General features: G+C 37.5%; 8 protein-coding genes and 1 long non-coding RNA gene across 9 annotated transcripts; 2 read left to right on the top strand and 7 right to left on the bottom strand.

The window, feature by feature from the left end:
* Positions 1–32,398: 32,398 nt before the first annotated feature.
* Positions 32,399–35,906, bottom strand: LOC107796172 (protein BUNDLE SHEATH DEFECTIVE 2, chloroplastic). Its single transcript, XM_016618916.2, has 5 exons — positions 35,733–35,906; positions 34,672–34,772; positions 33,516–33,579; positions 32,769–32,865; positions 32,399–32,634 (listed from the first exon to the last, which is right to left on the bottom strand). The coding sequence occupies exons 1-5, from the start codon at positions 35,788–35,790 to the stop codon at positions 32,556–32,558; spliced, it is 399 nt and encodes a 132-aa protein (XP_016474402.1). The 5' UTR covers positions 35,791–35,906; the 3' UTR covers positions 32,399–32,555.
* A 3,027-nt stretch (positions 35,907–38,933) lies between these two features.
* LOC107796173 (protein BUNDLE SHEATH DEFECTIVE 2, chloroplastic-like) lies at positions 38,934–45,099 on the bottom strand. The gene is made up of 5 exons (XM_016618918.2): positions 44,860–45,099; positions 44,017–44,111; positions 41,026–41,089; positions 39,661–39,757; positions 38,934–39,523 (listed from the first exon to the last, which is right to left on the bottom strand). Exons 1-5 carry the CDS (start codon positions 44,915–44,917, stop codon positions 39,445–39,447), a joined length of 393 nt encoding a protein of 130 aa, XP_016474404.1. The 5' UTR covers positions 44,918–45,099; the 3' UTR covers positions 38,934–39,444.
* A 24,895-nt stretch (positions 45,100–69,994) lies between these two features.
* Positions 69,995–72,921, bottom strand: LOC107786417 (uncharacterized). The gene is made up of 2 exons (XM_016607884.2): positions 72,168–72,921; positions 69,995–70,844 (listed from the first exon to the last, which is right to left on the bottom strand). Exons 1-2 carry the CDS (start codon positions 72,774–72,776, stop codon positions 70,485–70,487), a joined length of 969 nt encoding a protein of 322 aa, XP_016463370.1. The 5' UTR covers positions 72,777–72,921; the 3' UTR covers positions 69,995–70,484.
* Positions 72,922–76,233: 3,312 nt separating this feature from the next.
* On the top strand, positions 76,234–81,716 carry LOC107786416 (polygalacturonase QRT2-like). The gene is made up of 10 exons (XM_075220818.1): positions 76,234–76,311; positions 76,905–77,039; positions 77,158–77,295; positions 78,102–78,272; positions 78,804–78,830; positions 79,011–79,218; positions 79,302–79,383; positions 80,273–80,381; positions 80,708–80,824; positions 81,010–81,716. The coding sequence occupies exons 1-10, from the start codon at positions 76,234–76,236 to the stop codon at positions 81,247–81,249; spliced, it is 1,305 nt and encodes a 434-aa protein (XP_075076919.1). The 3' UTR covers positions 81,250–81,716.
* Positions 81,717–111,204: 29,488 nt separating this feature from the next.
* Positions 111,205–112,296, bottom strand: LOC142163519 (putative late blight resistance protein homolog R1B-16). Its single transcript, XM_075220817.1, has one exon. The coding sequence runs from the start codon at positions 112,294–112,296 to the stop codon at positions 111,205–111,207; it is 1,092 nt and encodes a 363-aa protein (XP_075076918.1).
* A 332-nt stretch (positions 112,297–112,628) lies between these two features.
* LOC142163518 (polygalacturonase-like) lies at positions 112,629–114,571 on the top strand. Its single transcript, XM_075220816.1, has 5 exons — positions 112,629–112,654; positions 113,568–113,676; positions 113,973–114,065; positions 114,127–114,213; positions 114,287–114,571. The coding sequence occupies exons 1-5, from the start codon at positions 112,629–112,631 to the stop codon at positions 114,569–114,571; spliced, it is 600 nt and encodes a 199-aa protein (XP_075076917.1).
* A 1,509-nt stretch (positions 114,572–116,080) lies between these two features.
* LOC107830127 (putative late blight resistance protein homolog R1A-3) lies at positions 116,081–119,717 on the bottom strand. Its single transcript, XM_016657608.2, has 2 exons — positions 116,892–119,717; positions 116,081–116,458 (listed from the first exon to the last, which is right to left on the bottom strand). The coding sequence occupies exons 1-2, from the start codon at positions 119,642–119,644 to the stop codon at positions 116,404–116,406; spliced, it is 2,808 nt and encodes a 935-aa protein (XP_016513094.2). The 5' UTR covers positions 119,645–119,717; the 3' UTR covers positions 116,081–116,403.
* A 753-nt stretch (positions 119,718–120,470) lies between these two features.
* Positions 120,471–124,111, bottom strand: LOC107830128 (putative late blight resistance protein homolog R1A-3). The gene has a single exon (XM_016657609.2). It carries the CDS (start codon positions 123,880–123,882, stop codon positions 120,652–120,654), a length of 3,231 nt encoding a protein of 1,076 aa, XP_016513095.1. The 5' UTR covers positions 123,883–124,111; the 3' UTR covers positions 120,471–120,651.
* A 7,682-nt stretch (positions 124,112–131,793) lies between these two features.
* On the bottom strand, positions 131,794–133,434 carry LOC142162616 (uncharacterized). The gene is made up of 3 exons (XR_012693841.1): positions 133,385–133,434; positions 132,987–133,064; positions 131,794–132,072 (listed from the first exon to the last, which is right to left on the bottom strand). It is a non-coding gene; the product is annotated as an uncharacterized LOC142162616 (long non-coding RNA).
* Positions 133,435–144,179: the final 10,745 nt, after the last annotated feature.

Raw genomic sequence — 144,179 nt, 5'->3', positions numbered from 1 at the left:
ATGGTCGTTCTTCCACAGGCACGATATGATTGGACTCATCTAAGGCTACAAGATTTTAAATCTATCAGTGAGTATAATTCTGTTATGTTCAGAATTATTTCCCAATTGAAATTATGTGGTGATAATATTACTGATCATGATATGTTGGAGAAAACTTTCACCACTTTTCATGCCTCGAATATGCTCCTGCAACAGCAATATCGAGAGATGAGATTTAAAAAGTATTCTGAACTTATCTCACATCTTCTTATAGCAAAGCAACATAATGGGCTATTAATGAAGTCGACCTATTGGTTCTTGTCCATTCCCTGAAGTGAATGAGACGAACTTCCACCAAGCTAAACGTGGAAGAGGTTGTGGCCCCAGTCGTGATCATGGCCGTGGTCGGGGAAGAAACCCCAATCATGGTAATAATAATGCACCAAAGAAGCCTCCTCACCACCAGCAGTGGAAAAGGAAGGAACAAAAGCATGAAGCGGTGCAAGCGCCAAATGTAGAAAATGCATGCTATAGATGTGGAGGAAAAGGGCACTGGTCACGTACTTGTCGTACGCCAAAGCACCTGGTTGAGCTTTATCAAGCCTCCCTAAAGAAGACAGAGAAAAATACTGAAGCAAATTTTATTTCTGAAGATAATTTAGACTTCATGCATTTGGATGTAGCTGATTACCTCGCACTCCCAGAAGGATAAACAAGTCATGTAATCGGTGTTGAATCTGCAGAAATGTAAATATTTTAATTTTGTTGTTTGTAATAGATAGCATGGTTATGTAATTGTTGTACATAAAAAAAATTATGATTTGATAATGATGTTTACTATAATATATCTTATTTATGTCATTTTGAAGAATATGGATAACATTATTAGATCAACTTAAACTCTAGCAGAGTTTGCAAGAAATATACAACCACCAGAAGTGGTTATATTTCATATATCTCATTGTAATTATATTTTGGTAACCACCAGAAGTGGTATATGTCTATGATCACCAGAAGTGATAATTTAGGCTTTCTATGATTACAATTGAAGATAAGCTACATAAATATTCTCTATATTAAATGCACGCCTCGATTTGCTCATGAAGTAGTAAATATTTTAAAAGAGATTGAGGCATCACAATTTGATGTGATTAATGCGCATTCAGATAATTATGTTCGATTTCCTGAAGGATGAGAACTTTAGATAATATTAATCCATTCTCTGAAGTGAATATGACAATATTAATAAATCAGGTAAATATAAACGCGCTCTTGATATGAATATATCACAATTCACCTCCAGAAGAGGTAATATAATTGAGAGAATATATACTCAATATTTCGTATTTTAAATTTGCTCCTGAAGAAGTAACACAATTGAAATTGCCTCCTGAAGTGGGAAAATATTATGAAGAGGAGTTTTCGTGTGCTTAAACAATTGTTTTACATTGTTTATTTGATTGTGATTTTCTCTCATGATACTAGCAGTGTCTGAGCAATATTTGATAGTACAAAATGTATCAACAACTCCTGAAGAGCTAATAATGTTATCCATAATAATGTATCAACAACAAAATGTATCAACAAATGTATCAACATGACACCAGTAGTGCCCGATAAATATTAGATTGTGGATAATAAATGAAGGCTCTCGAAGAGCTTATATACAAATATGTCATTCATATTATATGATTATGGTCAAAACATATGTTGTAGTAAACCTGAAGTTTACTAATACAAATGGCTATCATATTGAGACTACAAATGATTGGAAGATTGATAATCTTCATGTTTCCACAATCATAGGGGTAAAATAATATGTATGTGAGAAGTTACCCGTCTTATTCTTTAATTTGTACTATATCATGTATCACAGTAAACCAGAAATTTACTAAAGCAAAGGTTTATGCCATAGTAAACCAGAAGTTTACTAAAAGATAGCACATGACATGATAAACTTGAAATTTTCATTTGCCATTTTTAAATGAGCTATTTGAGAATTCAGATAAGCATATACTAAAGAACTAGAAGATTCTTCGGGAATTCTCATGTGTTGCTTGTTCTCATAATGAATTGATTATACCAGCTAAAGTTGGGACTATGTAACGACCCGATCGGTCGTTTTGAGCTTTTGCACTTTGATCGCCAGTTCTCGGCCATGACTTACCCCGTATAATGTATTATGACTAATGTAGATTATTGGTTTTGGTTTTCAGGAAAATTTGGAATGAATTTGAAATAACAGTCTCAGTTGAAAGGTTTGAATTTGAAAGGTTTGACCAAGAGTTAACTTATTTGTATATGAGCTTGAATCGGAATTTTTATGATTTGGTTAGCTTCGTTGGGTGATTTATGACTTAGGAGCGCAATCGGAATTAATTTTGGAGGTCTGGTGAAGAAATTAGCTCATTTTGGCGAAGTTAGTATTTTGGCGATTTCCGGTTGATAGATAAAATTTTGATCTGACGGTCAGAATGGAATTCTGAGAATTTATGTAGCTTCGTTATGTCATTTTGGACTTGTGTGCAAAATTTGAAGTCAATCGGACGTGATTTGATAGGTTTCGGCATCGGAAATAGAAGTTGGAAATTCTAAAGTTTATAAAACTTGGATTGGAGGTTGATTCATGATTTTAGCATTGTTTGATGTGATTTGAGGCCTCGAGCAAGTATGTAATGTATTTTGGGACTGGTTGGTATTATTGGTCGGGGTCCCGGGGGCCTCGGGTGTGTTTCGGATGCCCAACGGGTCATTTTTGGAAGATTTTTGCCGTTTTGAGCATAAATGTAATGATCTAAAGGTTCATTTTTAGTTTTAGAGATCCAAATTTGATTTCGAGACTTCCAGAATTTAAATCATGAATTATAGGACTGATCTGGAAATTTTGGTTTAATTTCATCAAGTCGCGATTCGGTTTTTGACGTGAAATGTGAGTTAATTGTTTAACGAGCGAAATGGGTATTGAACTGGAAAAATGAGCTCCGAATTGGGTTTCGATTAAAGGGTTGTGTTCTTATTATTATTTGTGACTTATAGGAACAAGAATCGTCTAATTCCGAGTTCGTATGATGGAGTTAGAGCCATTTTAGTGAAAAATGGTTGTGCTGCAAATTTCTTAAAAAGCTGCTGTATTTTCTGCAGTAGTGAACAGTACCCGCGCGTGAACAGTAACCGCACGGGTGAACAGTGAACAATGACCTCACGCGCATGAACAGTGCACCGCGTGAACAGTACCGAAAATTTCTGGACAGATTTAATGTCCAGCAGTCCGAGTTTGGTCTTTTTTTTTACTTCCAAGCTCGGATTTTGGGCGATTTTTTGCAAGAAATCTTGGGAAATCTTGAGGTAAGTCACTTGTGATTATTTCTACTCCATAATATTGAATTATCATCGAATAATCTGACTAGATTACATATTTTTGAGGAGTAAATTGAAGATTTAGGCCTAGGGATTTGAAAATAAGATTTGAAGATTTGAGGGGTCATTTGAACTCCGATTTTAATAAAATTTTATATGTTCGCTCCTGAGCGCTGACTCTTTCCAGACCAGGCGGTGGCTAGGAGTAACGAGGTAGCTGTTGACGTCCGCAACCCCGTTTTCTCCCTTATCTTTGTTATTTATGATAATTCCAGACTTTGTAAAATATTAGTAAACTCTGTAGTAGCTCATGACTTGTGACACCCTGATTTCGGGCTGAGTTGGGAGGGTTTTCCTTGTTCTATCACGTTTATTTTGCATTTAAGATTATATTGCCCATGATTTAAACTTATTCCTGCTAAGTAATTATAAAGAGATGTACTGTTTTGTTGATTGGCTGGCCTTGTCCTCACGAGAGGCACCATCACGACCAGATTGGGATTTTGGGTCGTGACAAGTTGGTATCAGAGCCTAGGTTACTAGGTCTCGCGAGTCATGAGCTGGTTTAGTAGAGTCTCGTGGATTGGTACGGAGACGTCTGTATTTATCCTCGAGAGGCTGCAGAACCTTTAGAAAAACTTCACATTCTTGAATTCTTATCGTGCGTCCTTGATTCATCTTGAAAAGAATCTTTTGAAATTCCTTCCACGCGTTCGTATGCGCGCATGAGCGCTCAGTATCAGATGTGCCTTGATGGCTTGTAATTCCCCGATCGAGGGGCGAGATGCGATCTCTATAAATTGATGTTGGGTCAGTCTGAAAGACTTGAGGCTGGATCTTGCCTATGGCTTGAGCACTGAGGTGTTGATTGTGCAAGCAAGTGTTTTGAACCTTTATGTTCGGTATTGTCCCTATTAGTAGGAATCATGGCTGGATAGCTACGTGAGGAGTATGATAGTACTGCGAGATGTATCTATATGACTTGGAAGTGACGAGGGAGGTCTACTGGATGATAGATGAACTATTGAGTGTATGATTTCCATTGTGATAGGATGTGTAGTCCCAAGTTATGGGTGCGTGAAGAATCTTTTTATGTCTCATATTTGGAGTGAAGTAAATTTCATGTTACAGTATTAGTTTAGACTCAGGAAGATTAAGTGATTGTGTAATGTCTATGGCAGTGGAAGGTATACAAAAAAATATTAACTAAAGGTAAAGCTAGTGGGTAATTGGCTTATGAGGGGAATCTATTTGTCATACTAGTTAGATAAGTCTGGGAGCTGAGATCGCTTCTGTAAATGTATTATGACGAAATCGTTGAGTCAAGGAGACCACCTTGAGGGTCGAAAACATTAAAGAAAGAATATGTTCTTACTCGGTTGAATAGCCCAATAATGGAGGATTGAAAGGTATTTTCTATGTGTTATGATTCAAATAGGTGCAACGCATGTCCATGTATCAATTTTGATAATATAATACATGTAATATTGAGATTAATGTTGTTGATATACATTTTGATGCTTTGTCAAGTTGTGGACGTGTTGTTAGGATGGTTTTGGTGATTTCGTGGCGGGTGGATAGGCCCAATTACAAAGGAAACTCTGCCGAAATTTTTGAAAAATTTGGGACTTAGTAAAAAAATTTGTCGCCTAAAGAGTGGGCTTAACTGTTGTGTGAGTGAATGCAAAAATTGCAGAAGAGTTAAAATTTTCGATGATTCGTGTTTCCACAAGCTTATGAAGGAGTGAGTTTAATCTCACCATGGTATTACAGCAGCAATAGAGTATATGTGTTGTGATCTATGGCTTCGAGCCAAGTTGGGGAGCTTGCTATTGGTTAGCGGATTGTACGGTTATGTACTATGTTAGTTCCGATTTAATGCATGCTGGTGAATCGGTTCTGGTTGTGGATATTAGGCCGAGAATGGCACGAGTGAAGGAAATTTTTTGACAATATGTCATGAGCTCGGATGAGTAGGAGATAAGTTTCGATGTTTACGGTAAGTTGGAATTGTCTTCAGCATCACCTAAGATCGGTGTTTTGTAAAAAGGGTTTTGCGTCCTGGTTAATGACTCTTGATCGCTCTTTAGCGTTAGTGCGATCGATGGTTTGGAGGTACGCTCCAGATATTGTTGTGGTAGGTTGTGGGAGTGTGTCCCACGGGAAGATTGTATAAGTGTGGCATGTGATCACTTGATTGATTAAAGATGTAAACCAAGTATGAAGTTTGTGATGGTGTCGTTAAATTAAAGATTCATGCCTAGAGGGCACTTAGCATATTGGGTTGTGAACTGGGGAAGATTACCCCGATTGTGATGGTTATTCTTGTGTGTTATGAGAAAAATGGGAGTTATTATGGATCTTTAAAAGGTTATCAGACTAGTTCAGTGTGATCAGAATCGGCTTGAAGTCGATAGATAGATGTAATGTGAATAATGGCTCTATATCAGGCCAGATGTGTGCATTTTAGTAACAAGGTCCTCATGGAGGAGTAGTTAGGTTGATGTTTCATTGTCAGATATTTCGCGTAGTGTTACATTGCGCCGTGTGAGTTGTGAGATGACTTGAGAAATTGCTATGTGTTGAGAATCTGTGTAGGAATGACGTTATATGAGCATCTTGGCTCTTGAAATTCAGATTGTACATCGCACCTCAGTTGTGCTTGAGTTTTGTAGCTTATAACGCTATATGTCCCTCAGAGATATTATTATGCACTTAGCATGCTTACGACCGATACTCGGTATTTTGTTGTAATGAGCAAATTTGGCTCGATGTGCATCTCCTTATGTGAGATCTATGTGTGGATCGGGTGGCATGCCGCCATGGGTATGTTATCTGGATCGGGTTGCACGCCGCAACAGTGTGATGTTGAGTATAGTTTTCTATATGCTATTTTGTATGCCTTGCTTCCTGTTTTCTAAGGAAAGTCTGTATCAGTGCGTGAGATTGGTAATTCCTTCCAAAGTTCGTTTTTTGTATCGCATTTGAATTGGTAGCTTATTGGCATATTAGGGCATCATATGCGGCTTTTGATTATGTCTGGGTGGATTATTGCCTGAGCAGTTCGTAATGGGTGAGACGAGATCATTGAATTCGAGATCAGCGCAATCTAAGTATATGAAGTAAATTAAGGGGCTAAGACCATTGTTTGGTTCATAATAAGGTGATAGTTCTTGCCAGAAGTATAGACCCAATGAATTGTTGATTCGGCGATGTTATGAATTTATATAGATCTCATCTGTCGTGTCGGTATTGTAAGAATTTGAACAAGACATATGTATGGCATGCAGAGCATGGGATGTGTAATGATTTTTCTTCTAGATGGGATTAATGGAAGTTCTTGACTAGTGGAGTACGTAAACGTTCATGGTTCGGAAGGGAGTTGAAGTCCTCATGTTACCTTAGGATGATGTGGTATATGCGATATGCGGTGAAGGATTGAGATTTGCGTGTGTAAGGTTATGGTACAGTTCTGAATAGAAATTCATAACATTCATAGGCAGTACGAGCAGCTTTAGGTAATTAGAGAAATGAGCTTCAGATGATTAGGGTGAATGATCTTCAGATGATTAAGGAAATTGTATTTCTAATCATAGTGATTTGTAGAGGGTATATGTTTCAGAAAAAAGGCCAATGTGATTAAGTTGATGGCACTTCAATAGTATTGCGGCACTTTAGGGCTGGATCGACTGCTGATATTCGAGTTGCTTGTATGGCACATGGAAATCTTAGAGTATTTATCGTGGGATGAAGAGTTTTCTATCGGTATTCGGGAGTTGTGTGCAACGTCTATAATTAGAAGTTATCATTACGAGTGTTTGAGTTATGTGGAATATGAAGTGATTGCACCTAAGACTGCAAGTATGGGTGATTACAACTTGTTCAGGTTTATTCTGAAAATACATGTGAAATTCTGATCTTGTGAATCATTTCAGGAGTGGAATGTGGTTCAAAGACTTATGGGCTAGGTTGGAATATGGAAATGCAGTTTCATTGTGCTATCAGACCTATATGAGATAGTGTGACATGGGATCACCCCCGGGTATATGCATGGTAAGGTCATTCAACTACGAGTTGGCTTTTAGAACAACTCTGAGTACGTTCGAGGACGAACGTGTGTTTAAGTGGGGGAGAATGTAACAACCCGACCGGTCGTTTTGAGCTTTTGCACTTTGATCGCCAGTTCTCGGGCATGACTTGCCCCGTGTAATGTATTATGACTAATGTAGATTGTTAGTTTTGGTTTTCAGGAAAATTTGGAATGAATTTGAAAGAACGGTCTCAGTTGAAAGCTTTGAATTTGAAAGGTTTGACCAAGAGTTGACTTATTTGTATATGATCTCGGATCAGAATTTTTATGATTTGGTTAGCTTCGTTGGGTGATTTATGACTTAGGAGCGCAATCGGAATTAATTTTGGAGGTCCGGTGAAGAAATTAGCTCATTTTGGCGAAGTTAGTATTTTGGCGATTTCCGGTTGATAGGTGAAATTTTGATCCGAGGGTCGGAATGGAATTCCGAGAATTTATGTAGCTTTGTTATGTCATTTTGGCATTTGTGCAAAATTTGAAGTCAATCGGACGTGATTTGATAGGTTTCGGCATCTGAAATAGAAGTTGGAAATTCTAAAGTTCATAAAACTTGGATTGGAGGTTGATTCATGATTTTAGCATTGTTTGATGTGATTTGAGGCCTCGAGCAAGTCTGTAATGTATTTTAGGACTGGTTGGTATTATTGGTCGGGGTCTCGGGGGCCTCAGATGTGTTTCGGATGCCCAACGGGTCTTTTTTGGAAGATTTTTGCCGTTTTGAGCATAAATGTAATGATCTAAAGGTTCATTTTTAGTTCTAGAGATCCAAATTTGATTTCGAGACTTCCAGAATTTAAATCATGAATTATAGGACTGATCTGGAAATTTTGGTTTAATTTCATCAAGTCGCGATTGGGTTTTTGACGTGAAATGTGAGTTAATTGTTTAACGAGCGAAATGGGTATTGAACTGGGAAAACGAGCTCCGAATTGAGTTTCGATTGAAGGGTTGTGTTCGTATTATTATTTGTGACTCATAGGAACAAGTATTGTCTAATTCCGAGTTTGTATGGTGGAGTTAGAGCCATTTTAGTGAAAAATGGTTGTGCTGCAAATTTCTTAAAAAGCTGCTGTATTTTCTGCAGCAGTGAACAGTACCCGCGCGTAAACAGTAACCGCGCGGGTGAATAGTGAACAATGACCTCACGCGCATGAACAGTGCCCCGCGTGAACAGTACCGAAAATTTCTCGACAGATTTAATGTCCAGCCGTCCAAGTTTGGTCATTTGTTTTAACTTCCAAGCTCGGATTTTGGGCGATATTTTGCAAGAAATCTTGAGGTAAGTCACTTGTGATTATTTTTACTCCATAATATTGAATTATCATCGAATAATCCGACTAGATTACATATTTTTGAGGAGTAAATTGAAGATTTAGGCCTAGGGATTTGAAAATAAGATTTGAAGATTTGAGGGGTCATTTGAACTCCGATTTTGGTAAATTTTATATGTACGGACTCGTGGAGAGACGAGGAATCCGATGATGTAATTTTCGTAATTTTTTGAGAAGTGGTCCCGGGGCTCGGGTTTTGCGAATTTCGATATTTTTCGAGTCTTTTCGATTGGGTTATATTCCCTTAGCCTATTGTAATGTATTCGTTGTGGTTTTGACCAGATTCGACGCGCGAAGAGGTAAATTCGAGAGGCAAGGGCATAGCGGAGTAGACGTTGGACCGTCTTGAGGTGAGTAATGATTTTAAATGATGCACTGAGGGTTTGAAACCCTGGATTGCACAACATACTGCTATGTGTCACACCTCCTTTTTACATACCCGCGAGGGTGCAGGGGAGTTTTTTCCAATTAAAGGACAATCAAAGCGGGATTGGTTTATTTATTTCAGAGTCGCCACTTGGGAGATTTAGGGTGTCCCAAGTCACCAATTTTAATCCCGAATCGAGGAAAAGAATGACTCCATATTACAGTCTGCGTACCAGAAATCTGGATAAGGAATTTTGTTAACCCGGGAGAAGGTGTTAGGCATTCCCGAGTTCCGTGGTTCTAGCACGGTCGCTCGACTGTTATATTCGGCTTGATTATCTGATTTTATACAAATGTGAACTTATGTGCCAATTTTATCTTTTAACCGCTTTTATCATTCACCGTTATTTTTATAGGACTTGCAACGTCGTGAAAACATATCTCGAACCACGTTACATCAATGCACCCGTGGTTATTGACATATCTCGACTCGGTTGAGATTTGGATTTGGGTCACATAAATGTGCACCCGAATTAAAGAGAATAAATTATTAAGACGCGCCTAAAGCAACTAACGTATTGTTATTTTGGGGAAGGCCTTAAAATTTGCTAAACGGCCTGTCCCGAATTCTAAGTATTTTAATATATATATGCATTTAGAGGGCCCCGTAGCTTCTACATTTTTTGTTTGTCGAGGCTCGTCTCATTTTATTATTAAAAGGAATTTACAACGTCATGGAAATGCATCTCGGGCCACGCCACAATCAATGTGCCCGTGACTAGAGACATATTTCGACTCCGTTGAGATTTGGATTTGGGTCACATAAATGTGCACCCGAGTTTAGGGAGATAACATTATTAAAAGCGCGCCTAAAGCAACTAGCGCATTATTATTTTGGGGTAGGGCCGTGAAATTTGCTAAACGGCCCGTCCCGGAATCTAAGTATTTAATACATATATTTTGTGAGGGCCCCGCAATTTGTCCTTTTTATTTGGCGAGGCTCGTCTTATTTTTATTTATTTATTTATTTTTTATTTATTTTGATTCATAACATTGTTGTTATTGAAAAAAGGATAAGGCTAAAATAACCACATTTCTGCTACTTTGCGAGGTCATGGGTTGTAGATCGAACTTATTTGATGAAACGAGTATTTTTCCGTGGAATTAAAATTACTACTATGATTTTAACATTTACTACCACATATGTAAACAACTATTAAGACAAGCTAAAATAATTAACACCTTTCAGAATGTGTACAAACACCTATTATGACAAATATTTGGATAACAACAATCTAAACATGAAGAAACAAAATGCCAAATAACTACTTAAAGTAACGAAACAAAGGAAAAGACGTTCACGGCCAAATTTCAATACCATACGGATTTAATTAACAGGAAATACCAATTCACAAACATCATATGTATATGTCTCGCGTGCATACTATCCGCATGAACTAGGACTGTATTTCAACAAACAATATGCATATTACTAACATCAAATATGAAGGACACGGGCAGAGATGACCTACTTGAGATTATCGTCCGATGCGTTGGACCTGCGGCGAAACCTCGGACGACAACCTCGAAGCTTCGATACTTGCCTCCGAACAGACCTCACAAACGATCTCCAAAATGGACTCAAACTAACGGGCTGGGATGCAACGACACTTTGGATGACAAAACAGAGATCGCACAACAAAATGGAACGCAGGGAACCAACTGCTGGACAGCAGCGTAAACGACCAATTATGGAGGTTCAACTGATCGTTTGGTTGTGATGTGTGGGGGACAACGCTGCTGGTGGCTCAAGCGACGAGGGTAATGGTCGTTAGGAGGAGGAGGAGTGACTATGGTTATGGGTGACGGACTGGCGGAGCTGGACGAGGTGGAGGGAGCTGGTAGCGTCGACAATGACGGATTCACGGAGGAGGAAGGCGATGGGAAGGTGACGGACTGGTGGAGTTGGTGGTTTTGGGACGTGAGGGTTTTCGGACAAGATAGTGACGGAGTTGGGAGGAGACGGGGTGGTGTTTGGACGGTGTCGAGGGAGGTTTTTTGGACAGTCCGCTAGGGTTTCTTCTTCTTCTTTTGAAGAAGAAGAAGATGAACAGTATCCCCCCTTTCAAAAATTTCAAAAGTCCTCCCTTTCCAAATTCTTTTGTCCGTGTATTAATGCCCATTTGTCCAGAAAAATGAGCCCCACGCGTGGTGGGGTTCGAGGCTTGTGTTCCCCACGCGTGGTGGGGTTCCCCGTGTATGGGATTCTGTCCGTGTTCCCCACGTGTGGCGGACTCGGATTATTATGGGCTAGGTCCGAAAATTAGGCCTAAAAGCGGGTAAGTTTGAACCCGAATATTATTCTTTTTCTCGGACCCGATTAAGGACACGACGTTGCTTAACTAGTCCTATGCAAGCAAAATAACTACCAAAAATAAGACTAATATTTAAACAAAACTATATCTTTTTTTAAATATTTTTTCAAGATTTAAAATAGCTACAAAATATTAATAAAACTATTTTTTTGTAATTTTCGTTTTTTAATAAAGACAAAATATAAAGTAATATTTTTTGTATTTTTCCAAAATTAAAATGACTACAAAACATTAATAGAATTATATTTTTTGTAATTTTCGAATTTATATAAAGTACCAAAATAAAGTACAATTTTTGTATTTTTTCAAGTTTATGAGAAATACATAAATTAAAATTTATATATGTATTTTTGTGATTTTTTCTTTTTGCAACGAAATAAAGTAAAATAGTTAAAATGGCTATATTAGACCCAATTTCACATATTCACGCTAAAAATGTGAAAATTCTCGGGGAGGGTCAAAAATCCGGTGTCTACAGCTGCCCCTTCTTTGACTGGAAACACGAAGAGTTTTCCGACAAAGAATGACTAGACATGTTTTTGACCCGACCATTACTTGGACGGACTACACTAAGGAAAGGGAGGGAATGTGACCGAGCCCTGGTATCTGAGCTGCCTACATATCCTTGGTTATACAGGAATCAGGCCACGTGTAGTTCGGAAATGAGAGAGATGGTAGAGTGTACCGAGGTGAAGAGCCGATCGAGGTGCCGTTCCGTTGAGGTTCCGGTCCGCGGTCCTGTCATTACATCAAAAATGGAAATGAGAAAGACTAACTAAACCTATCAGCTGCTAGTTACAAGGATTCCTATCTATAAGTCCTCTGAAACTTAATCTTGAGTCTTGAATGATGCTTCATACAGACTTTGGATTTGAACCTTGACACTTGCTAGTTGTAGGTGCTAGTTCTTGAGCAAACCACATCTGTTCTCCACTTCCGTACTTTGGGTTCTTTTTTTCTTTTCTTTTTTCTTTTTTTTTCTTTTTTCTTTTTTTTCTATGCTTGCGACTAGCTTTTGTTGATCATCCCAGACTATTGACCCGCATTCTTGAGGCGAGCTTCTACTATTTCTAACTTGGATTGAATGCTGGGGATTTCTGTTGCAACCTTTTGCTTTCCAGTGGGTCACTGCTTGATCTTGAAAAATGTTCCTCTGTTCTACAGGCGGACTCCTGACTTCTTCGATCTTCGACATACAACAAACTCTGTTCTACAGGCGGGTCCCTGACAACCAAAACAAACGAAACAAACAAAATTTCCTAACCAGTTTGTACTGGGAAGATTTGTGAGTCGTTAGCAAAATTGTAACCTATTTATACTACTGATGCAATGATGAGAGTAAACTAAAGACTAGACTAGGATGTGCATCTCCTACGAGTAAAACCAAAAACTCTTGCTAGCAAATGTGTCTGCTAAAATAAACCTCAATGACTCAAACTAGAAAGTGTTTCTTCTATGGTTGAATCGGAATGAGCTAAACTAGGAAGTGCGTCTCCTAAGGGTGAAAACTTGAGTGACTAGAACTAGGAAGTGCGTCTCCTATGAATAAAATCTCGATTTAGGAAGTGCGTCTCCTAAAAAAACTTGAAAGACCTTGATTAGGAAGTGCGTCTCCTACGGGTAAACTTCAAAAAACTGGACTAGGAATTGTGTCTCCTATGGTCGAACTTAGAATGAATCAAACTAGGAAGTGCATCTCCTAAGGGTGAAAACTCAATTCCGGAAGTGTGTCTCCTGAAATAAAGTATAACCTGAAAAAGCCAAACTAGGAAGTGCGTCTCCTTAAAGTAAGAGTATAACCTGAGAGAACCAGACTAGGAAGTGTGTCTCATAATAATGAAAACTTAATTCAGGAAGTGCGTCTCATGTGCATGAAATTAAACTTAGGAAGTGTGTCTCCTAGGGGTAAAATAGTTTTAGGAAGTGTGTCTCCTATGGGTGAAACTTTAATGATTTTGAACTAGGAAGTGTGTCTCCTATGAATGAAAATAATTTAGGAAGTGCGTCTCCTATGCGTGAAATCTTAATTTAGGAAGTGCGTCTCCTATGGGGTAAAAGTAAACTTAGGAAGTGCGTCTCCTATGGGCAAAACTAAACTTTAAGGAAGTGCGTCTCCTATTGGGTACAATAAACTTAGGAAGTGCGTCTCCTGTGGGTACAATAAACTTAGGAAGTGCGTCTCCTATTGGGAAAACCTGTTCTTAGGAAGTGCGTCTCCTATTGGTGAAACTTATCTTAGGAAGTGCGTCTCCTTAGGATGTGCGTCTCCTGTTGGTGAAACTGACTTAGGATGTGCATCTCCTATTGGTGAAACTTACTTAGGAAATGCGTCTCCTATTGGTGAAACTATTCTTAGGAAGTGCGTCTCCTCTGGGTGAAACTTATCTTAGGATGTGCGTCTCCTCTTGGTGAATCTTATCTTAGAAATTGCGTCTCCTATTGGTGAAACTATTCTTAGGATGTGCGTCTCCTATTGGTGAAACTTACTTAGGATGTGCGTCTCCTCTTGGTGAATCTTATCTTAGGATGTGCGTCTCCTCTTGGTGAAACTATTCTTAGGATGTGCGTCTCCTATTGGTGAAACTTACTTAGGATGTGCGTCTCCTCTTGGTAAATGTTATCTTAGGATGTGCGTCTCCTCTTGGTGAATCTTATCTTAGGAAGTGCGTCTCCTATTGGTGAAACTATTCTTAGGATGTGCGTCTCCTATTGGTGAAACTTACTTAGGATGTGCGTCTCCTCTTGGTGAATCTTATCTTAGGATGTGCGTCTCCTCTTGGTGAAACTATTCTTAGGAAGTGCGTCTCCTACTGGTGAAACTTGCTTAGGATGTGCGTCTCCTTAGGAAGTGCGTCTCCTATTGGTGAAATTATTCTTAGGAAGTGCGTCTCCTATTGGTGAAACTTATCTTAGGAAGTGCGTCTCCTACTGGTGAAACTTATCTTAGGAAGTGCGTCTCCAATTGGTGAAACTATTTTAGGAAGTGCGTCTCCTTAGGAAGTGCGTCTCCTATTGGTAAAATTATTTTTAGGAAGTGCGTCTCCTATTGGTGAAACTTATCTTAGGAGGAAATGCATCTCCTATGGGTAAAAATGAACTTTAGGAGGAAATACATCTCCTATGGGTAAAACTAAACTTAGGAGGAAATGCCTCTCCTATGGGTGAAATAACTTAGGAGGAAATGCCTCTCCTATGGGTGAAACTAAACTTAGGAGGAAATGCATCTCCTATGGCTAAAACTAAACTTAGGAGGAAATGCCTCTCCTATGGGTGAAACAAAACAAACTTAGGAGGAAATACATCTCTTATGGGTAAAACTAAGCTTAGGAGGAAATGCTTCTCCTATGGGTGAAATAACTTAGGAAGTGCGTCTCCTATGGGTAAAACTTAGACTTAGGAAATGCGTCTCCTATTGGTAAAGGCGTGGAATGTATTCTCTTGTTATACAGGTGGGCGCCTGGCATGAAATGGACAGACAAAAAAATTATTCCTCTTGTTATACAGGTGGGCGTCTCGTATGAAATTTAAAGACTGAAATGTATTCCTCTCGTTATACAGGTGGGCGCCTGGTGGTAAAGATATGAGAAATGATATGCCCGCATTATATTGGTGGGTGGCCTAGAACAGAAATGAAAAGACAGAAATGTATTCCTCTCGTTATTCAGGTGGGCGCCTGTCTTCAACAACAACTTTGAAAAATAAAATCCTATTCGAGGGCGGATGAACCCGACATATCCTATTCGAGGGCGGATGAACCCGACATATCCTATTCGAGGGCGGATGAACCCGACATATCCTATTCGAGGGCGGATGAACCCGGCATATCCTATTCGAGGGCGGATGAACCCGACATATCCTATTCGAGGGCGGATGAACCCGACATATCCTATTCGAGGGCGGATGAACCCGACATATCCTATTCGAGGGCGGATGAACCCGACATATCCTGTTTGAGGGCGGATGAACCCGACATATCCTGTTTGAGGGCGGATGAACCCGACATATCCTGTTTGAGAGCGGATGAACCCGACATATCCTATTTGAACCCGACATATCCTATTTGAGGGCGGATGAACCCGACATATCCTATTTGAGGGCGGATGAACCCAACATATCCTGTTTGAGAGCGGATGAACCCGACATATCCTATTTGAGGGAGGATGAACCCGACTTATCCTATTTGAGGGCGGATGAACCCAAAATATCTTATTTGAGGGCGGATGAACCCGACATATCCTGTTTGAGGGCGGATGAACCCAACATATCCTGTTTGAGGGCGGATGAACCCGACATATCCTGTTTGAGGGCGGATGAACCCAACATATCCTATTTGAGGGCGGATGAACCCGACATATCCTATTTGAGGGCGGATGAACCCAACATATCCTGTTTGAGGGCGGATGAACCCGACATATCCTGTTTGAGGGCGGATGAACCCAACATATCCTATTTGAGGGCGGATGAACCCGAACATATCCTATTTGAGGGCGGATGAACCCGACATATCCTGTTTGAGGGCGGATGAACCCGACATATCCTGTTTGAGGGCGGATGAACCCGACATATCCTGTTTGAGGGCGGATGAACCCGACATATCCTGTTTGAGGGCGGATGAACCCGACATATCCTATTTGAGGGCGGATGAACCCGACATATCCTTAAGACTTGAAAATGTCTTACCTGGAAAACTTGGTGAGGATTATTTACTTACCTGTTGGGGGGTAAAATGTTATCAGCTGGGGGTACCTGACTTCCAGAAAATTTTCTAAATGGAAGGAAAATTTTCTGCCCCAGTTTGATAATATCCCTTGTGGCATACGTTTCTGCATCAATGCCATTTCCTTTACCTGTTTCAAATCAAACAAAATTGTTAGTTTAAAACATGGTGGTTGGCTGTGATACTCCTATTGGGATGACTTTCCCTTTCTCCTTCATTGCGCTGTGTTCCGCGACTTGTTGGGGATGATATTATGTGCTGGGGATAATCCCTTCCTGCTGGGGATATCCCTCTTCTTTTGTGGCATAGCTTGGAAAATGGCATTTCTCCGACCTTTTAGTCTAGTATGGATTCCGCCAAATCATGCTCACTACTCTCCTTGCTTTGTTCACGGGCCTTGTCTTTGAGGTTTATAACCTTGGTTTTGGCAAGGATATCCCTCTTGACGCTCGTCAATCCTTTTTTCAATTCCCTTTTGCTGGAGATATCTTTATTGACACTGGCCTCGCGCTTGTTCCTTGCTGACTAATACCATTTGGATGTACTAGTCAGATCTCATCTTGAAAAGCTGATGGCATATTTGAAGTCATTTCATACTTGTTCTGACCAGACAGACTCTATTGAGGAATTTTTCTATGAAAGGAGAAAGATAAAAGAAACAAAATAAAAGACAAAGGAAACGATGACTCTTTTACAAAAGAAACTATAAATAAAATTCTATCAAACGCAGATACCGACTCTAATGGCCATGACATGCGTATGTGGCCTATCCTCTACCGTTAATCATCTTTCAAGATCTTCAATTGGCGATTCCCCATCTGATTCTCAATAGTGCCCGAAGGGTTTTCACTATCAAGCCTCTCTCATTTTGGTTTTCTCTCAGCTTTCATCGCCTTACGGTGCCTGTGAAGGTTTTCACCAATAAGACTCTCTCATTTGTATCACTTTCCAGCTGGGGATTTGGAGTATTGCCGGTATGACTCCCTCTGCTGGAGATTAGAGTCTTTTCTGCTGTGGAATAGAATGTTAGGTTCGTTGGTAAGACTCTTCATTTGTCTGACTTGGCATCTTTTGAAGACTGATCGGAAGGTCTTTCTTTGGACCGTAATGTGGGTTTTTGATAGGCTAGAAAGAAAGGGTATAAAAGGCTCAAAAATACATTAATTTTTGGGTTATTAGTTACAACCTTCGGAATTAGATTTATTTACAACAAACGCAACTTTTGCCCCAGTTTCTTGCTTGGGGATATTTTAATTGATTTTTTTTTTCATTTTTCAAAACTATGACCGAGCCGTGAAGCGCCTACGTATCCTCTTTGAGGAATCAGGTCAAACGTAGTTCCCAATTCCTCTTTTTTCTTGTGACTTTCTTTTCACTCATTTCTTATCTTTGTTTTCTTTTTCTTTTCTTTTCTTTTTTTTTTTCGTTTTTTTTTTTCGTTGCTACTGATTCCGAACGAGGGGTATGAAAGAAAATAAATGAGGCTCAAAAGGGGTAACGAAGGATAAAGTGTTTGGGTAGCAGAACAAAATGCCTTCGTCATTCCAGTCTTCAAAATATGCCAAGTGCAAACAATACAATTTAAATTTGTAGTCTCTTCTGATGGTGCTGGACTTGACAATTATATTAAACATTTGCTTTTTCCTTCGTCATTTCTAAAGCACCTTTGGGCGACACTCTCATTATCATGAATGACCCTCATGCCAATTTGGCGAATCTTGCTTTTAACAGTTTTCTTTGCTTTTTACTTGCCCCAGTTCCATATGACTCGGGCTCCAAATAATCTCAACCGTTCTTATTTCCTTTAAATGGCCTGATCACCTTTTCGGAGTTTTATGATTAACTTTTAAGATTAGGCCCAAACTGTGTGCGCATGTCATGTCACTAGAATCGACATTGAATAAAAATGATAAAAGGACTAAACAAAAGAAAACTGGAAATAAAAAGGACCGGATTTTGCATTAGATTACCGGTGAAATGGTTTGAATGACAAGACAAACAAAACAACCAGAATAAAATTCTAACACAGCCGCGACAAAACTTAAACAAACTTATATGACAATATGGAAAGATAGGAAGGTTTGACACAAGACAATACTCGGATTACAACCCTAAGAATAATCCGGACAACAGAAATGACAACAAAATAAGCCACCAACAGCTTCTCTCTTGCTAACCAGGAACGGAGCGGCCTCCCATTTTATTAAAAACTGGCATCTTAGCCACTGAGCTTTGCATCAATACTGCCAAGACCATTACCAGCTTCAATATCATCAATCTCCGTCAACAAGTTCCCAATAGGATTCTGCGCGATGTTCTGGGTGTCATTATCCGGCTTACCACAAACCAACCACCTTAACATTCTTTGCGAAACAAACAGGTTGGAATGGACTCAGTCGGTCCTCATTATTAACAACATCTTTTTTTTTTTTTTTCTATTCATTTTTCATCTTTTTTTTCGATTTTCTTTTCTTTTTCATTCTTTTTTTTCATTTTTTTTTGTTGTGGTCGAATCTTATGGAGATTGCCTACGTATCATGACCCCGCATGAATCAGACTCTGCGTAGTTCGGACCAATAAAAGATAAACAATACTAATCATTTTTTTTCAATTTACATATTAAAATAAACTGAAAAAATCAAACAAACCACATATTCTAATTAAAGATTTATAAACTCAAAACAAAAGGCTAGCTCCCTTTCTCTGTTTGACAAATGCAACCAAACGGCTATTTTTGCAAATGTGGCCCCTTCCAAATCTCAAATGAATTTTGAGGCCGGGGAGGATTATTTTCTGACACTTTACCAACTTGTCCATTCTTTTACGAAAATAACCTTTCGACAACTGAAAGATACTCTAAGGCTATTTCGGCAAGAACGGTTTAAGACGCGGCCGAAGCTGGCTCGGCTTATTATGACAAAATTCAAACGGTATTTTTTCTTTTCAAATTATAATAAAACCTGGTGTTGCAAACACGGCCCTTCAGCGCCTCGGGGACGAAGATTTTTAAGGCTGTGCGGGTCAACTGGACCAAAATCCTAAAAAAATGACCCAAGGTGGCTGTTTATACAAAGTCAGCCTTCCGACGTCCCTTTCGAGAACATTCGGCTATTTATGACAAAACAACATCACCTGACTTATTTATGACTCTTTTTATCGTTTTTCAAATTTAGAAAACTCAATATTGCAAACACGGCCTTTCAACGTCTCGGGGACGAAGATTTTTAAGGCTGTGTGGGTCAAATGGACCAAATCTTAAATATGACCCAAAAGTGGCTGTTAATGCAAAGTCAGCCTTCCGGCGTCCCCTTCGGGAACATTCGGCTATGTCTTGATAAAACAGCGTCACCCGACTTCTTGACATATATATTTTGCTATTTTTTTTTTGTAAAAGGGGAAGTTGGACATCACCCGACTTATTTATGACAAAATTAAAAATCTTGACATGTTTTTTTTTATATTTGTTTTTGGCTTTTTTAGCAAAAGGTGGGGTTGGACCCGATGAGGGTTGCCTACATATCTCACATCCGGTGAGAATCAAACCCGCGTAGTTCGGGCAATCAAGAATAAGTAGATGAACTAACTTTTTTTTCTGAATTTGTGAAAGAACTACTTTAAAAGAAGAAATGAAGTATTTTTTTTTATTTTTGATTGATTTTCTTTTTAAAAGAAACACTTCTAAGATATATTTTTTGAATTTTCATTTGCATTATTTTTTATTCTAAAGAAAAAGAAGAATATATCTTTTTGGAATTTTACCTTTAATATAAGAAATGCTTCTAAAATGTTTTTTTGAATTTTGAATTTTCTTTTCAATTTTTGAAAGAAGAATCAAAATATTTTCGGATTTGTTTTTTTTTATATTATATTTTTTTTATTTTTTTCTTATTTTTTATTTTATTTTTTTTTTTTTAAAAAACAATTAGAAAGACTTTCTAAAGAAGTCAATAATGGAAAATATTTTTGGATTATTTGTTTTGAAAATTGGGATTCTAAAAACTTTTGGCAAGACAAATGTTCTTGCAACAGATAAAGATATATATACATTTTAAAGAAAAACTTTTTGGATTTTTTTTATTTTTTTTTATTTTTTTATATATATATTTGCAATAATAAAACCACTTTCAACGTCCGACTCCCTTTTTTTTAACATAATAAAACTTTTGGACTTTTTGACATTTTTTCAAAACAAGACTTGCTAATAAAACAAACTTAATAAGACATTTTTTCATTTTCTCAAAATTTCGGCAGAGCTTCGACTCTACTCGGACTTTTTCTCTATGCTGTTATTTTCTCCTTTTTTCACGATTTTCTTATATGTGGATAATGATGACAACATACAAAATCTTTTTTTTTGAATTCTTAATGCCCTTTTATATATATACATATATTTATTTTTTATATTTACTATTAACTTCAAAAATGTGGCATGGGAGACATAAGGATTTCCAAGACATCTTGGATTCCCGCAAATGTTCCCCATGCGCTTTTCCCAAAATAGGAAGCATGGGGGACATAGGGAATTCCAAGACTTCTTGGATTTCACAAATGTTCCCTCGTGCTTTTCCCAAAAATGAAGCGTGGGGGACATAGGGAATTCCAAGGCTTCTTGGATTCCACAAATGTTCCCCATGCTTTGATTAAAATAACATCATGCTGGAAATGACCAAATGACCCATTCGCCCTTGACTAAATACAACATGTAGCACATAGGATGCCAAAAGCTGGTCTATTATTTTCAGGTTGCTTGTCCTAGACGGACCCAACCCCTGTGTTGAGTCCCCTAAGTCAAATGCACATGATGCAAATAAACGTTCCTACTAGGGATCCGACATGAAGTCACGTTATTCTATGTTCAAAACCTGGGTCGGTGTTCTAGACAGTGTACCCGAGCGGACAACTCGAGCTGAGGAAGGAGCTCCTTTCCGGGAACCAAAAGGCCAGCCGGCTTAGAAACTTTCCGAGCCTCTTTTATTTAGGGTATGACACTAACAGAATAGGGAGTCTCAACCAGTGAGCACATCCCCGGAGGTAAGAAGAGAAAGGTTTCGGCACAATTTATATACAGTTCAGATAATATCAAAGCGGTAAAAGCATCATTTAGCACATTGAGCCCAAACATATAATAAAATCAGATAATAAATAAAGCCAAATAATAACAATTATTCTAAGCTCGAATTCTTAACCCTGAACCAGTGGTTCTGGGTTTCATCCCCAGCAGAGTCGCCAGAGCTGTCACACCTCCTTTTTACATACCCGCGAGGGTGCATGGGAGTTTTTTCCAATTAAAGGACAATCAAAGCGGGATTGGTTTATTTATTTCAGAGTCGCCACTTGGGAGATTTAGGGTGTCCCAAGTCACCAATTTTAATCCCGAATCGAGGAAAAGAATGACTCCATATTACAGTATGCGTACCAGAAATCTGGATAAGGAATTTTGTTAACCCGGGAGAAGGTGTTAGGCATTCCCGAGTTCCGTGGTTCTAGCACGGTCGCTCGACTGTTATATTCGGCTTGATTATCTGATTTTATACAAATGTGAACTTATGTGCCAATTTTATCTTTTAACCGCTTTTATCATTCACCGTTATTTTTATAGGACTTGCAACGTCGTGAAAACATATTTCGAACCACGTTACATCAATGCACCCGTGGTTATTGACATATCTCGACTCGGTTGAGATTTGGATTTGGGTCACATAAATGTGCACCCGAATTAAAGAGAATAAATTATTAAGACGCGCCTAAAGCAACTAACGTATTGTTATTTTGGGGAAGGCCTTAAAATTTGCTAAACGGCCTGTCCCGAATTCTAAGTATTTTAATATATATATATATATGCATTTAGAGGGCCCCGCAGCTTCTACATTTTTTGTTTGTCGAGGCTCGTCTCATTTTATTATTAAAAGGAATTTACAACGTCATGGAAATGCATCTCGGGCCACGCCACAATCAATATGCCCGTGACTAGAGACATATTTCGACTCCGTTGAGATTTGGATTTGGGTCACATAAATGTGCACCCGAGTTTAGGGAGATAACATTATTAAAAGCGCGCCTAAAGCAACTAGCGCATTATTATTTTGGGGTAGGGCCGTGAAATTTGCTAAACGGCCCGTCCCGGAATCTAAGTATTTAATACATATATTTTGTGAGGGCCCCGCAATTTGTCCTTTTTATTTGGCGAGGCTCGTCTTATTTTTATTTATTTATTTATTTTTTATTTATTTTGATTCATAACATTGTTGTTATTGAAAAAAGGATAAGGCTAAAATAACCACATTTCTGCTACTTTGCGAGGTCATGGGTTGTAGATCGAACTTATTTGATGAAACGAGTATTTTTCCGTGGAATTAAAATTACTACTATGATTTTAACATTTACTACCACATATGTAAACAACTATTAAGACAAGCTAAAATAATTAACACCTTTCAGAATGTGTACAAACACCTATTATGACAAATATTTGGATAACAACAATCTAAACATGAAGAAACAAAATGCCAAATAACTACTTAAAGTAACGAAACAAAGGAAAAGACGTTCACGGCCAAATTTCAATACCATACGGATTTAATTAACAGGAAATACCAATTCACAAACATCATATGTATATGTCTCGCGTGCATACTATCCGCATGAACTAGGACTGTATTTCAACAAACAATATGCATATTACTAACATCAAATATGAAGGACACGGGCAGAGATGACCTACTTGAGATTATCGTCCGATGCGTTGGACCTGCGGCGAAACCTCGGACGACAACCTCGAAGCTTCGATACTTGCCTCCGAAAAGACCTCACAAACGATCTCCAAAATGGACTCAAACTAACGGGCTGGGATGCAACGACACTTTGGATGACAAAACAGAGATCGCACAACAAAATGGAACGCAGGGAACCAACTGCTGGACAGCAGCGTAAACGACCAATTATGGAGGTTCAACTGATCGTTTGGTTGTGGTGTGTGGGGGACGACGCTGCTGGTGGCTCAAGCGACGAGGGTAATGGTCGTTAGGAGGAGGAGGAGTTACGATGGTTATGGGTGACGGACTGGCGGAGCTGGACGAGGTGGAGGGAGCTGGTAGCGTCGACAATGGCGGATTCACGGAGGAGGAAGGCGATGGGAAGGTGACGGACTGGTGGAGTTGGTGGTTTTGGGACGTGAGGGTTTTCGGACAAGATGGTGACGGAGTTGGGAGGAGACGGGGTGGTGTTTGGACGGTGTCGAGGGAGGTTTTTTGGACAGTCCGCTAGGGTTTCTTCTTCTTCTTTTGAAGAAGAAGAAGATGAACAGTATCCCCCCTTTCAAAAATTTCAAAAGTCCTCCCTTTCCAAATTCTTTTGTCCGTGTATTAATGCCCATTTGTCCAGAAAAATGAGCCCCACGCGTGGTGGGGTTCGAGGCTTGTGTTCCCCACGCGTGGTGGGGTTCCCCGTGTATGGGATTCTGTCCGTGTGCCCCACGTGTGGCGGACTCGGATTATTATGGGCTAGGTCCGAAAATTAGGCCTAAAAGCGGGTAAGTTTGAACCCGAATATTATTCTTTTTCTCGGACCCGATTAAGGATACGACGTTGCTTAACAAGTCCTATGCAAGCAAAATAACTACCAAAAATAAGACTAATATTTAAACAAAACTATATCTTTTTTTAAATATTTTTTCAAGATTTAAAATAGCTACAAAATATTAATAAAACTATTTTTTTGTAATTTTCGTTTTTTAATAAAGACAAAATATAAAGTAATATTTTTTGTATTTTTCCAAAATTAAAATGACTACAAAACATTAATAGAATTATATTTTTTGTAATTTTTGAATTTATATAAAGTACCAAAATAAAGTACAATTTTTGTATTTTTTCAAGTTTATGAGAAATACATAAATTAAAATTTATATATGTATTTTTGTGATTTTTTCTTTTTGCAACGAAATAAAGTAAAATAGTTAAAATGGCTATATTAGACCCAATTTCACATATTCACGCTAAAAATGTGAAAATTCTCGGGGAGGGTCAAAAATCCGGTGTCTACACTATGTTGAGATGAGACACGCGTTGTATGACGAGCGCGGGGTCATTTACTATTGAGGATTGTGACTTGGTCCATCCCAGTTGATATTTTTACAGCGTAATTGATAAAGATTTATTATTTTTCACTATGATTGGGCTTATTGCCATATTTGGGCTTCGTGCCAATTATCTGAAATCTTTTGTGAATTTACATCACTAGTTTCCTCACGAATTGAAATATTATTTGAACTCAGTCCAATTGAATTATATTATTTTGTGAACTCAGCTACATTTATACTCAACTCGAGATTTAATGATATTTATAATGTTGTTGAGTTGAGCACTATTGCTTTACTGATGCCCTAGAGGCTTATGATTATTTTTTGGACTGATTGAGGCCGAGGGCCATACGTGAGGATATGTTGAGTGATGTGAGGAGGCTTTCAGGCCTCGAGTGTTATATGAGGAAACTTTCAAGCCTCGTGTGTGATATGTGAAGTCTTTCAGGCTTATTGATATTGCGCTTGGGCTGTAGGAGCCCCTCCGGAGTCTGTACACACGCCTAATGAGCGCAGGGTACCCAGCTGAGTTGGGAGTAGGCCCGAGAAGCCATTGCTTGTGTGTGGTGAGTTGGGAGTGAGCCCGAGTGGCTGATGTTGTGTGCTGGTGAGTTGGGAGTGATCCCGAGGGGCTGATACTATACTGAGATTTACATATTGAGCCCAAGGGGAAAGCTTTTGATTTATCCTTAATGTGGAAATTATTTGTCTTTACTGTTTTAAAAGAAGAATTATCTGATACTCACTATTTTACTGTATAACTGATTTTACTGCTTGGGATAGCGCTATATTGTGCCGTTATGAGATTTCATGTTTTCAGTCGTTATTTATTTTTATTACTCACTGGGTCGGAGTACTCACATTACTCTCTGCACCATGTGTGCAGATACAGGCAGAGCTGAGTTCGCTCCTGAGCGCTGATTCTTTTTCCAGACCAGGCGGTGACTAGGAGTAACGAGGTAGCTGTTGACGTCCGCAGCCCCGTTTTCTCCCTTATCTTTGTTATTTATGATAATTCCAGACTTTGTAAAAGATTAGTAAACTCTATAGTAGCTCATGACTTGTGACACCCCGATTTCGGGCTGAGTTGGGAGGGTTTTCCTTGTTCTATCACGTTTATTTCGCATTTAAGATTATATTGCCCATGATTTAGACTTATTCCTGCTAAGTAATTATAAAGAGATGTACTGTTTTGTTGATTGGCTGGCCTTGTCCTCACGAGAGGCACCATCACGACCAGATTGGGATTTTGGGTCGTGACAGACTAAGACCCCTGATTCTGAAATATATAAAAGGTGAATATGAGCCCGTTCACCCATCATGTGAACCATTTATAGGTGCATATATGAGATGGTTACATGTGTAATTATTGTCAACCTGTAGTTTGGCATTTGGAATTGCTTTTCTCGATTAAGAGCATAATTTTCAATTATGAAATCAAAACAGTTCATCTTGATAATGTTGGTTTATATCCAAGCTGGTTTAGCATTGAATACCTCCTATTAATGGCTAAACCATTGCTTATGAGAACAAAGCTTCATGTGTTGGTCTAAGATTTTCTAAATTGCATATAGCAGCACTTGTATGCATCAGATCAACAATATATGATAAGTCATCCCTTCACAATTGGTTTAGGATCGGAAACCAAATATTTTTACTATCTTTTGTTGTATGGTATATAATTAATTTCTCTACCATAATACACAAAGATATGTTTTCCAAAGATGATTGGGGATATATGTAGTTTTTCTAACATTTGAGGGATGAAATAAACAGTTAAAAAATATGCTATATGAATCGAATTATCATTAATATGATCCTCACTTAGAAGATAATTCAAGTCGAATGCCAGAAGCATTTGCTGATCCAAAATTAAATATCATATTTCAGCTGCAAATGCTCCTATTAAAATTAAAGTCCCTGAAGGATAGAGTTTACTGTACGCATGAAGCGTGGTAGACCAATCGGTTCCAAATGTAACAATCCTTGAAAAATAGTAGGAGCTAATGATCATAATGAGGAGGAAATAAGCTCTAGAAGAGCCCACGACATAACATTTCATGAAACTCCCGAAAAAGTTCAGGTACCTGAAAATAAAGAAAGTGATGAGATCTCAACAAGTTATGTCGCTTCGGAACTGACACAAAATGATCGTCGACGATATATTTGATACAACATAGTGCACAATATTAAAAAAGATTGTGAGGATCGGACCAACAGTCCAGACACTTGAAGATGTCATACCATTTAGATACAAATCTTAACCTATATGACTTATTTGGTTAAATCTATATGAAGATCCTTGAATGATTGAAAATGCCTGAAGCATATAATTCAAAGTCTTGAGAAATGTCTCGATCAAATTATAAAGATCTTTGTACGGTTTAAAGCAATCTGTGCGTGTGTGGTATAATCGACTCAGTAAATATTTGCTGAAAGAAAGTTACATAAATTATGTTATTTGTCCATGTATTTTTATAAAGAAAATGTCATCAAAATTTGTTACACTTGCTGTTTATGTTGGTGACATAAATCTTATTGGAACTCCGGAAGAGCTCCAAGAGGGTCTTAAAAATACTTTTACATGGACAAAGTATACCCATTAAGTACACCAATGGATATTCAATCACTTGAAGTGAATAAGGATCCGTTCCAACCTCTAGAAGAGGATGAGGAGCTCCTTGGTCCTGAAATACTCTATCTCGGTGTAGATGGTGCACTTATTTATCTTGCTAATGCCAACAAAAGTGGTGCAGATCATATTGGTAATGCAAATGCAGGTTATTTATCTGATACTCATAAAGCTCGATCTCAAACCGGCAAGCAGGGAGTGCATATGATTGAAATCAATAATTCATTCGAGAAACATGTGGGTTGGAATGTGATAAGAGACCCACAATATTATACGAAGACAATGTTTCATGCATAGCCCTGTTAAAGGGAGAATTTATAAAAGGAGATAGAACGAAGAACATTTCACCAGAATTATTCTACATACATGATCTTCAGGAAAATTGTGACGTTGATGTGAATCAACTTAGTTCAAGTGACAATCGAGCAGATTGTCTTTACCAACTTCAATTTTTGAGAATATGGTATACATGATTGGAATGCGGAGACTCAAATATTTGAAATAAGGTTTACTTCAGGGGGAGTAAAATGCGCACTGTACTCTTTTTCCCTTACTAAGTTTTTTCCCACAAGGTTTTCCTTATAAGGTTTTTAATGAGGCAGTCAACAATGCGTATTACTAAATATGTGTACTCTTTTTCCTTCACTTAATTTTTTTCCCACGACGTTTTTTCTAGTAAGGTTTTAATGAGGCAAATTATCTTTTAATGAACATCCAAGGGGGAGTGTTATAAATATATTATATTATGAATGTTTATTTAGTATTCCGTTGTAAATACGCTTCCTGAAGAAGCTTATCCATATGGGACTCCACCGTAAATATGTTTATCTATTTAGTACTCTATTGGAAATAAGCTTCCTGAAGAAGCTTATCACTTCGGTACCCGATTATGGATAAACATTACCCCCGATAGAAGATTATCCATACCAGGTATAATAAGCTTATCCTTTCGGTACCCGATTATGGATAAATATTACCACCGGTAGAAGATTATCCATACCGGGTATAATAAGCTTATCCTTTCAGTACCCAGTTATGGATAAACATTATCCCCGGTAGAAGATTATCCATACCGGGTATAATAAGCTTATCCTTTCAGTACCCGGTTATGGATAAATATTACCCCCGGTAGAAGATTATCCATATCGGATATAATAAGCTTATCCTTTCAGTACTCCGTTGTGGATAAACATTGCTCTCAATAGAAGATTATCCATATCTGGTATAGTAGCAGCTTATACAACAGCTTCCTTTCTTCTATAAATAGAAGAGATTTCAGTTCATTATGTACATTAGTTTGAATTCAAATAATATATCAATTTCTCTCTATAGTTGTCTTTACTTTACAGTCTTTATTTTATAACAGTCACTTACTTTTAACATATAAAGCCACTAAATAGAATTGGTACCAAATATTCACTTCATTTTTACAAAGTTATAAAAAGACTCAGAATATAACTCGCAAATTAATGCCTATTATATTTAAATAAGAGAGTTAATCATATTTCAATAGTAAATAAAAAAAAATTGCATAATCCTTATTCATTACTTCTTAGGATCCCTTTTAAGATTATTTTGAGAATTATTCTGCTTAATAAAACAAGCAAAATTTAATGGCTTGGTTTACTTTTAAAGTTTGAATAGACATTCTATCAAAGGCCGCTTCTGCAGTTTAATTAAGGGAAACTATCAGTTATGTTCATTTACAAGTAGCTTATTATAAAAATTATTCAGTTCAAAAAATATTACCAATATTAGCCAACTATTATCAATATTAGCCAATTAGTTATTTGTATAAAGAAAAGGTCAAAATTTTACTTTCTTTTGAGTGGGAATTATTAGAATAGATTGAGTAAATCTAAAGGAGCTTGAATCTCAGTTTTGGGATAATTTAATGGAAGTAGCTTGAATTGAAAATTCGAAGTAGAAGATGAACATGAAAAAATAAATATGTGATCACGCCGTGTATCATTTGTGTGTCACATATATATCATATTTGTATCAAATGTGTATCACATGTATGTCTGTGTATACCTGTGTGTGAGATACATGCGGCGCAGAAGAATTTTTTGAACTCGATTTTAACTACGAATTTTGATACCAAATCAGTCAAATCACCTCCAATCTTTCTCAAATTTTGCATGACTCTATATGTTTTCAATGAATTTCAACCATACCCAATGAAAAAGATCCATTTTTGCTTAAATTTTTGGAATCGTATATATATATATATATATATATATATATATATATATATATATATATATATATATATATCATGGGAACCGGAGTTTCTTCTGTTTATTTCTGATATTTCCTTTTCGTCTTGCATCTAATGTTGCTAATCACGCTTAGAAATATAGAAGGAGACCTTTACGTGTGATTCTTGGAGAGAAAGAATTTTATTTATTTAGGTTTTCACTTTTTATATGTGCTTGGCTAATTTTGGTAAGTCTATGATTAATGGCTAGAGATTAGTATGTTGGGACTTATTTGGAATATTTATGTAAGATTCCCTTTAATTAACTCCTATTAGTAGGCGAAGTGCAACAATAGCCACTTTAAGCCTGCAATTTAAAATATATCCACAATTTACAATGTACTTTAAGATTAACTAATTCACCCAAACTTCAGGACTAAGTATCATGAATATGGAAATTCAGGACTTAGTGTCATGAATTTTTTAGCTGCTAATTTAAAATTCAGAACTATGTGTCCTGAATTTTCGAATTACTAATTTAAATTCAAGACGTAAGATTCGAACTTCTAGACACAATTTTAGAACTTTAGTTCACGATGTCCTGAAAGTTTGAATTTTGTGGTTCAAATTCTAGGACGTCGTGTCCTGAAGTTCGAGTAAAACTGACTAATCTTTAAATACACTACATGTTTAAAAGTGGCTACCTGGTGTCATTTGCACCCTATTATTTGCCTCCTATTAGCTATTTTAAGCAGGAAAACTATCAATTATGTCCATTTATATGTAGCTCATTACAAAAATTGGCTAATTCATAGAATATTACTAATATTAGCCAATTAGCTATTTGTATTAAAAAAACAAGGCCAAATTTTTTGCTTTATTTTGAGTGGGTGTTATTAGAATAGATTTGGTACATCTTAAGGAGCTTGAATCTAAGTTTTGTGATGATTTGGTGAAGTTTTGAGGTGGTTTGAATTAAAAATTCGAAGTAAAAACTTAACATGAAAAAAATTTATATGTGTATCAGATATGTATCATACTTGTATCAATTGTGTATTACATATATATATCAATATATATCTGTGTGTGAGATACATGCGTGATACATGTTTGATACATGTGTCACAGAAGAATTTTTTGAACTCGATTTAATTACGAATGTTGATACAAAAGCAGTCCAAATTACCTCCAATCTTCCTCAATTTTTGTATATTGACTTATCTATATGTTTTCAATGAATTTCAACTATACCATTGAAAAAGTTCTTTTTTTCTTTTTTTAGATTTTTGGAATATTGTATTTTTTTTTTAAATATTTCATCATCTTATTTGCTACCTCATCTATAAAATTTCTTTTCCGTCTAGCATCTAATGTTGCTAATCACGCTTAAAAATATGGAAGGAGATTTTTGCATGTGATTCTTTGAAACAAAGAACCTTATTTATTTGGTTTTTTAATTTTTATATGTGCTTGACTAGTTTTGGTAAGTCTATGATTAATGGCTAGAGATTAGTAAGTTGGGACTTATTTGGGATATTTATGTAAGATTCCCTTTAATTAACTTCTATTAGTAGGTGAAGTGCAACAATAGCCACTTTTAAGCCCGCAATTTAAAATATATCCACAATTTACAATGTACATAAAGATTAGCTAATTCATCCAAACTTCAGGACTAAATATCGTGAATTTGGAAATTCAGGACTTAGTGTCATGAATTTTTGAGCTGCTAATTTGAAATTCAGGTCTTGAATTTCCAAACTACTAATTTAAATTCAGGACATAAGATTCGAACTTCTAGACACAATTTTCGAACTTTAGTTCACGATGTCCTGAAGTTTGAATTTTGAGGTTCAAATTCTAGGACACCGTGTCCTGAAGTTCGAGTAAAATTGGCTAGTTTTTAAATGAATTGTAAACTACGGATATATTTTAAACAACATACTTAAAAGTGGCTACTTGGTGTCATTTCCACCCTATTATTTGTCTCCTATTAAGTTTTTTAGGCCTACAAAAGTGAATAATCTGAAGGGTAACTCGAGCTAAGGAACGTTTTGGGTTGAACATGCACCTCTGTAAAATCACTAAATTGCTTAAAATGCTAGCATTAGCAAATAGGCTTTGCCAAAATATAGGTCTTTTTTCATATAACAAAAATTTCTTAATGCAAAGCTTTTTTCACTTAGTTCAGAGAGAAGCTTCTACAATATAAACATGGGTGAATGCAGCATGGGAGTATCGGGTTCAACTAAACTCAATATTTTTTACGCGGAACATAAATTCAGGGGCGGCTTGACATAATTGGGGGCCTAAAGCGTAACTATAATCAGAGGCCCAAATTTTTGTAATCGATTTTTTAGTAATTATTTTTCAATTGATAATATAGCTAACTAATTAATCACTCTTGAGACGTTGATCTTATGTATTTTTATTTTGAAAAACTTCTTTTCGTCAAGGCAACTGTTAGGCACTATGAAGTCTTTTATGTATTTATGAATTTCGATTAGAGTATTATCCTTTATTTGTACTCATACCCTTAACAATTTTAACTCAAAATATAAGTGTATGTCATCAATATTAGAGTGACTATTATGCTTTAAGGATCGTCAAATGTTAATACAATATTTTTTCCCCTTCAAATTTTCATCATTTAGCAATCTCAATTTTTTTAAATAATACTTATAGGTTTTAGTGGACGGAATGTAAAAAAAGCAAAATGAAGGTCACATAAGTTTAAGGAAATTTTAAAGATATGTTTAATTTATCAGAGGACTTTTCCATTACTCAACAATTACATCAACTTCACAACGACGCATTTTTACTATAATTGCTTAAACATATTTAAGGAAAAATTAACACAACCTATTCATTCTAAAATTGGGGCCCTCGAAATTGGGGCCTTAAGGTATGCCTTACTTGCCAAGCCTTTTGAGCCGACTCAACATAAATTTAAGTGTAAAAGTCCACCAAAACTATAAACACTAGCAAACTAGCATATATGAACCCAAAACGTTAAAGAATACAATAAGTTCAATGCTAAGAACATCAGAGGTTGAACTCACAGAGTTCAAATCCTAGATCCGCCTCTGAATATAAAGCTCAAGAAATCTTGAACATGTGAAACTGGAATAGGAAAATGATAATATAGTCTATTTATCAAATACTTCTTTCCTCTTCTCTTGGGATCAATGGTGACAACCTACCTAGGGGTGGATGGATCATAACTTTAATGGATTGAACTAAAATCCAGTATTTTTGACAAGGAGCACGATTATATATGTGAAAAATAACTGAAATTTCAATAAATATTAAATTCTGAATTCATAATCTCAAAGATACAATGAGTTCAATGCAAAATTTTTAAAGATTGAACCCATCAAAGTGTACATTTTGGATCTGCCTCTGAACCTACCCGAGAATAGTGCATATGAAGTCTACTCATCGAACGTACTCATAAATCCACCAAGAAATCCAGCACCATTGCAGTCACCACATAACACATCTTTTTTACCTCTGAAGAAAAAAAGTGCAAACATGAAGGATATGATTAATCAGACGACGTTGCAGCATTTTTATTCGACTTGCTTAAGAACAAAATTATAATGTGAAACCATAATCACCAAGAGCATAAATGATAGAACAAGTACCTGCACAACCAACATAGTCCACCAGCTTTGAACCGCCCGTTGAAATGATCTACAGAGTTAACCCCAGAGCCTTTGCACTGTGAGCACGACACTGCACCTGAGAGCAGTATGGCGTATAAGAAACAGAAAGTTCTGAACTAAATCCAAGTTGAAACGTATTATTTGAGGCCACTGTAATCAATGTATATATCTATTTCTGAAATAATCACGGGTACAAATAATGAGTATAAGCAAGAAAAAGAACCATAAAGGCGAATTTAAGTATGTAACACGGCAAAGAACCAGTAAGGCTGCAGCAGTAACAAAAAAAAGTTTTTGATTCCAGTACGCTGTAATTCTCAGACAAAACTTTGATGAATAATTTGATGGAAGCTCGTAACAAAGGTGTTTTTCCATCGATCACTAAACATCAAGAGTTAAATTCTTATCTGAAGCAAATATTGTTTTAAGAAACGAAATCTAATGCAGAGGTAAACCAAACATTATATTGATAAAAGATATAATAGCTCTCTTACTAAAATCTAGGAGTACAAAATTTCTCTCGAAAGTACTGCTTCGGTTACAATCATCTTCATTGCCACAATTCAGTAAACATTGAATAAACAGAAAGGCAAATTAAAATATTAAGCAATATTAGTCAAATGAGACTCAAAACAGTATGAGAGTGTCGAGAGAAGTTCACTGAACCTTATCGTTAATAATGAGAAAGAATTCAAGATCCAAAAAAATATGCATCAATCCACTAACCATTTCCATCACAATTTTGACAGACTATGCTCCTTACTTTCGTGTCTTTATCACTGTCAGTGGCCTGGAAAATAGAGAATAATGTCAAAGCTCTGGCATAATACAGCCAATTCAAGGAAATAGAAGCAAAGATGGTATAGTTAGATCACAGAAAGAGGTGAAAGAAAAATTCTAGGAGCAAACCGAAGTTTCAATAGAACTACAGCTAGCATTAAGCTTAGGAGTTTCACCTTTACGCACTATAATGAGAAATGAGAGACGGAAAAAAGAAAGCGAAAAAAAGGTTCCTGATTCCATCAGGAACGAAATTATGCTGCCTGACCCATTCCCATAAACAAAGAGATGAATTGGTACAATGCAAGATGCCACCACATTAACAGACGCGGAGCCAAATTTCAACTTTATGAATTCTGAATTTAGACCGACAACAACTTTATGAGTTTTGAATTTAGTATTTGTACATATTTAATGATTTTTTTAACACAAATGCATTGTTTGAGCAAAAACTACTGGATTCGGCCGTATCCATACCTGGGCTTCTAGCATCGCCCCTGAGTACATAGTTTTAAAATTTCCACAAACAAGTCTATTTGGCGGTTTTCCTAGCCAAGTAGTATCACCACAATCATCTAATCCCATTCCTTCTCAACACTAAACCAGTTTGAGCACAAAAAACTTCTTAAAAACTTTCATTGCTCCAGTTTCAAGCCAAGACTATGAGCACATAAACTTCTTAAAAGCTTCCTCTCCATTCCCAAGACAAGACTAAAAGTCCATGAACCCCCTTCAGTTAGAGGCGGAGCTAGAAGCCCGGCTACGGGTTCGGCAGAACCCAGTAGCTTTTGCTCAAACAGTGAATTTGTGTTAAAATTTTCATTAAATATATATAAATATCAAATTTAGAACCCAATTATTAGCACTTGAAATCATCGTTTTAAAATCAGAATTCATAAAGTTGGAATCTTGGCTCCGCCTCTACCTTTAGTCCACCTAACTTCGTACTGCCGCCACGCCCGAGTTATATATGTCTAAAGTCATACCGGATCTTAGCCTTAGTGTCTAAACATTAAAGTCAATAATGTAGCCATTACATATCAATTGAGCACATTTAATTGCAGATTTGCACAATTATCTATACATAGAAGTCCAAAATTACCTTCACTTCCACAACTCTCAAGTTACTCTTGGAGCTGTAGGTAACATCTTTGATCCATTGAATCTTTCCTCCAGTGCAATTCCCATTAATCAGATTTAGACCTGACAAGAATATAAAAATCCCAATTACTACACACAAAATAGAAATTTGAATCTTTACCCCCTAACACATTAGCATTCTAACACAGTTGCAGACCCATAAACAAACACAAAGAATGACAATTATGCGCAAAGTCACTGAAATTTATCCATTGTAATAGTAAGAATACAAGTTTTTTGTTACACTGAAGTAATTGCTACATGTTGTTCCTTTCGCCTCGTTTTTCTTATTATCTTGTTGTTGTTACTGTTTAATGCTACTACTTTCTTTTCATCTTTCCTTGAGTCGGGGGTCTATCGGAAACAACATCTCTACCTTCAAAGTAAGGGTAAGGTCTGCGTACACACTACCCTCCTCAGACCCCACTTATGAGATTATACTCAGTTTGTTGTTGTTGCTGTTGTTGTTGAAGTAACTAAACATTACCCACTGTAACAATTATTGAACTTTACCCATTAACAGTTTAGCCACATTAATGTACTCGAACTTTAACCACTATAACAATAAAATTCATCTTTTTTAAGTGTCAAAATATAATTTTGTGACTAGATTGTTATAGAAGGTAAAAAAGGCAGCCTGGTGCACTAAGCTATAACGGTCCGGGGAAGGGACGAACCACAAGGGTCTATTGTATGCAGCCTTATCCTGCATTTCTGCAAGAAGCTGTTTCCACATCTTGAACCCGTGACCTCTTGGCATGGCAACAATTTTACTAGTTACACCAAGCCTCCCTTCGAGATTGTTATAGAAGGTAAAGTAACTAAAGTTTAACCACTATAATAGTTACTGAATCTTACTTATTTATAACAATTTTAGTCACATTAAAGTAACTAACTTTATCCATTAAAACAATAAAATTCAGCTTCATTTATTTAACAAACCATAATTGACAGAAAATACAACTACCCATTAAGCAAAAAGGGATAAATAAATTACAAGAATTAATAGAAACTGGAAATTACCTGGTTTATTGACAGAGTTGAATGAAGCTAAAGGTGTGAAACACAGAGAATTTGCCATTAAGAGAATGAATTCAGTTTTTTTTCTGAATTTAGTCAAAGAAACAATTTTGAGAAGAAAAAAAGAAGTGAAGTTGGGAAAAGTGAAAGAGTTTCTAATTAAAGTGCTGGAAAATGTTGGTTATAACGAAAACTACATGCAGCCGCAGGTTTACTAGATAAGGCTCATTCCTTTTTTGGTCTCTCCCCTCCGTTGATCTAAAATCTAAAAGTAAAATGACTAATATAACCTTCTCTCCAGCAGACAAATAAGCAATAAAATATCTTCTATCCCATTCTTCGTGTCGTTTTATCCCAAAAAATACTTTAAAATATCTGTTGTTGTAAAAAATACTTGAGAAAGCATTCTTTATATTTTTTACACAGCATTTTCTTTAAAGAAAACTATAAATATAGTTTGCACTCAGACTGTAGGAGAATATTTTTTGGAATTAATGCAAGCGTAATTTGAACTTTAAACTGTATAAATTGTAATTGGGATGCTGAATTTATGGATAATTTGGTCCAATCTGTCAAATGCTAGTGAAACTAATCAAATCCATTCACCCCTCTATTTAAATTATTTCTAACTAGCCTTAACATATGCGTATTGTGTGTAACTTGTTTCAGTTAATTATTTTTTTCTAAAATCGCATAAATATTATATTAAAAATTAGGATTGAGTTATAAAATAAAAGTTTACGCGCATGAAATTGATGAATAAAATAATTGAACACAAAAAAAATTAGAATAATCTGTTTGTATCAAAAAATTTGATAATAACAATTAAAACTCAAAAATTTATTTACACAATTGAGAATAAAAGAGAACAAAAGCTTTTAAATGATATATATTTGTGCATGTAATACAAAGGAATAATTTTTTTGGTAAAAATATAGAAGTATATTTATAATTTACATTATATATGCTTAACAACTTTGCTCAATTATTTTGTTCCAATATAATATGCGTGAAAACTCTTTTTTATTTTATTTTATAAACAATTTTACTTATTCTATAGGTAAGTCAATAATATAGAGTAAAGAGAAAAAAGTCATAATATTAAAAAAGTATTAAAAAGAGATAAAAGTTGATATTTAGAAGGTAAATAAATATTTGGCCATCAAAAGTTTGAGAAATCCAGTTAAACGACTTTCTGAGTGCTATAGAAATAGTTAAATGACTCTGTTCCAAACAAGGAACAGTGATTTTACTAGGCAATTTTGAATAGTTACTGACCAATTGAGTAATGGACGTGATGTGCCTACATCGATGGTTTAAGGGATAGGTAGTCTCTTTAATATAGCTTGGACAATAATTCCCTATCTCTTGAGCTCGCTTTTAAGGTTGAGTTAGACCTGATGTACATTTTCTTTTAATACTAATCTCATTTTTTATACACGATGATTATTCATAGTTACATTTGACCAATTGAGTAATGGACGTGATGTGAATAGTCCTACATCGATGGTTTAAGGGTTATGTGGTCTCTTTAATATAGCTTAGACAATAATTCCTTATCTCTTGAGCTCGCTTTTGATGTTGAGTTAGACCTAATCTCTATTTTTTTTTTATACTAATCACATTTTTATGCACAATTATTCGTAGTTACATTTTATAGACATGATAGTGTACTAATTCTTTTACATCATTTAGCTCAAAGGCTGATGTATATCCCGTTAGGCCAAGCTGCAAAAATCAGCTTATTTTGAGAAGTGCTTTTTTCAAAAGTGTTTTTCTCAAAAGTACTTTTGGTGAGAAGCAGTTTGTGTTTGGCTAATTAGTTTGAAAAACACTTCTGAGCAGCAATTAGTGTTTGGCCAAACTTTAAAAAACCGTTTCTAAGTGTATTTTCCTCAAAAGTGCTTCTCAAAAAAGTGCTTTTGGAGAGAAGCTACTTTTTTCTGCTTCTCCTCAAAAACACTTTTTTTCCTTCCAGAAGCTTGGTCAAACACCTCAAATTGAGGCCAAAAGCGCTTTTGGCAAAAAAAAAACGCTTTTGGCTAAAAATAAGCTTAGCCAAACAGCAATAAATGTGTAAAATTCTGAGCCTATAAACTCATAAATATAATATTGGTTGAACTCATACAATTTAAATTTTAATATTAAGGATTATCAAGTAAATGCTTTGATGCAACTGAATATTATTGGAGCATAGTTTTCTGTGACATTTGGTCACGTCCATTTTGCACTAAAGTAAGCTTTGTATTTATATTATTCTTTTTCATGATGCGATCAACAACCATAGAGTGTTATGCGTAAAAGGATATTAAATGCCTTGCCTCATCTGAATTACAATGTGGCTCAATTTTCTGGTGAATCAGTGACTTATTGTTACCTCCATAAATAGAAAAAAAATACGCTTTTACCAGTTTGATTTGATAATTAAATAAAATTATAAAAGAAAAAAACAAATGAAAATTAATTTGGAGTTTGGCCAGATGGTTTATGACCCAATATTTACGGGGGGGGGAGGAGAATCAGAAATGCCCTGATTTACAACTGCTAATTAAAAATTAGCTACAGTTTCAAAAGTAATGAAATTTAACAACATTTAACGAAACTAAAATTTGAACAAAAGCACCCTTAAAATCCGAAAAATTCATGGAGTTTGAATTTTTTGCATATGAGATTCCAACATAATGTGCAGGAGTTCCAACACAATATACTGGAAGTTTATACGCAAGAGTTCCATAATCCAGCTCACTTTACAAATATAAAAGTTAGACCCATTGGTTATCCATTTTCTAAATGGATAATATGGTTGTTATCCATATTTGATCCGTTTTTAAAAAGTTCATTATCCAACCTATTTTTTAGTGGATAATATGAATGGTTAACTGTTTTCTTTTAACCATTTTGCCACCCCTAATCCAGCATATTATGCTCTAACTTTCCGTGTTTCAGCTTGAACTCGAATTCCAGAACCAACATCCTTGAAGGGGTTAAAAAGGGTGGGAGGCTGCAAGTGAACAAAGAGAAGATGTCTACCTTCTTTGAATTGGGCACAATAACATAAGCAGAATGTTGTCATGTGATCATCAATTCAATGCTTGAAGTTGCACTATGAGAAATCAATTTGAACCTGCTTTAATATCAGCTTTATTATTTTCTTCTATTTGTTTGCTGCCAATGAAGCCTTGACCAACAGTGTCAGAAGTAAGATTTTCACCAAAGGGATTCAAATAATTAAAAAATAAATATGCAAAGAAGCTAAGAAAATTCAACACCTAATATTTATACGTGAAAAAAAAAATCTTATATATACAGAGTAATTTTCGGCAAAAGGGGTTCGACCGAACCCGCTTCTGCCACCTAGCTCGGCCCCGTAGACTAGGTGTTACCAAGTCAAGATGAGGTGCAGAGACTATGAGGTTTGTAATTCAGACTCCCAAAGATGTATATACTTATGTACAAAAGCCATGATTGACTTTTCGAGCACATTACACAAACTGTATTGTAGCTGTTCTTGTAAATATTTCCAAGCATCATCGATTCACCTAAGGTGTCACATACACCTCCCTCCCCAGGGACTCAACGTCCTAACTTGGAATTTGCAGAAGCAATTTATAGCATTTGAACCACAGCATTGAAAAGTTTCTGGGAAATGGTTGCCTGTTAGTATTGAGTTTCATAGCTAGCTATTGTTTCATATCGCGACCAGTGCATATGATGTCTACTCATCGAACGTACTCATAAATCCACCAAGAAATCCAGCACCATTGCAGTCGCCACATAGCATATCTTTCTTACCTCTGAAAGGAAAAAATGCAAACGCAACGGATATGATTAATGAGATGGCATTGCAGCATTTTTCTCAACTTTCTTACGAATTGAAAACCAATATGAAATCATAATTAATCACCAAAAACATAAGTGATGGTGCATGTACCCGCACAGCCAACACAGTTCACCAGCTTTGAACCGCCCACTGAAATAATCTTCGGAGTTAACACCAATGCCTTTACATTGTGAGCACAACACTGCACCTGAGAGCAATATAGCGTCTAAGAAACAAAAAGTGCTGAACTAAATCCAAGCTGAAATGAATTATTTCAGGTCTCTGTAATCACTATAAAGGGCAGCTCGGTGCACAAGGCATCTTGCGTACACGCAAAGTTGGGAAAGGGCCGCACCCCAAGGGGTGTGGTGTAGACAGCCTACTCTAATGCATTAGTGGCTGCTTCCACGACCCGAACCCGGGATCTATAGGTAACACAGAGACAACGTACTTTACTGTTTCTCCAAGGCTCCCCTTTAAACCAATATGTATATATCTATATATGAAGAATCAAACATGTGACAGTGAAATAAATCGTGGAAACAAATATGGTTATAAGCAAGAAAAAGAAACATAAAGGCAAATGTTAAGTATGTAAAAAAGGTAGCCCGGTGCACTAAGCTCCCGCTATGCGTGGAGTCCAGGAAGGACCGGACTACAAGGGTCTATTGTACGCAACTTACCTTGCATTTCTGCAAATAACCAGTAACGCTGAAGCATAAAGAAAAATTTGAAGTAGGATATTTTTGTCCTCCGATACATTGTAACACTCACATAAATTTTGATGAAAATTTTGACAGAAGTTCATAAACGGGTGTTCTTACATCGAGCTCCCAACATCACGAGTCAAATTATACTAATTGTAACCATTTTAAAAAAGAAATCCCAAGCAGAAGGTAAAATAAATATTAAAGACGCAGACCCCATTTATGGGATTACACTGGATATGTTGTTGTTGCTGTCAAGATATAATAGTTCTCTTACTAAAATTTAGTAGAAAATTTCCTCTTGAAAATATTGCTGCCCTCACGATAACTCATAAAACCTGATGCAACAGTTAACATCTAAAACTAACTGGACATCATCTTCATTGCTATAATGCAACTAACATCCAGTAAAAATAAAGGCATAACTACAATAGGGCAGCTCGGTGCACAAAACATTCCGCAATCACGCATGGTTCGGGGAAGGGCCGCACCCCAAAGGGGTGTGACATAGGCCGTCTACCCTGATGCAAGCATCGGTGGCTGATTCCATGACTGGAACCCGTGACCTATAGGTCACACGAAGACAACTTTACCGTTGCGCCAATACTCCCCTTAAAAGGCTTATGCCTTAATGCTACAATATTAAGGAATATTAGTCGCTTGAAATCCAAAACAACATGAGAATGTTCATCGAGAGAAGTCCGAGGAACCTTATCGTTAATGACGAGATAGAATTCAAGATCCAAAAAATATGCATCAATCCACTTACCATTTCCATCACAATTTTTACAGATGATGCTCCTTGATTTTGCATTTTGGTCACTGTCAGTGGCCTGGAAAAAAGAAAATAATGTTAAAGCTCTGGCACGACATAACCAACTCAAGTAAATAGAAGCAAAGATGACAATGGTTAGATCAGAAAAAGAGGCGAAAGAAAAATTCTAGGAGATGAGAAACGAAAAAAGAAAGCGAGAAAAAGGTTTCTGATCCCATCAGGAACGAAACTATGCCACCTGACCCTGTTTCACATAAATAAAGAGATGACCAATGGCGTAGCCACATACATTAAAGGGTGGTCAACCGAACACCCTTCATCGAAAAACTGTGTATATTAAATTTTAAATACCCTTTGCGAAATTTCTGGCTTCGCATTGGAGATGAATTGGTATTATGCAGATGCCACCATACAATATTCAAATTCCCATAAACAAGTTTATTTGGAGTTTTTCCTAGCCAAGTAGTGTCACTGCAATCATCTATCTCAATCCTTCTCAATACTAGATCAGTTTGAGCACAAAAATCCTCTTAAGTTTTTTGTTGCTCCAGACTCGAGCAAAGACTATGAGCACATACAACAACAAATCCAGTATAATCTCACAAGTGGGGTCTAGGGAGGGTAGTGTGTACGCAAATCTTACATCTACTTAGAAGGTAGAAAGACTGTTTCCGATAGACAAGACTATGCTCACATAAACTTCTTAAAAGCTTCCTCTCTTTTCTCAAGTCAAGACTATCTCCAAATTCTCATCAAACAAGTTTTACTTGATTAGCTGCTTACTTCTGTTTTTTTCCCCCTATTAAGTTCAAAGTCTTCACTCTCATCTATGTACTGTATTTGATATAATCATTCACCTGAAATTTGTTGTACCAATTGCAGTCAATTTCACAATTGAAATTAAAAACATAATTATAGAAGAATAGATGGAATAACAACAACAACAACAACAACAACAACCAAGTGTGGTCCCACAAGTGGGGTCTGGGGAGGGTAGGATGTACGCAGCCTTACCCCTACCCTGGAAGGGCAGAGAGACTATTTCTGATAGACCCTCGGCTAAAGAAGACGAGAGAAGCCCTGCAACGCTGGTCCCACATTTCGTTACTACAATTGTTGTTATTATATATAATAAATGAAAATTATATATAATAATTGTTGTTATATATAATAATAACAACAATTGTAGTAACGAAATGTAACCAAAAAAATATTTTGAACGTAAAGTATTCATACAAGATATATGACTTTTAGCTTCATTTAGTAATATTATTATTTATATTATCAAGTGTTAATTCAAATTAGTAAGATGTTAGCCATATGTTTGTAATGCATTACTTTGGATCTTGATGTAAAAAACTTTATTTGCTAATACAAAGATTTGAGTAGTTTACTTCGAAGTTCTAAAATATTTCTCATGTTAAAAAGTAAATATTCTTTGTCTTTTTAAAACCTTTTTTACACGGATTTTATACTTTTTTCTACAAAGTTCAGAATTGTCTAAGTCAAACTATTATTACGTATTTTACAACACTTTTTGGGGCCTAAAGCGAAGGCTTTACTAGCCTTACCCTTGAGCCACCCATGAAGATAAGTTGTATATTTCTAAGCAAATAATCTGTTTGAAGATTGCAAAGATGTAGTAAATGGTATGATCTTAAACACAAAATAGGAAAATAATTGAGGAAGTAAAGAAGCTATTCTTGAATAAACAAAAGAAAGCATAGTTCAATTATAAAACATGTAACATATGACGAATAATTCAAGAGCAATAGCACATAAATATTCAGAAAGCACTGAAATATAAATCTTACTTATGTATACATTATCCGAATTCTAGCCAAATATGAAACTATAGCGGCTCTAATTTCAACAACACGGAACTTCAATATCCGAATTCTAGCCATAGCAAAGTTTCTTAATTTTGGACGAGCTTCATAAACACCAATTACGGTTTATATTTCAAAAAATTATAGAAATTGAATTTCAGTCACTAATATGCAATTCTTGAAGAAAACAAAAGAACGTTCAAAAGGGACTATGTGAATCTGCAAAAGAGAAAAAAACATTGCCAACAATTTAGAACACGTCACAATTAAGATTTACGATTTAGAGAATCGGGATGTTAACAAAATCAAGAAAAATTAGAGAAAATTCAGAGATTCAATCAAAATAGAATATCCAAAAGTGAGAACACGACACAAATAAGAGGCAAGCAAAACCTTCTAGTTTAGCCCCTAAAGGGGTTTTTTTTAAACCCTAAACTCGAAACTGAAATTTACCATTAGAAAAGTGGAAACAAGATGGAGGATTCCCCCAAGAATAGATGGAATAATAGTTACAAAAGCAGTGAGCTTCCAAGATGAAGTTCACTCTGCCATATATCATATATACAACAATATCCTAGCAAATTTCCTAAGTGTACCTACCTAGTTGCCGCTGTGTGACTGGAGGTCACGGATTCAAGCAGCGGAAATAGTCTCTTTCAGAAATGCCAGGTTAGTCTCTGCACATAGGACCCTATGTGGTCTGGTCCTTTCCCAAACTCCCCGCATAACGGGAGCTTAGTGTACCAAGCTGCTCTTTTTTCTACCTACCTAGTTGTCATATAACCTTCACAATTGAGTTATATATGTCTAAAGGCATACTGGATTTGTAATAGCCCTCAGTGACTAGGCAAAAAAGAAAAAAGAAAAAAGGCAACCCGATGTACTAAGGTCCCGCTATACACGGAGTCGGGGAAGGGCCGGACCACAAGGGTCTATTATTCGCAACCTTACCCTGCATTTCTGCAAGAGACTGTTTCTACAGCTCGAACCCGTGACCTCCTAGTCACATGGAAGCAACTTTAACAGTTATGCCAAGGCTCCCTTCGCTCGCAGTGACTAGGCATAAAAGTGAAAAAAAATGTGGGAATTGCATATTGATAGAGCACATTTAACTACAATATGCAAAAATATTTATCCATAGAAGTCCAAAATTTACCTTCACTTCCAAAACTCTTAAGGAACTCTTGGAGCTGTAGATAACATCTTTAATCCATTGAATATTTCTTCCAGTGCAATTCCCATTAATTAGACCTGTCAAGAATATAAAAACTTCAATTATTACATAAAAGGTTGCACCAAAAATTGAATCCTTAAAACCAAACACAAACACAAAGTATAGTGACAAAATTTGTGTATGGTCACTGAAATTTATCCACTATAACAATAAAATTGCAAATTCTTTTGTTACATTTTAACCATTATCACGGTTAGTGAATACCCATTATATTATTTTAGTCCCAATTCTTTTTGTCACGTTAAATAACTAAACTTTACCCACTAAATAATTAAGTTCAGCTTCTTTAATATGACTAAATAATTAAGTTCAGCTTCTTTAATATGACTATTAAATAGTTGGTTTGGAGATTGTCCAGTTGGTTTAGAGGGCAGTCATCCATACAGATGACCTAGGATCGATCCCCCTCAATGTCTTTTGGGTCGAGCTTGTCGCACAAGGTTTGCCTAGTGCGGTTTACATCCCTGTGTCGTTTGCACGCTATTACACAATAGTAATTTACCCAGTACGCACAGAATGCTCACTCGAAGGGTGTAGCGGCTGCGGGTTTTCCTGGGTTCCAAAAGAAATATAAAAAATATGACTAAATATATTTTTGTTACTAGACTATTATAGAGGGTAAAGTAAAGTAAACACAAGTGAAATTAACCCCAAAAAAGGGTATAAACCAATAGTGTAAAAAATCAAACTAAAAGAAGCAAGCATAAATACCCATTATGCAAAAAGACATAAAAAGAACAAAAATAAATAGAAACTGGAAATTACCTGGTTTATTGACAGAGTTGAAGGAAGCTAAAGGTGTTAAACACAGAGAATTTGCCATTAAGAGAATTGAATTTAGTTAATGAAACAATTTTGATAAGAAAATAAGAAGTGAACTTGGAAAAATTGAAGTAATTGCTAATTAAAACTGCTAGAAATGTTGGTAGTAATGAAAACTACATGCAGCCGCAGGTTTACTAGATAAGGCTCATTCCTTTTCTGTCTTGCTTTAGAAAATAATGACAGACTTATTTCCTTTCTCAGTAACTTAAAAAATAAAATAAAAACATAAATATAGTTTGCAGAATATATTTATAATATTTTGTGATTAATACTGTGGACCGATTAAATTATGATTGAGGTGCTGGTTTAGGGGTATTATCATTTTTAGCTCACGCTAGAAACATGGTACTTCAAGCATCATCTTTTAGAAGTCAATAAGTTGATATTTTGAAAAGTCTTGAAGTAGGGGCATTTGTAGGCATACAAAATTTATTGGATTTAAATCCATAAAATTAATTTGGTCTATATTTTAAATTCAAGATATATTGGTCCAAATAAATATTATGGGCTAATATGATTGAATTAATTATATAAGTCCAATATATATGGATTAAATAAATAAGTCTTAATCCATTGGGCTAGTCCATTTAATTGGGCTAGAGTGATGAGCCCACTTCATCAAGCCCAAAATGCCATCTCTTCTAGAGGCCCAGTTTGGTGCCACGAGTCAAATGACGTGGCACGCCAAGTCAAACGAAAGAGCCAATAGGATCGTGCCATGTGTCAAAATGACAAGGCATGCCCAGTCACACTAAAAGACCAATGAAATCGTGCCACATGTGCAAGTGACATGTTCTGGCCAATCAAATGCAGTCATGTCACACTTCAATTTGATTGGTCGGAAAGAGTTTGTTCTTATCACAACTCCTCCCTTCCACAACTATAAATAGGGGTGTTCATAACTCAGAAAAGACACGAGAAGTTATAACAAGAAGTGAGAAGGAGTTCGTGGATCAAACGCTGCAAATTCCTCCACAAGTTTCAGGCTTCAAGTTCAAGTTCAAGAAATCAAGTGCAAGTTCAAGAACGAAGAACAAATCAAGGTCAAGTTCAAGCAATAAAGCTAAAGCTCAAGAGCAAGATCATCTTTCGAGGCAACAAATACATATTCAAGATCAAGCTCAAAGGCCCTTGAATTTATTTACCATTGAAAGGAAGAATCAGAGGATTCATAGGGATTGTAACACTAAAATATTCGAAATAAAATACTACGATTGTTGCGATATTTTGTGGTCTTGATTTTATTTTCTCGAATCAAATTTATTGTCTACAAATTCTGGCACGCCCAGTGGGACAATCTCTACATCTCATCTCAACCTTTCAATCACCAAAGTTCAAGAACATTGAAATGGCTTCAAAGAAAATCATCTCCGGTTCAACTTCCACCAAGGCTGCTAACTCCAGGTTCTATGCTGATGTGGAAAGCATCCTCGATGTTACCTTTGGAAGTTTTGGACCAGTTACGAGGAGCAAAGCAAGATCTTTAGGACAACAAACACCCCAAGAGTTGTCCGCATCAACCCCTGTTTTTGGATCTTCATCCTCAAAAGGAGCAAGATCTTCCACAAACGCATCTGAAGGAGGAAGCGATGTTGCTGAAAAGATCAAGAAAACTCTTGCTCTGCTTGACCTCTCTGGCTCCAAGCACTCTGCTGTGAAGGAAGATGATGATGCTTCAAGCGATGGATCCTCCCCACTTACACCACATAGCGTGAGCCAATCAAGGATCAATCTGTGTGAAAATCCATGCTACTCTCCACGACAATCATGCAAGCCATGGTGACAAACACTTCATCTATGGAGGAGCAGTTGGCAAACTTGACGGAAGCAATCGCTGGCTTGACCAAATGCATGCAAAATCAAGAGGCTAGAATTGACAAGCTAACAGACAGGGTGAGAATCTTGATGGAAGAAGAATCTACCCATGCACCCGGCAAGCTCCCAGAAGTTCTAGAGAGTGACTCTCCCCAAGACAAGCAGCATCCACTAAGGCTATCCCTGTCTCATCTGAAGGGATGATTCCAATCGATCAACTGAAGGAGTTCATCGAAGGAACCATTAAGAACAAATATGAAGTTGCTGCCAAATCCTCCCTTACATATGCAAAGCCGTACACTGCAAGGGTCGATATGTTGAAGATGCCTGCTGGCTATCAACCTCCGAAGTTTCAACAGTTTGATGGTAAAGGTAACCCAAAGCAACATATTGCGCACTTCGTTGAGACGTGCAACAATGCTGGGACTTATGGAGATTACCTCATCAAGAAGTTTGTCCGCTCGCTAAAAGGAAATGCTTTTGACTGGTACACAGACCTCGAGGCTGGATCTCTTTCGATAACTGGGATCAACTAGAGCAAGAATTCCTCAATCTCTTTTATAGCACAAGACGCACAGTAAGTATGATAGAGCTTACAAATACTCGTCAATGAAAGGGGGAACCGATTATCGACTTTATCAATCATGGGAGGAATGCAAGCCTCAACTGCAAAGACAAGCTTAGTGAAGCTTCAGGCATAGAGATGTGCATCCAAGGCATGCATTGGGGATTGCGCTACATCTTGCAAGGTATCAAGCCTAGCACATTTGAAGAACTTGCAACTCGTGCCCATGACATGGAATTGAGCATGGCCTCCGCTGGAAATGAAAGGCTACCCATCTATGAACCTCGCAAAGCGAATGACAAGCAAGAAGTCAGGAAGTGGGGCAAGTTCCTACTGAAGTCTTAAAGCAAAGAAGCGATGAATGTCAATACGTCACCTATGAAATTTATGACAAAGGTGAGCAAGAAGCAGAGTATGAAATCCACTTCTTTTCAAGACAAGCCAAGTGGAAAGTTGACTCTAAAAGAAATGCAGGAAAAAGATTACCCATTCCTGGATTCTGATGTGCCAGCCATTTTCGAAGAACTCCTAGAGTTAAATCTCATTGAGCTTCCGGAGATGAAGCGACCAAATGAAGATGGGAAAACAAATGACCCAAACTACTGCAAATATCACCGACTTGTAAGCCACACTCTGGAGAAGTGCTTTGTCTTCAAGGATAAAGTCATGGATTTGGCTCGCGAAAAGAAGATCGTGCTTGAAGATGAGAAAGCAAGCGCAAACCAAGTCTCTATCACCTTTGGCTCATTCAGTCCGGATGACTTATGTGGCTTTAAAGAAAGTAAATATGAAGAATTACTGGAGAGCGACAAAGATGAAGTCAATCAACCTGATGATGATGAAGGTTGGACATTGGTGACTCGTCGTAGGCACCACAAAAGGAGCCCACAAAAAGAATCAATAGAACAACCAACAAGGAAGATGATGGTAAAAAGACCAACGAAAAAGAATCCAGTTAGGCATTTGAAGAAAGCAAAAGTGGAGATGCACCATTCTCAAAAGCCACGAAATCCAGTGACCTTGGAGGAGTTTTTACCAAGTTGGTTCCGCACGAAGATTTCCCATGAGGGCATTGATGCCTCTTGTTGCCATGCTGACAAAGGGGAAGAAAAGAGTGATGACCTACCGTTGGCATCATCTTCGGAAAAGCCCATCGAGTCCACTCCTCAAGAATTTAATGCTTGTGAGGAAAAGGTCACGTTCATAAATGATGATCTTTTGCTAGGTGGCACTCCTCATAACCGCCCATTGTACCTGGTTAGCTATATGAGCAATGAAAGGGTAAATCGGATTTTGGTTGATGGAGGATCCTCAGTGAACATTTTGCCAATCCACATTGTGAAAGAATTTGGTATTCCCATGAACGAACTCTCAGAAAGTCGTGTGATGATACAAGGATTCAACCAAGGGGGGAAAAGAGCCATAGGCGCCATCAGGCTGGGAATCACTATTGAAGATATGCAATCAAGTGCATGGCTGCATATGATCGACGCGAAGACTTCATACAATGTTTTGCTTGGGAGGCCTTGGATACATGAGAATAAAGTAGTTCCATCTACCTACCATCAATGTTTAAAATACTACGAGGGTGAAATCGAGAAGACGGTAGTTGCTGATGATGAGCCATTCACCGAGGCTGAGTCACACTTCGCCGATGCAAAGTTCTACTTGAAGAACCGTATTGTGAAGGAGCTGAAAGCTGATGATGGCATGAAAAGCAAGAATAAAGAGCCCTCAACTAAAATAGAAGAGGTGACTACTGGTGAAGCCAAAGTTGCTAGTAAGGAGGTACAATCCAACGCGAATAAGTTTTATAGAAGGAATGTTACGTCTTATGGCAAGAAAGTAAGTCCGACACTCCAATATATCCCTAAAAGGAAGAAAGATGAAAGTGAATCATCTAATCTCCAAGACAACATGCTAAAGGAGTTAACTCTTCCTGTCAAACGGATTGAGGCAGTAAAGTCGTCCTCAATTCCACTTACAGGGTTTGTAGCCCAAAATCGTTTGTAGAATGTGGCACTCCCTACAAAATGAACAGATGAAGGTTTTGATCCTAACGCTTACAAGCTATTTGGAAAAGCTAGATACGATCCCAATGAGCCGTCAAAGTTAGGGAAGCTCCCATCGGAAGTTGCAATAAGGCAACCACGTGAAGGTTTGGGATACAAGCAACCGTCACCAGTGCGCATCTCAATAAGAAGGGCGAGCAACAATTATATCACTGTAGAAGATGAATCAACCGCTTCTAACAAGCCTTTTGTCTTTGATCAACTTAGAAAATCACCTGTGAGGACCTCCATGTTTGAAAGATTGGGTCCACTAAAGAAGGGGAACAAGTTCCGGAGAAATTTTCAAAGCATAAGAACACCCGCTTCACCCAAAATCCAGGAGATCTCTAAGGATTTCCAAAGTCTGGTTCCTTCTAAAATGAGGCAACAAACAAAACTTGTGGTTTCATGTAAAGAAGTACTGAAGGTAAAGCCACATACTGTGGTCTATACTAAGGAACGTGATGAAGACGAAGAAAGTGTAGGTTCTTCGTATCTTGTTACTGGACAAATCAAGAATGGCATTCCATTTTTGATGGAAGATAATGCGGAGTTGGAGGATGTTTCGCCATGTTATCACATATTCTTCAATGATGGGGACCCTCAAGAAGATGAAGATGCTAAAGATGCTCCACCTGAACTTGAAGAAGAAGTGAAGACGATAGTTGATGCCTTAAGAGAAGTTAACCTTGGCACCGATGAAGAACCAAGACCCACCTACCTAAGTGCTTTACTTGAAGCTGATGAAGAGAGCACTTATATTGAATTACTCAAAGAGTTCAGGGATGTATTTTCCTGGAGTTACAAAGAGATACCTGGCTTGGACCCGAAAGTAGCAGTCCATCACCTTGCAGTCAAAAATGGTGCTCGTCCTGTTAAACAAGCTCAAAGGCGTTTTAGGCCAGACTTGGTTCCCTTGATTGAAACCGAAGTTAACAAACTCATCGAAGTTGGCTTTATTCGCGAAGTTAAATACCCAACATGGGTTTCAAGTATAGTACTTGTAAGGAAGAAGAATGGCCAGATTTGAGTGCGCGTTGACTTTAGAGATCTCAACAATGCATGTTCGAAAGATGAATTTCCGCTTCCTATTCCAAAGCTGATGATCGATGCTACTACTGGTTACGAGGCAATGTCTTTCATGGACGGTTCGTCGGGCGATAAACAAATATGCATTGTACCAAAAGACGAAGAGCTTACTGCATTCCATACCCCAAAGGGTATTTATTGCTACGAGGTAATGCCTTTTGGCTTGAAGAATGTTGGTGCTACTTACCAAAAGGCTATGCAGAATATTTTCGACGATCTTCTCCACAAGAATGTCGAATGCTATGTTGACCACGTGGTGGTGAAATCAAGAGAGAACAGCGACCACATAAAACTTGAGGATGGTATTTGAATTACTCCGGAGATACCAACTTAGGATGAACCCATTGAAATGTGCCTTTGGAGTTACTTCTAGAAAGTTCCTTGGTTTCATTGTCCGACATCGAGGGATCAAAATTGATCAAGCCAAAGTGGATGCCATTTTGAAAATGTCTGAGCCTTGAGACATCCATGAATTGAAAAGTCTACAAGGAAAGAAAACTCTCTTTACTACTTGAACAGGATGTTGACACTTAACGAGTTGAATTATTCGCCAATTGAAAAGTTGTGTTTTGAACTAGTCTTCTCAATTCAAAAGTTGAAGCACTACTTTCAAGCTCATGTTGTCCGTCTTGTTTCTAAAGCAAACCCCATCAAGTTCGTGATGTCAAAACATGTTCTTAGTGATCGACTAGCGAGATGGTACCTCCAATTTCAACAATTCGAGATTTTGTACATCCTTCAAAAGGCTGTAAAAGGACAAGCATTGGCAGACTTCTTGGCAGATCATCCGATACCTGATGATTGGGAGCTAACTGATGAACTACCTGATAAGGACGCAATGGTCGTTGAAGTTCAACCTCCATGGAAGATGTACTTTGATGGTGTTGCGCATCGTGTGGGAGCCAAGGCTGGCGTAGTATTTGTCACTCCCCAAGGTGAAGTCTTGCCCTACTCCTTCACCTTGACACAACTCTGTTCCAACAATGTTGTTGAATATCAAGCATTAATACTTGGTCTTGAAATGGCCGTTGATATGAAGCAATTGCAAGTCTTTGGTGCCTCCCAGTTAGTGGTCAATCAGCTTTTGGGTAGTTACGAGGTCAAGAAGCCTGAACTACGCCCATATCATGATTACGTTAAAAAGTTGATGGGGTGGCTCGGTGATGTGACTATTTAGCATATGCCAAGGAAAGAAAATAAGAAGGCTGATATTTTAGCTGCTCTAGCTTCATCATTAGACCTGCCTGACCAAGTGCAAGTTACCGTCTGCCAAAAATGGGTAGTACCGCCGCCAAATGAGTCTGAAAGTGAAGAAAACGAACTCAAGCATCTTGTTGCTATTTCTGAAGTTGAGAAAGAAGAATGACGGCAACCCATTATCGACTGCTTATGTTATGGGATACTTCCAGAAAATCCGAGAAGAAGGACTGAAATCCATCGTCCTGCACCTTGCTTCCTTTACTTCAAAGATACTCTATACAGAAGGTCATTAGAGGGAGTACTCTTGCGATGCCTAGGAGAAGAAGAAGCTCTTCAAGCTTTGCAAGAGGCACATTCTAATGTAAAGGGGGCAACCCTCCATGGTAAATTGATATCTTTGATGGGCCGATTGTAGGAGGATGTCAAGTATTTGCATTGAAGTCCAGGGATTCTCTATGTCTTCAGGTTCACCAAACCTTCAAGTTTGTTAGTCTCCAAGTCTGCCCTCTGCCTTATAAAAAAAAGGGGAAGAGAAGAGAGACATCAAAAGGAAACACAAGTATAAGGAAAAGATTGCTTGTCACAACATTTCAAATTCAGTGAGACTTGAACTCAAGATATTTGAGAGAATATGGCTCTTAAATTTTGATTTATGGCAAGTAAGACATCGTTTGATCTCAAGGCTTCCATACCAAGATATGAATTTTTGTGAGACTGCGCAAATATGGAATTGATGGTGTGGTGCAATGTAAAGTTGATTTCAAAATATTATCTCGGACTATTCCAAAGTTGTTTGATTGATAATTTTGGATATATTCTAGATCTTGAAGTCTAGTTTTCAATAAATCAAACGTTTCCTAATTTCAATGTTCCTACACCAAGATATGAATTTATTTGATGAGACTGCATAAATCTAGAATTGATAGCGTGGTGCAATGTAAAGTTGATTTTGAAATATTATCTGGGACAATTTATAAGTTGTTTGATTGAGAATTTTGGATATGTTCTAGGTCTTGAAGTCTAGTTTTCTTGAAATCAAACGGTTTGCAATTTCGTATTTCTATACCGAGATATGAATTTTTTGGTGAGACCGCGCAAATCTGAAATTTTTAACATGGTGAAATCTAAAGTTGGTTTCAAAATATTATCCGATGCGATTCTGAAGGTTTTTGATTCTGAGTATTGGATATATTTTAGATATTGAAGTCATCAAATGATTCATTATTTGGACTTTCCCACTACAAGATATGAATCATTTGTTACAAGCATGTAAAGCTGAAAATTGTGCGACTAAGATAAAAGTCGAACAATGTAAAGCAAAAGAGAAGCTGAAATATTTAAGCCCACGAAGTCTCCAAGTTGAAGTCTTCAAGTGTATTCAAGTTGAAACCTTCAACCCCGTCAGTCTTCAAGTTGAAGTCTTCAAATCCGCTGATCTTCAAGTTGAAATATTTAGGCCCTCCAAGTCTCAAAGTTGAAGTCTTCAACCTCGTCGGTCTTCATGTTGAAGTCTTCAAATCCCCTGATCTTCAAGTTGAAATATTTAGGCCCTCCAAGTCTCAAAGTTGAAGTCTTCAAGTCTGTCGGTCTTCAAGTTGAAGTCTTCAAATCCGTTGATCTTCAAGTTGAAATATTTAGGCCCTCCAAGTCTCAAAGTTGAAGTCTTCAAGTCTGTCGGTCTTCCAGTTAAAGTCTTTAAATTCGCCGATCTTCAAGTTGAAATATTTAGGCCCTCCAAGTCTCAAAGTTGAAGTCTTCAAGTTCGTCGGTTTTAAAGTTAAAATAGTTAAGCCCCCCAAGTTGAAGTCTTCAAGTCTTTCGGTCTTCAAGTTTCAGTCTTCAAATTCGCCGATCTTAAAGTTGAATTGTTTAATCCATCCGAATCTTCGCGTTGAAGTTTGCAAAGTCCGCCAAATCTTCAAAGTTTTCCAAGTGTTCAAGTCGATGTCATCTTCAAGTTGAAGCTTTATAACTTTCCAATCTTAAGGTGGACATATAAGTCCCTTTGCACCTTAAGTTGGCCTCTTCGCCGGTTTGTCCTTAAAAGGAACTATAACTTTCCAATCTTAAGGTGGACATATGAGTCCCTTTACACCTTAAATTGGCCTCTTCGCAGGTTTGTCCTTAAAAGGAACTATAACTTTACAATCTTAAGGTGGACATATGAGTCCCTTTGCACCTTAAGTTGGCATCGCCGATAGTCGAGCCACATTGAGAGTAATATCTCCGGTAGTCGAGCCATTTTGAGAGTAATCTCTCCGGTAATCGGGCCACATTGAGAGTAATCTCTCCGGTAGTCGTGCCATTTTGAGAGTAATCTCTCCAGTAGTCAGGACACATTGAGAGTAATCTCTCCGGTAGTTAGGCCACATCGAGAGTAATCTCTCCGGTAGTCGGTCCATGAGAGTAATCTCTCCGATATTTGGGCAAGGATGAATACTCATCCCCTCACACCCCAAGATTGTCTTCTTCATGCATGGATTATCTCGTTGAACAAAAACATATCTTTCTCGCTTGACCTACAAAAAAATGACAAAAGAAGAAAATCACAAGAAAAGAAGAAGAAATTACCTTCTCGTCAATGCTTCCGAATCCACAAAACTAGACTCAAGTGGCTTGAGAAAACTGCGAATTGATGCTTAACGATTACAAGCACATGGGTTTATATAGATCTCCGTAGATGACCTGCAACAGTATAATATCGATGTGGGAATCACGGAAATCAGTCCTCGAAAAGAATTGGACTGCTAAGGTGGCTCAACAAATTGTCTCTGATATGGACTCGGCGTCCAACTCCAAAAAGGAATCGATAATGCATGGTTATTTCTTTAACGAAGTAATGTTGAGACCAAATTCCATTAAACAAGGAAAGTGTTGTTCCTCCTGTATTTGTAAAATAATGATTATGGAAATTAGAACGTTAGCTTATAAACGTAAATATAAATAAAACAGAAATTAATTCGAGCCCACTGAATTCACAGTGTTTCCTTAAGGAATTTAATCCCCTCCTAGTACCCAAGGTTATGGATTATTTCCTCCCAGGATAGAACGAATTACACACTGGTGTAGCGGTACTTCAAACCCCAATGTTTCAGCGAACACAAAATTCGACAGCAAATCACACTTACTGTTGCTTTCTTAGTAGTTTAAAACAATGCAGAACAAGGGAGGAGAAGTCAGAAATTCGTATGGAAAATCTAAGAGGAAGGAGTGCAAAGTATAGCTAACATTGAGTTTTCGGTGAAGAGAAGATCAATTGCTCTCAAGTTTTTAGTATATCTTCAACAGGCTGCTTGCACCCTCTATTTATAGTGCAATTAGCTGCTAAAAATGGACCCGCTACCACTCATGAAGTGGAACACTTGACCATGGTGGATAGAGCACCAAACTGTTTACTAATGGAGCAATCAATATGGCAATGGTGGCTGGAGCACTACTCATGGTGAAATGAGTACTTGCTCATTAATATTCACGGATTGGAAAACATCCGTTACAAACACGGATAATATTACATTAATATTCACTATTAACAAATAAATTTGGTCCAAAAAATTAATCAATCAATCGATCATTTGACCAAATCCAAATCCGAAGCCGAAGCCGAAGCCATAGCTGTAGCCTAAGCCGAGCGAGCGAGCGACGACGACGGCGCAAGACTTGCCTTCTTTTTAACTCTTTAAGAGCTATATGAAGTGCATTTGTATATAAACCCACCAAACTCCTTTTCCTCTACCAATGAGAGACAATGTCTCATTAAAAGGAAAGGGAAGCTTAAAATTTTACTCAAAATTTTTATTTCCCTCCATTTTCCATTCACCCTCTTTTTAATACCTTTCTATATTAAAAAGAAACTCAACAATCCCCCATATGAATGGGGAATGGCTATATCACGGAAGTATGCATGAAAAACTTGTGTGATTTGCAAACAAGGATTAATTGCATCTGGATAAGTAGGTTTCCTTTTGAACTTTCCGTAGTGAACTTATGTCGGATATACTCGGTCAATCGGTAGATTTGATATCTTTGAACCGTCGAACTTTAGTGTATACCTAGACAACCATAAGTCACACAATCAATCCCTTAACCGTCTTTAGTTCTCATTGTTGTGTTCGTTTCAGCCATGAACACTGCCTGGTTTCATAAGTGCGTAGAGAATTGGCCTTGCAAAATTCTCCTTGAATCGGCTAACACTTCACACTTACATAGGTGATTCCTAAACGTGTCATCCCGTAGATACACTATTTGATATACCCTGTATCAAATTTAGAAATCATTAAAAAGCCTTAATGCTTTATCCTTGGTACTGAACATTGTCTCATCACGAGAATGGACTAAAATTTTTGTTGACAATGTTGAACCGTCATTAATGACTTTGTTTGATCTCCTTGAACCTAGATCTTGGGATCTCCAGTCTTCTAGGTAGAGTTACCGCCACAATGACTTGTTCTCGGCCATAGTCTCATTCCCCTCGATGATTTCTCAACTACCTCTCTAGTTAGGCCTTTTGTAAGTGGATCCGACACATTATCACTTGACCTTACATAGTCAATCGTGATAATTCCTCTAGAGAGTAGTTGCCTAACGGTTTTATGTCTTCATCGTATATGACGAGATTTACCGTTATACATAACGCTCCCAGCCCTTCCAATTGCTGCTTGGCTATCACAATGTATGCATATTGGTGCCAACGGTTTGGGCCAAAATGGAATGTCTTCCAAGAAATTCTGGAGCCATTCAGCTTCTTCACCGGCTTTATCTAAGGCTATGAAGTCAGCCTCCATTGTAGAGCGGGCAATACATGTTTGTTTGGACGACTTCCAAGATATCGCTCCTCCACCAATAGTGAATACATATCCACTTGTGGACTTCGAATCAGTTGAACCGGTGATCCAATTTGCATCATAATATCCTTCAATCACCGCAGGATATTTACTGTAGTGCAAATCAAAGTTTTGGGTATGTTCTAAATATCACAAAACTCGTTTCATTGCCATCCAGTGAGATTGACCTGGATTGCTTGTGTATTGACTCAGTTTACTTATAGCACAAGCTATATCTGGTCGTGTACAATTTATGATGTACATTAAGCATCCCAACACACGAGCATAATCCAATTGTGATATGCTTTGGCCTTTGTTCTTTGCTAATGCAAGATTCACGTCAATTGGAGTCTTTACAACTTTAAAGCTTAAGTGCTTGAATTTTTCAAGTACTGTCTTAATATAATGATATTGTGACAGTGCTAGACCTTGAGGAGTCTTTTGGATCTTAGTCCCCAAAATTAAATCAGCAACTCCCAAGTCTTTCATATCAAACTTGCTAGTTAGCATACGCTTAGTCGCATTTATGTTGACAATGTCATTACTCATTATCAGCATATCATCCACATATAGACAAAAAATGACTATGTGATTTGTAACATTTTTAATGTACACACATTTATCACATTCATTTATCTTAAAACCATTTGACAACATTGTTTGGTCAAATTTCGCATGCCATTGTTTGGGTGCTTGTTTTAGTCCGTAGAGGGACTTAACAAGTCTACATACGTTCTTTTCTTTACTTGGAACTACAAACCCTTCAGGTTATTCCATGTAAATTTCTTCCTCCAAATCTCCATTTAAGAAGGCTGTCTTTACGTCCATTTGATGAATTTCAAGACCATAAACTGCAGCTAAAACTACTAGCATTCGTATGGACGTAATTCTCGTCACTAGAGAATATGTATCAAAGTAGTCAAGACCTTCTCGTTGTCTATACCCTTTGACAACAAGTCTTGCTTTAAATTTATCAATAGTGCCATCATCTTTCATTTTTCTTTTAAAAATCCATTTACACCCCAAAGGTTTATTTTCAGGAGGAAGATCAACCAATTCCCATGTATGGTTGTTCAATATGGATTCTATTTCACTATTGACTGCCTCTTTCCAGAACAATGATTCCGAAGAAGTCATAGCTTCTTTAAATGTTCGAGGCTCATTTTCCAATAAGAAAGTCACAAAATCTGGTCCAAACGAAGTAGACGTTCTTTGACGTTTACTACATCTTGGATCCTCCTGATAAAATGTACTTTCTTTTGTTTCTTCCCGAGGTCGTTTAGATACTTCACCAAACAACTCACATTCCTTTTTATACAGATATATATTTTCAAAGAACTCAGTATTATCTGATTCTATAACCGTATTATTATGAATGTCAGGATTTTCTAATTTATGAACCAGAAATCGATATGCTTTACTATTGGTCGCATATCCTATGAAAACACAATCAACTATTTTCGGTCCTATTTTTACCCTTTTGGGTTTAGGAACTTGTACTTTTGCCAAACACCCCCACACTTTAAAATAATTCAAGTTAGGCTTCCTTCCTTTCCATTTTTTATATGGAATGGATTGTGTTTTGCTATGAGGTACTTGATTTAGTATTCGGCTAGCCGTAAGAACAGCTTCCCCCCACAAGTTCTGTGGCAATCCAGAACTTATCAACAATGCATTCATCATCTCCTTTAATGAACAATTCTTTCTTTCCGCAATCCCATTGGATTGGGGCGTGTAAGGGGCTGTTGTTTGATGAATAATTCCATATTCTAAACATATTTGTTCAAAAGGAGATTCATATTCACCACCCCTATCACTTCTTATCATTTTGATTTTCTTGTTAAGTTGCATCTCAACTTCATTTTGTATTGCTTGAATGCGTCTATTGCTTCATCTTTAATGTTAAGTAAGTAAACATAGCAATATCGAGTACTGTCATCAATAAAAGTTATGAAATACTTCTTTCCACCGCGAGATGGTATTGACTTCATATCACAAATGTCTGTGTGAATTAAGTCTAAAGGATTTGAATTCCTTTCTACCGACTTATGAGGATGTTTAACATATTTAGATTCCACACATATTTGACATTTTGATTTTTCGCATTCAAACTTAGGTAATATTTCCAAGTTAATCATTTTTCGCAAGGTTTTATAATTGACATGACCCAAACGTACATGCCATAAATCATTTGAGTCAAGTAAGTAAGAAGAAGCTGAAGTTTTATTATTAGTTTCAACAACTATTACATTCAGCTTGAAAAGGCCCTCAGTAAGGTAACCTTTTCCTACAAACATTTCATTCTTACTAATCACTACCTTGTCAGATACAAAAACGCACTTGAAACCGTGCTTTACAAGAAGTCCAGTAGAGACTAAGTTCTTCCTAATCTCGGGAACATGAAGGACGTTGTTCAAAGTCATGACCTTGCCAGAAGTCATCTTGAGAAATATCTTACCGTATCCTTCAATTTTTGCTGTAGCAGCATTTTCCATAGAGAGCGTCTCTTCGGGTCCAACAGAAGCATATGTAGAAAATGCTTCCCTCATAACACAAACATGGCGAGTGGCTCCAAAATCAATCCACCACTCCTTTGGGTTTCCTACCAGGTTGCATTCAGAAAGCATGACGCACAAGTCATCAACATCATCATGCTTTTCTACCATGTTTGCTTGACCCCTTTGCTTGTCTTTCTTCCGAGCATGACACTTCGTAGATTGTGTCCGATTTTCCCACAGTTGTAGCAGTTTCCACTGAACCGCTTCTTTCTTGGGTTGTATTTCAGACCAGAAGCCTTCTTTCTCCTTTTGTTATCTTCAACAATATTTGCTCCCATTATTGTTGAATTTCCACGGCCTCTCCTTTCAGCAGCTTTATTGTCCTCTTCGATTCTCAATTGAACAATGAGATCTTCAGGGGACATCTCCTTTCGTTTATGTTTCAAATAATTTTTGAAGTCCTTCCACAATGGAGGCAACTTCTCAATTATTGCTGCTACTTGGAATGCTTCATTGATGACAAGACCTTCAATGAAAATTCCGTTAGTAAAATTACTAAAAATTTTACTTTCAACATCAGTATTCATTTGAAATATACCTTCAGTAAGTAGATCATGAATAATCACTTACAATTCCTGGACTTGGGTAATAACAGACTTGCTATCTACCATTTTGTAGTCCAAAAATTTTGCAGCGACGAATTTCTTCATCCCGACATCTTCAGTTTTGTATTTCTTTTCAAGCGCATTCCACAATTCTTTTGACGTCTCCACGCCACTGTATACATTATACATATTATCCTCCAGTCCGCTAAGAATATAATTTCTGCACAAGAAGTCAGAATGCTTCCACGCCTCAATCACGAGAAAGCTTTCATTCTCAGGAGTTTCATCTGGAAGATCAGGAACATCTTCCTTGATGAACTTCTGTAGACATAACGTAGTCAAGTAGAAGAACATCTTCTGCTGCCAGCGCTTGAAATCCATCCCAGAAAATTTTTTGGGTTTCTCTGCCGGTGCCAATGCCAGAGTTCGACTTGTCGATGCGTTGACAGTCATAATCGGAATAGCTTGATTTCCGTCATTCGCCATTTATTTTTTTCTGAAAAAAAAATGACACAAACAAACGTTTAATAAACGTTTAAAACTGGAGTGAAAAATCACGTAGATTTTAATCTCCAACAAAATGCCACGAAGGCTTTACTCTCCAAATGGGAGTACACAAAACTACAAAGGTTTTAAGTTTCCAGAATAATAAGAATAACACAAATGCATAAATTAAAATTATTAAATTCCTTAAGCTTGTTATTCCTCCTGTATTTGTAAAATAATGATTATGGAAATTAAAACGTTAGCTTATTAACGTAAATATAAATGATATAAATGAAACACAAATTAATTCGAGCTCACTAAATTCACAGTGTTTCCTTAAGGAATTTAATCCCCTCCTAGTACCCAAGGTTATGGATTATTTCCTCCTAGGATAGAACGAATTACACACTGGTGTAGCGGTACTTCAAACCCCAATGTTTCAGCGAACACAAAGTTCGGCAGCAAATCACACTTACTGTTGGTTTCTTAGTAGTTTATAACAATGCAGAATAAGGGAGGAGAAGTCAGAAATTCGTATGGAAAATCTGAGAGGAAGGAGTGCAAAGTATAACTAATGTTGAGTTTTCGGTGAAGAGAAGATCAATTGCTCTCAAGTTTTCAGTGTGTCTTCAACAGGCTGCTTGCAATTAGCTGCTAAAAATGGACCCGCTGCCACTCATGAAGTGGAGCACTTGGCCATGGTGGACAGAGCACCAGGATGTTTACTAATGGAGCAATCAATATGGAAACAAATAAATTTGGTCCAAAAAATTAATGAATTAATCAATTGACCGAAGCCGAAGCCGTAGCCGAAGCCGAGCGAGCGACGACGACGGCGCGAGGCTTGCCTTCTTCTTAACTCTTTAAGAGCTACATAAAGTGCATTTGTATATAAACCCACCAAACTCCTTTTCTTATACCAATGAGGGACAATGTCTCATTAAAAGGAAAGAAAAACTTAAAATTTTACTCAAAATTTTCATTTCCCTCCATTTCCCATTCACCCTCTTTTTAATACCTTTCTATATTAAAAAGAAACTCAACAGAAAGTAGTTTGAAAAGCAATGTGTCAATGGACGCTACAACGAAGGTGTTTTTCTAAGTTAAGGAAAAGTGACATTTTCAAATTCGTTGATTAAATTCAAGTTCCAAGATATGCCTAATCAATGTGCAATTAGCTTTTAAGTCTCATAGTCAAGTTATTTGAAGTAGTCACGATGATTTGCGTCAATTCTTTGCAAATGAAAGCACATTTGGAGGCCAAGCTTAATACTAAAATAATATTCTTTGTAGTCTTTGGTCACTTGACCTTAACTACGTGGCAGATTTAACTTAAAGTTGCCATGACGTCAAGGAAGCCGTGGATCAAATGACCGAGGAGCACAAGGAAGAATTAACCAACCTTGAGCTCAAGCTGACCGAGGCTGTCTCAACGTTGCATAAGGAGGTTGAGATTGGGCACGACACAATTTGGGCAGGACATCCAGGCCAAAAGCACACTTTGGCGTTATTAGAGGCATCATATTATTGGCCGCATATGAGTGATGACATTGAAGTGTACGTCCGAACGTGTCTGGTGGCTGCCATGATTGTCCCAGTGGGCCGGGGGGCCGTGTCCTCCATGTGCAAAGATTCCCTGGCTTTTGGAAACCAGAATATTCATTATAAATTAAAGTCTTGGCATAGATTATAGATTAAAAGAATAAATCAGTTCAGGTTGGAAAGCTTGGAGATCGTTTAAGCATGGTACTTCAAGCCTCATCCTTTAGAAGTCAATAAGTTGATATAAGGGGGCATTTGGTAGGCATACAAAATTTATTGGATTTAAATCCATAAAATTAATTTGGTCTATATTTTAAATTCAAGATATATTGGTCCAAATAAATATTATGGGCTAATATGATTGAATTAATTATATAAGTCCAATATATATGGATTAAATAAATAAGTCTTAATCCATTGGGCTAGAGTGATGAGCCCACTTCATCAAGCCCAAGATGTCATCTTTTTAGAGGCCCAGTTTGGTGCCACGTGTCAAATGACGTGGCACGCCAAGTCAAACGAAAGAACCAATGGGATCGTACCATGTGTCAAATGACAAGGCATGCCCAGTCACACTAAAAGGCCAATGAAATCACGCCACGTGTGCAAGTGACATGTTCTGGCCAATCAAATGCGGCCATGTCACACTTCAATTTAATTGGTCGGAAAGAGTTTGTTCTTATCACAACTCTTCCCTTCCACAACTATAAATAGGGGTATTCATAACTCAGAAAAGACACCAGAAGTTATAACAAGAAGCAAGAAAGAGCTCGTGGATCAAATGCTGCAAATTCCTCCACAAGTTTCAGGCCTCAAGTTCAAGTTCAATAAATCAAATGCAAGTTCAAGAATGAAGAACAAATCAAGGTCAAGTTCAAGCAATCAAGCTCAAGAGCAATATCAACGTTCGAGGCAACAAATATATATTCAAGATCAAGCTCAAAGGCCCTTGAATTTATTTACCATTGAAAGGAAGAATCAGAGGATTCATAGAGATTGTAACACTCAAATATTCGAAATAAAATTCTACGATTGTTGTGATATTTTGTGATTTTGATTTTATTTTCTCGAACCAATTATCTTTCTATTTAAACTATTATCTAACTAGTTTTAAAAGTACGCTTGTTTCGCGTGCACTTGATTCGATGAGTAATTTTTTTAAGCCAAATATATATAATAATATTATGGTTGAGTTATAAAATAAGAGTTTTAAGCATCTTGATGAATAAAATAATTGAGCACAGTAAAAAATTTAATTAGAATACTTTGTTCGTGTCAAGAATTTTGATAATAACAACGAAAACTCAAAATTTATTTAAAATTGAGAAAGAAAAAAGAATAAGTTTTTTTAAAGGATATATTATTGTGCATGTAATACAAAAAAATAATTATTTAAATAGGGATATATTTATAATATACATTAATATGCTTAAAAAGCTCAATTATTTTATCCAACATTATATATGCATGAAAATTATATTTTTTTCCTTATTTTACTTTATAAATAAAATATATTTATTCTATAGGCAAATCCATAATATACAGTAAAAATAGAAAAAAATATCATAATATTAAAAATTATTAGAAAAAGATAAAAGTTGATAATTCAGAGGGTAATATATGCATTTTTTATCAGCAAAAGTTTGAGAAATCAAGCTGAGTGACTATCTGAGTGATATAGAAATAGTTAAGTGATTTTTATACTTTACTAGGTAACTCCGAATAGGTAAGTGACCAATTGATAATGGATTTTCCCATTTTACCAATTTAGCTTTTAGAAAATCAAGACATAATTACTTTTTTTCAACATTACTCTTTTTACTAAAGAGGTTGACAAGTGATTAATAATACTTGCTTTCCAATTAATAGGAATGATAAAGTGAGAGGAAATAAGAAATAAATAAGGGTAATTTAGTAAATTAATATTTATGTCACTACAACAAATCATAGCTACGACGACATTTAATTAGTGACGTATATAATAAATGTCGCAAAAAGACTATTTTTGTGACAATTGTTAAGAAATATCTTAAAATGAATGACATTTAATAAGACATGACAAAACTATTGAGACTCTTAAGTAAAATGTCACATATTTGTGGGTATGTTTTGGACGTTTAAGGGAAAAGTTATATAATTATATGTTTAAGTAACTTGTAGTTGGTTCAAATTGTTTGTAGTATACTGGAAAGTATTGAAATAAGAATGGATGTTATTATGAATAAATTTTTGTTAATTTATTGTTTTCTTTTAATATAAACATGTTTTTCATTTAATCTTTAGTCATGACTGATATAATTGCTTTCACATCACATTATATATAAGTCAGAAACTATAAATAATTTAACGACATTTATATATATGTCGCAAACAAGATACATTAAGTATCCAAATTATTGACATTGGATAAATGTCTTTACTATACGTCAAAAGTTATTTGCCGACGTTAATCTAAATATCGGGAAAAATGACATTAAAATTTTCAACATTTAATTTAAGTGCAAAATAAATGTCGGTAAATAATTTTGTGACATTTATGCTACCTAATCGTATGTCATATTTTTTGTAGTGTATTTAATATTTTTTTAATGGACGTACTAAAACATTAAACGATACTTAAAATGGAATGGAGTAAGTATTGGATTTAACTTACATGTATTAGTTGTGCAAAGAAAATGCACTAGTGGGGTCTGGAGAGGGTAGTGTGTACGCAGACCTTACCCCTATCCGGGAGTAGAGAAGCTGTTTCCAAATAGACCCTCGGCATCCTTCCATCCAACAACTCCCCATCTTTGTTCTTGGGGTGACTCGAACTCACAACCTCTTGGTTGGAAGTAAGGTTTGCTTACCATCAGAGCAACCCCTCTTTTAAATTGTATTGTGTATAGAAGTTAAACTCTATAATATTTAGTAGGATAGATTAACTCAGTCGTGGATGTAGCCTCTTTTTATAGGTTTGTTCTAGGGCTGTCAAATTTGGCCCAAGCCCAAATGACCCGCCCAACCCGCCCAAGGTTGGGTTGGTTATTGACCCGCCCATTTATTGAACTTAGTTCATCTTGACCCAACCCATCTCAACCCATTTAAAGTTAGGCTAATTTTTAGCCCAAATTGATCCATGAGTAAGTTTGTCAAAATATCTTAGAAATAATTTTATTTTTTGTTTAATATTTTAAATATGACCATAACAAAAGCAAAAAAGCCTTATTTATTAATTATACAATTTATAAGAAAATAACACATATTAATTAAAGTTTAATAAGAGTTGGGCGGGTTGGGTTATGACCCGAATTTTAACTCATCTTGATCCAATCCATCTTAGCCAAGTAACTTTTGGGCGGGTGAAATTGACTCAGCCCATTTTGATCCGCTCAAAATTGACCCAACCCGCCCATTTGACACCCCTAGTTCGTTCTATATTTGAAAACAATTTAATTTTTAAACTTTTCATTTCTTTCATTTTACCCTTAATGAGAAGTTTTTATAACCACATAAATATTATGACCGCACAAAAAATTTAGTATCATTTACGCTTTTAAGACTACAAGTTTTAAAAGCTCCCGTCACATAAATTAAAATGGAGGAAGTAGGAGTTAGTAAAAGTCAAACCTTGCTCTATGTCAGGTTTGCCAATTGGCTTTTTCAGTGCTGTCTAACAGTCACAGATGCTCATCATTTGTGAACAAGGAGCTACGGAGGCTAAAACAAATTCAGTTTTTTTGGTTTATTTCAAAGAGAAATGCAGACAAAACCTGAAACAAGTGCACTTTTCCCCAGTAATTTTTGTAAGTATTTAACAGTGATTGGAACTTGGAGATTGTCTTATTTGGGTCACAAGTAAAAGCTCCAACACTTTCTTGTGAAGATCGTTGTTGCATTTCTGGTTGTTTGTTGCAAAAGGAAAAGGAAGCAACTGTATGAAGTTATGGTGGAGAAATGAGGTACTTCAAAATCATAAGACAAGCAATTATCTCAGAGCAGGCATTGTAGCAAAGGTAAGAAACTCAGAAATTTGAGCTCAATTATTGATAAAAATTTCACTTACAACATTTCTTTCCATGTAATTTATCAATGTATATTGACTTTCATGTTTATTGATATCTGAAAAACCATAAGCTGAAGAAATGCTCATTTCATCTACCTTAATGGCATAAGTACATTTTTTTCTCTTTACTTTAGCTTTGTAGATGGAATTGAAATAAGAGCCGTAAAGGTGTCAGTGGTTCGGTACAACCGGCTATTTTATAAAATTTGTACCATATCAATTTTTCAGTTATTCCATTTTGTATAGCCAAAATTATACTTTTCAAAACCGTCTCAATCATCTCAGTTTCCCTTCGGCTAAGTTGCGTAGACTCTTCGTTTTTGGTGCCACACCTGCCTCGACATGGATGGGAGCGGATGCGGGAGCGGAATACATCCCGGATTCGGTCAACTAACTTCGGATACTTTGACCTGACTCCATCGACAAATTTGGGGGGAAATTGAGATTTTGATTTCTCAAAATTAAAAATAAAATAGATTTTAACATGAGAAATGGCATACCTTTAATATTGTAGTACTTTTGTCTCGTATTTGTTGCTTTGTGTTTCGTAAAAATCAAGAATTCAAGGGGTCGTGTCCTGAGTTCGGACTTTTGGTAGACAGTAGCAGCGGTATAAATGAAGAGTTGGTGGAAGGCCTTGAATGACTTTCTTTTTCTCTTTATAGCTCTTTTTTTTTTTATATATAATTTTGAATTTCTTTAGCCGAATCCCCGCACCCGTATCCATACCTGGATTCGCAACATCGAATCTTAAAATTTAAACTTTGCCGAATCCGACACTCGGATCCGTGCCCGTATCAGATGCCCGCACCTGAGTCCGAGCAACTTAACTCTTCGGTATTGGTACGGTTTGGTTAATTTTTCAGTATTTTTTTAAAAACGTCATGCAAGGTAGCTAGTCGAAATTAGAATGCGATAAATGTGTACTTGCATATGACTTTGGCAAAACTCTCTAAACATTTTTACTATTTTAACTACCCAAGGGTTGTGACCTAGTAGTCAATGAAGGCGATTTCTTCCCCTCTATCTAAAACTTGGTAGACAAAGTTATCAGATACATGTGTTGCTAGAAGTAGCAGGCATCATATGGAATAATCGAGGTGCACGCAAGCTAATGCAGAAACCACTGGCATCTCAAATATATATAGGACAAAAGTATTGTCCAGGTGCACGCAAGCTAGCGTGAAAACCGCTGGCATCTCAAATATATATAGGACAAAAGTGCATCTTCAGAAATTACTAAAGCCATAAGCAATCTGAGGTAGCAGCAAAAAACCATCATAATATGCTAAGCTCAACTGCTAAGTATCTGTTATCAGTGGAAATGGCAAGGAGAAAGTAGCAAGAGTTCAATGTTGAGGCATCATTGTTGGAAATTGAAGGCACTGCAGGTTACATTCAGAGGCCAGAAGTAAACTAGCTTGAACCTGAATTCCAGGACCAGCGCGCCGAAGGGGTTGAGAAGGGTGGGGAGGCAGTAAGTAAACAAAGAGATGTTTACCCTCTCTGAATTGGACATACTAACATGAGCAACATGTTGTCATGTGATGGTAAATTCAGTGCTTCAAGTTGCACTCATTGAAATCATTTCTGAATTTTAATACTCTGATGAAGTTTTTATATCTTCAAATCAGAAAAATAAAATTCTGACAAAATACAGAATATAATTAATTATTTCCTTAAGATTGTTATCAATCTGTATTGCAGTAAATATATTAAGTAATAATCTTTCTGAAAACAGAAACAGAAAGTTAGTAGAAATTAAATTCCGAAAACAGTAAACTTCTTCAAAATAAATTCTGGAAAAACGTTGTAGGAACAAATCGAGCCCACTGAATACACAGTGTGTCCTTAAGGAAATTATTCCCCTCAAGTACCCGAGGTTTTGGAATATATCCTCCCAGGATAAAATGATTTAACTCACCAGTGTATCGGTACCTAAAACTCTGGTGATCGGCGAATCACTCAATGGTCCTAAAACACACTGGAATATTTTGTGCAGAAGAAGAAGAAGATTCAGAAAATTTCGTAAGTTAATATTCTGGGATTTGAAGGTCTATTTATAGCCAACTTGGTGATGTTTCTGAAGAGGTTTGCAACCTTTCAGAACAGTCATAGCTGTTGGAACAGGTGTGACAATCTGAAGAGGTTTGCAACCTTTCAGAACAGTCATGACTGTTGGAAATTTTTGCGGGAAATTTAAAACGAATTTAAATTAATCCGGGAAAGAAAAGCGGACCGAACCGGACTGGGTCGCGGGTCATTGGTTATTTCGGATTGAATTTTCTTTAATTAAATATTTGAAAAGAATTTTGTCCAAAAAAATTAATCAAGCCGAAGCCGAGCGACGACGGCGCAAGGCTTGCCTTCTTACTAGCTCTTTAAGAGCTAAAAGATGAGTTTCTCTATATAAACACCAAGACTTTCTTTCTTTCTACCAATGAGGGACAAAGTGCATTAGTGAACTCATTCAAAATTTCACTTCCCTCCATTTCTTTCCCACCATTTTCCATTCACCCTTCGTTTGTTATTAAACAAAATCCAACACAAACATTATATTGATAAAAGATATAATAGCTCTCTTACTAAAATCTAGGAGTACAAAATTTCTCTCGAAAGTACTGCTTCGGTTACAATCATCTTCATTGCCACAATTCAGTAAACATTGCCACAATTCAGTAAACATTGAATAAACAGAAAGGCAAATTAAAATATTAAGCAATATTAGTCAAATGAGACTCAAAACAGTATGAGGATGTCGAGAGAAGTTCACTGAACCTTATCGTTAATAATGAGAAAGAATTCAAGATCCAAAAAAATATGCATCAATCCACTTACCATTTCCATCACAATTTTGACAGACTATGCTCCTTACTTTCGTGTCTTTATCACTGTCAGTGGCCTGGAACACTGCTGAGATCATGAGGTTTCAAATTCCCCTCCCACCGAAGTACGAATTTAGGTTCACTTTTTATGTTGGCGCTCTCCCTACTAGTATGTCCCTATGGTGTTAACTTACACCAGTTGTTGCAGTGTACAACAATAACAACAAAAAAAAACCCAGTATAATTCTCACAAGTGGGTTTCTGCGGATGGTAGTGCGTATGCAGACCTTACCCCTACCTTGAAGGTAGAGATGTTCCCAATATATCCTCATGAGGTTTCAAATTCCCCTCCCACCGAAGTACGAATTTAGGTTCACTTTTTATGTTGGCGCTCTCCCTACTAGTATGTCCCTATGGTGTTAACTTACACCAGTTGTTGCAGTGTACAACAATAACAACAAAAAAAAACCCAGTATAATTCTGGGGATGATAGTGTATATGTAGACCTTATCCCTACCTTGAAGGTAGAGAGGTTGTTCCCGATATATCCTCAGAAAGATGAAAAGAAAGCGGTAACAACATGCAGTACCGCAAACAATGTTAACCCCCCCCCCTCCCCCCCCCCAAAAAAAAAAAAAAGTTTCTGGGAAATGGTTACCTGGGGTAGTATTGAGTGTCATAGCTAGCTCAAGTTGTTTCAATGGAAGTTTTACCTTGAAACTTGTAAAATCCATTCCTGGCTTTACACTACCAAATGAATATATTGCTACTATAAATCTATTCCTTGGCTAAGTATGTGTGTTCTTAATAATGAGGAGAGGATGCATGTTCTTACCTTCTAACAGAACCACCCTGATTTCCCAGACGCTGTAATTTTCTCTGTGCTTTACAATGAGATAGAAAATGTGTCATAGTTTGCTGCCATAAGCCAATGAGCTGCTAAATTAAAAAATAATTAAGGCTTTACGGAGCAGTGGAGTTCAGCAATTAGAGCCTCAACCACACTTCTCTTTCCTCCTCTTTTACAGACTGAATGTAGCTCAATGTGAAAACAGCCACTCACAATAGAGAAGTAAAGCTATCTTTAATGCCATAAAACAGATGGAAAAAAGGAGTAAGTGTTTAAGAGAACTCCACCTAACAACTAATTTGACCTCATTAAACACAGAAGTACTAACCTGGAAAAGATGCTATTAATGATGGTTTATCATTAAACACCACTAATCAACCCTTTTTCAGGGCCATTAATGTGTTGACCAACACACTTGCATCACTCACACAGTTTCAAAGAAGACAGTATGAGCAGAAAGGGCAACTCGGTGCACTAAGCTCCCGCTATGCGCGGGGTCCGGGGAAGGGCCGGACCACAAGGGTCTATTGTACGCAGCCTTACCCAGAATTTTTGCAAGAGGCTGTTTCCACGACTCGAACCCGTGACTTCCTGGTCACATGGCAGTAACTTTACCGGTTAAGCCAAGTTCCCCTTCAGTATAATCAGAAAAGGAAGGGTTATATCAAAGCATGACATCATCCGTACACTAAATTGAAGTCATTAAAAAGAATTGTAGTTAGATGTACTTAATGATCAACATGTTCACCAATGGAAACAGAGAGAAAAAAGGAGCAAAAGACACAGATCAAAGCAACAACCTCTACAAGAGAAGTATTACTATAAAGAGCCTGTGCACACATTACATATTGGGTAACCAAGCAAAAAAGTGTGAGAAAACATCCTGCCACTGTATTCCTACCTTCTCTTCTCCTATCTGTTTATCCAACCACAAACCTACCGGCAAAAGTTGGTTTTGTCACAATCCTCTCAACATGGTCTAAATCAGGTTGCCATTTCACAAAACCTGAAAAAAGTAGAGCTCAACTTTGAACAAATGGCGCGTCAGGTCCTCAGTCCTCCAACCATTCTAAGCTTATCGCACCAAAAAATATGATAGTTGATCGTTAAAATTGATGTATCAGAACTTTTCAAGAGTTGTAGCGGAAGAGTGTTTGTAAAATGAGTAACCTTGTCAATTTGTTTTTGTGCAGTGCGCATCTGTACCGTGTTGAGTGCAATGGTTGTAGCCCACACTGTGGAGAAACTCTCGGATCTCTTTGGCACTGCTATTGCTGGCTTGTAACAAACGCTCATCTTCCTCATAGATTAGGTAAGGTGCTTCGCCTTTCTTCCTCGATAATAATTTTGACGCTCCCTTAAGTACATGATATTCCCAGCCTTGAACATCTATCTTTAGCAGTAGAACAGGCTCTTCTTGGATAATTTCGTCAAGAGGAATAGTTTTTACTTGAACTTCAATCTCTTCATTTGACTTAAAAGCCAACTTGGCACCAATAGCTGAGACTGCACTATTGTCGAGCCTACCAACCAACTAAATTACAAATATATGAAAAGCAGAACTTTCAGTAGGGTAGCTAACAAAACAACAAATAGCATAATAATTAATGCTGAACAATAGGCAGTCCCCCCCTCTTGTTTCTTTTTCTTTTTCCCTTTTAGATGTTAAAAGGTCAATAACAACTACAAAAGCTAATAGTACCATTGTTTTTATTGTTTGGATAGAAACTATAGAAGTTTAAACCCAAAGCACCGTGTCATTAAGAGAGCATGTGCCACCAGCAATATAGCAATGTAGACTGGGTTACGATCTAGCCCAAGTTTTGAAGGTGCAATTCCATATAATGACGACAAAGGAGAAGTTGCATGCTAATATAACTAAGAGAGGTCTTATAACATCAGATTTGGATAAACATACAGAGAAACATATATCGTGGTCTATATAAGTTGGCTACAGTCAATAAAAAATCTGATGCACAGCTCTGGTACCACGGATATAATTGAAGTAGAGTGAATTTCTCAAGAAGAGGAAATACAAGGTTAAACATCATACTCCTATAAAAGAGTGGCAGTGCTCGAGAGCTCTAGGTTTCACTTTTCAATAGTACATCTTCAAATCAATGTAATCCCTAAAGGCAATCGTCGAGGACCATGAACCAGCTCCCAAAATAAAAACCTAATGAGATTGTCATTTAGTTCTCTCATATCTTTCTCGGCCATTTGGCTAAGATCAAATATCATTTAATTCTCTCATTCAAAATTGTGCATTCAGATTTTTACCTCACATAGCTCCACATGATAAAAGAAATACAATCAAAGGATGACTATTCATGATTTCATAATCGAATCAATTCAGATCAGTCAATTGGTCAATGTTAATGGTAAAGCCCAGTTCTTTAACTACATTATGTCCGAGGAACAGGAATGGTATTTAGCAAAATTAGTTACACTACCAAATTTCACAGCAATAATCAAGCTAGACACAATAACTGCTAAACAAAACCAGAAACCAGTAAAAGAACAACATCGACAACCACACCTTAGTTCCAAACAAGTTGGGGTCGACGACATTGATCCTCATTTCTTTTTTTTAAGCTCAACCCATATCATCATCATTACCAAAATAAAAAACCAAAAACAAGTGATATACAATTAATCAAAAGTACATGACTTAGCTAATAATTAAGGAAACTACATAAGAATAACTATGCCTCAGTCCCAAACAAGTTGATCGTCTATATGAATCCTCACTTACCACGTTCTCCACTTAAACTCATCTCAGACCAATATTATATAAAACAATACAATTAACAAAATCCTAAATACTCATAAAAACCAAATTAAATTATAAAAATACCTTATGAAAGGTAATATTTCCAATATGATCTGAGGCAGCAGCTTCATAAACTTCAACTAACTCACCGACTCTATTAAAATAAACACCTTCACAAATCCTTTGCAAATTCTCAAAAACAGGTTCAAATGCCAAAACTTTAAACCCCATAACAGCAGCAGCAAAACTAGCCATTCCTACATTAGCTCCAACATCAACAAAAATACCCTTTTTACCCTTCATCTTTTCCAATAATTCCTGTACAGTCCCAGATATATCAGGCTTCCTAAATGGCTTCCCTTTAAGTACCCTTTGAATATTCTTATGGGGTTTTTCTGGTAAATTCCCAAAATCTGAAAGTGAAAAAAGAAATGGGTATTTAATACCTTCAACTATACTAGCTATTACAGGGTAAGCTTGAGGTGAATTGTAACAATCAAAAGGTTTTATTAAAGGGTTATTAAAGATTGGATTTTTAAGGGATTTTAAGGGTTTTTTTGGATTTTGGGATTGTTGAGTTTGTGATGTGAGGTAAAGGAAAATGAGAAGGAGAAGTGAAGTAGAGATGAAGAGAAGGAGATTTTTGGGTGTGAAAATCTTGATTTGTTGGTTTCTTCTCCAAGAATTTGCCATTGAAGAAATGGAGAAAAAAAATTCAAAACAAGTTTTGAAGTGTAAAGATTGGATCTTGATGTGAAGTGTATTTTTTTTTTTTTTTTTTGATTGGAACTTTGAACAGTGTAGAAGAAGAGGAGGGTGTTGGGTTTTTTCTATTTTTCTTTTGGTGTGAGGTATAGATTTAACGCGACTACTTTTTTAATAATTGAAAAATGTTAAATATTTAGTTAAATGTAAATTTTAGAAATTTAAAGTAACTACATGGTTAACAACTTTTATATTTAAAAAAAGAGCTACTACTATAATATACTTCTTATCTCTCTTGTGATTAGGTTATGTTGCTAATTTTTCAAAAATTTATGTTATTATTGTTGCTATATTGTTAATGGCATGTTTTGGACTTTGGACTATAATTTCGACTGGAAATGACACCAAATTGTCCCTTTTAAGCATAATGTTTAAAATATATTCATAGTTTACAAAATATTTTTAAAGATTAGTCAATTTCGCTTAAACTTCAGGACACGACGTCCTAGAGTTTAACCCTCAGGGTTCAAAATTCAGGACATCGTGTCCTAAAGTTCGAAAATTGTGTCCAGAAATTCGAATCTTATGCCCTGAATTTTAAATTAGTAATTTAGAAATTTAGGACACTTAGTCCTGAATTTCGAATTAGCAACTCAAAAATTCAAGACACTATGGCCTGAATTTCAGGATACTTAGTCTTGAAGTTTGGGTGAATAGGCTACTATTTAAATACATTATAAATTGTAGATATATTTTAAATAGCAGGCATAAAATGACTATTGTTGCACTTTGCACGAATTTCGAGAGCTTGAATAAAAGCGGGGGAAGTGGAGAAATAGCCATTCTTAGGACTACCATTTAGAGTTTAATCGGTACTTATTTTGTCCTGAAAATTTAAATAAAAAAATTAATTTCTGGACAATTTAAAGAAAAAATAAAACTGAAAAATTAAAATTTAGGACACATTGATTAATACCTAAATAACAACATTTTAAAAGGGGCATTTGCATCTTACTCGCTTTTTGGGTCACGTTTTAACTTATACCCTCTTTGCAAAAAAAATAAAATTGCAAGCGTACCCACTTTTCGCGTAACTTCAAGCATACGTGCCTAAAGTAGCAAATGCAATCACGCAAACTTCAGCATTCTAGTAGACGAGCCTGAAGTAGCAAAAATTGCTGAACCAAGTGTTGACTGAAGTTTTTGTTTGTAATTGCTGAACTTAAGCATTCTAGTAGCTGAAGTTTTATTCTCTATTTGCTGAACTTCAGCATGTTTTAGCTGAAGTTTTGTTTTATATTTGCTGAACTTCAGCATGTTTTAGCTGAAGCTTTGTTATGTTTGTGATGAACTTCGGGGCTGAAGTTTGTTTTGTATTTGCTGAACTTCAGCATTCTAGGAGCTAAAATATTTATTTTTATTTGATGTACTTCAGTATTTTTAGAGCCGAAGTTCTAAAACAACAATGACAAGTTGTCATTAAGATCCAGTTGCTATAATGGAATTATCAGGAAATTTGAAAAGCAATACTCCTATAAAACAAGACCATTAGTAAAAGTAACATCTTCACCTAATGCATAGGGAATCAAGTCGTGCTTTCATGTTTTAGTAGCAATTAAAATTAGAATTTCCGAACTGGATGGTCCAAAAGCTAATTCCTACCTGTAAAGAGCTAAAATAGCAAATATAAGTTAGGTTAGAACACATAACAATATCTCAATCTTCGGCATTCAGAAAACGAAGGAGGAGGAGAAAGAAGTCTGAAGTTGTTTAAACAATGGGTACAAGTTAAATTTTAAAAAAAAAGTAGGTATAGGTTAAATGGGAGTGACCAAATAGGGTGCCCGAGCAATTTTTTGCATTTAAAAGTGGTTACTTGGTGTCATTTCTAAGATAAAAAGCGCACTGGACCATCAAGACTGACCTCTCTCAAAGCTATTTGGGCCAGTAGTCCAATTACTATGGCAAGTGTACAAATAATTACTTTTAAAGATGCTATTTAGAGATTAGTCTGTGTTTATTTTGTTCTAAAATTTTAAACTAAATTTTTTAACTTAAGGACATTTTTAACCCGAAAAATTAAAATTCGAGACGTACTGACTAATTTCTAAATAACAATCCTTTAAAGTAGCTACCTTGTGTCATTTCTACCCAATTACTCCAGAAATTCACCCCACAGTAGTATTAGCCCATAATCAAGAAATTTTGAAACTCGTTATGGATCAGTCACGTGGAGACAAGACCAAAAAGGGAAAGTGACTATTTAAAATTGACGAAATTAGAAAGTGGATAAGAGGAATTTAATAAAATAATAATAATAATAATAATAACAATAATAATAATAATAATAATAATAGTAGTGGGAAAGCTTTTTAAACCTTTGAAGCAACAATTGCTTGGCATATAAGTCCAAGCCATAAAAAAATACTACCTCCTGAACGTCCAATCAGACCTCAATCACAAAATGCAGTAACAATAAAGTACAGAAAATAATACAAAAAAAAGGAAAAAAAAATTACACATAGTTTGGAAAACAAAGAAAAAATTATACATAGTTTGGTCTTTTTGCATCTCTCGTCTATTTTAGTAACTACGTGCTTATTTTTGTTTAATTAGTTAACTTAATTAATTAGTCAACATTAACATATCTTTAGATGATTTCAATGTGTGACGGATTCAGAATTAAATGTTACAAGTCTGAATTGAGAGAGTGATTTCTGAAATATATATTTATCTATATACAGAGGAAACACCGGAATTTTGACTTTATTAATAGGAAAACTCTTTTTTCTATTGTATCATACATTCGTTATTTTTTTACAAAATCACTAATATTATTCTAAGAAAAAAATCATTTGGGTCATCATTTACTTATAATTGTTAATATAAATCTCAATTTATTTTAGTTTAAGTGACATGTTAGTTCACTTCCATAAAAAGCCATATACTCCCTGTGAATCTACTTCCTTTTTGGTCTGTTCCAAAAAGAATGACTCATTTCTAAATTTGGAAATAATTTAGCTTAAACTTCTAATTCTATCCTTAATGAGAAACTTTTATAACTACACAAATACTCTGGAATCCTTTTTGACTTGGTTAGGACCATAAATTCAAAGTCTTTATTTTTTCTTAAACTTCGTGCCCAATCAAACAGATTCGTATAAATTGGAATGCGAGAGTATATAATGCTCAGAATTGTCAAAACTAAAACAAGAAAAAATGGTGGATGCATATTCTTTCAACTAATAAATATTCTTTCTTTTATTATGATAACATAAACAATAAATAAAGTGTTGGCTTTGCATGCTTTTATTGGCAAAATTCTACAACTGTTCTCCTCATGAATCAAACTTAATTTGCACTCCATTTCTGACATACATTCTTATCTTAAACTGTTCCAAATTTGTAAAATGTTATGTTGCTTTCTTTTCAATCTTTTCCCACAATGGCAAATTTCCTCATTTATAAGACTCTCCTACTTCTACACTCTAAAGATAATAACTTGGAGAAAAATGTAAAGGAAGTACTAATTATCCAAAATTAAAGTTTCATATATATATATATATATATATATATATATATATATATTTCACTCATTTTTTTTCCATTTTACATATTTAATTCTTCATTATATTGAATATTCTTTTCTTCTTTTTTATTTGAAATTTTGAAAATGGTGATGGCCTGCTATGACTTTACATTGTTGAAGTATTTAATGAAGTCTAAATAGGCTTAAGAAGCTTATGTTTCAAGATTGTCTTCATTAGCACAATTTTGAGAAATGCAATTACTTTTCTTTTTCTATTTTCAAGAACTCATGTAATGATATTAATTGTTTGGTTATGGCACAGATAATTATCATCAGTTTTCAATGTGTTCCTCTAACTCTTCATATACCATGGTAAGGATTCTTGAATCTTGAAGCTCATTATTCCTCCTATATATATATATATATTCATTTTATCTCTCTGTTATTACATAACCATTTAGATTAATTAATATGACAATAATTCTAATATATTGGTTTTTCTTGAGCTGTTTAACTAGTTATATAAACATTGCCAAATTAATTTTTTTTTTTTAACTTTCTTGATCTCCTTTTTTTTTTCTTTGTAGAAAACTTTGGTTATCTTGTTCATTCTTGGCTTGAGAAATTCAGGAATATCCTATGCAAGTATAATTGGATATGCAGGAAGTTTTAATGTCTTGGATTATGGAGCTGCTGCTGATGGTATTACAGATGATTCTCAAGTAAGTATTATTATATTTTTGTTCTTCCTTTATTTTCCACTAATTATTTATTATCAAATAGGAGTATGTTTTTTGTTGCTCTTGAAATCAAGAATTAAGGAATTGTTTTCTTTTTCAGGCATTTCTTAATGCTTGGAATGATGCATGTTCATCAGCTGGTGGATCTCCTGAAGTGATTATTCCTCCAAATATGATATTTTTACTTAGTCCTCTCACATTCAGAGGTCCCTGCAATTCTGAAAACATCTATTTTGTGGTATGGAAACATAACTACTCTTTAATATTCAGAAGAATTTAACTTCTCTCCATACACAATGTATACATGATGTAGAATATTTCTTTTATATTATCAGCTCACTTGAAAGATAACTACATGTAACTCAACATAATAATCGATTAAAAAGTGCAGTCTGGTGTACAAAATATCCCGCATGAAGGGTCCGGAGAAGGGCTGCATCCCTAGGTGTGTGATGTAAACTGCGTAACCTAATGTAAGCATTAGTGACTGCTTTCACGACTCGAACTTGCGACTTATGTAGGTCACACAGAGACAACTTCGCCATCAGAGGCGACTTTAGGGTTTAAGTTATATGGGTTCAACCTTAAAATTATGGGTTCAGAGCCAATTTTATTGGATTTTTATACATAAATTTATGCCCTGCGTCGAAATTAAAGTACTGGGTTCAGATGAACCCGGTGTCTTAGTGCTACATCCACTACTATGTGACGTTGCTCCAAGGCTCCCCTTCCACATAAATAATAATCGACTAGTTACCTGAATAAATTAGGCTACAGCCTGCTATTTAAATTTACAAATAGAACTTAACTTATATACAGTGACGATTTTTTATAAACATTATCTGCATAATTTAGCTTGTTGTAGGAGGTTGTATGCCTTAGTTTTTAGTAACTAGTTCCACTTATTTTGGTTATCTGTAGTTATCTTTTAAGTAACAAGATTGTGTGATTCTTTACACTGTCAGTATATATAAGTTAAATCGTAGCTATTTGCAGAACTCAAGCTTACAGTGAAATATGTGAATTTTTATGACTCTTCTGTAGATATCAGGTAGACTCGTTGCACCAAGCTCACCTGCTATATGGACCGGGGAGGATGCGAGTCAGTGGCTGGCTTTCAGAAATGTTAGCGGTCTAATAGTCGATGGCTCAGGAACCATTGATGGGCAGGGACAAGGATGGTGGGATCAATCATGTAGATACCACCCTGACATGGTATGTCACAAGATACCAGATAAGCTAACATCTTTTTATCGATAACAGTGTTTCACGAATCATTTTTTGCACCAACGCTGGATGGAAAGAAATCACTTAATGTTTGTTGTTTCTGAACTATCTTTAGTTCTAATTCCACCGTTACTATTAGTAATGGTCCGAGGGTCTGCCGAAAACAACCTCTCTTACTTTCTCCAGGTAGGAGTAAGAACTGCGTATACACAGTGGCGAAGCCAGAAATTTCATTTAGGGTGTTCAAACTTGATATAAGTAAAAAAAATTCAGATAAAGGGTATTCAATATATGTTATATACCATTAAAATCTAATATTTTACCTATATATACAGTGTAATTTTTCGACGAAGGGTGGTCAATTGATCACCCTTAACTCTATGTACCTTCGCCACTGCGTATACACCACCCTCGCCAGACCCTACTATGGGATATCACTGGGTTTGTTGTTGTTGTTACTGTTAGTAATGGTCCTTATCTTCGACATGGATTAACTCTTATTTATTCTTTACTTTTCAGGAAGGATGCACAAGATTAGCTCCTACTGTAAGTACTTCCTCATGAAAAAACATTTTCCTCGAAAATGACTTCTGTTATACAAAACACGCGTTAAGTATGTTAATAAGTTCAAGTAGGCCATGATTTAAATAGAAGGCAAAGAAAATTGTTAAAAAATAGCATGCATACTTCAGTTTTTCACTTCTTAATTTTGTGAAAATTCCACAGGCCTTGAAGTTCATTTTTTGCAGTCAGAGTTCCATCAGTAACATTTACTTTGGCAACAGTGCTCAAACTCATATACTTATAGAGAGATGCAATGGATTCAAAGTGGATAGTGTATTGATTGAATCTCCAGGAAATAGTCCAAATACTGATGGAATTCACATTCAGTCTTCTCAATATGTGGCCATTACCAATTCTAAAATCAGCACTGGTATTCTTAACTTTGTCAAATGTTGTGTGTTATACTTTAATTATTTCTCATGTATTGACTTGTTTTAGCTTTGTGATTAACAGGGGATGATTGTATTTCAATTGGAGATTACTCTTCTAATGTACAAATATACAACATTCAATGTGGACCAGGTCATGGTATAAGGTTGTCTCCTCATCAGTGTTTTGCAGTAGCATAAAAGTCAACAGTATTTTTTATCCCCTTGCAGCCACAAAAACCATGTTAGGATCTTTCTTTTTATTCGTTTTAACTCTGATGGTAAGCAACCTCCACTTCCAACTAAGAGGTTGTGAGTTCGAGTCTCCCAAAGAGCAAGGTGGGAAGTTCTCGGAGGGAAGGATACCGGGGATCTATTTGGAAACAGCCTCTCTCCCCCAGGGTAGGGGTAAGGTCTGCGTACACACTACCCTCCCCAGACCCCACTAAGTGGGATTATACTGGGTTGTTGTTGTATCCGGTTTCTGCAACCCACTGGCCTAACTAATCTAGATATCTGCAGGATAGGCCAACTAAGGGAGCTAAGTACTCCCTACAAAGAAGTTCTCCATCCTTGGGGCTCGAGTTCGAGCCCCTGGCTAAGAGCGGAGGGATCCCAACCATCCCACAACATCCCTTGGTGGTGAGGTTATCTTCTAATAACAATGAACTATACTCAAAAATAACAACCACAACAACCCAGTATAATCCCACAAGTGAGATCTGGGAAGGGTAGGATGTACGCATTCTTACCCCTACCCTAGGAGGACAGAAAGATTGTTTCTGATAGACCCTCGGCTAAAGAAGGTGAGAAAAACCCTGATAGCAAGTAATGACAAGACAAATAATTAAAAAACTAAATCGAAAATAGCAACAGAGAATATGAAACAATGAACTATTCTATGATGCCAAAAAAGTGACAAAAGACTAAGAGTTCCTAAGAGGGTTTCAGCATGTAATGTTTGTTTGGATTAAGCAGATAAGGATAATTTGCTAAGTTAATCGATTTTAACTTCCTAATACTGATGATGAATCTTTATATTTTGCTTGTATTCAGTATTGGAAGCTTAGGGAAAGGTGGTAATTTTGCTCAAGTTGAAAACATTCATGTGAGCAATGCTTTCTTCTATGGAACTACAAATGGAGCTCGTATCAAGACATGGCAGGTATCCATAGCAGACTTAGCCATTGAAAAAACTTAACTTAAAATGGCACAACACTATTGAAACTTCAAACATGAATTTACTCTTACTAAACACGCTGGTCAAAACGAAAGGCAGATTAAAGATTTTAACTCAATGGACTCAATGTTCAAGGTCTTAGCTTCAAACTCATATGTACTTTTGAGATTACGGGTTCATAATTTAGTATTTGTTGAACTTTTAGTAGTTTTTCAGTATATATCTATGCTCCATTTCGAAAATAATGGTTTCAATTGATCCCATAGTATATGAAATCCACCCGCCGCTTACTATTAACTTCTTGTGAATAGGTTGGCAGAGGATATGTACGAGATGTCATATTTGAGAATCTTGAATTTAACTCAGTCAAGAATCCCATTATAATTGACCAGAATTACTGCGACGTTCGAGGAGCTTGTAAGGAAATGGTAATACAAGTTAACATTGATTTAAATGCATATTCAGCTTAATAAAAACTTGTCTAAATGTTCACACCAAACCTATGAATGCACAACAGATGCCTTTCACACACTTTTTTCTGTTAAGTTTAAATTTCTTGATTTTGTGTATAACACCGAGTACAAATAAATATTTGTTACCCTTTTCATGATAGGTAACTGGAGTGCAAATTAGCAATGTTATTTACCAGAATATATTTGGAACATCGAGCACAGATATCGCAATAAATTTGAACTGCAGTATGTCAGTGCCATGTACTGATATAACAATGCAACTAATACAACTAACATCAGCGACACCAGGAACAACGACACAAGGAAGGGAAGTCACTGCTTATTGTAGGAATGCATATGGCCAAGAATATAGTATTGAACCTGGTCCTTGTATCTCATAATATTGAGATTTTTACTTTTTCTCAACACTTACTTGATAGTGCTAACACCAACAATTCTTTGTTGTGTGCATAACTAGAAAAGGAAAGGAAAAAACATGCAAAATGAAACAAACTTGTCAGTTTTGTTTTGGCTTTTATCTTTTGATTTTAAGGTTTATGTACCGTAGTTGATATTGGATGAAAATGAGACTTGCTGAGTTCTCTAAACTATTTCTTTTAACATTTTTTTAAAAGAAATGGGGCAGGACAATTTCATATGGAGGCATTTTCCTTACTTGTTTATACAGGTCTAGTTTCTCTTATGACCTATCAACATTCAGAAAGACTGAACAAAAATCCAATTCCAACCTATGTGATATGGGCCTCAACAGAACTTGCATAGTTATCTTCAATGTCCTGTTGAATATGCTGAAGTTCTTGCTGCTCAACCGCTTGGTCCTTGTCGCATGTTTCTGCAAAAAAAAGAAACCTCCACAAAGGATGAAAAATGAAATGTTAGATTTCTCAAAATTAAGAAACATGAGAAAATTATAGCAAGAATGAACATGCAGGTATAACATGTTACGCGTTATTATTCGATGGATTTAACTTATAGAAGACGATTTTCACTCTATCAGTGCAATTTAACTTATTAAAGCAGGTTATTACTCTATTATCTAGGTTACTATATCGAGCTTACTATGAAGAGTTATATGTTATTGTAGATCAATTTTACACAACGATATAACAAAATATACAACAGTGCGCAGAACTAAATTCTTACTGGACATGCCCGCTAATGAAAGCATTGCTACTAGAGCAGCAAACTAAGATCATGGACATTTAAGAGGATTATTAACCTATGAATCTAACGTAAGACTATCTGTTTACTATACTCTTGACCAAACAAGCCTTAGCATTTATAATTTGGACACAAAAATACAAACACAAGCAACAATTATAAGAAGTAAATCAAGGAAGAAGATGTCTTACTGAGGCTCATGGATATTGACCTCAACAAAACTTGCATAGTTCTTTAGAATATCCTCTAGAATTTGTTTGGCGGAATTCCCAACAGATTCTGCACACCACCTAATATCAATTAGAGCAAGGGTGGTTATTGTTGAGTAAGCGTGTCAAGATAATAGAAGGAAAAAGATATTTAGGAGAGAAACAATAAATTGCACAAGACAAGACAAGACAAGATTTACGTGGTTCGGCAATTTTTGCCTACTCCACGGCCACACAAAGAATAGTTCTTTATTAATTGAAGAGAGAAAGAAGAAGTTTTGGGATGATCCACAAATGAAAATGTAGACCCCTATTTATAAGCATTTGAATGTCCTGCCGAGGTAAGCGCTTACATCATAAGAATGCCGATGTAAGCGCTTACATCATAAGAATGCTGAGGTAAGCGTTTACATCACAAGAATGTCGATGTAAGCGCTTACATCATATTTTCATCTCTTTTTGATTTTTCTTTCTTTTGTTTTGTCTACTTTCACATACAACAACAGGTTTGGTCCTATCAATCTCTCCCTCAAACCTATGTTACATCAAGAAAGAAAATAAAGAAAGATTTGCTATTCTCTGGTGGCGCCTTCACTCTATCAGTCTTGAAGGCTAACTGAGGCAGTGCACATCCTCAGTTTGTCAACACCGACAACTTTGGTCAACATGTCTGACGGGTTCTTTGATCCTGGTATCTTCTGTAGGGAAAAAGTTCCTTCATTTATCAACTCTCGGATATGATGATACCTCAACTGGATATGCTTCGATCTTGCATGAAACACTGGATTCTTGGCAAGATGAATTGCACTCTGGCTATCGCTGAAAAGCTCACAATTGTCATGCTCTTTACCTAGCTCTTTAAGAAAATTCTTGAGCCAAATCATCTCTTTTCCAGCTTCTGAGATTGCCATGTACTCTGCTTCAGTGGTAGATAGAGCAACACTTTTCTGAAGTCTGGACATCCAACTAACAGCAGTACCACCCAAGGTGAACACATAGCCCGTGGTACTTTTTCGACTATCCAGATCTCCACCTAAATTTGCATCAGCAAAACCTTGTAAGATAATATTGCTCTTTTTAAAACAAAGTGCCATACCTGAAGTGCCTTTGAGATATCGCAATATCCATTTTACACCTTCCCAATGCTTCTTTCCTGGATCTGACATGTATATACTGACAACTCCAACTGCATGGGCTATGTCAGGTCTAGTACAAACCATAGCATACATCAAACTTCCTACTGCTGAAGCATACAGAAGTGGCCGTTTATACAAAGGCAGCCTTCCGGAGTTCCTTTTGGAAACATTCAGCTATTTTTGAGGTAAACAACATCACCCGACTCTATGACAGAAAAATGAAAATTTTGACATTTTTATTATTTATTAATTTTTTACAAAAATGGGAGGTTGGACCCGACGAAGGTTGCCTACGTATCTCACGTCCTGTGAGAATCAAACCGGCGTAGTTCGCCCAACATAAACTAAACTTGTAAACAAGACTCCTTTCGCCCAACATTTTCATTTTTCTTTTCAAAATTTCGGCAGGGTTTTGATACTACTTGGACATTGGTTTTATTTTTCTAAAAAGTAGTTATCTCCCTACACTGCTATTTTTCTCTTCTTTCTTTTTTTTTTCAATTTTTTTTTTCAAAAATTCTTGATTTCAGAAGCCGGTCAGCACGCAGATCTGAAGCAAATAAATGCGCACAACACACAGGATGCAGCAGGATGGTCTTTTTCCATTTCAGGTTGCTAGTCCTAGACGGACCCAACCCCTGTGTTGAGTCCCCTAAGTCAAATGCAATATGATGCAAATAAGCGTTCCTACTAGGGATCCGGTATGAAGTCACGTTATTCTATGTTCAAAACCTGGGTCTTTGTTCTAGACAGTGCACCCGAGCGGACAACTCGAGTTGAGGAAGGAGCTCCTTTCCGGGAACCAAAAGGCCAGCCGGCTTAGAAACTTTCCGAGCCTCTTTTATTTAGGGTAGGACACTAACAGAATAGGGAGTCTTAACCAGTAAGCACATCCCCAGAGGTAAGAAGAGAAGGTTTCGACACAGTTTATATGTACAATTCAAATAATATCAAAGCAGTAAAAAATATCATTTTGCATATTGAGCACAGATCATATGAGAATATCAGATAATAAAGCCAAAACACAACAATTTATTAAGCTCGAATTTCTAACCCTGAACCGGTGGTTCTGGGTTTGGTCCCCAGCAGAGTCGCCAGAGCTGTCACACCTCCTTTTTCACCCGCGTCACCTTAAAAGGGCGCGGAAGGGAGTTTTTTCCACTTAAAGGACAATCGAAACGAGATTTATTCATTTATTCAAAGTCGCCACTCGGAAGATTTAGGGTGTCCCAAGTCACCAATTTAATCCCGAATCGAGGAAAATATTCGACTTTCCAAATGAAGTCTACGAACCAGAAATTCTGTTGACTCGAGGGAAGGTGTTAGGCACCCCCAAATCCCGTGGTTCTAGCACAGTCGCTTAAACTGTTGTAATGGCTAAAATATCTGATTTTAATACCTGTTCAAAAACTATAGTGCAATTTCAACTTTAAACCGCTTTTATTGTTATTATTATTTTTATAGAGAATTGCAACATCGTGAAAATATATCTCGAACCACGTCACATCAATGTGCCCGTGGTTATCGATATATTTCGACTCTGTTGAGATTTGGATTTGGGTCACATAAATGTGCACTCGAGTTTTAAGAAAATTAAATTATTAAAGGCGCGCCTAAAGCGACTAGCGCATCATTTACTTTGGGTAAGGTCGTGAGAGTTTGCTAAACGGTCCATTCCGAAGTCTAAGCAATTTTTAAAGTAAATATTTACCGAGGGCCCCGCAACTTTTATATTTTTACTCGGCGAGGCTCATCTCATTCTTTTTAAAAGAACGGTCCTAAAGCAACTACATTTCTATTTAGGTTGTTCTCTAAAATAAAAGAAAATAATCCTAGTTAATTACATGCTAAAAAAAACGTGACATATTAATTGCTAGATTAAGACAAATGTTATTGGAAGAGAAGATTACTAAAATTGAAATTATAAATAAAATGCAACATCGACAAATAACATATTCAAAACAAAACTAATTAACCTATAGCTAGATTAAACTCGTATGGTTAGACGAATTGATTCATTGAGACTAAATGCTTTTCAACAATTTGAAACTAAACCCACCTTAATTACTGATGCTTACAAAAGTTTGTTGAAGCTAACTCGTTAACTTGGATAACCCATTGGATTAAGGTTCTTATCCTTTCTACATTGAATCACGCTTCAAATATGTCAAGCCTACGGATTCTATAAAATTAATGGCCTTTTTATTTCTGCCTAAAACTGGTAGAACTAAACCTATTCAAACAATTATCCCTTCAAACCAAACAAATCCCCTTTTTAAACAAACGAGCTGCCTGAACCAAACATTAATACCTAATTCACATAATTAGTCCAAATTTATGCCTTAATTAGGTTTATCAGCAGGTTCACGATTAACTTGTTATTTCAGATTGATACCGGCTCCAATTAGGATTACCTAAACTTGTTTAATTCTAATAACTCAATATACTTAATTCGAAATGAAATAGAATTCTAACTAACATACACTGGAAAACTATTAATAGTTTACAAATTACAGTTTATAATCCAAAGAAAATAGTTCTAGCCAAATATGAATTCCATCGTCCATGTTCTTAATTTGAATTACAAAGATAGGTTATACATCTGCCTATCATTTGACTATTAAACATGCAAATACAAATTAAATACTTGACTACTTGAGTATTTGTTTTCACTACAACAGCCGCATCACAATGATTCGAAAGTGTACCTGATAGTAGAAACAGAAGAAGAAAGTGAAGATCAGTAGACCAGTAGCTAACAACAGCGACAATCAGCACCAATCAGTACAACAACAACCAGTAAACCCAGCTCAAACGAAACTGAAAACCCAGAAGTACCAAAATGAAACACAGACAGATGCAAGGAAACAATAGTTTCTGATTTTCAAATACTTAGGAACAACAGCCTGACAACTCTTAATGCCAAAGTTCAAACTCAACACTCTAACTCTTAATCTAAAAGTTCTGATTTTTTTCTGAATTTGTTTCCTCTCCTTTCCCAGTATTTCCAATCTTTTCTCTCTTTCAGTCTGCTCCCCTTTTTATACAATCTGTCCGGCCTTTTTCCCTTTCAAAAAAAAATCAGAATTCCCCACTAAAAATCTGCTCTTTTTACTTTAAATTCCACTAAGGAAGCCTTTTCCCTGATTTTCAGCCCCCATTACCTCTTGTTCTCCATTAATGTATTAGTTAATACCCCCATTAATAAAGCACTAATACTAAAATATAAACTTAACTATTTCAATCCAAAATTGCCCCTGAAAACCCTTAATATTACTGCCCTCCTGATACAAACACTATTGCATTACAACTTTTAAAATCTGAAATCTGTTTTCAACCTTAACAAAGATTTAAAATTTAAACCTGACTTTCAAATGTACCCAAACTTATTTCTGATTACTGAAGGACTATAGTTAGAAATCAATTGGAACAAATGAACTTGGAATTAAATCAATCTAGACTTAACACAACATAGAACTTAACACAATCCCTAAAACTGAAACTGAAATATTTAATCAATATGCACATGAATGCAAACATCAGGAATGCAAGTTCATTGTCATTAGGGTGACAATGCCCTGAAACCAAATGGCCACGGATCAAATATACACAACAACGTTTGACAAACTTTCTGTTTTAACAAACGAGAGTGAATTAATTGACGAAACTAATTAATAGACTGCTTACAACAACTGATACTAAACAATCAGACCCCAGACAATTAGGCAATTCACAGGCAATTTCAGTGGTATTGACAGAAACATAGATTAACTGGAAACTAATTAATCGACGCAACTCATTAATCGATTATACAAATTATAACACATAACAATCATATCGAACCTAAACAAATGACAGAATTGATCCTATTGAATATGAACAAGGTCAATTGACCAAAAGAAATTTTAAAATCAATACAGCAGATAAACAGATATGTAGAGAAGCAAATACGAAGGAAAGAAAAGGAAATACCTCATAATAATGGAATTATACGGACCCAGTCTTTGAAACTCTGATTCAGACACTTTGAGATCGAACAGACCTTAGTCGAAGTATTCTCAACTGAAAATACTTCGATTAAGGTCGATTAGACCCCAAACTTTATTAAATTTGGACAGATTCCATGATTTGGAATTTTAGGGTTCTTGAAGGTCTAATTTGGGGCTTGATCATTTCTGGTCAGATTCGAACCAAACCAAGTTTGGTTTGGTTACAAGTGAGGTCAGGAGAGTGACTGGTGTGATTTTGGGGGTACATTAGGGTAGTTTTAGGTTTTGCTCGAATCTTCAAATGAAGATTCGAGCAGTTTCAGGAAGATTCGACCTAAACTACTACCGGATCTATGACGAGGATAGTCAGGAGAAGTTATGGTGTTAATTTGGTAGCCATCGGAAAGGGTTGGGTTTTCAGGCCAACCTTCAATCAAAGATTCGAGACGTTGGGGCCTGATTCGAGAGATATGGGTTATGGATTTGGAATGGGGAGGTTAAGAGGAGTCGAGGGTGTTAATCTAGGGTCATTTGGACCACCGGAACCGCCGTGAGGCGATTTCCGGTGGGCGGAAGACGGTGGTTGAAGGCTGCAGACATATCTGATCTTTGAAGGTTCAAAGACGAAGAGGTGAAGGGGGGTATGGCTATGGGGGGTGCGGGGTATGGTTTAGGACTTATATACGGGGTGAGGTAATTGATCCTGGCCGTTAGATGAGGTGGGATCGATGGCCAGGATCTTTCGTTAAGGGGGAAACGGTGCCGTTTGATTAAATGAGACTGGGTCGGTCTCTGGGATGAAGTGGGTCGGGTATAGAGGATTGATCGATATCGTTGGATTAAAGGGAAAAGACGGCCCTGATTGATTGTAATCATACAACGTCGTTTGGATTAATGAAAGAACTGAACTGGACCGTTATATCTGACTGATCAATGGTCCAGATTGAAAGCATCCAAACGACGTCGTTTGGGAGACGGCTGAGAGACCTGGTCCTGGACTGGGTTATTACACACATTGGGCCTGCTCTTTTGGTTTAATTGTGAAGCCCAAATCCGATATTTTCTTCAATTTTTTGCACTCTTTTCTTTAGAGAAAAATTCCTAATTAAATAACAACCAAAATTAAACTACACAGATATTAATTAACACTTAACGACAATTAACACACAAATTAAAACATTTAATAAAATCACACGATGACAACAAATAGAATAAAAATGCATATTTTTGTGATTTTCGCTTTTTAAAACCAAATTATGGTTTAATTAATTCTTAAAGGCTCAATTAATCCTAAATATGCATGTAACAAGTATTTTTGTATATTTAATTAAACTGCAGCAAGGTAAACATTTACGGACAAAATAATTACTAAAATGTCACGCAAACTCTCAAGATTGTACCCGAAGGTAACTTGCTTTATTTTTCGATTTCTTTTGGAGTAATTATCGTGAAGCAAAAATCACGTGCTCACAACTGCCCCTCTTTGACCGAAAACATGAAGAGTTTTTGTACAAAGATAAAGTGAGTGGATACAAGCGATTTTTTGCCCGTTGGAATACTCCGTGTGAAGCATTTTTTTTGAAAAGGATTTAATCGAACCTTTGCTTCAAAGGTTTCCTACATATGCCTGGCTAGAAGGGAATCTGGTTAATGTAGTTCGGGAAGTTTTGGTAGCTGGGACTACCATGGAACTGCGATTTGCCGTTACTGTTGCTGCATGCCGTTGCTACTGCTTTTTGATCTCCTTATTACACTGTGCCAAATGAAAACAAGAAGTTAGACTAAACGAGGAATTACAAAATCTTTATCTATCTTCCACTTGCTCTAGTTGCCTTGCTTTCTCGTCGGCTTATGTTTCCTCTGGTGCTTTTCTTTCAAAAACTGTTGGGGATGACACTGGCCTCTTGCTTTTCTGAACACAAGTTTTATTATTCCGCTCTGTCTGCTGGGGACACTGCTTCCTAAATTAAAGCTTGTTATGCTGGGGATTTATGTTGGACTCCTCCTCATTACTGACTTCTGTTTGATCTTGAAATGTACTCCTCTGTTTTGCAGGCGGGCTCCTGACTTCAACAACTTCTTAAATTTTAACACCTCCATTCTCCAGGCGGGCTCCTGACTTCTTCAACTTCTTAAATTTTAACACCTCCATTCTCCAGGCGGGCTCCTGACTTCAACAACTTCTTAAATTTTAACACCTCCATTCTCCAGGCGGGCTCCTGACTCCTTCAACTTCTTAAATTTTAACACCTCTATTCTCCAGGCGGGCTCCTGACTTCAACAACTTCTTAAATTTTAACACCTCCATTCTCCAGGCGGGCTCCTGACTCCAACTTACAAATTTTAACACCTCCATTCTCCAGGCGGGCTCCTGACTTCATCAACTTCTCAAATTTTAACACCTCCATTCTCCAGGCGGGCTCCTGACTTCTTCAACTTCTCAAATTTTAACACCTCCATTCTCCAGGCGGGCTCCTGACTTCTTCAACTTCTCAAATTTTAACACCTCTATTCTCCAGGCGGGCTCCTGACTTCTTCAATTTCTCAAATTTTAACACCTCCATTCTCCAGGCGGGCTCCTGACTTCAACAACTTCTTAAAATTTAACACCTCCATTCTCCAGGCGGGCTCCTGACTACAACTTACAAATTTTAACACCTCCATTCTCTAGGCGGGCTCCTGACTCCAACTTAAAATATAACAACCTCCGTTCTACAGGCGGGCTCCTGACTTCGACAACTTTTTAAAATAATTCAGCCTCCATTCTCCAGGCGGGCTCCTGACTTCAACATCTTTCTCAAAATAATTCAGCCTCCTTTCTCCAGGCGGACTCCTGACTTCAACAATAACTCCGAAAAATAACACCTCCATTCTCCAGGCGGGCTCCTGACTCCAACTTAAAATATAACAACCTCCGTTCTACAGGCGGGCTCCTGACTTTGACAACTTTTCAAAATAATTCACCCTCCATTCTCCAGGCGGGCTCCTGGCTTCTTCAACTGCTTCTTTCAAAATTGGTGTTTTATTCCTTTAAAAATTACTGGGGATAACACCGATATTTTATTTCATCAATGTGCCATTTTCCTTCTTCAAAGACTATTTCCTTTAAAGCTGGTGCTTTCACTTCCCTGAAACTTGCCGGGAATAACACTGCTGGGGAATTATCTTTCTCCTTTTAACAATGGTGGGGATGATACTAATTATCTTGCTTCTTCCAAGATTGCTTTTCTCTTAAAACTTGTATCTCCCTTCTCGTATACTGCTGGAGATTTTTCTTCATTCAACACTTGTGTTATCTTCTCTCTTTCCCAAATGACTATCTGATTTTAAGAAAATTTTCGTAATGAGAGAAAATTTTCTGCCCCAGTTTGATAATCTTCTTTGTGACTCTGTCTTCCTCCGGTCAATAATATTTCCTTTCCCTGTTTCAAATCAAAGAAAAATCTGTTAGTTTAAAACGGGGCGAGTGGTCGTGCCACTTCTGTTGGGGATGATTTTTCCTTTTTCTTTTCCCTGCTTTGCTATAAACTTGCTGGGGAGAATATTGATTGTTGGGGCTGATATTCCTGCTGGGGATGGTTTTCGTTTTTCTTCCTTCTCCGCTCCGTGTTGTCCGACCATTGTGGAGCTTGGTCGAGAATCTGTCGGAGTTGTTCTTGTATCTCGCAAATCTGCTGGGGATCATCTTGGAATTTGATCCATAACTTCCCTTGGAAATTTGGTCCTCTTAGGATCTAGACCCATGCATCATTTGGTCTTGCGACAAACTTCTTTTCGCTTTGTCGCCTTATCTTTGGCTTGTCCTTTTCGCATTTTGCCTTGCACCATTTTGGCAACTGGAAGTAAGCTCTGAAAATCCTTTTCAAAAATAAACTGTTGGGGAAATAAAATCTTTTAAACCAAGAAATGAAAGAGTGATAATTTTAAAGATAGAAAAAGAAGTCTTTCTGAACAAACGCTGGGGAAAAAGAAAAGAAAAGAACTTATCTGAATGATATAACCAATCCCAACGATCATGTCGTGCATTCCGGATTGATCAACCCAGTCTATTTGTATCAATCAATCTTTCGGATGGCCTCATCTCGCTGGGGATAAATAAATACTCAATTTTTGCCAAATGTGGACCTTTTCCGCCAATCTCGCCTTGTCGCCTCATAGTTCCCTTCGAGGGGTTTTCACTAATAAGACTCTATCATTTCTCTCAACTCCTGTCTCCTCATGGTGCCTGTGAAGGTTTTCACCGATAAGACTCTCTCATTTTATTTTATTTTTCAGCTGGGGATTGGAGCGTTGTCGATATGACGCTCTTTGTTGGGGATTCTTTCGGCTATCAATTCATTTCCAGTTTATGATCCTCTTCTCTGCTGGGGATCAGAGTGTTGTTCCCGACTTCCACGTGCATGAACTTGGCACTTCTTGGATACTGATCGGGAGGTCTTTTTTGGACATCAATATGGTTTTTTGTGTATGACTAAAAGGAAAAGGGCTATCAAAAGTTTAAAATAATTTGGAGGGGTGAAACAGTACAACTCTTGGAATCAAACTTTCTTTTCACCACTTCTGCCCCAATTCTTCTTGCTTGGGGATTTTTATTTTTTGGTTACACTATGACCGAGCCGTGAGGCGCCTACGTATCCTTCTTTGAGGAATCAGGTCAAACGTAGTTCCTACATTCTTTGTTTTTCTTGGGACTTTTCTTTTGTCTTTATTATTGTTTTTCTCTCTTTTTATCTTTTATTTTAATTACTGACTCCAAAAGAGGGATATGAAAGAATAAATAAGGCTCAAAAGGGTAAGCAAAGGTTAAAGTGTTTTGATAGAAGAAATAATTGCCTCCGTCATTTCATTCTCCGATAAATGCCAACCACAAACAAGTGACAATTACAATCAAAAGAGATCATACATAATATCTCTTAACTGCGTCGGAATTGATAGCCATGTCGACGCATTTCCCTTCGATATCTGTTAAACATAAACCGTCATTGGACAATACTCTGGTTACAATGAATGGTCCTTGCCAATTCGGGGCGAACTTGCCCTTTGCTTCTGCTTGGTGTGGCAGGATTCGTTTCAACACTTGTTGCCCCACTTCAAATTTTCTGGGGCGCACCCTCTTGTTATAGGTTCTTGCCATTCTTCTTTGATATAACTGGCCATGACACACAACTGCCAATCTTTTTTCATTAATCAAGTTCAATTGCTCCAAACGGGTTTTGACCCACTCGTCATCATCAATCTCAGCCTCAACGACAATCCGAAGGGATGGAATTTCAATTTTCGCCGGTATTACTGCTTCAGTTCCATATACCAACAAATAAGGGGTTGCACCTACTGAAGTCCGGACGGTAGTGTGATAACCCAACAATGCAAATGGTAATTTTTCATGCCATTGCCTGGATCCTTCTACCATCTTCCTCAGTATCTTTTTGATGTTCTTGTTAGCTGCTTCAACAGCTCCATTCGCCTTGGGACGATATGGTGTGGAGTTACGATGTGTAATCTTAAACTGTTCACATACTTCTCTCATCAACTTGCTGTTAAGATTAGCACCATTGTCCGTGATTATCACTTTCGGGATCCCAAATCTACAGATGATATGGGAATGGACAAGATCCATCACTGCCTTCTTGGTTACTGACTTGAAAGTTTTGGCTTCAAACCACTTGGTGAAATAATCAATGGTTACTAGAATGAACCTGTGACCGTTCGAAGCTGCCGGCTCAATAGGCCCAATGACATCCATGCCCCATGCCACAAATGGCCATGGTGCTGACATTGTGTGTAATTCCGTTGGTGGAGAATGAATCAGATCGCCGTGTATCTGACATTGATGACATTTCCGCACGAAATTGATACAATCATGCTCCATAGTGAGCCAATAATACCCTGCTCGAAGAATCTTCTTCGCCAATACATATCCGCTCATATGTGGCCCACAAACTCCAGCATGTACCTCTATCATAACTGTCGTGGCTTGACTGACATTTATACATCTCAGCAATCCCAAATCTGGGGTTCTTTTGTACAACACTCCCCCACTGAGGAAGAAACCATTTGACAATCGCCGAATGGCTCTTTATTGATCTCCGGTGGCCTACTCCGGGTATATCCCCATCCTGAGGTACTCTTTGACATCATAAAACCATGGCTCGCCATCCACTTCTTCCTCTGTCATGTTGCAATAGGCATGCTGATCACGAACCTGGATGTGCAACGGGTCAACATGAATTTTATGTGGGTAGTGCAACATTGATGCTAAAGTGGCCAATGCATCGGCAACCTCATTGTGAACTCTTGGGATGTGTCTGAACTCCACTGATCGAAATTGCTTGCTCAGATCGTGCAAACATTGTCGATATGGTATAAGCTTCAAATCCCGTGTTTCCCATTCACCCTGGATCTAATGCACCAGGAGGTCCGAGTCCCCCAAGACCAAGACGTCCTGGACATCCATGACTGCAGCTAATCGCAAACCCAAAATGCATGCCTCATACTCAGCCATGTTGTTGGTACAATATAAACGCAGTTGAGCTGTAATAGGATAATAATGTCCTGTTTCAGAAATAAGCACTGCTCCTATTCCAACTCCTTTCACATTTGCGGCTCCATCAAAGAAAAGCTTCCAACCTGGTTCCTCAGGTAATTCCAACTCATCTATATTCATTACTTCCTCATCAGGAAAATACGTCCTCAACGGCTCGTATTCTTCATCAACAGGATTCTCAGCCAAGTGATCTGCCAACGCTTGGGCCTTCATTGCTGTCCTCTTCACATAGACGATGTCAAACTCCGTGAGTAATATTTGCCATTTTGCTAACCTTCCTGTGGACATAGGCTTCTGGAAAATATACTTTAACGGATCCAAACGGGAAATGAGATAAGTAGTATATGAGGATAAATAATGCTTCAATTTCTGGCCCACCCAAGTTAGGGCGCAATATGTCTTCTCGAGTTGAGTGTACTTAACCTCATATACTGTAAACTTCTTGCTGAGATAATAGATGGCTTGCTCTTTTCTTCCTGTAATGTCGTGTTGCCCCAATACGCAGCCAAACGAATTCTCCAAGACCGTTAGATAAAGAATTAACGGTCTCCCCGGCTTAGGTGGAACCAATACAGGTGGATTTGATAAATATCCTTTGATCTGGTCGAATGCTTCCTGGCATTCAACTGTCCATCCTACCGCAGCATCCTTCTTCAACAGCCGAAAAATGGGTTCACAGGTTGCTGTGAGTTGAGCAATAAATCTGCTGATGTAATTCAACCTTCCCAACAGACTCATTACTTCTGTCTTGTTCTTCGGCGGTGGCAAATCTTGGATATTTGAACTTTGACGGATCCAGTTCAATACCTTGCTGACTGACGATGAATCCTAAAAGCTTCCCAGATGGAACACCAAATGCACATTTGGCCGGCTTGAGCTTAATATCATACCTTCGAAGTCTTTGAAAGAACTTCCTTAGGTCTGATACGTGGTCTTCCTGATGCTTGGACTTTATGATCACATCGTCTACGTACACCTCAATTTCTTTGTGGATCATGTCATGAAACACAGTGGTCATTGCTCTCATGTACGCCGCCCCAGCATTCTTCAAACCAAATGGCATTACCCGGTAGCAATAAGTTCCCCACGGCATAATGAAGGCTGTCTTTTCCGCATCTTCCTCATCCATCAGAATCTGATGATACCCAGCATAGCAATCCATAAAAGATCCGATCTCACGTCCGGCATAATTGTCGATCAAGATATGGATGTTGGGTAAAGGAAAGTTGTCTTTATGGCTTGCCCTGTTCAAGTTGCGGTAATCGACACACACCCTGATCTTTCCATCTTTCTTTGGTACCGGCACCACATTAGCCAACCAATCAGGATATCGAGTGACACGAATAACCTTTGCTTGCAGCTGCTTGGTTACTTCCTCTTTAATCTTCACACTCATACCCGTTTTGAACTTCCTCAATTTTTGCTTGACGGGAGGGCATGCCGGGTCAGTGGGCAATTTATGAACCACTAAATCTGTGCTTAACCCCGGCATGTCATCATACAACCATGCAAAAACATCTTTGAACTCAATAAGTGTTTTGATCAATTCCTACCCGATATTTGGTGCAATGTGGATGCTTATTTTAGTTTCTCTGATATCGCCGACATCCCCTAAATTGATGGCTTATATGTCATTTAAGTTGGGTTTGTATTTTTCTTCAAACTGGCTTAACTCCCTGTTTATCTCCTCGAATGCTTCATCCTCATCGTATTCCGATTCATTATCATAATCGACTTATTATATGGTTAGCTCAGAATCAGATTGATCTTTTAGACTAGGTTGAAGATCCGTTGTGCATGCCATGTCATTAGAACCAGTATGAAAAGAACTGTTCAGAAAAAGAAACAAAAGAAACAAAATTAAAATAATAAAAAATAAGATAAGAAATAAAGAAGAAACTTTTCGTTTTATTGAATTATGGGATAACAAGGTTTCACACTGTATTGAAATAATAAAAAGAAATTTGGATTACAACCCTGAAATAATCCAGAAAACAGAAAAGGAAAATCAGAGCCAACTACCAGGACTCCCTCCAAGTAGGAAGAGGAGTAGCCATACAATTGTTGACCTTGACCTTAGGACCCACAAACTGTATGTCTGCCTTACTGGAACCGTCTCCAGCTTCTATCATGTTGACGTCGGCAAACACTCTTCCAAAGCTTTCATTCAAATCTCTGTTTGGCCCCATCAGAGGTCCAAGAACTTTCGGGACCGACAACTTTCTGCACCCTGCTTTGACAAATGATCTGGACAGGCGTGTGACTGGTTTAGGAAGGACCCAAACTCTTTTCTTTAATTTGCGGGCTCGCTTCACATCCGCTGCGGTAGGCTTGAATCCCAACCCAAAAGTTTCCAGGTTCTTGGGCAAAGAAACTGGCTGGATCATTCCCTGCAGATCAACCCCCAGACCTTTTCCTGGTACAAACCCATTATTCAACATTTCTAATGCTATCATGAAGGTTGCAACTGTGATTCTGGGAAGTGGAAGGCCCCTGCCCTCAGGAATTTTGTATACTGAGACTGCGTTGAAAACCTGATAAACCCATGGGCCCTTATCATCGTCGGTTTCTATGAAGGGCACAATAGCATCGCTGACGGCATGTGTGCCGTCATCCCCGTTACCACAATCTCTTGTCTATCCCATTCAAACTTGACCATTTGATGCAGTGTAGAAGGCACTGCTTTGGCTGCATAGATCCAGGGTCATCCCAACAAAAGATTGTACGACACCGCCACATCTATTACTTGAAATTCCACGGTGAACTCGACCGGACCAATGGTTAATTCCAGTACGATATCACCCACTGTGTCAGTGCCGCCCCCATCAAAACCTCGGATGCACACACTGTTCTTGTGGATCCTATCATCCGCAACCTTTAGTTTGTTCAAAGTGGCCAAAGGGCAGATATTGGCACTTGACCTATTATCAATTAGTGCTCGAGTGACCACCGATTCTTCGCATTTTACCGTCAGATAGAGTGCTCTGTTGTGTTCAGTACCCTCTACTGGTAACTCATCGTCAGAGAATGTCACTCGGTTTACTTCAAAGATCTTGTGCGTTACTTTCTCCAAATGGTTCACTGAGAGCTTGTCCGGGACATATGCCTCATTCAGAATCTTCATTAAGGCCTGACAGTGATCGTTTGAATGGATTAACAAGGATAGCAACGAAATCTGGGCTGGGGTCTTTCTCAATTGCTCTATAATTGAGTAATCTGCGCCTTCATCTTCTTCAAAAATTCCTCTGCTTCTTCCTCTGTTACTGGTTTCTTTATTGTTTCAGGATTGACCCTTCTCAATTCTGCGGGAGCAAAACACCTTCCCGATCGAGTTAACCCCTATGCCTCGCATACGTCTTCCATAACCTTCTTCCCCTTATGCGTCACTATCACTTGACTGTAACTCCACGGCACAGCTTTCTCACTTGTTATCGGCAACTGTATGACTGGCTTGATAACAACTGGTTCCACGTGGACCCTTTTTACTACCAACATTGGTTTGTTTGCTACTCCCTACAACACTGCTCTGACTGACTCTGGCTTCTTCGCAGTAATAGACGATCCTTTCCCTGCTATCACAAAGGGCTTGTCATATACCTTTCCCGACTGTACCACTGCCTTTCCACTGGTCGACTCTTCATTAGCACTAGCGCAAATCATCATTATCGTTTGTGAGGGTGTTTTTGGTTTCCCTCCTTCGTGCACTAGTTCGATCATATGGGCTTCATGGTGCACCGGTAATGGATTTTCATTGATGTTGGGTGTCTCTAGTGCTTGAACCTCGATCCTATTTGTGTCAATATGATCTTGTATGGCAGTCTTCAACTTCCAACATTTTTCAGTATCGTGCCCGGGAGCACCTGAACAATATTCGCAGCTTACTGAATGGTCCAGATTTCTGGGAAGGGGATTTGGCAATTTGGTTTCAACAGAACTTAGTAGGCCTATTTGCTTCAACTTGTGAAACAAAGTAGTATAGGTTTCTCCCAACGGAGTGAATGTTCTTGGCCCTGAAGGATTTCTGTAGGCCCTCGGTGGTGGATATGTGTTTTGTGGAGGTGGATATGTGTTTTGTGGAGGTAGATATGTATGTTGGGTAGCCGATACATGCCATTGCGGAAGAGCCGGAGGCTGGGTGTAAGTTTGGGCGTGATGGACGGAAAAATGTTGTTCTTGTGGTGGGTAGTAGGGTTGTGGAGGGTTGTATGGATTGGGTGGGTAGTTTAGATGATGGGGTCTGGGTTGGTAATGAGGGGAAGGACCTTTAGATCTGGACCAATTGCCTGCCTCTATTGTTGTGACCTCCTTTCTCCTTTTCTTTCCGAGCGCACCTCCCGTGCCGCTCTGAATGGCCTAAGTTGTTGCCTTAATTGCCGAGTAACTCAGGATCTTATTGGACTTAAGTCCCTCTTCTATCATACCTCCCATCTTCACCACTTCATTGAAGGATTTGCCAACTGATGTCACCAAGTGACCGAAGTAAGTCGGCTCTAGAGTTTGTAGAAAGTAATCTACCATTTCTCCCTCTCTCATTGGCGGATCAACTCTGGCTGCCTGTTCTCTCCATTGGAAACCAAATTCCCTGAAGCTCTCTCCGGGTTTCTTCTCAAGCTTTAGCAATGTGAGACGGTCTGGGACTATCTCAAGGTTGTATTGGAAATGTCCTGCGAAAGCCTGTGCCAAGTCATCCCAGGTGTACCACCTGCTCAGATCTTGTCTTGTATACCACTCCAGTGCCGACCCGCTTAAACTCTAGCCAAAGTAAGCTATCAGTAGCTCATCTTTTCCCTCTGCTCCCCTCATTTTGCTACAAAAGCCCCGTAGATGTACCATAGGATCGCCATGCCCTTCGTACAAATCGAACTTGGGCATCTTGAACTCTGCTGGTAATTGAACGTCAGGGAAGGGCATAGATCCTTGTAGGCCACGCTGACCTGGTTGCCTAACCCGTGTATGTTCCTGAAGGACTGCTCCAGGCTTTTAAATTTCCGCATCACCTTGTCCTGCTCTGGGCTCTTAGCCGGCTTTTCAATCTCCACCAGGACCTCAAAGTGGGGATTATAGGTATGTGGCTCGGGTGCTTTGAATGTGAGTTCAGGGGGGGTAATATTGTGTGTCGTGAGCCTGAAATAGCGACTCACTGGATGATCTGTGCAATGGGGCTGGGGGAGGTGCCACAAAGACGGGAACATTTGGTGGAGGAGGGTTTTGACTTGGTGGTGGAGCTTGGGGATCATAGGCCTCTCTTCCCTGATAGTAGTGATGGCTTGGAAAACTCGTTGAAGGACCGGGAGAGGGGTATTCTGGCGTGTGTCCTGGTTGGAGAGTAGGAGTAACAGGTATTTCCTGCCCCTTTTGGGCTCTAGCTAAGGCTATCTGTATTTCATTCATTTCCAGCCTCATCTTTTCCATTTTTTCCATGGGTTCCTTCAGCATCTGATTTGCCGTCTTTTCCGACTCAACACTGTTGTCTGAACCAGTCATGCTTTCTGGTATGGGCCCTTTTGATCTTGTCTGATAATGGTACGGTGCCAGTACGCTTTAACAAACTAACTGATAGTGATTGAAAAAACAACAAACTTGTCAGTGTTAGAGTCTTAACAGATATTGTATTTGCACGTTGGGGGGGAATGCAATGTTCTTAGGCAGTTAATCATTTCTAACATGCTTTTGCTCCGACCGCGTGCATCATCCCGACTTATTTTATTTGTGCCTTTTTCGAGTGTTTCAGGGACCTTTCTTTTCTTCTTCTCTCTCTTTTTTTCTTCCTCTTTTTTTTTATTACGGTCGAATCCTATAGAGATTGCCTACGTATCGTGACCCCGCACGAATCAGACCAAACGTAGTTCGTGCCATAAGTAAAACAAAGTCTCAATTTTACTTTTTATTACCCAAATATGCTATTAGAAGCCATCATTTGAAAGAAAAACAAACGAAAATACAGACTCCATACTTAGAATGTTTGAAGAGAACATAAAGGTAGACAACAGACTCTGAAGAACAAACAAGTGCAGGATTTAACTAAGGATACATTAAAGCCTTGAATTTTGGTGCCCGCGAGGCATCATTCGGCCTTTCCGCGGGCTTTGGTGTTAGGCCTTTTTGCAAGCTTTTTAACTCCTCCATGATCTGGTGGACATAACCCATGACTGAGGCAAAAAGGATATCACGGGGAATTTCTTCACATGTTAGGCATTTCGTGGTGATGTAGCGCCCAATCTCATTGATCCTACCCCTGATTCTATCCCTCTCTATGTACAACTGTTCTATTCGTTGATTCTTTAGTCCCAATATTCGAGTATTGTCAATGAGATGATCTTGGAACCTCTCCATTTGTTCTTCCATTTGGGCCATTGACTCATAGCAGCGTTCCCTATCTGTTCTAGCATCCCGGGCTTGTTTAAGGACCCGATTACTGAGAGTGGAATTTATTTCTCTCAATGTTGTAACGCTCATTTCGTAATCCCTTTTCACTTGCCATATGTGCTTTCTCCGTGCTGCTGTAACTTTTGCCCACCTGGTCCGTAATCTTGCTATGCTAGCCTTGGATCTTTCCAAGTCTTTCTGGCCTTCAGCGACCTGATTCCTTAACCCTGCTATCAACCTTTTATCAGCCCGGCTTCTCAGTTGGTTGTCGGCATCCATTTTCATCTTCCGGATCTGAGCTTTGAGGATCTCGCTTTCTCTGGCTAATCTGTTCTTTTCTCCCTTGTTGGTAGCAAACTGCACTTTGCTTTCAAATTTCAGATCCTGAATCTGTCGTTTCAGTTTGTCTATTTCGGCAAGATATTCCCGCTCTTTGGCCAACCAGTCCCAATGCTCTTGTGAGGACTTGGCAAATTCTTGAAGGTGAGATCTTTTAATCGGCCTTCCAGATGACATTTCCCCTTTGTACCAAGCCTGATATCCAGGTGAAACTTCCCCTCTTGCCTAATTCAGCACACAAGTATTTGCCTCTAGGTATTGACATTGGCTCCAAATCTAGCGGACTCTTGCTTCAGGAAACTGACCATCGGAACTGATCTCAATTACCTGGGTACTTAGATCCTCATCTTTTGGCACTATCTGACACCTCCCTAGTTGCCTCAACACCCGATACGGCGCATAAGGTTGAATGCTCTTAAGTCCCATCAAGAGAAAATGGGGCCTAGCTGTTGGCATGTATATGACTTCGTCGACCGGTAACCATCCCAGTGTCCACTGTATTTGACTGGCGTTGAGGGTCCGGAAATATGAGGTCCATGCTGAAACTCCTTCAGGTAGGTGGGCCTCATTAATTCTGGTGTAGAACTCCTCTATGCAGGTCTTTTCATAAGATCCATGGCTTAGGAACTGGGCTCGGTGACATAGGTGTTCAGTCATCCACATTTGCAACAACAAGTTACAACCTTCGAAAAAGTTTCCTCCGGCTTTGCAGGCCGTGAGAGCTCGGAACATATCAGATACAATCATGGGCGCCAGCGTGCTATCTTTTTGAGTGAGCAAAGTACTGACGACCCCAGCTATCTTTATGTCGATATTCCCGTCTTTTCTTGGGAACACTAAGAGCCCTAAGAAGGTTATCATGAAAGCAACCCGTCTATGTTCATCCCACTTTCGACGGTTACTTTTGCTGCACAACTTGTTTTCTGGCTTGTTGAATCCTCCCATGTGACCATATCTTTGGTATATGAAACTCATAGTGTAAAAACCTTTTGCCAAGTCAGGGTTATGGATTGTTCTGACTATCTTTAATGAGTCCAAAAACCAGTGTACCGCTACGGCTCTTGGAGCAATCAGGTATTTATGCCTCAATGGAACCTCAGTACTGCCGATGTACCCTGCTATTTCCTCTAAAGTTGGGGTAAGTTCAAAGTCCGAGAAGTGGAAGACATTGTGCGCAGGGTCCCAGTGAGGGACCAGTGCCCTTATAATATCTCCTCGAGGCCTGATATCCAAAAAACTCGTGAGACCTTTCAGATGTTTCTTGATTTCGTCATGCCCTTCTTTGCCTAAATCATTCCACCATAGCCGCAATTGGAAGGGAATTTTATTCATGATTGAAAAAGGTTCATTTTGAGTCGTGCTCATTCTGCACATTTATTAATAATTTAAACAAGCGAAAATTTATTCGACTAAAAAAATATGATCATTTTTCCTAAAAAAGAATTTCTGAACACGACCTTTCAGCACTTCAGGGACGAAGATTTTAAGGTTGTGTGATTTAACCAAAATAAAAAATAAGAAGTGGCCGTTTATACAAAGGCAGCCTTCCGGAGTTCCTTTTGGGAACATTCGGCTATTTTTGAGGTAAACAGCATCACCCGACTCTATGACAGAAAAATGAAAATTTTGACATTTTTTACAAAAAATGGGAGGTTGGACCCGACGAGGGTTGCCTACGTATCTCATGTCCTGTGAGAATCAAACCGGCGTAGTTCTCCTAACATAAACTAAACTTGTAAACAAGACTCCTTTCGCCCAACATTTTCATTTTTTTTTCAAAATTTCGGCAGGGTTTTGATACTACTTGGACATTGGTTTTATTTTTCTAAAAAGTAGTTATCTCCCTACACCGCTATTTTTCTCTTCTTTCTTTTTTTTTTCTCCAAAAATTCTTGATTTCAGAAGCCGGTCAGCACGTAGATCTGAAGCAAATAAATGCGCACAACACACAGGATGCAGCAGGATGGTCTTTTTCCATTTTAGGTTGCTAGTCCTAGACGGACTCAACCCCTGTGTTGAGTCCCCTAAGTCAAATGCAATATGATGCAAATAAGCGTTCCTACTAGGGATTCGACATGAAGTCACGTTATTCTATGTTCAAAACCTGGGTCTTTGTTCTAGACAGTGCACCCGAGCGGACAACTCGAGTTGAGGAAGGAGCTCCTTTCCGGGAACCAAAAGGCCAGCCGGCTTAGAAACTTTGCGAGCCTCTTTTATTTAGGGTAGGACACTAACAGAATAGGGAGTCTTAACCAGTAAGCACATCCCCAGAGGTAAGAAGAGAAGGTTTTGGCACAGTTTATATGTACAGTTCAAATAATATCAAAGCAGTAAAAAACATCATTTTGCATATTGAGCACAAATCATATGAGAATATCAGATAATAAATCCAAAACACAACAATTTATTAAGCTCGAATTTCTAACCATGAACCGGTGGTTCTGGGTTTGGTCCCCAGCAGAGTCGCCAGAGCTGTCACACCTCCTTTTTCACCCGCGCCACCTTAAAAGGGCGCGGAAGGGAGTTTTTTCCACTTAAAGGACAATTGAAACGGGATTTATTCATTTATTCAGAGTCGCCACTCGGAAGATTTAGGGTGTCCCAAGTCACCAATTTAATCCCGAATGGAGGAAAATATTCGACTTTCCAAATGAAGTCTGCGAACCAGAAATTCTAAGTAAGGAATTCTGTTGACTCGAGGGAAGGTGTTAGGCACCCCCGAATCCCGTGGTTCTAGCACAGTCGCTTAAACTGTTGTAATGGCTAAAATATCTGATTTTAATACCTGTTCAAAAACTATAGTGTAATTTCAACTTTAAACTGCATTTATTGTTATTATTATTTTTATAGAGAATTGCAACATCGTGAAAATATATCTCGAACCACGTCACATCAATGTGACCGTGGTTATCAACATATTTCGACTCTGTTGAGATTTGGATTTGGGTCACATAAATGTGCACCCGAGTTTTAAGAAAATTAAATTATTAAAGGCGCGCCTAAAGCGACTAGCGCATCATTTACTTTGGGTAAGGCCGTGAGAGTTTGCTAAATGGTCCATTCCGAAGTCTAAGCAATTTTTAAAGTAAATATTTACCGAGGGCCCCGCAATTTTTATATTTTTACTCGGCGAGGCTCATCTCATTCTTTTTAAAAGAACGGTCCTAAAGCAACTACATTTCTATTTAGGTTGTTCTCTAAAATAAAAGAAAATAATCCTAGTTAATTACATGCTAAAAAAAACGTGACATATTAATTGCTAGATTAAGACAAATGTTATTGGAAGAGAAGATTACTAAAATTGAAATTATAAATAAAATGCAACATCGACAAATAACATATTCAAAACAAAACTAATTAACCTATAGCTAGATTAAACTCGCATGGTTAGACGAATTGATTCATTGGGACTAAATGCTTTTCAACTATTTGAAACTAAACCCACCTTAATTACTGATGCTTACAAAAGTTTGTTGAAGCTAACTCGTTAACTTGGATAACCCATTGGATTAAGGTTCTTATCCTTTCTACATTGAATCGCGCTTCAAATATGTCAAGCCTACGGATTCTATAAAATTAATGGCCTTTTTATTTCTGCCTAAAACTGGCAGAACTAAACCTATTCAAACAATTATCCCTTAAAACCAAACAAATCCCCTTTTTAAACAAACGAGCTGCCTGAACCAAACATTAATACCTAATTCACACAATTAGTCCAAATTTATGCCTTAACTAGGTTTATCAGCAGGTTCACGATTAACTTGTTATTTCAGACTGATACCGGCTCCAATTAGGATTACCTAAACTTGTTTAATTCTAATAACTCAATATACTTAATTCGAAATGAAATAGAATTCTAACTAACATACACTGGAAAACTATTAATAGTTTACAAATTACAGTTTATAATCCAAAGAAAATAGTTCTAGCCAAATATGAATTCCATCGTCCATGTTCTTAATTTGAATTACAAAGATAGGTTATACATCTGCCTATCATTTGACTATTAAACATGCAAATACAAATTAAATACTTGACTACTTGAGTATTTGTTTTCACTACAACAGCCGCATCACAATGATTCGAAAGTGTACCTGATAGTAGAAACAGAAGAAGAAAGTGAAGATCAGTAGACCAGTAGCTAACAACAGCGACAATCAGCACCAATCAGTACAACAACAACCAGTAAACCCAGCTCAAACGAAACTGAAAACCCAGAAGTACCAAAATGAAACACAGACAGATGCAAGGAAACAATAGTTTCTGATTTTCAAATACTTAGGAACAACAGCCTGACAACTCTTAATGCCAAAGTTCAAACTCAACACTCTAACTCTTAATCTAAAAGTTCTGATTTTTTTCTGAATTTGTTTCCTCTCCTTTCCCAGTATTTCCAATCTTTTCTCTCTTTCAGTCTGCTCCCCTTTTTATACAATCTGTCCGGCCTTTTTCCCTTTCAAAAAAAATCAGAATTCCCCACTAAAAATCTGCTCTTTTTACTTTAAATTCCACTAAGGAAGCCTTTTCCCTGATTTTCAGCCCCCATTACCTCTTGTTCTCCATTAATGTATTAGTTAATACCCCCATTAACAAAGCACTAATACTAAAATATAAACTTAACTATTTCAATCCAAAATTGCCCCTGAAAACCCTTAATATTACTGCCCTCCTGATACAAACACTATTGCATTACAACTTTTAAAATCTGAAATCTGTTTTCAACCTTAACAAAGATTTAAAATTTAAACCTGACTTTCAAATGTACCCAAACTTATTTCTGATTACTGAAGGACTACAGTTAGAAATCAATTGGAACAAATGAACTTGGAATTAAATCAATCTAGACTTAACACAACATAGAACTTAACACAATCCCTAAAACTGAAACTGAAATATTTAATCAATATTCACATGAATGCAAACATCAGGAATGCAAGTTCATTGTCATTAGGGTGACAATGCCCTGAAACCAAATGGCCACGGATCAAATATACACAACAACGTTTGACAAACTTTCTGTTTTAACAAACGAGAGTGAATTAATTGACGAAACTAATTAATAGACTGCTTACAACAACTGATACTAAACAATCAGACCCCAGACAATTAGGCAATTCACAGGCAATTTCAGTGGTATTGACAGAAACATAGATTAACTGGAAACTAATTAATCGACGCAACTCATTAATCGATTATACAAATTACAACACATAACAATCATATCGAACCTAAACAAATGACAGAATTGATCCTATTGAATATGAACAAGGTCAATTGACCAAAAGAAATTTTAAAATTAATACAGCAGATAAACAGATATGTAGAGAAGCAAATACGAAGGAAAGAAAAGGAAATACCTCATAATAACAAAATTATACGGACCCAGTCTTTGAAACTCTGATTCAGACACTTTGAGATCGAACAGACCTTAGTCGAAGTATTCTCAACTGAAAATACTTCGATTAAGGTCGATTAGACCCGAAACTTTTATTAAATTTGGACAGATTCCATGATTTGGAATTTTAGGGTTCTTGAAGGTCTAATTTGGGGCTTGATCATTTCTCGTCAGATTCGAACCAAACCAAGTTTGGTTTGGTTACAAGTGAGGTCAGGAGAGTGACTGGTGTGATTTTGGGGTACATTAGGGTAGTTTTAGGTTTTGTTCGAATCTTCAAAATGAAGATTCGAGCAGTTCCAGGAAGATTCGACCTAAACTACTACCGGATCTATAACGAGGATAGTCAGGAGAAGCTATGGTGTTAATTTGGTAGCCATCGAAAAGGGTTGGGTTTTCAGGCCAACCTTCAATCGAAGATTCGAGACGTTGGGGCCTGATTCGAGAGATATGGGTTATGGATTTGGAATGGGGAGGTTAAGAGGAGTCGAGGGTGTTAAGCTGGGGTCATTTGGACCACCGGAACCGCCGTGAGGCGATTTCCGGTGGGCGGAAGACGGTGGTTGAAGGCGGCGGACATGTTTGATCTTTGAAGGTTCAAAGACGAAGAGGTGAAGGGGGGGTATGGCTATGGGGGGTGCGGGGTATGGTTTAGGACTTATATACGGGGTGAGGTAATTGATCCTGGCCGTTAGATGAGGTGGGATCGATGGCCAGGATCTTTCGTTAAGGGGGAAACGGTGCCGTTTGATTAAATGAGACTGGGTCGGTCTCTGGGATGAAGTGGGTCGGGTATAGAGGATTGATCGGGGCCGTTGGATTAAAGGGAAAAGACGGCCATGATTGATTGTAATCATACAACGTCGTTTGGATTAATGAAAGAACTGAACTGGACTGTTAGATCTGACTGATCAATGGTCCAGATTGAAAGCATCCAAACGACGTCGTTTGGGAGACGGCTGAGAGACCTGGTCCTGGACTGGGTTATTACACACATTGGGCCTGCTCTTTTGGTTTAATTGTGAAGCCCAAATCCGATATTTTCTTCAATTTTTTGCACTCTTTTCTTTAGAGAAAAATTCCTAATTAAATAACAACCAAAATTAAACTACACAGATATTAATTAACACTTAACGACAATTAACACACAAATTAAAACATTTAATAAAATCACACGATGACAACAAATAGAATAAAAATGCATATTTTTGTGATTTTCGCTTTTTAAAACCAAATTATGGTTTAATTAATTCTTAAAGGCTCAATTAATCCTAAATATGCATGCAACAAGTATTTTTGTATTTTTAATTAAACTGCAACAAGGTAAACATTTACGGACAAAATAATTACTAAAATGTCACGCAAACTCTCAAGATTGTACACGAAGGTAACTTGCTTTATCTTTCGATTTCTTTTGGAGTAATTATCGTGAATCAAAAATCACGTGCTCACAATCACCATAGCCAATAAAGAAACATTTCTTTGCTTTAGGATCAAGCTTATCTCTATCATTAGAGTTTACATGCACATAAGCAACACAACCAAAAAATTTCAGATGTGAGAAAGTTACCTCCTTTCCTGTCCATACATCCTCAGGAATTTCAAAATTCAGCGGTACAGAGGGTCCCTTATTTATGAGGTAAGCTGCCGTGTTAACAGTCTCAGCCCAAAAATACTTCGGCAATCCAGAATGTATTCTCATACTTCTGGCTCGTTCATTCAGGGTTCTGTTCATCCTCTCAGCAACACCATTTTGTTCCGGTGTTCCAGGAACTGTCTTGATCATTCTGATCCCATTCTCCGAGCAAAATGCTTTGAACTCTTGGCTATCATACTCTCCTCCATTGTCAGACTTCAGACATTTTAACTTTAGACTTGTCTGATTTTCAACTTCAGCTTTCCATCTTTTAAAGGTAACAAATACATCAGATTTATTTTTTAGAAAATAAACCCATAACTTTCTTGTGGAATCATCAATGAAGGTGACATAATAGCGTGAGCCTCCTAGAGAGGTTACAGGAGCTGGTCCCCACACATCTGTATGCACTAGTTCCAGCTTCTCTTTCTTTGGCGTCCTTCCCACCTTTGAGAAACTAACTCTCTTTTGTTTCCCGTAAATGCAATCTTCGCACAAACCTAATTCAACATGTTTTAGGTTTGACAACTTCTTTTTGGATGCCAAAAGCTTCATTCCCTTCTCACTCATATGCCCGAGCCTCCGGTGCCACAATGTTGTATCACGACCATGATCAACTGTTGTTATAGTATCTCTTTCTATTGTAGTTACATACAGTGTTCCCCTTTTGAAGCCTCATGCCACAACCAAATTCCCTTTGGTTATCTTCCACGATCCGTTGCCGAATGTTGTTGTATATCCTTCATCGTCAATCTGACCCATAGATATCAGATTTTTCTTGAGGCTAGGAACATGTCGTACATTTTGCAATTTCCATAGCGTGCCTTGTGAAGTCTTTATATGAACTTCACATTTTCCGGCAATGTCGAGAGGTTCGCCGTCTGCTAGATAAACTTTCCCAAATTTTCCAGCAATATAATTATGCAATAATATTTTGCATGATGTAGAGTGAAAGGATGCACCTGAGTCCAGAATCCAAGATTCGACTGGACTGTCTGCACAACAAATTAATGCATCACCAACTTGTTCAACAATTACATTTGCTGAATTTTCTTCCTTCTTCTTCTTTGGTTCTCTACATTGACTACTGTAGTGACCCTTTTTATCGCAATTCCAACAAGTAATGTCCTTGCGATTTTTGGATTGTCCTCTTCTCCTTGACTTTGATCTGCCACGACCATAAATCTGTCCTCTTTGGTTGATTCTCCCCCTGCTTTCGGTACTAAAAGCAGATCCTGGGGAATCACTTGATTCTCTTCGGCGAATATCTTCGCTTAGAACCAAGTCTCTGATATCATTCAATTTGAGTTTGGTACTTCCTGATGAACTGCTAACTGCAGTTACTGTTGCAGACCAACTCTCTGGTAGAGATGATAGTAGAATCAACGCCCTGATTTCGTCATCAATTGTTATATTAACAGAACTCAACTGAGTTAATATTGTATTAAACTCATTGATATGTTCCGTGACTGATCCACCTTCTGTCATTTTTAAGTTGAACAATCGACGCATCAAATAGACTTTATTTGAAGCAGATGGCTTCTCCTACATATTTGATAACGCCTTCATCAGGCTTGCAGTGGTCTTCTCGTTAATGATGTTAAACGCCACATTTCGTGTTAGCGTCAAACGAATCACACCAAGAGCTTGGCGATCTAATAGATCCCAATCCGCTTTGGACATAGTCTCCGGTTTCACCTCGGTCAGAGGTAAGTGTAATTTTTTCTGGTACAAATAGTCCTCTATTTGCATTTTCCAGAATCCAAAATCTTTGCCATTGAACTTGTCAATCTTAACCTTCCCTTCTTCCGATGCCATTTTTCACAAAAATAATTTATGTGAATAGTGCTTGTGAATAGTAACGATGATCAATAGTGTCGCACTATTCTTGTGAATAGTACCTGTACCAATACTGTACTTTTCTACCATGATTACACTGTCTGTGCTCTGATACCAATTGTTGAGTAAGCATGTCAAGATAATAGAAGGAAAATGATATTTAGGAGAGAAACAATAAATTGCACAAGACAAGACAAGACAAGATTTACGTGGTTCGGCAATTTTTGCCTACTCTACGGCCACACAAAGAATAGCTCTTTATTAATTGAAGAGAGAAAGAAGAAGTTTTGGGATGATCTACAAATGAAAATGTAGACCCCTATTTATAAGCATTTAAATGCCCTGCCGAGGTAAGCGCTTACATCATAAGAATGCCAATGTAAGCGCTTACATCATAAGAATGCTGAGATAAGTGCTTACATCACAAGAATGTCGATGTAAGCGCTTATATCATATTTTCATCTCTTTTTGATTTTTCTTTCTTTTGTTTTGTCTACTTTCACATACAACAACAGGTTTGGTCCTATCAGTTATATTTGCAAAATCTTGAGGGATTGAATCCAAATCCCAGCAATATTCAAGAAATAGCCGTTCAAGGCATGGAAAGTGATCACAACTAGCTCTCCAGTAGCGAAACTCCAAATGGTCCAGTAGCAAAAACTTCAAGCTAGGAAAACCATCCTTAACTACCTTCCACTCCACGCCTATGCAGGCACTAATTCCCAGTTTAAGGGCTTCGAGTTTGGGCAATTTACTAACAAAGCTCAAATCCTTCCACTGAAAACAAGTCCCGTAAAAAGCTAGTTTCTTGAGGTTCTGCGGAAAAGCATCTAGAGGAGGAAGGATTGGATATGGAAATGTTTCTGTAGGAGGAAGGGCCCAAGATGGTCTGTCCAGAAAAATTGCTCGTAATTTTTGCCTCGTGAACCTCAAAAGGCCTGAAGATGTAATGCTTTCCAGAAAGCAAGCATAACCTGAATAAGTAAGAACAAAATCTAATTCCTCGAGCTTATCTAAGTAATGAAAACCATAAAGGTCCTTGCGAGTACGAAAGTCTTCCCAGATGCCACATATTTGCAACTTCTTTAAATTTGGAAATTGTCTGAAGACGGACCTAGTACAATGCCAAGGATTCCATCCAGACAGACATTGTAAATTTTTCAGAACTAAACTTTTCTCTGTAGGCTCATGATACTGCAAGTAATTCCAGTCCAAATGGAGGTGCCTCAATTGTGGCATCGTCAAAATTTCATATGGTAATACCAGAGGATGTTGCCGGGTCTTAGGCTGTAAAGGTTTAAGTATAAAAGTTTGCAGATAACATAAGCTAGATATCGATGGAGGAATGTCTACTGAAAAAGATGAGGAAATCTCTTCTCCTAAATAATGCTGCAAGCTAGGAGAAAGCGTCAAAGCTAGGTATCTCAAGTGAATTAAATCTAGAATCGAACTGGGAAAAGCAGAAAATCTCATTAAAGCAAGATCTAGTACTCTTACTAGCTTGAAGTGCAACATCTTTGGTATGAACATTGTTTGTCTATAACTGATAATAGAACGAAATTCATTTTTAGGATACCTTGCCAGTATTTTCTCAGTAATATACTCATGCTTGATCACTTGGATACTGATCCGACCTCGACTCTTAGAGGAAAGATGCATAGATTGCACATATGAATTTTGATACTTCTCTTCCCTCGTAACATTCACAATGTTCATGTTTCTCAATCATGCATTCCACAAATCTCAATTTTTCCATCAAATCTCAAATTGCGGTTGGAAATTAAACTTCTATCTATAAGTTCTTTTAGGCATTTTTCTGCCACTTCTTCTATGCTTTTCCTCTCTTCCACCTTCATAAATCCCTCTGCTGCCCATAATTCCACAAGTTTATTGACTAAAATCAGTTCATCCTCTTGGAAGATTGCAAAATATAGAAAGCACGGTTTTAGGTGATGAGGCAAGTAATGGTAACTTAATGCAACCACCCTCATGTATTGGACATTAACCCCTGTGTTTACCGTTGAACTTACATTCTTGACAATACTTTTCCACTCATCCAATGATTTACCAATTTTGGAGAGAAGTCCGGCAATCAAAACAAGTGCTAGAGGTAATCCTCCACAGTTTAGTGTAATTTTTTTGCCAAGTTGTTCAAATTCAGGGGAAAAATAGTCTTTCACAAAGACCTTTTCGTACAACAAACTCCAACTTTCATTAAAATTCATGAGGCGCATATGATAAGGAGTCTTACCTGAGCTAGCACATTCAGCCACCTCCACATTCCTCGTGGTCATGAGTATTCGACTCCCATTGTTACAGTCTGGGAAACATCGTTTTATACTATCCCATGCTTCTCTAGTCCATATATCATCAATGACTATCAAGTAACTCCCATATTTTAGAAGCTTTTGTAGTCGGTCTGCTAGTTGATCATCATTTTGCTGCTCATGGAATTCATCGATCTTTTCACTTATAGAAGAAAGAAGGCCTAGAAGCACATTTCTGGCATAGTACTCTTGTGAAAAAATTGCTTTTGCACGAATGTCAAAGTGAGACATAATGAATGGATCACTATAGATTTTGTTTGCCAAAGTTGTCTTGCCGATGCCCCCCATCCCGACAAGTGAGACAACTTCTAGTTCCCTTGCTCCTCTAGCAAGTTGATCCTGCATCATCTCGAATTCATTTTCAAGGCCAACCATCTTATCATCAGGCTCTAAGCCATGTCGTGAGGTACTAACAAGAGACAAATTTTGTGCTTTAAGATCTTGGATGTTCTTGAGGTTGTTTTGAATTTCCATCCACTTCTTCATCGTTGAATCAATGTGTCCTACTACTTCTTTTACGAGGCTATAAAGATTCACAAAAGCTCTTTTTTTTTTCATTTTCGGGCAAAATAATATTTCTTGATTCCAAGTCAACCTTATATTCTGATTCGTCTGCTAGCTCTGCAATTTGCGCATCCAAGCTTGTTAATGCCTCATGATCACCTGTTATATTGCATGAATTCTCCATAATAGCTCTCAAGGATTCAAGCTTTTCATAGAACAATTGCATCACAAGTCCAGTCGATTCCATTGATTGTTGTATGGTGCTCATAAAAGAAGTAATAGCAGCATAAGCCATGTGCCTCTGTATGTATGCGATGCAAGTGGCGAAGCCAGGGAAAGGGTATTCAAACTTAAAAGAAGTAAAAAGAGTCCCGACAAAGAGTGTTCATTATTACATACTAGAGCTGAGGTGTTTTACCACCTATTAATATTACATACTAGACCTGAAGTTTTCAGTTACAACACAAAAATTTCAGCTCTAGAGCTGAAGTTTTTTTACCACCTATTAATATTACATACAGTTGCTCGTCTTGTATTAGCTAGGTAGGTATAAATATTTTTAAATTAATTAAAAACGTGAAAGGCACAAGAAAAAAACAAAGGTCAGATAGGGATATATACATGTATCATCTGATAACATAAAAGTTTGCAGATAACATAGGCTAGAAATTGGAAGATTTAGTATAAAAGTTTGCAGATAACATAGGCTAGAAATTGATGGAGGAGTGTCTATTGACGGGGGAATTATCTCTCTGTCTTAGATAGAACTCACAATCTCCAAGAAATAGTCCAAATACTGATGGAATTCACATTCAGTCTTCTCAATATGCGGCCATTACCATCCGATTGCAGCCACAAAAACCATGTTATGATCTTTCTTTTAATTCGTTTTAACTATCTGGTTTCTGCAACTCACTGGCCCGACTAATCCAGATATCCGCAGGATAGGCCAACTAAGGGAGTTAAGTACTCCCTACCAAGAAATTCTCCATTCTTGGGGCTCGAGTTCGAGCCCCTGGCTAAGAGCGGAGGGATCCCAACCATCCCACCGCATCCTTTGGTGGTGAAGTTTTAATAACAATGACCTATACTATGATGCCAAAAAGAAAGAGTGGCAAAAGACTAAATCCTTAGAAAAGAGGAATTCAGCATGTCATATTTATTTGGATCAAATAGATAAGGATGATTTAGTAAGTTAATAGATTTTAACTTCCTAATACTAATGAAATCTTTTTAACTCTGCTTGTATTCAGTATTGGAAGCTTAGGAAAAGGTGGTAATTTTGCTCAAGTAGAAAGCATTCATGTGAGCAATGCTTTCTTCTATGGAACTACAAATGGAGCTCGTATCAAGACATGGCAGGTATACTAACCAGACTTAGCCATTGAAAAAATGAATTAAAATCAGAACTAATAATATTGAAACTTCACACATGAATTTACTCTTCTTAAATGCGCTGACCAAAACAAAAGGCGGATTCAGGATTTAAACTCAATGGGTTCAATGTTCAAGGTTCTTAGCTTCAAGCTCATGTACTTTTGAGACTACGGGTTCATAATTTAGTATATGTTGAAAAAATTGGTAGTTTCAGTTGATCCCGTAGTATATAATAGTATATAAAATCCATCTGCCGCTTACTATTAACTTCTTGTGAATAGGTTGGCAGAGGATATGTACGAGATGTCATATTTGAGAATCTTGAATTTAACTCTGTCAAGAACCCCATTATACTTGACCAGAATTACTGCGATGTTTGAGGAGCTTGCAAGGAAATGGTAATACAAGTTAACATTGCTTTAAATACATATTCAGCTTAATAAAAACTTGTTTGCGCCTGATGTTCATACCAAACCAATGAATGCACGACAAAGGCCTTTCACACAATTTTTTTCTGCTAAGGTTAAATTTCTTGGTTTGGTGTATAGTATAACACTGAGTAAGGTATAAATATTCATTACCCTTTTCATGATAGGTAACTGGAGTGCAAATCAGCAATGTTATTTACCAGAATATATTTGGAACATCGAGCACAGATATCGCCATAAATCTAAACTGCAGTATGTCAGTGTCATGTACTGATATAACTATGCAACTAATACAACTAACATCAGCGACACCAGGAACAGCGACACCAGGAAGGGAAGTCACTGCTTATTGTAGGAATGCTTATGGCCAAGAATATAGTATTGACATAGTACTAACACCAGCAATTCTTTGTTGTGTGCATAACCAGAAAAGCAAAGGAAAAGACAAATAAAATGAAACAAACTTGTCAGTGTTGTAGCACAGTAATCATTGTACATTGAATTTTTTGTTTAGCCTTGATTTTATGCTTTAAGTTATGTATTGCTAATTTCGTATGTTGTACAATAGTTGATGTTGGATGAAAATGAGACTTGCAACGGTTTTCGCTTGATGAGAATTTTAGAGCGAACTACAGCCTGAGTTCTCTAAACTATTTCTTTTAACATTTTTTTATTTAAAGAAAAAAGAGACAAGAGATGGGGCAGGACAACTTATCAAAGAAAAAAGCCAGGGCATTCACCTGACCTCACTGAGTCTAAAATAGTGAAATTTAAGCAATTGTTGGTAAGTTTCCCAGACTCGAGGCCCTCAAACTAGCATATGATGCCTGCAAAGGCGAGGAGCGGGAAGTAGTTGAGGACGGGTTTGTTGCGGAAGCCAAATGTATATAGTGTGAATAAGTCACAACTACTATACCAAATATTATGACAGCCACCAAATAATAAATAAGACAATAAAACAACAATAAAGAGAACAATTTACGAGGTTCGGCTAATTTTGCCTACTCCTCGGACACAACCAATATTTTATTTCACTCCAAAAATACAAGTGAAATAATACTAAAGAGAGAAATACAAATGCCTTAAACAGATGAGAAGGCAAATGAGCGGTGTGTTTAAATCCTAAACATTAAGTCTTCTTTTATAGGGGGAAAATCCCCCCAACCCTTCTTTTCCCACCGATGTGGGACAAAAGGTTTTGCCAAATTCAACAGGGTTTACTCGATTGCAACTGAAAAGTATGAGAATTCGATACTGGAGATCTAGTAGTATTCACTTTCCATGACGTGAACGACTATTCATCAAAGTTTTCTGGTACTTGGATTTGATACCTTAAGATTTTGCAGAAATAACCACACTTCAGCTAATTGATATACGCATCTGTAAGGAGTCAGTTGTGAATTCTGCCAAGAATATTCAAGACGAAATTGAGGACAGCTACGGAAGTTCTATTGAGGTCCGTTTTCGTTACCTCCTTTAGGTCGTATTTTTGGTTGAATTGCTTTTATAATTATTACTTGTATTCCTGCGTTCAACTTATAGGATTATTAGTAGCAAATGATATACTTTTTGAGTTTTGAAATACTTAGCTGACATGTACATTCACCAGACAATTTATTTTCAACAGGATATTGGAGAAAACTATGCAAAATCTGTTGAGTTCCATATCAGTTAGGCTTGTAAGGCATCTTTTCACTTGATTCTTGTTATGTGAATTAATGCATCCTATTTATGAGATAAGTAAGAACATGTGACTATTCTGTGCTATTTAGTCGTCTTTCAAAGTTTAGGTCTAGGGCAGCCCGGTGCACTAAGCTCCTGTTATGCGCGAGGTCCGGGGAAGGCTGGACCACAGGGGTCTATTGTATGCAACCTTACCCTGCATTTATGCAAGAGCCTGTTTCCACCGCTCGAACCCATGACCTCATGGTCACATGGCAGAAACTTAACGCCAAGGCTTCCCTTCTCTTTCAAAGTTTTATGTATAATAGCGAAAGAAAGTTTAATTTCCTTACTTGTTTAGGCAGGCCTAGTTTCTCTTATAACCTACCAACATTAAGAAAAGACTGAACGAAAATCCAATTGCAACCTACCAATATTTAGAACAAACACAACAAAAATGAAAAATCCATGGAAATTTGAAAAATCCAATTCCAACCTAAGTGATATGGACCTCAACAGAACTTGCATAATTATCTTCAATGTCCTGTTGAATCTGCTTGGCGGAATTCCCAACAGATTTTGCACAGCCCATTACATCAACTAGAGCAAGTGTAATGGTTCCTCAGATACCGATAGTGGGAAGGGCTACTGAGCGGCTTGGTCCTCGTCGCTTGTTTCTGCAGAAAAAAATAAAAAAATAAAAAGAAACATCCACAAAGGATGAAAAATGAAATGTTAGAGTTTCACACTATCAGTGTGATTTAACTTATTAGAGCAGGTTATTGCTCTATTATCTAGGTTACTATATCGAGCTTACTATGAAGAGTTATATGTTGTTGTAGATCAATTTTACACAGCGATAAAACAAAATACGCGGCAGTGCGCAGAACTAAATTCTTACTGGACATGCCTGCTAATGAACGTATGACTCTAGAGCAGCAAACAAAGAATCATGGACATTTAAGAGGATTAATAACCTATGAATCTAACGTAAGACTATCTGTTTACTATACTCTTGACCAAACAAGCCTTAGCATTTATATTTTTGACACAAAAATACAACCACAAGCAACAATTATAAGAAGTAAATCAAGGAAGAAGATGTCTTACTGAGGCTCATGGATATTGACCTCAACAAAACTTGCATAGTTGTTTAGAATATCCTCTTGAATTTGTTTGGCGGAATTCCCAACAGATTCTGCACACCACCTAATATCAATTAGTGCAAGGGTGGTTATATCTGCAAAATCTTGAGGGATTGAATCCAAATCCCAACAATGTTCAAGAAATAGTCGTTCAAGGCACGGAAAGTGATCACAACTGGCTCTCCAGTAGCGAACCTTCAAACGTTCCAGTAGCAAAAACTTCAAGCTAGGAAAACCATCCTTAACTACCTTCCACTCAATGCCTATGCAGGCACTAATTCCCAGTTTAAGGGCCTCGAGTTTGGGCAATTTACCTACAATGCTCAAATCCTTCCACTGAAAACAAGTCCCGTAAAAAGCCAGTTTCTTGAGGTTCTGCGGAAAAGCATCTGGAGGAGGAAGGATTGAATATGGAAAAGTTTCTGTAGGAGGAAGGGCCAGAGATGGTCTCTCCAGCAAAATTGCTCGTCGTTTTTGCCTCGTGAACCTCAAAAGGCCTGAAGATGTAATGCTTTCCAGAAAGCAAGCATAACATGAATAAGTAAGAACAAAATCTAATTCCTCGAGCTGATCTAAATAGTGAAAATCATAGAGGTCCTTGCGACTACGAAAGTCTTCCCAGATGCCACATATTTGCAACTTCTTTAAATTGGGAAATTGTCTAAAGACGGCCCTAGTACAATGCCAAGGATTCAATCCAGACAGACATTGCAAATTTTTCAGAACCAAACTTTTCTCCGTAGGCTCATGATACTGCAAGTAATTCCAGTCCAAATGGAGGTGCCTCAATTGTGGCATCGTCAAAATTTTGTATGGTAATACCAGAGGATATTCCCGGGCATTAGGCTGTAAAAGTTTTAGTATAAAAGTTTGCAGATAACATAGGCTAGATATCGATGGAGGAATGTCTACTGAAAAAGATGAGGAAATCTCTTCTCCTAGATAATGCTGCAAGCTAGGAGAAAGACTCAAAGCTAGGTATCTCAAGTGAATTAAATCAAGAATCAAACTGGGAAAAGCAGAAAATCTCATTAAAGCAAGATCTAGTACTCTTACTAGCTTGAAGTGCAACAACTTTGGCACGAACATTTTCACTCTAAAACAGATAATAGAACGAACCTCATTTTTAGGATACCTTGCCAATATTTTCTCAGTATTCTGCTCAGACGTGATCAATTGGATACTGATCCGACCTCGACTCTTAGAGGAAAAATGCATAGATTGCACACATGAATTTTGATACTTCTCTTCCCTCGTAACATTCACAATGTTCATGTTTCGAGCTTCTCTCAAGCAGATTTCACGGGTCACATCATGCATTCCACAAATCTCAATTTTTCCATCAAAACTCAAATTGCGGATGGAAATTAAACTTCTATCTATAAGTTCTTTTAGACATTTTTCTGCCACTTCTTCTATGCTTTTCCTCTCTTCTACCTTCAAAAACCCCTCTGCTGCCCATAATTCCACAAGTTTATTGACTAAAATCAGTTCATCCTCTTGGAAGATTGCAAAATATAGAAAGCACGATTTTAGGTGATGAGGCAAGTAATGGTAACTTAATGCAACCACCCTCATGCATTGGACATTAACCTCTGTGGTGACCATTGAACTTACATTCTTGACAACACTTTTCCACTCATCCAATGAATTACCAATTTTGAAGAGAAGTCCGGCAATCAAAACAAGTGCTAGAGGTAATCCTCCACAGTTTAGTGCAATCTTTTTGCCAAGTTGTTCAAATTCAGGGGAAAAATAGTCTTTCACAAAGACCTTTTCGTACAACAAACTCCAACTTTCATCAAAATTCATGAGGCGCATATGATAAGGAGTCTTACCTGAGCTAGCACATTCAGCCACCTCCACATTCCTCGTGGTCATGAGTATTCGACTCCCATTGTTACAGTCTGGGAAACATCGTTTTATACCATCCCATGCTTCTCTAGTCCATATATCATCAATGACTACCAAGTACCTCCCGCATTTTAGAAGCTTTTGTAGTCGGTCTGCTAGTTGATCATCATCTTGATGCTCATGAAATTCTTCGATCTTTCCACTTATAGAAGAAAGAAGGCGTAGAAGCACATATCTCGCACAGTACTCTTGTGAAACTGTTGCTTTTGCACGAATGCCAAAGTGAGACATAATGAATGGATCACTATAGATTTTGTTAGCCAAAGTTGTCTTGCCGATGCCCCCCATCCCGACAATTGAGACAACTTCTAGTTCCTTTGCTCCTCTAGCAAGTTGATCCTGCATCATCTCGAATTCATTTTCAAGGCCAACCATCTTATCCTCAGGCTCTATGCCATGTCGTGACGTACTGACAAGAGACAAATCTTGTGCTTTAAGATCTTGGATGTTCTTGAGCTTCTTTTGAATTGCCATCCACTTCTTCATTGTTGAATCAATGCGTCCTACTACTTCTTTTACAAGGGAATAAAGATTCACAAAAGCTCTTCTTTGTTTTTTTTCATTTTCGGGCAAAAAAATATTTCTTGATTCCAAGTCAACCTTATTTTCTGCTTCATCTGCTAGCTCTACGATTTGCGCTTCCAAGCTTGTCAATGCATCAAGATCGCCTGTTACATTGCAGGATTTCTCCATAATAGCTCTCAATGATTCAAGCTTTTCATAGAACAATTGCATCACAAGTCCAGTCGATTCCATTGATTGTTGTATGGTGTTCATAAGAGAAGTAATAGCAGCATAAGCCATGTCCCTCTTTCTCTCTCTCTCTCTCTCTCGTGTGTATGTGATGCAATACACAGAATCTCTCAACAGAGTTTTTGAAGCCTACTCTGTTGAAAATGGTGGTTTTTGATAATAATTAAGTTTGCTTAGAGATTCTAGTTTAAGAACAAAAAAAATTAGTTGTAAGCTTTCATTGGTTGACTGAAAATTTCATTAGTTAAAAGATGACCTATTAAACATTAATAGAATAAAGGACAAGTACATGAATAATTTATACTAAATGAATACTTGACTAAGCTGTAGAGCCATTCCAACTGGTAAATTTGTATAAAAGCAATTTTATTTGTTAATTAAAATGAGAAAAGCTTAGCTGGCTATAAATCCCACACTGCACGTCTTGGCTTCTTTTTGAATAATCAGTTATTTAAGTTCATAGAATAAGTTATTTATGACATAAACATTAAATTATGCCTACACATACAGCTTGTGTTCATAAGTCAAACCTTCCTTTTATCAGGGAGAAAATTACCGAGGGATGTGATGAAATGAATGTGATCTCTCCACCCTTAACGAGAGAAAAATCCAAAGAGCACATATTAGCCACGGAGCTCGGATATGGTTTTCTGATTAGACATCCATGGATTACATATGGTATCCAAAGGTTCGGGATTTGAACCTTATGGGTTCCAGCATTTGGGCAAAAGTGATAATTTCAGCAAGTAAGAAATTTTAGATCAGAAGGAGACTAATATTGATATCAGAAAAATATAAGGAAAACACAAAAGAATCTAACTTTAGATCACATTGTAACACAAAAGAATCTAACATCAGAATCTAAGAAACTGAAGAGAAATAAGAACAAAGATACTCTCCCACAAATAGCCATATTTATATGGGGAAGATGCATTAGGAAAACCAACTAAAAGCTCCATACTTAATTTATTTGCATTCGCATTACAAAACTATTTCAAAAGAGCTCTAAAAATTGATATTCTTGGCTGTCACAGGCCTAACAATCAAGCTGAAATAGATTAACTAAAGTAAATATTCTTGGCTTTCACATGCCTAACAATAGTAACCTCAACAGATGTTCCATAGTTATCTTGAATGTCCTGTTGAATCTGCTTAGCGGAATTCCCAACAGATTCTGCACAACTGCTAACATTAATCAGAGCAAGTGTGGTTATATCTGTGAAATCTTGAGGTATTGAATCCAAACCAAGACAACGTTCCAGAAACAGTCGTTCAAGGCATGGAAAGTGATCGCAACTGGCTCTCCAATAACGAATCTTCAAACGTTCCAGTAGCAGCAACTTCAAGTAAGGAAACCCTTCATCAACTACTTCCCACTCGTCGCCTATACATGCATCATTTTCTAGTTTAAGAACCTCGAGTTTGGGCAATTTACCAACAATGCTCAAATCCATCCATTGCAAACAAGTCCCACTAAAAGCTAACTTCTTAAGTCTTTGCGGAAAAGCATCTGGAGGAGGTAAAAGCAAATGTGGCAAAGCATCATCAGTAGGAAGAAGGGGCAGAGATGTACTCTCCATCGAAAATTTCAGCCTCCTCAGAAGGTCTTGTGAAGTAGCGCCTGAAGGTGTAACTGTTTCCAGAAAGCAAGCAGCATCTACATTTCGATAAGCAAGACAAAATTCCAATTCCTCGAGCTGATCTAAGCAGCGAAAATCATAGAGTTCTTTACAACTACTGAAGTCTTCTCCGATGCCACGTATTTGCAACTTCTTTAAATTAGGAAACAAGAGAGATCCATTACAATACCAAGGATTCCATCCATACAGATACTGCAAATTTTTCAAAACCAAACTTTTCTCTGTTGGCTCGAGATACACAAAGTAATTCCAATCCAAACGGAGGAGCCTCAATTGTGGCATTACCAAAATTTCCGATGGTAATATCAAAGGATATAACCATCCTCTTCGCCAGTCCCCCGATAGTATAAAAGTTTCCAGATGACATAGGCTACATATCTGTGGAGGAATGTCTATCAAAGTTTGCATATGGCATAAGCTAGGAGAAAGAGTCAAAGCTAGGTATCTCAGATGAATTAAGTCAAGTATCTCACTGGGGAAACGATCACATCTCATTAAAGTAAGATCTAGTACTCGTACTAGCTTGAAATGCAACAACTCTGAGAACCAATTCCCACTAAAACAGATAATAGAACGGACCTCAATATCAGGATACCTTGCCAAGTGGACACTGATCCGAACTCGACTAATAGAGGAAAAATGCGTGGATTGCAGACGTGGAGTTTGACCATTCTTAGCTCTGAGAACATTCACAAAATTCATATTTCGAGCTTCTCTCAAGCAGAGTTCACGGATCACATCATGCATCCAACAACTCTCGATTTCTCCATCAAAACTCAAATTGTGTATGCAAATTAAACTTCTATCTATAAGTTCTTTTAGACATTTTTTTGCCACTTCTTCTATACTTTTCATCTCTCCTACCTTTAGGAATCCCTCACTTGCCCATAATTCCATAAGTTTATCTACAAAAATCAGTTCGTCCTCTGGGAAAATTGCAAAATACAAAAAACACGGTTTTAGGTGATGGGGCAAGTGATGGTAACTCAATGCTAGCACCGTCATGCATTGGACATCAATATTTGTGCTTACCACTGAACTTACATTCTCGGCAACACTTTGCCACTCATCCAATGCTTTACCCATTTTGGAGAGAAGTCCAGCAATCACAGCAATTGCTAGAGGTAATCCTCCACATTTTGATGCAATTCGTTTCCCGATTTTTTCAAATTCAGGAGAAAAATATTCTTTCTCAAACACCTTTTTGTGCAGTAAATTCCAACTTTCATCAAAATTCATGAGACGCATATGATAAGGGGGCTTACCTGAGCTAGCATATTCAGCCACCTCCACGTTCCGAGTGGTTAGGAGTATTCGGCCCCCATTGTTACAATCTGGGAAACATAGTTTTATATCATCCCAAGCTTCTGTAGTCCATATATCATCAATCACTACCAAGTACCTTTTGCCTTTTAGAAGCTTTTGTAATCGGTCTGCTAGTTGCCCATCATCTTGCTCCTCATAACATTCATCTGTCTTTCCCCTTGTTGAAGAAAGAAGGCGTAAGAGTACATTTCTCACACAATGCTCTTGTGAAAGAGTAGCTTTTGCACGAATGTCAAAACGAGACACAATGAACGGATCACAGTAAATTCTGTTAGCCAAAGTTGTCTTGCCGATGCCCCCCATCCCTACAATGGAGACAACTTCTAATTCCCTTGCTCCTCTAGCGATTTGATCCTGTATTATCTCGAATTCATTTTCATGGCCAACCATCATATTCTCCATCTCCAAAGCATGTTGAGATATATCGACAAGAGAGAAATTTTGTATTTCCTGATCTCTGGTGTTGTTGTACCTATCCCATATTGCCATCCACTGTTTCATGGTTGAATCAACGCATTCCGCTGCTTGTTCCAATATAAAAAAGAGTTCCCAAAAAGCATTGATTCTTTCATCTGCAGTTTCTGCGAAAAGAATCTTTCTTGACTCCGAGTCAACCATATCTTCTGTGTTGCATGCTACCTCTATGATTTCAGCTTCCAAGCTTGTCAATTCCTCACGGGGATCGGCTGTTGTTTTTCTCGGTTTCTCCATAATAGTTCTCGAAGATTCAAGCTTCTCATAGAACGATTGCAAATTACATCCAGTAACTTGCATTGATTCGTGTACGGTGCTCATAAGGCAAGTAATTGCAGCATAAGCCATGCCCCTCTTTATCTCACTCTCGGAAATGTGTGATGCAAGTTGATCCTGTATCATCTCGAATTCATTTTCAAGTCCAACCATCTTATTCTCAGGCTCTAAAGCACTATCAGATGTAGAGGCAAGAGTCAAATTTTGTGCTTCCAGATGTTCATTGTTCAACATTCCTATCCACTGCTTTACGGTGGAATCAATGCGTCCTACTGCTCGTTTCATCTTGAAATGAAGTTTCCAAATTGCTATTCTTCGTGAAATTGGACTTTTTGCAGCGAGAACTTTTCTTGATTCCGAGCCAACTATATCCCCTGTCCTGTATGCCAGCGCTGCAATTTTAGCTTCCAAACTTGTCAATACCTCAAGATCATCGCCTATTACTTTCAACGGTTTCTCCACAATAGCTCTCATGGATTCAAGCTTTTTATAGTACTTTTGCAGGTTAAGTCCAGTAGATTTTACTGATCTAAATATGATGCTCATAAGAGAATTAATAGCAGCATAAGCCATGTCCCTCAGTATGTATAGGAATTTACTCAGGTTTTCAAACTTAAAAGAAGTTAAAAAAAAATTCTGACAAAGGCGGTTCAATATATATTATATACCTCAAAAATCTAATATTTTACCTATATACGTAGTATAATTCTTCGACGAAAGGTGGCTAATTGATCACCCTCACCAGAGTGATGCAATAAGGGAGTTTCTGCACAGAGAAGAAGGCAGAATATCTCTTTGTTTTGTAATTTCTCAATTTAAAAACAGAAAGTGCAAAAGGTCTTTTCTTTTATTTCTTAGCTTCCATCACATTTCCAGCTTGGTCCACCGTCTGCTCTAGTCTCTATCATGTTGGTTTTAGATCTAATTTTCCACACCGCGTTAGATATTACTCCTTTCTCTTTATTTGATACTATTTTCTAATTAGCCCGTTTAAAAAAGAATTTCCTATAAAAAATTTTAATTGAGAAGTATTTATAGCCACACAAATGCTATGATTTATTTAATACGACATGTCTCAAAAGTCTTTATTTCTTTATTAAAATTTATGTCAAGTCAAATTATGACAAATAAATTGAAACGGAGGGAATAGTACTAGTATATGTAATTCTTCTTATACATGCCTTTTTTCTTGGGGAAAGCAAGAATTCGAGCGACGGGCTCCGAATCGCCTGAAATTTTGTGGAACCATCAGAAACTACCTAATGAATAATAGTGATGTTTTACCATGAACATTCTCCGTTTTTGGTGTTTAGGGCCATAAAACAGGAATTCAAGTTGATTTCTAAATTTTTTGTGCTAATATCCATATCATCTTCATGAATTCGGGCGACGTGATCCGAATCGCCTAAAACTTTTTTGGGCCCATCATAAACGACCTAATGAATAATAGTATTACTTTTCCATGGTCGTTCCTCGTTTTTCAGCGTTTTAGGGCCATAAAACAGGAATACATGGTGATTTTTAATTTTTCATGCGCTAATATCCATGCTATCTTCATGAATTCGTTCGATGGGCTCTAAATCGCCTAAAATTTTGTGGCCTATCAGAGACGACCTAATAAATAATTGACATTGCTTCACCATGACTATTCCTCGCTTTTTAGCATTTTAGGGCCATAAAACAAGAATTCAAAACAAATTTCAATTTTTCTTATGCTAATCTCCACACCATCTTTATGAATTCGGGCGACGGACTCCAAACCGCATAAAATTTTGTGGACTCATCAGAAATGACATAATGAACAATAGTCATTATTTCGCCATGACTGTTCCTTATTTTTTGGCATTTTTGGGCCATAAAACAGGACTTCAGTATGATTTCAAATTTTTCGTGTGGTAATATCCACATCATCTTCATGAATTTGTGCAACAGGTTTCGAATTGCCGAAAATTTTCTTGGACCATCAGAAAAGATCTAATGAACAATAGTCATTGCTTCGACATGACTATTCCTTATTTTTTGGCGTTTTAGGGACATAAAACAGGAATTCAAGATGATTTTTATTTTTTCGTGTGCTAATGTACATGCCATCCTCATGAATTCGGGCGACGGGTTTCGAATCTCATAAAATTTTGTGGGCCATCAGAAATGACATAACGAACAATAGTTATTGCTTCGCCATATTCTTTTCTTATGTGTTATTTTAGGGCCATAAAATAGGAAATTAGAATGATTTCTAATTTTTCGTGTACTAATATCCACGCCAACTTTAAGAATTTGGGTAATGGTCCCCGAATCCCATAAAATTTTGTGGGCACATAAAAAAGACCTAATGAATAATAGTTATTGCTTCTCCATGAGTTTCTCATTTTTTAGTGTTTTAGGGCCATAAAACAGGAAAACTGGATCATACACAATTTTTCGCCCAAATTCATGCAGTTGGTATGGAGTATGGACTATAGCACATGAAAAATCTGAAATCGTCCTGAATTCTTGTTTTATCATCTGAAAACACCAAAAAATGAGGAACAATCATGGATAAGCAAATGACCATTGTTCATTAGGTCGTTTGATGGGCACGCAAAATTTTAAGCGAGTTGGAGCCGGTTCCCTGAATTTATGCAGATGACATGGACTATAACACACAAAAATTCGAAAATTGTATTTAATTCCTATTTTATATTCCTAAAATGCCAAAAAATGAGGAACAGTCACGACGAAGCAATGTCTATTGTTCATTAGGTCATTTTGATGAGCCCGTAAAATTTTAGGCGATTCGAATCCGGTTGTCTGATTTCATACAGATGACAGCACACGAAAAATTGAAAATTGTCTTGAATTCCCATTTATGGCTGTAAAATGCCAAAAAGTAAGTAACAATCATGGCAAAGCAATTAGTATTGTTTATCACGTCGTTTCTGATGGACCTAAAAAATTTTAGGCGAACAAGTGTCTACCAAAAAAAAAATCTACAAAATTAGCATGTACTAATACACACTAAAAAGTGGATATAATCACTAATTCGTATTGCATGACCTCGAAACACTCGAAAAATGAACTCGAAAGTCAATGAATATTGGTCGCTAGTAGTGTACTCGCTTTTAAACTTGTCTTTTTTTTTCTTAAACAAATTTTATACCCTTTTTCCAAGACACCATCACATCCTGACTACTAAGGTTGTTCATAAAAACCGAATCAAATCGAGTAAAAAAATAGATACTTTTTTTATTTGATTTGATTTTGATTTTAATATAAAAATAACCGAAAAATCCAAACCAACCTGATTATAAAAGTGGCAATTTGAAATTTGATACACACACACACACACACACACACACACACACACACACACACACACACACACACACACACACATATATATATATATATATATATATATATATATATATATATATATATATATATTATACATTTAATATATATACGGTATATGTTAATCGTTTGTACTTTTAATCTAGTTCGTTGCTATTATAATAATCTAGTTCTTTGACGTTATATCCTTGTTGTATATTCTTTTGCTAAGTATGAGAATCTATTTCATATTAAAAATGATCTATTTTTAATTGAGTTCTTAAATTATTTATCATATTTTGATTCAATTACCATCAATATATTTTTGGTAAATGATAGATTTCTCAAAGAGCAAATGGGTACATTAAAAATGTAGTCGCTGGAATATGTTTTGGTAGTATGTCTCATCTTTAAAAAAAAGCTCTCCAAAAAACCAACATAAACCAAATCGATAAAAAATTGACTTAATTGGTCTGCTTTAGTTATTTTTATGAAATAACCGATCCAAACCGAACCATGAATACCGCAACGAAGGATTTAGATAATGCCATAGCAAAATCGGATAGTAATAAGTGAGTAATGGCATATATGGCCCAAAATGGTAATGCCTGTGGCATATTTATATTTAACTATTAACAAGTGGCATAAATAGATCAGTTCGATGACATATTTTTTTTTTTGGCAATCCGCTAGGCAAGCACCTAGGGCTAGTTTTTTTTTATTAATAAATGAAAATAAAAGTACAACAATTAGGAACAGTACAAATAAGGGGGACAATAACACCGGTATTGTTACCTGTATGCCTTGGCTATATAATCACTCCTCTGCGCCTCACATTGCGTTAAGATGACAACCTCATGTAGAGGATTCATGGTGTAGCTGCCGACAATGTCTCACGAGAGCATATAATCTCATAGCCGTGTGGATATTTTTCCAAAGGCATAGGACCAAGGCAACTCAAACCGGGCTAAACCTTACCTTACTAATCCTATTGAGGCAATGAAAATGCCTCACCTACTAGCACGCATGTAAAAATAAGAACTGGAGAGTACCAAATATTCAATGATCATCACAGAGTTTATAACATACTCTGTGATGATATACAAATGAGAATACTAATAAAGTGGTATAATAGAATGAAGTACCAATTTGGTTCATGTCCCTTCTTTTCCAAACATGTAAAATCTTCAATTTGCAGTTCTTTGTTGTGTTCCTCAACCGTGTTCAAAAAGTATTCAAAAATCATCATTTTTTTTGAACGGTTGGACCTCGTTGAGATAGTTGTGGCATCCTTCTTTTGTTTGGCAACTCTCATTGGAGCTCGCCTAACATTTAAAAAATTACTGACCTTGTCGTCCCAACTATTTTTCCTTGTATGTGCTTTTTTTATTTTTCCACTATGCATAGGTGATAGGTCACCTTTTCTTGATGCCTCTTCCCGGCATTGATTTAAGATATTATCTTCCTCTCCTTCTTCATATATATCTCTACCTACCAAAATTGGATTTGGCATGTGTTGAGAAACACCTTGAGTCATCAATGTATTTCCAGCTTGTGTATGAACCATATTTGCCGTACTTTGTTGTTGTTTTTGTGATTTGTTCCTGCTCACATTCCCACGACCAGTGCAAGAAACTGTTTGACTTAAAGAAAGTAGAGGAGCAGTACTTACAATTGCATCAAGTAGTTATCTCTCCTCAACCGAAATAATTGGAGTAGTTGTTGTGAGTTGCTGCTGCCCAGAATTTGGTTTTGTTGCTGCTGTGCGATCACCAGTATGCATACTAGTTGAGGCTTGCAGATCATTTTGTTGCTGCTGCATTTTAAGTGTTGGTGTAATCACAATTTGACTTGTATTAACACCTGGAGTGGCCTGCTTGGCACATGTTTCCGCAGCGCTAACCAACCTTCCAGCTGCTGCATCAGGCATAGCAGCAGTAGGAGAGTAGGAGAGTTTCTGGGTATGAAAATAGGAGTATGAATGTTCAATTTGGTCGTGGGACTTGATGTTGTTGCCTCATGAGGCTTTGGCTTTACTGGAGGATCGATCTCCTCACCTGCACTCTCCTGATCAACCTCCTGCTCACCTTCTTCAAATGAATAGCCATCAAACCCATCACCCCAATCATCTTCATCATCCTCCTCTCGTTGTTCACGCCACAACTTAGAATTGGTAGCCATTTCCTTCACCTTTTGTTGGATAACCTCATTGTTGTTCCCAGTTGACAGGACAAGCTGCCCAGATTCACCTTTGAACTCCCCAAAAGACTACTGACTGAGAAGGGACATCAAACACGGATGTGTTCAAAGTCACCATTGGTTGTTTAACCAAGGTGGTGTTCATTACCATTTCTGCCTGGGCCTGTTTGATAATGTTTTCCACTTGTGAACTGGAAAAAAGAATCATAGGAGTGCTGGCCCTTGGTACAAGCTCGCCCTTTGACACTTCTGCTACGCTGCTATTTATAGCATTTTGTCGCTGCTCAACCTGCATCATTTTTTTTCTATTTGGAGTGCTTTTTTTGCTGGAAACCGTTGTCCAGTTATTCTTACTAATTTGCTACCCAGCTTCCTTTGAATCTTTTTCAACATCAGTAGGTGTTGAAACAATTTCAGCTGGAACTAAAACAGCAGTAGATACATCTACAGGAGTTGTACCTGCTGCTGCTGATTTCTCAACTGGTTCAACCAGTGCAACAACATGATCAACAGTTGTTTTCAATGCATTAGTAGACTTCGAATGTGCACCTACACCACTATGTCCCGCCCTTGCTACACCTGCAGCTGAATTTTCCATATTCACAGCCTTACAGACTGTAGCATCAGCACACTCCAAGGCCTTAGTACTTACATGTTCCTGGCCCTCCTCATTCACAATAATAGCTTTGTATCCTGCTGCATTATCAATTTGTTCACCTATACCATTAATAGGTCGATCACCTCCCGCTACTGTCCCTATACTACTGCCATTCCCTCGATTCCTAGCTAAGGCACGATCGACATGAACAATAGCGACACTCTTTGAGATCCCAGAATTGCTGAGAATCTGTGCACCATCAGGGATATTAACATCAGTTTTTTTTTTTACTTGCACAACACCTCTAACCCCTGTTGCATCTTCTCTTTTACTCAAATCATCACACACTTGCTGCCTAGCATTCTTATCATTTTTTGATCCTTCTATAAGTTGTTGCCCAGCTCTCTTAGCATTCAAAAAATCTCTTGCATCACCCTGCAATTTTTCAACTATTTGATGCTCATTCTCATCACAAACACGAGCTGCTTGAACTGCCTTTCCTTTTAAGCGCCGACATTGATTTTCTTAGTGTCCTTGATGCTTACAATGGCCACAATACGAAGGCAAATTATCATAGATAATTTCCTGGTAATCCTCAACAATATTACCAGTTTAACATCAAGATATTGAAGCCTAATCTTTTCAGGAAGTTTGTCAAGTAAATCAATGATAACCTTGACTCTTGCCGTGCTAGGACGAGATCTAACTTGTGTTGCCTTATCAATTGCGATTGGTTTTCCAATAGCAGCCGCAATGGACAATAAAGGCTTACGAGCAAACAGTTCAGGCGACAAATTCGGCAAAGAAATCCAAATAGCCACCTTCGAAGTTTCCTGATTTGGATTATATCCAACACTCCAAGGGAAAACTCTATATTGATGCTCCCTTCCATTATGTTGAAAATACTTTACAGCTCTTGCCAAACAAGCAACATAATCTTCATGTTGATCACGACGAATTAAAATTTGTCGTGGAGCCAAAGAACTGAACAAGCAATTACCTTTTATACCAAAGATTTTCGGCATAATACTCCTTAAAATCTGTAAATTTGGTGCGTCGCTGGACAGTTTTATCATCACTGCTTGATGTAATCCTTCCTCCTTTGCAAATTCTTCACGTTCATCCATGGAAAATTGAATGGTAGGAACTCCATGAACAATTTCAAAAGGTTTCAAACTCGTTTTTGTGAGAGATGTGGCAGATTGATTTTGATTCAAACTTGCTGCATATGTAACAAAGTTATTGATGTTTGGAGTAACTTCATTTGAGTTTGGATTCTGCTCTCCCACAGCCAAAGGCTGGGGAGAGACGTTGGCTGCCATGGAAAGGCTCTATTACGCAAAAGTTTCAACACTACATTGCACAGAAAAGAAGAAGCTGCCCAGATACACTGTTTGCTACAGTAATGGACGAACCAATTTGTAGATCTGTAACAATTGGCTATGGATTTGAGGGTGAAACCAATTGGGGATTGTGCGCAAAGAGAAAATAAATCTTTTGATATCAAGTTTGCGAAAATCCACTGCTGGATTCCGAAGTTATGACCGATGAATAGTAACGGATTTACTATTCACCCTTCTTCCTAGAGAGAAGGAAGAGAAAATTCTATGTGAGGCTCAATCAATCTTGTTCGATGACATATTTGTATTTTCTTTTCCCTTTTTTCTTACAGTATCAAAATTATTGTGGTTCAGAGCTAAACCTCATTTCTCTTTTGACTTTAGAAGCTGCATGACAGGTTCTTCCTTGTGCGGTGAAACACCCTTATTTTGCTGCTAATTATTTTCTTCTTTAGGACTCATTTGGTACTCCTCTTTTGACTTGTGAGGGGAAACACCATTATTTTGCTACTTATTATTTTCTTCTTTTAGGAAGGTTCTTGTATTATCATACTTTTTGACGTCCCCAAGTAATGTCTTTCATAGAAACTTTCCTTTTCTAATATAGGGAAAAAGAGGGACCTTTGCCCTTTCTGTTTTAATTTCTGTATTTAAATTGAGAGAATACAGGAAGGGAGCTGGTAAAGTTGTTGCCATGTGATTCAGGAGGTCATGGGTTCGAACCGTGGAAATGCATAGTCTCAAAATTAAAGTTGTTGCCATGTGATTCGGGAGGTCATGGGTTCGAGCCGTGGAAATGCAGAAATGTATAGTCTCAAAATTAAAGTTGTTGCGATGTAATTCAAGAGGTCTTGTAGAAATGCAGGATAAGACTGCATACAATAGACCCTGTGGTCCGACCCTTCCCCGGACCTCGCATAAAGCGGGAGCTTAGTGCCCCCCTCTGTCACGACCCAAATCCCGGTCGTGATGGAGCCCAACACACTACTAGGCAAGCCCGACCATTATTCAACACTTAACCCAATTTATCAAAAATAGCGGAAAGAAATATCAATTAAGCAAGATTAAAGTACTGAAGAATTTAACAAATACAAAATATAATCTCACTAGGACCCGGTGTCACGAATTTGAGCCTCTAGAATACAGAATATCATCCTAATACATGGTATATCCAAAGTCTGATAATGCGAAAATAAAGAGATAGGATAGGAGGGAGAAGATCAATGGTTGTGAACGTCGTTCAGCTACCTCGATACTCCCAGAAGCTGGATCTGTTGATCAACTGGATCTACTGAGCCTGAGACTGCCCTGGATCTGCACACAAGGTGCAGAGAGTAAAGTGAGTACTCTGACCCAGTGAGTAATAAAAGTAACTACAGCCCAAAGATAAGAAAATCCAGTAAATACACAAAGTAAGCTAAAATCCAAATATACAGCAACATATGGAACTGAGCAGCTAAATAACGGTGTAAATAGAAATACATGAATGCAATGCAATGCATATGATGGTACATTCTAGTACCCACTGCGGCGTGCAGCCCGAGCCATCCATATTTATTTATCGTCGACGACGCTCACTGGGGGTGTGTACAGACTCCGGAGGGGCTCCTACAGCCCAAGCGCAATATCTTGGTTAGTCATTGTTACCTGACCGGTCAGCCATTGTTACCTGACCAATTTATATCATACAGTGCCATTGTTACCACTGTTCAAGTATATCATCCAGCGTCATTGTTACCACTATTTCAAGTATATCACACAGTGTCATTGTTACCAATGTTTCAAGTCACTTTATAATCAGTCCAGGAAATAATATAATAAGCCCTTTGGGCATTTACAAAACAGAAGTTCCAGCCCGGAATACATTTAAAAATATCATTTAAGTTTTCAACACTTAGAATTATGGCTGAGTTTGCAAAACAACATTTAAAACCTTGGACTGAAATTAAATGATATGCAAATTATGCTAAGCGGTAATATCAATCCTCGAAGGATTTTACAAATCGGCACAAGGCCCCAAACATGGCATCAAGCCAGTAATATCAATGAAGTATGTGTATCAATCACCAGTATAGTATAAACATCACACGGGATGGACCAAGTCACAATCCCCAATAGTATCCGACCCCGCACTCATCATGGAGTGCGTGTCACGCCTCCATATAGCATTACTATGTGAAAGTCCGGGGTTTCAAACCCTCAGAACAACATTTACATCTATTACTCACCTCAAGACGGCCAATAGTCTACTCCGCGATGCCCTTTCCTTTCGAATCGACCTCCTCGCACGTCGAATCTTGCCAAAACTACAAGGAATATATTACAACAGGCTAAGGGAATATAACCCAATCGAAAAGACTCGAAAAATATCGAAAATCACGAAATTTGCAAAACCCGAGCGCCGGTCCCACTTCTCGAAAAATTATGAAAGTCACATCACCGGATTCCTCGTCTCGCCACGAGTCCGTACATATAGAATTTACCAAAATCGGAGTTCAAATGACCCCTCAAATCTTCATTTTAGAATTTCAATCTCAAGTCCTAATTTCTTATAATTTGGCTATGTTTTCATGGATTTCAAGGATGATTCTTCAATAAAATCATGTATTTAACTCATAAAACTTACCTCCAATCGATCTCAGTTGAAACTCCCTTCAATCCCCGTCCAAAAGCTCTCAAAATGACTGAAAATGGTGGAAAAATGACCCAAAATCGGATATAAACTCACTGCCCAAATTTTTTGCAATTACTGTTCACCCCGCGCGGTACTGTTCACGCGCGGGTTACTGTTCACTGCTGCTAAAAAAATACACCAGCAGCCAATTTAAATTGCAGCACAACCATTTTTCACTAAAATGGCTCTAACTCCATCATACGAACTCAGAATTAGACGATTCTTGTTCCTATGAGTCACAAATAATAATACAAACACAACCCTTCAATCGAAACTCAATTAGGAGCTCATTTGCCCAGTGCGATATCCATTTCGCTCGTTAAACAATTACTCATGTTTTGCGTAAAAACTCAATCGCGACTTGATGAAATTAGACCAAAATTTCCAGATCAGTCCTATAATTCATTATCAAAATTCCAGAAGTCTCGGAATCAAATTTGGATCTCTAGAACTAAAAATGAACCTTTAGATCATTACATTTATGCTCAAAACGGCAAAAATCTTCCAAAAACTCTTCCAAAATTTGTCCGAGCCTCATGGGATCCCAACAAAGTATACTAACAAGTCCCATAATATGACACAAACTTAGTTGTTCCTTCGAATCACCAAAAACAACGCAAAAATATTAAATTCACCTCTGATTCAAGCCTATGAACTTTGAAACTTCAAATTTTCACATCCGATGTCGAAACACGTCAAAACTAGTCCGAATGTTCTCAAATTTTGCAGACAAGTCCAAAATGACATAACGAAGCTACGACAACTCTCAGAATTCCATTCCGAGCCTCGGATCAAAATCTTACCTATCAACCGGAATTCGCCAAAATACTAACTATGCCTATTCAAGCTTAATTCTACACCGGTCATCACAAAAATATTCCGGACACATTCCTAAGTCCCAAATCACCTAACAAAGCTATCCGAACCATAAAATTCACATTTCGAGCGCTCTAACACAAGCCAATATCCGGTTGACTTTTTCAACTTAAGCTTCCTTAAAAGAGACTAAGTGTCTCAAACCTTACCAAAATCATTCAGGAATGACTTCAAATTTTGCACACAAGTCACATTCGACATTATGGACTTGCCCCAACTTCCGGAATCGCATTCCGACCCCGATATCAAAATTTCCACTTCCGATCGAATTTTCTCAAAAACCTTCAAATTTCTATATTTAGCCAAACGGCTCCAAAATGACCTACGGACCTCCGAATTCACTTCCGATCGCGTTACCAAATCCAGAATCACCATACGGAGCTACTCCCATTCTCGAAATTCCAAACGGGCGTCAATAACACTGAAATGCATTTTAAGCCAAACTGATGTAATTTCTTCTAAAATGCTATTTTCCACAATAGGCGCCAAAACGCTCCCGGGTTATCCAAAACCCGATTCGGGCATACGCCCAAGTCCAAAATCATCATACGAACCTGCTGGAACCTTCGGATCCCAATTCCGAGGTCTTTTACTCAAAATTCCAATCCTAGTTCATTTCTTCAATTTTAAGCTTTGAAAATGAGAATTTCCATTTAGATTTGACTCCAAACTTCCTGAATTTTAATTCTGACCATACACTCAAGTCAATATACATGAGATGAAGCTGCTCATGGCCTCAAACTGCTGAATGACGCGCCGGAGCTCAAAACGACCGATCGGGTCGTTATAATCTCCCCCACTTAAACATACGTTCGTCCTCGAACGTGCTGAGAACTACACTAAAGTAGTCTGAAATCACTTGTTTAACACATCATGCACCTTCCCATGCTACCACTACTCCGTTGAGCACATTAGCTCGATAATTCTGTAGATATACTTATTTATTCAAGCAAATAAGCCATTAGGTCCAATTCCAACATCCTTAATTTCCTGCCAAGCATGTTTCCATCATACGACCACCATATCAATCTCCACACGCTGTACCCAACATGGCTGCATAACTTTGCTGAATTCACACTTTGCATCACTTTACTTATAGGACCACAATAACATTCTTTAAACATAATAGTCGAAATTCCACAAATCTGATGCTTCCATTGCATCTCATGACCTACATAGGTCTTGCTCTAGTTTTTACAACACCGATATGACTGAAGAGATGTGCCGAAATTCATAATCAACTGTTAAATCAACAATTCATTGGATCTATACTCCTGACAAGTTCCATTACCTTGTCTCAAACCAAAGAATGATCTTTGCTCTATAATATACTTCATATTGTAAGCACGTGATTTTTGCCCTATATGAGAATTACTCCCAAAAAATTCAAAAATAAAATGATTTTCTTTGGTGTGCAATTTTGTGATATTTTGTGATATTTTGAATAATTATTTGTATTTGTCTATGCGTGTTTATTTGCTAAATTAATAAAAAATACAAAAATATATCGCATTTTGCATGTAGGATTTAATTCTACAATTGTTAGTAATTAAATTTGTTTTACAAAAATTAAAAAACTACAAAAATAGGCATCATTTGCATTTTTAGCATTTAATGTCCAAATATACAATTTTATGCTTAATTATTACTTAATTGGGCGTTAATTGATATTGGGAGTTAATTTGCGCTTTTATAACTTAATTTAATTCTTAATAATAGTTTAAGTATTTTTATAATTTAGTTTTAGAGAAATAAAAGAAGAAAAGAGAGCGAAAATATAAAGAAAGTCGGAATTGAGCCTCTTCTTCGATTTCAAGCCACAGGCCCAAAAAATGGCCCAACCTTCCCTACGACCCAGTCCATTTCGAACTGGGTCGACCCAGTCCATAACCCAACACCCCTATTATTTTACAAACAAAATAAAATAAAAAAAAGGAAGAAAAAACCCTAAAAAGACCTAAGTCATCCGCCCCCCCCCCCCCACTTTTGCTTCTTCTTCTCCAAAGTTTCTCTTTAGCATCAATGGCTTCCCCCTCAAAGCTCAACCATGGCTGCCCTTTCCCCCTCACCCTCATGCCACACACACACGTCAACACATACACACACATATACAACGGAAAAAGCACACACGCAGCGGCTGCTCTTCTTCGTTCTTCACTCCAAACGACTATCGTCGTCATGCCACTGTTGCTTCGTTTTCTTCCAGCTGCTGCTGGCACGCGTCGACACTGCTGCTGCTCGACACCCCAATGCTGCTGCTGTTCAACGTCGACCAAACGTCATTGCTTCACCATAGTCGTTGACAAAGCTCCTTCGTCGCCGCTGCTTCTCCTCCTTCCTCCGCCGCTGCTTCTGCTTCTCGATGTCGTGCTGCTGCTGCTCGTCGCAGCAGGTGTTGGACGGACTGCTGCTGCTGCTCGTCGCGGCAGTAGCTGCGGGCTGCTTCTACTTCTTCTTCGTCTTCTTCGTCCTTCGTTCGAGCTTTGGTCGAGGCTCGGACAGATTTGTTTACAATCAAAGTTCGTCGTTGTTCATCTTAGGTTAGTTGTTCTAAGTTTTATTTTTGTTGGATATTTTCCGGATCCAAAATCGTTAAATGATAATCCTTGTCTTGTTCGTTGATTCATCGTTGAAATAATTTTCTAGTGTGTTCATGTTGTTTTGTTAAATTAATTTTCAGATTTCAAAATAGAAGTTTAATTAGTTGTTTTCATATTCATTTCATGTTTGTATTATTGTTTAAGTGAATATTTGTTAGTTTGATGTTTGTTAGATTCAAATTGAAATTTAATTAACTATTTCTTCAATTTGTTTCATGAGTTTATGTATTGTTAGAAATTGTTAATATTGTTAAGTTCAAGCTTAAGTTCATAATTGTTTATTCGTCGATCTTGTTATTTGTCTAAAAGAATTTAGTTGTGTTAAAGGAAATATATTGATTTAATCGTTTAATCCGTCATGTTTGTTGTGTTAAAATAGATTCATTCATGTTCATACTTTGTTTGGATGGTCTTGAATCCGAATTTTGTATAGTTTGATTTCTTGTTTATCATTTATGATTATTTCTTGAATTTGTCTCATAATCTTGTTTAAGTTTAATATAGGAATTGTTTGTTGTAATGTTGTTAGAATTGATTTTAAGTTCAATATGATTGAAATTAGAAATCTAAATATACTTGTTTGTTGTAGTTGTTGAATCCGAAAATATGATTGTTTGTTGCTAAAATATTGTTCAATCAAATTTTAGTTGTTCTTTGTTGTTCAATTTGTGTTCATGTTATTTGTTGTTGAAATGTTGTTAAAATTGTGTTCATGTGATATTGTTGTTATGATGTTCATCCGTGTTCATATTGTTGTTTGAACATTGTTAGAAATTGATCATATTGTCTATATTTTGGTTAAGTTTGATTAATTGATGTGTTATAGCTGATGGGTAGTTTGGTAATTTATAGTACTTTCGGGGGTAAAGTAGTAATTTGTAATAGGGTCAGAGGGGTAGTTTAGGAATTGTACATTTTGTAATTGTTTATATGAAGCATGGGGGACAAAATAAAATGGGGTGGGTTGTGATATGGTTATTTAATATAAAGGGGGGACAAGATTTAATTTAAAGGGGGAATCTTGCATTATTTTATGTTAGGCATGGGAGACAAAATGAAATGGGGTGGTGTGATATGTTTGTTTAATGTAATGGGGATGAGTGAGAAGATAATGGGTTGGGTAGAGAAAAAGTGTTGATTTTAATTAATTGAAAGGTTTATGGGATGAGTTATAAGAAGAAGTCTTGAACACAAGACAAGAGAACAGAGAGAACAGATAAGAGAAAAATACACAGATACGAGAGAGAGAAACAAATCTGAAAATAAGAGAGAGAAAAGGGCTGAACATTTAAGAGATAAAAAATTCCGAAAAATATTTAAGCTTTCAAATAAAAAAAAACCTAAAAAAAAACATTCTGCTTTCTTTGTTTGAAATCAGAATTAATTGTTGTTTCATCAAAGCTGGAAGCTTTTGTTTTTTTGGGGGATTACTACTCCACCGGTCTGTTACTGGGTTGTTACTGTTGCTGGGCTATTGTTGCTGTGTTGTACTGATTTTACTGCTGCTGCTGATTCTCATATTCATTTTCTTTTGCTTCCAATATCAGGTACACAACTGAAAAGCTGGTTATTGTAATCCGAAATATGAAGCGTGAATACATATGAAGATTTAAAATTTGAAGTTTTAATTTCGTTTTTTTTCTTTGTTCCTTTTGTTGATTGTATTTAAGCTATTTCATGAATTACTAAATAATAACTGGAATAAGAAAATAATATCATAAGTTAGTCTGTAATAAATTGGTTCGATCCCGTTTCGACTGTCCTTTAATTGGAAAAAACTCCCACGCACCCTCGCGGGGGCGGAAAAAGGAGGTGTGACAGTTCTGGCGACTCTGCTGGGGACATTTCGTTAAACCCAGAACCACTGGTTCAGGGTTAGAAATTCGAGCTTAGATAAATTGTTATATTTGGCTTTATCTGATTTTTACATGTTTGAGCCTAATGTGCTAAATGCTGCTTTTACCGCTTTGATATTATTTGACTGTATATATAAACTGTGCCGACATCCTTCTCTCTTCACCTCCGGGGATGTGCTTACTGGTTGAGACTCCCTATTCTGTTAGTGTCATACCCTGAAATAAGAAAGAAGTGGGCTCTGATCCCGACTCAGCAGAGGCATACATTCAAGTCTTTACATTTCAAGCATTGAAACGGGATTTCAAGACTTCAGCAATCAGAGCTGTCTTATAAGGCTCTGTTTGCTGAGTCGGCCAAAAAGGTTGATCCCGTTTAGCCGAGCCAGCTTCGGCCGCGTCTTAAAACCGTTCTTGCCGAAATAGCCTTAGAGTATCTTTCAATCGTCAAAAGGTTATTTTTGTAAAAGAACGGAAAAGTTTGTAAAGTGTCAAAATAATCCTCCCCGGCCTCAAATTTCATGTGAGATTTGGAAGGGGGCACATTTGCAAAAATAGCCGTTTGGTTGCATTTGTCAAACGGGGAAAGGAAGCTGGCCTTTTTGTTTTGAGGTTATAAATCTTTTGGCTAGAATATATGGGTTGTTTGATTTTTGAGTTTGTTGGTCATCTTTCAACCTTTGAAACCCAGTTTATTTTATTATGAAAATTGATAAAAAAAATGTGTCTCATTGTTGTTACCTTTCATTTGGTCCGAACTACGCAAGGTCTGATTCATGCGGGGTCATGATACGTAGGCAATCTCCATAAGATTCGACCACCACTGAAAAAGAAAAAAAAGGGAAGAAAGAAAAATAAAGGAAAGCGCAAGTGCATTGCATCTCTGATAGAACGGTTTAACTGCTTAGGTGCATTGCATCTCTAATATATGATTATCTGTCAAATGCCCTGACACTAACGTGATGGCTTCCCTTTGCTGTGTTCATATATAGAAAAGTGGTTGGTTGTGGTAACTCCTCCCTGCAAAGCAAATGACACAGAACCTCAGAACAGGGTGGGTCGGTACTGATGACCGACAACAATTGGTCGAACAGAACAACGGGTTGGTAGAAGAAGTGAAAATGCTGAGACAACATGTGGCAGACATGTATCAGCCATGGATAACTGGGAAAGCACCACCCCCACCACCGCCAAGCTTTTCAAACTCTGGCATTACCCATCCCCCATACTCTCCATCCCAACCCACTTATGATAGCTTTCCTAGCTACTCGAGTAGCTCCATCACTCGTCCACGCTACTCCCCTCGCCAATGCTACTTCTCTCCACGAGATTCCCAAAGACGGGCTTCACTTTCCAAATACCCAGCTCCACAGAAGGCCTATCCACCCTCACAAGCCTACCGGAATCCCCCTGGATCAGGTTTCCGGCCCAATCAAGCATTTAGGAACGAAAGGTTGCTGAAACGAGGAAAGGCTCTCACCCCTATCGGAGTATCTTATGCAAGTCTGTTTGAAAGGCTAAAGCATGCTGGCTCGATTGAGCCACTCCCCGCATGTACTCCAAATCCACTTCCAAGAAGCTTTGATCCGGCAGCGCGATGCGCCTACCACTCCAATGTCATATTGCACAAGATTGAGAGCTGTCATAGTTGGAGAAGGGAAGTAGAGAAAATGATCCAAAAAGGGCGGGTTGTGATTAATAATAGTGACATGGTGCACTAGAGCCCCCTCGAGAACTTGCCAACGGATGTTGATGATATTGAAGCTGGTAATGGTCTTGACAGTATCGATGCAAAGCTCAGTGGCTAAGATGCCAGTCTTGACAAAGTGGAAGGACGCTCTGTTCCTTGGTTAACAAGAGAGAAGCTTGTGGTGGCTTATTTTGTTGACATTTATGTTGTTTGGATTATTAGGGTTATAAGTCGGATATTGTCTTGTCCAGTTTGTTTTAGGATTTTGTTCTGGATTGTTTTGTTTGTTTTGTTATTTAAACCATTTCACCGGTAGTCTAATACAAAATCCGGTCTTTCTTTATTTCCAGTCATCTCTTTGTTTAGTCCTTTTATCATTTTTGTTCAGTGCCGATTCTAGTGACATGACATGCGCACACAGTTTGGGCTTAACCTTAAAAGTTAATCATAAAACCCTGGGAAGGTGATCAAAGCATTTAAAGGAAATAAGAACGGTTTGAGATTATTTGAAGCCCGAGTCATGTGGAACTGGGGCAAGTAAAACATAAAGAAAACCGTTAAATGCAAGATTCGCCAAATTGGCATGAGGATCGTTCATGAGAGTGAGAGTGTCGCCCAGCAGTGCTTTAGAAATGACAAATGAAAAAGCAAGTGTTTAACATAATTGTCAAGTCCAGCACCATCGGAAGAGACTATAAATCTATGTTCAATTTTGTTGTTTGCACTTGGCATGTTTTGAGGACTGGAATGACGAAGGCATTTTGTTCTGCTACCTAAACACTTTATCCTTTGTCACCCCTTTTGAGCCTTATTTATTTTTCTTTCATACCCCTCATTCGGAATCAATAACAACGACTAGGAAATACGAGCCTGGAAGGTAAAGAAAAAAAAATAAAAATAAAACGAAAAAAGGAAAAGAAAAGAAAAATGATAACAAAAAAACAAAAGAAAGTCAAATGAAAAAAGAGGAATTGGGAACTACGTTTGACCTGATTCCTCAAAGAGGATACGTAGGCGCCTCACGACTCGGTCATAGGGTGCATAGTGTGCATGGTGTGCACCGGGAACCAAAAGGCCATCCGGCTTCGTAACTTGTTCGACCTCTTTCTTATTTCAGGGTATGACACTAACAGAATAGGGAGTCTCAACCAGTAAGCACATCCCCGGAGGTGAAGAGAGAAGGGTGTCGGCACAGTTTATATATACAGTCAAATAATATCAAAGCGGTAAAAGCAACATTTAGCACATTAGGCTCAAACATGTAAAAATCAGATAAAGCCAAATATAACAATTTATCTAAGCTCGAATTTCTAACCCTGAACCAGTGGTTCTGGGTTTAACGAAATGTCCCCAGCAGAGTCGCCAGAACTGTCACACCTCCTTTTTCCGCCCCCGCGAGGGTGCGTGAGAGTTTTTTCCAATTAAAGGACAGTCGAAAGGGGATTTATTTCTTTATTTCAGAGTCGCCACTTGGGAGATTTAGGGTGTCCCAAGTCACCTATTTTAATCCCGAATCGAGGAAAAGAATGACTCTGTATTACAGTCTGCGCACCAGAAATCCGGATAAGGAATTCTGTTAACCCGGGAGAAGGTGTTAGGCATTCCCGAGTTCCGTGGTTCTAGCACGGTCGCTCAACTGTTATATCTGGCTTGATTATCTGATTTTATACAAATATGGACTCATGTGCAAGTTTTATCTTTTTACCGCTTACATTATTATATTTTTTAAAGAATGTGAACATCGTTTAAAAACATGTCTTTGGATTGGGTCACATAAAATGCATCCACGATCCGGAACGTATTTTTATTCAATGTTTTGGGATTTGGATTTGGGTCGCATAAATGCATACCCGTGTTTAAGAATGTATTATTATTATATCGCGCCTAAAGCAATTAGCGATTTATAACTTTGGGGTAGGACCGTGAAATTTGCTAAAACGACTCCTCCTTAGTTTTAAGCAATTAAATGTACATTTATTGAGGGCCCCGCAATCTATACATTTTATTAAGCGAGGCTCATCTCATTTATTTTCCTAAATGGATAAATCTTAAAGCGACTACATTTTGCTATTTAAAATTAGTCTCTAAAATGAATAAAGAAAATCCTAATTAATTACGTTTTTTTATTATTATTATTATTTAAGAAAACATGACACGCTAATTGCTTGGTTAATACAAATATTGATGAAAAAGGAATTTTATTCTTAATTTCGAAAATTATAAATTAAATAAAAATTCAACAACTAATATTCAAAATAAACAAATATAGCTAGATTAAAACTCAGCATTGTTATTTTTTTTAAAAAAATATTATTGAGATTAATTATTCACAATCATTTGAAACTAAATTTAACCATAATTACTAAAGCTTATTAGAAAGTTTATTAGACTTAAACGTTCTTCTAATATTGCTTAAGCTCAAGTCATGCCTTAATGCAAAAAAGGTGTCACACCTCCTTAAGCTGGTCATTTGCCTCTGTCCCAAGTCATACCCTGAAATAAGGTGGGCTCCTGATTGCTGATACTTCAACTGCTCTTCCTTGTTCTCCAGGTGGACGCCTGATTGCTAATACTCCAACTGCTCTTCCTTGTTCTCCAGGTGGACGCCTGATTGCTGGGGATAATACTACTAGGGAAGTCTCCCTTCTTCCCCTCCTTCAAATTCAATTTTTTTTCTTTTTTTCTTTTTTTTTCCTTTTTTTTTTCAACACTGCTGGGGATAAAAGTGTTATCTTCTCGGGATAACGTTGTTGAGGATAACGCTACTGGGGAATTTTATCCCTTCAAGTCGATGCTTCATTCTTCTGGAAGCTGCTGGGGATGATAATGGCTTTTTGCTTTTCTGAGCACAAGTGTCATCCCTTTATTCTGTCTGCTGGGGAATACTTCCTCCATTTAAACTTATTATGTTGGGGCAACACTGGTTCAAATACCACTTCCCTTGAGACTGGTGCTATCTTTATTCTTCCTCGAATGGGTACCTGACTTCCAGAAAATTTTCCAAATGAAAGGAAAATTTTCTGCCCCAGTTTGACAGTCTCCCTTATGGCATGCATTTCTGTCATCAATGCCATTTCCTTTACCTGTTTCAAATCAAACAAAATTTGTTAGTTTAAAACGTGGTGGTTGGTTGTGATACTCCTACTGGGATGGCTTTTCCTTTTCTCCTTCCTTGCTCTGCGCTCCACAACTTGTTTGGGATGATATTATTTGCTGGGGATAATCCCTTTCTGCTGGGGATATCCCTCTTCTTTTGTGGCATAGCTCGGAAACTGGCATTTCCCCGACCTTTTAGTCTAGTATGAATTTCCCCAAATCATGCTCACTGCTCTCCTTGCTTTGTTCAACGGGCCTTGGCCTTGAGGTTTATAACCTTTGATTTCGGCAAGGGTATCCCTCTTGACACTTGTCAATCCTTTTGTCAATTCCCTTTTGCTGGGGATATCTTTTTTTGACACTGGCCTCGCGTTTGTTCCTCGCTGACTATACCACTTGGATGTACTAGTCAGATCTTATCTTGCATAATTGGAAAGCTGATGGCATATTTTGAAGTCAATTCACACTTGTTTTGACCAGACAGACTCTATTGGGGAGTTTTTCTATGAAAGGAAAAAGATAAAAAAAAGGAACAGAATAAAAGACAAATGAAAAAGATGACTCTGTAACAAAAGAAACTATAAATAAAAACCTATCAAACGCAGACATCGACTCTAATGGTCATGGCATGC

This window comes from Nicotiana tabacum, chromosome 8 (assembly GCF_000715075.1).
Source record: "Nicotiana tabacum cultivar K326 chromosome 8, ASM71507v2, whole genome shotgun sequence".
Classification (NCBI taxonomy): domain Eukaryota; kingdom Viridiplantae; phylum Streptophyta; class Magnoliopsida; order Solanales; family Solanaceae; genus Nicotiana; species Nicotiana tabacum.
The sequence above is the reverse complement of the archived record's forward strand: the minus strand, read 5'-3'. Positions and strand labels throughout refer to the sequence as shown.

Coding starts and splice junctions, on each gene's coding strand:
- LOC107796172 (XM_016618916.2), bottom strand. CDS start 35,790: ATGGCAAATTCTCTGTGTTTCACACCTTTAGCTTCATTCAACTCTGTC. Junction 33,580..34,671: donor TGAGAGTTGTGGAAGTGAAG/GTAATTTTGGAC, acceptor TCTATTTTCCAG/GCCACTGACAGTGATAAAGA. Junction 32,866..33,515: donor TCAAAATTGTGATGGAAATG/GTTAGTGGATTG, acceptor TACTGCTCTCAG/GTGCAGTGTCGTGCTCACAG.
- LOC107796173 (XM_016618918.2), bottom strand. CDS start 44,917: ATGGCAAATTCTCTGTGTTTAACACCTTTAGCTTCCTTCAACTCTGTC. Junction 39,758..41,025: donor TAAAAATTGTGATGGAAATG/GTAAGTGGATTG, acceptor TATTGCTCTCAG/GTGCAGTGTTGTGCTCACAA. Junction 39,524..39,660: donor GAACTGTGTTGGCTGTGCGG/GTACATGCACCA, acceptor TTTTCCTTTCAG/AGGTAAGAAAGATATGCTAT.
- LOC107786417 (XM_016607884.2), bottom strand. CDS start 72,776: ATGGCAAATTCTTGGAGAAGAAACCAACAAATCAAGATTTTCACACCC. Junction 70,845..72,167: donor GAAATATTACCTTTCATAAG/GTATTTTTATAA, acceptor TTTGTAATTTAG/TTGGTTGGTAGGCTCGACAA.
- LOC107786416 (XM_075220818.1), top strand. CDS start 76,234: ATGGCAAATTTCCTCATTTATAAGACTCTCCTACTTCTACACTCTAAA. Junction 79,219..79,301: donor CAATTCTAAAATCAGCACTG/GTATTCTTAACT, acceptor TGTGATTAACAG/GGGATGATTGTATTTCAATT. Junction 80,382..80,707: donor CTCGTATCAAGACATGGCAG/GTATCCATAGCA, acceptor TCTTGTGAATAG/GTTGGCAGAGGATATGTACG.
- LOC142163519 (XM_075220817.1), bottom strand. CDS start 112,296: ATGAAGAAGTGGATGGAAATTCAAAACAACCTCAAGAACATCCAAGAT.
- LOC142163518 (XM_075220816.1), top strand. CDS start 112,629: ATGCAAGTGGCGAAGCCAGGGAAAGG. Junction 112,655..113,567: donor GTGGCGAAGCCAGGGAAAGG/GTATTCAAACTT, acceptor GCTTGTATTCAG/TATTGGAAGCTTAGGAAAAG. Junction 114,214..114,286: donor CACAATTTTTTTCTGCTAAG/GTTAAATTTCTT, acceptor TTTTCATGATAG/GTAACTGGAGTGCAAATCAG.
- LOC107830127 (XM_016657608.2), bottom strand. CDS start 119,644: ATGGCTTATGCTGCTATTACTTCTCTTATGAACACCATACAACAATCA. Junction 116,459..116,891: donor GTCAATATCCATGAGCCTCA/GTAAGACATCTT, acceptor TTTTTTCTGCAG/AAACAAGCGACGAGGACCAA.
- LOC107830128 (XM_016657609.2), bottom strand. CDS start 123,882: ATGGCTTATGCTGCTATTAATTCTCTTATGAGCATCATATTTAGATCA.